Here is a 144179-nt window from a genome sequence, read left to right on the forward strand (position 1 = left end):
CCTCTTCCATTTGAGGAACAGCACTGCAGGCTGGATAGGCAAAATAAGAGCAGCGCTGTCCTGTGCTGCAGTCCATTGGCTCAGTGGTCATGGGACAATGGGCGGCTATATGTCCTGGCCTGTTGCACCTCCAGCAAATAACATCACCCGTAGGGACTTTGGGCACCACCTCCCCTGCCCCTTTTGACCTTGGACACCCCACCCCCTTTTGGGACCCCTAGTATGGAGTGGGCTGCCTTCCCAAGAAACCTTCAGTCCTCTGGTATCTCTCAACCAGTTCATCAGCATTCTGGGGATCTCCCTGGGCAACCCAAGTCTGTATGGGCCTCGGCAGGGAGTGCACACACCGCTTCATCAGCACCCATTCTACCATTTGCGCAGGCGTAGAGGACTCTGGTTGCAACCACTTTTGGACCAGGTGCAACAGGTCAAAAATTTGGGAGCGAGGCGGTTTGTCCCGGTGATACGCCGAGCGGTGAACCTGCTGTGCCTTGATAGTCATTGTCACCCTCAAGGACGCTTGTCATAGAGGAAAATTAAAAATGCATAAAGACAGCTCCAGAAAGAGGACATATCACCCTCGCATTGAACATATGGGATTAATTATCACTGGGGAAGGGAGAATGAGTTGACACTTGAATATCTACTGAAGTAGGATTTCACATTCAACTTATAATTAGTTTTTCACTTCCCCGGTTATAATTAAACTCATAACTGGGGAACTGAGAGTTGACACCTAAACCTCTATTGAAGTGAGTACCTCCTGTAGTGGCCAGGCAATTACAACAGGAGAATTGCTTGGAGAGACAGCCACTAAGCTTGGAATTCGTTTATTCAGAGGTGGAGAAGTACGATTCCAAGGCATGAGCTTCCCTTGATCAAAGCACATCCTACAACTAGCATAAGAAGAGGTATGTGGGTGTAACCTTGATCTAATAAAGTGAGATTCTGGGTGTCAATCCTTGTTCATTCTGGAAGACATACTATAGTTTGCTGTGAGTGTATTCCATTTTCCGAATTTGAGCGTTTCCCTCCGCAAAGAGCCATTCCTGCAACATCAGATTTAGTTCTTCTTTCGTCTATCCATGTTATATCCCTTGTTATCTATATATATATATATATATATATATATATATATATATATATATATATATACAGTGCCTACAAGTAGTATTCAACCCCCTGCAGATTTAGCAGGTTTGATAAGATGCAAATAAGTTAGAGCCTTCAAACTTCACACAAGAGCAGGATTTATTAACAGATGCATAAATCTTACAAACCAAAAAGTTATGTTGCTCAGTTAAATTTTAATAAATTTTAAACATAAAAGTGTGGGTCAATTATTATTCAACCCCTAGGTTTAATATTTTGTGGAATAACCCTTGTTTGCAATTATTATTATTATTATTTATTGTTATAGCGCCATTTATTCCATGGCGCTTTACAGGTAAGGAGGGGTATACATAAAAACAAGTACAATAATCTTAAACAATACAAATCATTACAGCTAATAATCGTCTTTTATAAGACCTGACCAGGCCGGCACAGGTCTCTGGAGTTATCTTGGCCCACTCCTCCATGCAGATCTTCTCCAAGTTATCTAGGTTCTTTGGGTGTCTCATGTGGACTTTAATCTTGAGCTCCTTCCACAAGTTTTCAATTGGGTTAAGGTCAGGAGACTGACTAGGCCACTCCAACACCTTGATTTTTTGCCTCTTGAACCAGGCCTTGGTTTTGTTGGCTGTGTGCTTTGGGTCGTTGTCTTGTTGGAAGATGAAATGACGACCCATCTTAAGATCCTTGATGGAGGAGCGGAGGTTTTTGGCCAAAATCTCCAGGTAGGCCGTGCTATCCATCTTCCCATGGATGCGGACCAGATGGCCAGGCCCCTTGGCTGAGAAACAGCCCCACAGCATGATGCTGCCACCACGCTTGACTGTAGGGATGGTATTCTTGGGGTCGTATGCAGTGCCATCCAGTCTCCAAACGTCACGTGTGTGGTTGACACCAAAGATCTCGATCTTGGTCTCATCAGACCAGAGAACCTTGAACCAGTCTGTCTCAGAGTCCTCCAAGTGATCATGAGCAAACTGTAGACGAGCCTTGACATGACGCTTTGAAAGTAAAGGTACCTTACGGGCTCGTCTGGAACGGAGACCATTGCGGTGGAGTACGTTACTTATGGTATTGACTGAAACCAATGTCCCCACTGCCATGAGATCTTCCCGGAGCTCCTTCCTTGTTGTCCTTGGGTTAGCCTTGATTCTTCGGACAAGCCTGGCCTCGGCGCGGGAGGAAACTTTCAAAGGCTGTCCAGGCCGTGGAAGGCTAACAGTAGTTCCATAAGCCTTCCACTTCCGGATGATGCTCCCAACAGTGGAGACAGGTAGGCCCAACTCCTTGGAAAGGGTTTTGTACCCCTTGCCAGCCTTGTGACCCTCCACGATCTTGTCTCTGATGGCCTTGGAATGCTCCTTTGTCTTTCCCATGTTGACCATGTATGAGTGCTGTTCACAAGTTTGGGGAGGGTCTTAAATAGTCAGAAAAGGCTGGAAAAAGAGATAATTAATCCAAACATGTGAAGCTCATTGTTCTTTGTGCCTGAAATACTTCTTAATACTTTAGGGGAACCAAACAGAATTCTGGTGGTTTGAGGGGTTGAATAATAAATGACCCTCTGAATAAACTTTTCACAATTTAAAAAAAAATTAAACAAAGAAATAACATTCTTTTTTGCTGCAGTGCATTTCACACTTCCAGGCTGATCTACAGTCCAAATGTCACAATGCCAAGTTAATTCCGAATGTGTAAACTTGCTAAATCTGCAGGGGGTTGAATACTACTTGTAGGCACTGTATATATATAAACGCCTTATCATGTCTGTCTGTAACCGAAATCGCGGGCCGCTGATTGGTCACGGCCGCCAGGCCATGACCAAACAGCGGCAGGCACAGGCCTTAATCTGTAAAAAAGAGAATTAAAATTAAATAAAGTTATTCTCACCTTCCGACGGCCTCCTGTCTTCTTTCCACGTGCCCGGCCTCCCGTTCCCAGTAATGCTTTGTGGCTTAGACCGCTGATGACGTCACTCTCGCGAGAGCGAGAAAGAAGACCGACGTCACTCTCGCGAGAGCGAGAAAGAAGACCAACGTCATCAGCGGTCTAAGCCGCAAAGCATTACTGGGAACGCGAGGCAGGGCACGTGGAAAGAAGACAGGAGGCCGTCGGAAAGTGAGAATAACGTTTTTTTATTTTTTAATATTATTTTTGTACAGGGCCGCGGCAGTGATTGGTCGCGGCTACAGGGCTGCGTTGCTGATTGGTTGCGGCTACACGGAAAGGGGGGGTGAGGGGACCATGTATACCAGGAAAGGGGGGTGAGGGAACCATGCATACCAGGAAAGGGGGGTGAGGGGACCATGCATATCAGGATTGGGGGTGAGAGGACCATGCATACCAGGACTGGGGGGTGAGGGGACCATGCATACCCCAAAAGGGGGGCAAGAGGACCATGCATACCAGGATTGGGGAGTGAGGGGACCATGCATATCAGGAAAGGGGGGTGAGGATACCATGCATACCAGGATTGGGGGGTGAGGGGACCATACATACCAGGAAAGGGGGGTGATGATGAGCATACATACCAGGATTAGGTTGTGAGGACCATGCATACCAAGAAAGGGGGGTGAGGGGACCATGCATTCCAGGATTGGGGGGTGAGAGGACCATGCATACCAGGACTGGAGGGTGAGGGGACCATACATACCCCAAAAGGAGGGTAAGAGGACCATGCATACCAGGATTGGAGGGTGAGGGGACCATGCATATCAGGAAAGGGGGGTGAGGGGACCATGCATACCAGGAAAGGGGGGTGAGGATACCATGCATACCAGGATTGGGGGGTGAGACCATACATACCAGGAAAGGGGGGTGACGGTGAGCATACATACCAGGATTGGGGTGTGAGAGGACCATGCATACCAGCAAAGGGGGGTGAGGGGAACATGCATACCAAGAAAGGGGGGTGAGGGGACCATGCATACCAGGATTGGGGGGTGAGAGGACCATGCATTCCAGGACTGGGGGGTGAGGGGACCATGCATACCAGGAAAGAGAGGTGAGAGGACCATGCATACCAGGATTGGGGGGTGAGAGGAACATGCATTCCAGGATTGGGGGGCCAGGGGACCATGCATACCAGGATAGGGAGTTGAGGGGTAGCATGCATATCAGGATTGGGGGTGAGCGAACCATACATATCAGGATTGGGGGGTGCATTATTATTAAATCTTCAAAAATAAACTGCATATATATTCTAGAATACCCGATGTGTTAGAATCGGGCCACCAACTAATTGTCTATAGTTGTATATACCATATTCTTTTATTCCTGTTTTGTATATATATTATTTATTCTATAAACACTGCCTACCTTTACGGACTAAATATATCAAATCCAATAGGTCTGTTCCTCTTGTTCTGTAAGCTGCACCCATGAAGCCAAGCGCTACCTGTAACAGGTATTCAATTAGCTGTATAAATCAATTGGTGGCAGCTAGTTGTTTTCTGTGGAGTTGGAGTTGGCAGTGACCTTACTGGGGTATATATTCCATGCATTGGAAATGGAGGTTTATTATACCATACACTCACTGCGAGTTCCCCAATTAGCAGGGAAAGCAGCTGCGGCCTTCACTGGTCAGTCACCTGCACAATTGTCCTGACGTTTGAAGGCCCCGGAGTTGCATCCCCTGACAAACTGGTAACAGCGGTGGGATCTGCTTGATCTCCCTGATTCCATCTTTGACATTGCTCTTCTGCTCTAATCACACCTTGAGTAAAATGTCAAACAAGGCTGTCTGGCTGTCTCTAAGTTTTTAATATATATATATATAGCCCCCACCCTGGATCTCCCCCCATCCACCTTCCCTATGCCATGGACTTCTATAGCCCCATCCTGGATCTGCCCCCATCCACCTTTCCTACAGCCCCTACCCAACATCCCTACAGTCCCTATCCCTATTCCCTTTTGAGCCACGAAATGCAGATTGGGCCACAAGGATTGCTGACTGTTATGAGGCTAACAGGATGTCTGAGGTGCGGAAGCCATCGGGATTCATCTGGAAGGGAGGTAAGCCAAATGGGGACCCCTCTCCCTCTGCCGGCCGATCACCAGTGTTGCATAAGCCCACCTCCTATGGGGTCCCGGGGAATAGACATTCTTTAGGCAATACACGCTGATGCTTCACCTGTAACAAAGTGGGACATGTGAGCGCAGTCTGCTCTGATAGGCAGAAATGCCCAACTACAACCACAAAGCTGTCTGGGCCCCCACCTTCTGTCCTCTTTGTGGTCGGCTCTGATGTGAGGACCAATGAGAACTGTCAATCTGTCACTGTTGGCAATAAAGTCACCATTGGCCTCAAAGACACTGGGGCAGAGGTGACTCTGGTGCTCCCAGCAATGGTAAACCCTGCCGATATCATACCAGGAAAGACTATGCCTATAACCGGGATTGGGGGTGTCAGCCCTGCCGTGCCCATGGCCCGTGTACCTGGACTGGGGAGAAGGGAAAGGACTGAGAAGTGGGAGTATCAGAGGCTATTCCCACCAATGTGTTGCTAGGCACAGACTTGGGGAGGATGGTGTCCCACTATATCCCTCCCTTACCAGTAAATCATAGAATCATAGAATCATAGAATCATAGAATCGTAGAGTTGGAAGGGACCTCCTGGGCCATCTGGTCCAACCCCCTGCTCAAAGCAGGATTCGCTAAATCATCCCAGTCAGATGTCTGTCCAGCCTCTGTTTGAAGACTTCCATTGAAGGAGAACTCACCACTTCTCGTGGCAGCCTGTTCCACTCATTGATCACTCTAACTGTCAAAAAGTTTTTTCTAATATCTAATCTGTGTCTCTTCCCATTCAGTTTCATCCCATTGCTTCTAGTCTTTCCTTGTGCAAATGAGAATAAAGTTGATCCTTCTACAATGTGACAGCCCTTTAGATATTTGTAGACAGCTATTAAGTCTCCTCTCAGTCTTCTCTTTTGCAAACTAAACATTCCCAAATCCTGCAACCTTTCCTCATAAGACAGGGTTTGCATACCGGTCACCATTCTGGTCGCTCTTTTCTGAACTTGCTCCAGTTTGTTGATGTCTTTTTTAAAATGTGGTGCCCAAAACTGGACACAATATTCCAGATGAGGTCTGACCAAAGAGGAGTAGAGGGAAATAATGACTTCACGTGATCTAGACTGTATGCTTCTGTTAATACATCCTAGAATTGCATTTGCCTTTTTTGCTGCTGCATCACACTGTTGACTCATATTCAGTCTGTGATCTATTAGTATACCCAAGTCTTTTTCACATGTGCTGTCACTTAGCCCTATTCCTCCCATTCTATATATGCTTTTTTCATTTTTATTGCCCAGATGTAGTACTTTGCATTTCTCCCTGTTAAAAACCATTCTGTTAGTTGCTGCCCACTTCTCCAGTTTATTTAAATCTTTTTGAATCCTCTCTCTCTCTTCTCTAGTATTAGCTATCCCTCCTAGCTTTGTGTCATCAGCAAATTTAATCAGTTTACCCTCAATTCCTTCATCTAAATCGTTGATAAAGATGTTGAACAATACAGGGCCCAGGACAGAGCCCTGTGGTACCCCACTTGAGACATTCTTCCAACTGGATGTGCAGCCATTTACGACCACTCTTTGGGTCCGATCACTAAGCCAGTTATGAATCCACCTAACAGTTGCCTTGTCCATTCCATACTTAGTCATTTTTTCAATAAGGATTGTATGAGAGACTTTGTCAAATGCTTTGCTGAAGTCAAGATATACTATATCTACAGCATTTCCTTGATCCACCCAATCAGTGATACCGTCATAGAAGGAAATTAAGTTAGTCTGACATGACTTATTAGTTAGAAACCCATGCTGACTCTGTTTAATCACTTCATTCTTATCCAGGTATTGACATACATGTTGTTTAATAATTTGTTCAAAGATCTTTCCTGGTATAGAAGTCAGACTCACCGGCCTATAGTTGCCTGGGTCCACCTTCTTCCCCTTTTTTGAAGATAGGAACAACATTTGCTCTTCTCCAGTCTTCTGGCACTTCTCCTGTTCTCCAAGAATTTTCAAAGATTATGGAGAGGGGTTCAAAAATTTCTTCTGCTATCTCCTTCAGTACTCTGGGGTGTAATTCATCTGGACCTGGAGACTTGAATTCATTTAGGTTAGCTAAGTGTTTCCTCACTATCTTTCTGTTTATAGATATCCTGGATTCTTCTATTCCCTTAATAGGACAGTGAATAACAGTTGATGTTGCATTTCCTTTCTGAGAGAAAACAGATGCAAAATAGGAATTTAAAAGTTCAGCCTTCTCAACATCCTGTCTTACCATTTCATCATTTTCATCCTGTAAAAATCCTATAGCATCTTTGACTTTTCTTTTACTTTTGACATATCCCCAAAATCCTTTATTATTGCTTTTGACATCTCTTGCAAGCCTCAGTTCATTTTCAGCTTTAGCTAATCTGATTTGTGCCCTGCAGGTTCTGCAGACAGCATTATATTCTTCTTTAGATATGCCTCCCTCTTTCCATTTTATAAACATTTTTTTCTTCCTTTTTAGCATGTGCTTAAGTTCTGTGTTCATCCATCCTGGTTTCCTTAAATGCTTCCTATTCTTCCCTCTTTTCGGAATTGTTAACAACTGTGCTTTGAGAATTTCATTTTTCAAGATTTCCCATCCTTCCTGGACATTTTTGTCTTTAAGGATATCCAGCCATTGGATCCCTCCAATTCTCTTTCTGAATCCCTTAAAATCTGCCTTTCTGAAATCTAACCTTGATGTCTGAGTCTTCACAGGTCTTCCACCTCTAGTTATCCAAAATTCTAAAATAGCATGGTCGCTACCTCCTAGGGTCCCAGCCACTTTTACCTCCTCAACCATTTCCTCCCTGTTTATAAGGATTAGATCCAAGGTAGCAGTTCCCCTTGTTTTCTCCCCTACCTTTTGGAAGATAAAGTTGTCAGCAAGAGAGGATAAGAATTTCCTTGACCTGTTAGTTTTGCCTGAGAGAGATTCCCAACAAATGTCTGGATAGTTGAAATCTCCCATGACAACTATGTCATATTTTTTGGAGAACTTGGCCATCTGATGCATAAAGAGTTCATCTATATCTTCGGCTTGCACAGGCGGCCTGTAGTAAATGCCTACAATGGTGTCCTTTCCATTGTTCTGTCCTTGTATTCTTACCCAAACAGTTTCCACAGAACTCCCAGACTCTGAAGCTTCAATCTCTGTGCAGATATACGCGTTTCGAACATACAATGCGACACCCCCTCCTCGTTTATCAAGTCTGTTTCTTGCAAATAAGTTGTATCCTTCTAGTCTTGTATTCCAATCATGTGTATTGTCCCACCAAGTTTCAGTGATTCCAATTACATCATATTTCTTTTCCTGTGTTAGTAGTTCCAATTCTCCTTGTTTGTTGCCCATGCTTTGTGCATTAGTATAGAAACATTTTAGTTTGTGATTGGTTTCTCTTTCTCCAATATTTTTATTAATTAGATTCTTTCGTCTTTGTTCTTCCTTTCCACTTCTAATAGCAGAGTTCTCAATAGCATTTGTCAGGTGTATGGCTTTTTCTGGTCTTTTGCTTCCCTTCCCATGTTGTTCTAGTTTAAAGCTCTCCTTACAAGTGTAGCAAGGCGACTTCCAAATACATGCTTTCCAGTCTTCGTAAGGTGCACCCCATCTCTAGCAAGTAGTCCATCGTATAAGTAGTTCACTCCGTGATCCAGAAATCCAAATCGTTGCTGACGGCACCATCGACGTAGCCAGTTGTTCACCTGCAGAATCTTATTCCACCTCCTTGTTCCATGGCCATCCACTGGGAGGATGGAAGAGAAGACCACCTGCGCTCCCAGTTCTTTCACTTTCTTGCCTAAGTCTTCAAAGTCTCTGCAGATGGTTTCCAGGTCGTTTCTTGCGGTGTCATTTGTCCCCACATGTAGTAGCAGGAATGGGTAGTCATCTGTAGGTCTGAAGAGTCCTGATATCCTGTCAGACACATCTTTAATTTTTGCACCTGGAAGACAGCACATTTCTCTTGTAGTTATATCCGGTCTGCAGATAGCGGCCTCTGTTCCTCTCAGCAGGGAATCCCCCATGACCACCACTCTCCGTTTCTTCTTCACAACATTTTTCTTTCTCCATCCAGGAGGACTCTGAGGGCGTACAAGGTTGCTGTTTGTTGGCAAAGTCTTATCCTGATGTATTTCTTCGTTTTCCTGCGTGAGAGCCTGGTACTGGTTTCTGAGCAGTATGGGTGCTGACTGCCTCCTGATCCTCCTGCTTCTCTGGGTCACATGTCTCCATTCCTCTGTTTCTTCAGGTGCACTTCGAATTTCTTCTCTTTCTGTAACATGAAGAGATAATTCTGCTCTGTCCAAGAACTCTTCACCTTCCTTAATGATCTTCAACGTAGCTAACCTCTCTTCGAGATTTTGCAACTTTTCCTCCAACAGGGACACAAGCTTGCATTTGTGGCATGTGAAGTTTGGCTTTTCCACTGGTAAATCTGTGAACATGTAGCAAGAAATGCAGCTCACCAAAGAAATGCAGCTCACCAAGAAATGCAGCTCACCAAATGCTACTGAGAGGGTGGAAGAAACCCACCTGAGATCCCGTGCGAGGAGGGAAAATGTACCAATGCACAGGAATGTGCGTATGTGGCATCTGTGACACGGAGTCAGGCTGCGGCTCAGACTCAACCCCAGAGATTAGAGGGTGAGGCTCAAATAGAACTGCCAGAACAGGAGGACCATACTGTGGCCCCGGAGCCTCCTCACATGGCCAACCCAACAAGGCCCCTGATAACTGACACTGAAGACTCAGCTTCATACCAGGCCCTGGCAGTCACACTAGGCCAGGGGCTGCAGACTGACAGAGATTCCAGGAGGCCCTGCGGACAGATGCCAGTCTGGAGAAGCTCAGATGCCTTGCCGATCAACCCCCCAATGCTTCTGACAAAGAGAGAATATACTGGGAGCAGGGCAGACTGTATAAAGAGACTCTCCCCACTGATACTACAGAACCTTGGGACTGTGAAAAGCAGCTGGTCATTCCTTATTCATTTAGGGAAAAATTATTGAGAATTGCTCATGAAATTCAACTGGCTGGACATCTTTGAATACAAAAACTAAAGCTCGCCCGATGAGCCTTTACAGCGAGTGGCTGTGGATATCATAGGGCCACTTACAATCCCTAGCAGCTCTGGCAAAAAGTACATCCTCACAGTGCTGGACTATGCTACACGGTATCCGGAAGCTGTGGCACTGTCCTCCATCCGAGCAGACAAAGTGGTGGATGCTTTACTGACTGTTTTCTCCCATGTGGGTTTCCCCAGGGAAATGTTAACCGATCAGGGAACCCAATTCATGTCCGATCTGATGCGAAGCCTTTGTGAAAAAATACAAGTACAGCATTTTGTGCCCAGCGCCTATCATGCCCAAACCAACGGACTCTGCGAGCGTTTTAACGGAACATTAAAACAGATGCTCAAAATGTTGGTGGAGACTGAAGGAAGAGACTGAGAGCGGTACCTCCCTCATCTGTTGTTTGCATAGAGAGGTACTCCAGGCTTCTACAGGATTCTCTCCCTTTGCACTGGTTTATGGGAGGAGGGTCAGGGGGCCAATTGATTTGATTAGGGTCTGTTGGGATGGTGACCCCTAAACTATGGGCGTCTCGGTGGTTGAATATGTACTGCAGCTCAGAGAAAGAATGCAAAAACTGAGCAATCTGGCCCATGAGAATGTGACCCAGGCCCAAATGAACCAGAAGGTCTGGTACGACCGTAATGCCAGACTAAGGGCATACGAGGAGGGGCAGAAGGTTTGGGTGTCGGTCCTTATGTTACAGAATAAATTACAGGCCACATGGGAGGGACCATATACTGTACTCAAGAGGCTAAATGATGTTAATTATGTGGTGACCCTACATGAGCATGCAAAGCGTCAAAGTATTCCATGTAATTATGTTGAAGGCTCATCATGACAGAGAGGCCTGTGTGTTACCTGTTTGTAGCCTGCCTGAAGAGGGGGAAGCTGATCTGTTATTATATGTGGGGGCCGGGACTCAGTATATGGAATCAGCAGCGTTTAACCCTGAGCTATCCCACAGTCAGAGGTCTGAGCTGATGGGGGTGCTCAGCAAGTTCACAGAAGTCTTCACAGGGAAGCCTGGGAGGACTCACTTAGCAACTCACCATGTAGACACTGGTACCAATCCCTCAGTAAGACGGTCTGCATACCAGGTGTCAGCAGAGGTGAAGCCACACATGAAGAAACAGGTAGAGATGCTGAACCTGTAGGTAATACAAAAATCCCAGAGTGCCTTGGCTTCGCCTGTGGTTCTTGTCCCGAAAAAGGATCGGACTACCCGGTTCTGTGTATACTATAGAAAATTAAATCTACTGGCTACATATGAGGTGTACCCCATGGCGAGGCTAGACGAGCTGTTAGAGCAGCTAGCTAATGCATCGTACCTCACTATCATGGACTTAAGTAGGGGATATTGGCAGATACCTCTGACTAAAGCAGCTCAGGAGAGGTCTGCCTTTATAATGCCATTCGGGCCATTTCTAGTGATGCCTGTCACGATATGTGACAGGCCCCGCGTGACGCGACCCGATGATCGGTCAGTCAGCAAAACAACTGGACAAACAAGGGAACACCGGGGACACAATTACAACGGTGGGCCCTGCGATAGGGTACGGGGGAATGGACACCTCCTGCACTCTCCTGCGGCTGAGTCCTGGACTAACCTGACGTCCCTATACAGGGTCTTTAACCTGTCACCGAGCAGGATACCTTGTCCCTCACTTACCCTGCACCTATCCCTCCAATAGGGAATTGGTAAGTGCGGACACTGGTCCCACCGCTGCAGTAATAAAACACCAAGGAAAGAAAACAGACAAGGAAAGACAAACAACACTTAGCTTTCTCTACAGCCAATGCTCCAAGCAGCAGAGTAAGGCTCCAGATCAGCATTCAGCTGAAGCACCACAGCACACAGCCAGCTCCTGTCTTCACAACGGTTGGTATCCAAAAGAAAGTATATCACCAACACCAGCTGAGGCCTCAGGTGACCTTATATAGGAAGGAGGGAGTGGTCACCACCAGCTGACTAAACATGTAGCAAAACCAGCAGCCACCGGGGAGAAAAACCCACCAGCAGACTAACTAAACTTTTAGTAACACCAGCGGCCACCGGGGGGGAAAATCTGACATTAACCCCCAATGGCCAAGAAGGAAAAAAGTTTAAATGTGAGCAGCCCAAACTGACACAGATCCAAAAATGGACCGCGACAATGTAATTTGGTATGAAAAATGCACCTGCCACCTTCCAGAGGTTGGTTAATCAATAATTACTTATTGGAAGGATTGCCGTTGCTTATCTTGATGATATAGCCATTTTCAGTAATTCTTGGGAGGAACACCTTGTACATCTCTCTCAGGTATTGCAAAGGCTTAACACTGCAGGTCTTACTGTTAAGCCAGGGAAGTGTCAGGTAGCTATGCGTGAAGTACAATACCTCGGACACTGGGTTAGGGGAGGCAAGCTAAAACCTGAGCCAGAGAAGGTAGAAACCATTACAGCCTGGCCCACCCCACGAACAAAGAAGCAGGTACTGTCCTTCCTGGGTACGGCTGGCTACTATAGTAGGTTTGTACCAAACTACAGCGCTCTGGCCAAGCCGTTAACTGATCTGACCAGGAGGAAGCTTCCCAAGATTGTTTCCTGGACTCCTCAGTGTGAGAAATCATTTTCTGCCCTAAAGTCAGCATTGGTTAGCTCACCTGTCCTTCCGGCCCCAGATTTCACTTGCAGGTTTGTAGTGCAGACAGATGCCAGCACCTATGGGCTAGGTGTGGTTCTCAGCCAGGTGAACCAGCAAGGTGAGGAGCACCCAATTTTCTACCTAAGCAGGAAACTTCTACCCAGAGAGGTGGCTTATGCCACCATTGAAAAGGAATGTTTGGTAATTGTGTGGTCTCTGCAGAAACTGCAACCAAACCTCTATGGGAGCAACTTCACCGTGATAACATCATAACCCATTGAGTTGGCTCAACAGAGTAGTTGGGGACAACGGGAAATTGCTTAGATGGAGCCTGATATTACACAAATGATTTCACAATTCAACATAAGAAAGGAGTCGATCATGGCAATGCTGATGGCCAGTCTCGCCAAGGTGGGGAGGAACCAGATACATGCTTGGGAGCTGACCTGTAAATCATCCCCCATGAACATGCATAAGGAGGGAGGTGTAGTGAAATATGTATATGTATGGCACCCCAAAGTGGAACATTTCACACCTTCCAGCTCTTTTGAAGAGCTATGCCAATTGAAGAATGACACTATCTCTGAGAAATGTTACACAAAGAGTTTCAGAGGAAAAATAATGTATTCATTGGTAAAAAAAAAACCATGGTCCAGTCACAAACCAGCAATTAGAATAATAACATGAGAGGCTGGTCTAGAAACCCAATCCCTGAGTAAATCTATAAATTAGGCCTACACACAAAGAAAAAGGGTTCACAGTGAAGGGTAGCCTAGCTGTTGTGCTCCATTTCATATTCCCGCCTCGGGGACAGAATACCAGACTGCTAAGTTTGATATTTCTGTAAGTTTTCTCCATTTTATCAGTTTTGCATATTTGTATGTCACTTTTTATTTCCATTTTTATATCCTTTTTATTGTAAGCACTATATCTTTTACATTAAAGCTTAAAACTTTAATAAGTCTTAACCTTGCTGTTCTAAAGAATCCATAGCCTTAGAGTGTGTGCCCTTGGTGATTGGCACATAGTAATAGTACTTCTGGGACTCATCGTCCGTGTGTTCTGTGAGTGGTGGCAGCACGAATGAGCGGGGTGTGTGGTCTATGTTGGGGTGTGATTTATGCTCCCACTGCAGCATAGAACAGAAGTTGAATGCTGGACTGAGTGAGAGGAGATAGATTAACCCTTACAGGCACAACTCCAAGTCACGTGCTGAGAAGTGGGTACGTGACAAATTGGTGGCAGCGGTGGGATATACAAATATATCCTCCCTGGTAATTGGTGAATATATATATATATATATATATATATATATATATATATATATATATATATACACACACATACATACACACACACACACATATGTACACAGAGGGCAGGCCATTTATACATTTATATGGATACACCTAATCAAAATGGGAATGGTTGGTGACCCAGATCGGCGTGCTGAATTTGCAGAATGGGCAAAATAAAAATTTGAACAGGACCCTCAGTTTACACAGAACATTATTTTCAGTGATGAGGCAGACTTTTTTGGGTGAGCCATTTATATGGATACACCTAAATAAAATGGTAATGGTGACCGTTTTCTTGCTTAGGGTGTCTTGGATTGAAATCTGCTGCAATGACCCAGGTGCTGGATTCACCAGACATCAACACAATTTCTATCCGCTCCTCACGACATGTCAATGGCTGTAAACAAAGAGAAACTTGTAAATAACTCATGAAAGAATAAAGTTACGTTAAAACCAAGCACACCAATGTTTTTCTTGTAAAATTCTCAATAAGTTTGATGTGTCACATGACCCTCCTCCCATTGAAAAAAATAAAGTTGGATCCAAAATGGCCGACTTCAAAATGGCCACCATGGTCACCACCCATCTTGAAAAGTTTTCCTCCTCCCATATACTAATGTGCCACAAACAGAAAGTTGATATCACCAACCATTTTATTTAGGTGTATCCATATAAATGGCCCACCCTGTATGTAATACATACATACATACATGGATACAGCTCTGGCAAAAATTAAGAGACCACTGCAAAATTTTCAGTTTGTCTGATTTTTCTCTTTATAGGTATATTTTTGAGTAAAATGTAAGTTGCTCTTTTATTCTATAAACTACTGACAACATGTCTGAATTTCCAAGCATTAAATTTTGTATTTATTTTCAGAAAATAAGACATGGTCAAAATAAAAAAAAATGCAGCGCTTGCCGACCTCAAATAATGCTAAGAAAACAAGCTCATAATTATTTAGAAACAACAATACTAATGTTTTAACTCAGGAAGAGTTCAGACGTCAATATTTTGTGGAATAACCATGATTTTTAATCACAGCTTTCATGCATCTTGGCATGCTTTCCACCAGTCCTTCACACTGCTTTTCAGTGATCTTATGACACTCCTGGTACAAAACTTTAAGCAGTTCTTCTTTGCTTGATGGCTTGTGACTATCCATCTTCCTCTTGATTACCTTCCAGATGTTTTCAATGGGGTTCAGGTCTGGAGATTGGGCTGGCCATGACAGGGATTTGATGTGGTGGTCCTTCATCCACACATTGATTGACCTAGCTTTGTGACATGGTGCATTGTCCTGCTGGAAAAACCATCCCTCAGAGTTGGTGAACATTGCCTGAGCAGAAGGAATCAACTGTTTTTCTAGGATAACCTTGTATGAGGCTTCATTCATACGTCCTTCACAAAGATTAACCTGCCCAATTCCAGCCTTGATGAAGCATCCCCAGATCATCTCCGGTCCTCCACCAAATTTCAGTGGGTGCAGGACTCTCCAGGTCTCAGTCTAACCATTAGACGACCAAGTGTTGGACAAAGCTGAAAATTAGACTCATCAGAGATTACCTTACTCCAGTCCTCTATGGTCCAATCCGTATGGCCTTTGGCAAACTTCAGCCTGGCTCTCCTTTGCTTCTCATTGAAGAAAGGCTTTTTTCTACCTTTACATGACTTGAGCCCTGCCTCTAGGAGCCTGTTACAACGTGTTCTTGCCATGCACTTCACCCCAGCTGCCAATTCATTTGTTGGTCACTTGATGTCATTCTGTGGTTGCTGAGTGACATTCGAATAAGATGACGGTCATCCCGGTCAGAGCGTCGTTTTCGCCCTCTGTCGGTCTGTAGCTTTGTGGTCCCCAATTTCTGCTACTTGACCTTGTGGTAACGGATTGCTGTCTCTGAAATTTTAAGGATGGAGGCAACATGACACTCACTGTATCCCTCTGCTAGTAAAGCCAGAATTGAGCCCTTCTTTTCAACTCCTTTGGCACGGTTAAAAGTTATTTTTTATCTCCTTTTACTTTTGTGATATTACTAGCACTTGTTTTACTATTCAGCTTGTCCTATTGCAAGAGGATTGTGAACACCACAGCAGGGTTTTTTTTTTTTTTTATACTTTCCTTCATTAAATAAGATTTGGTTCACATGATCACCTAATCAGAAGCACATTAAGTAGAATGAGGTGTACTCTGGTTGGAATTCAACGGACACTGGAATAGCATGGCTGTCAGACATGTAGAGAAGCTGATTTTTATAAAACTGTGCAGTGGTCTCTTAACTTTTGGCAGAGAGGTAGGTGTGTATATGTGTGTTATATACACACATTTTATATAATATATAATCTCAACAAATTTTGTACTTGTTTGGATAGTCTCAAATGATGAATTGGCTGAAAACATCTTGCAGTAAAAATCACACCCATATTGTCAAGTAATCCCCAAAACATACAAAAGAACAGTTTTAACTGAACATTTTACCCCCTTCTGTTGGTTATGATTTACTGATGCCTTGTGGTTTAAAGGGGTTGACCACTACTAGGACAATCCCTTGTCATACCCCCACCCTTGGCCTTGATAAAATTAAAAAAAAAAAAAAACTATACTCCCCTTCAGTGCCGATCCACTCTCCCTGGGGTTCTCGTGCCGTTATTGTGACACGCGAGCACAGCGCCTCGTCAGTGATGGAGTCACTGTCCCAGCCTTCGGACAGATTGAACATGAAGAGGAAGTCAGAGACCAGCTGCAACCTGGACTTCTCCTTTATGTTATGTTTGCTTATATTTGCGGGAACAATTTTTTTGAATCTTGTGTCTCTGCATTATTACCCTGGAAGCAACACCACCATGGTAAGGATAATAAAAATTAACTGTAAAGAAAAATGCCCATACAGTGGAGGAAATAAGTATCTAATCCCTTGCTGATTTTGTAAGCTCGCCGACTGACAAAGACAAAAAGTCTTAAATTTAACCTACCCTTAAAATTAAACATTGAGAGATATAAAATCTTGAAAAATCACACTGCATAAATTTGCATTTTGCAGTGAGAAATGAGTCTTTTTTGCCAGAAGGATCAGATACTTAATACTTGGGTGACAAAACCCTTGTTGGCAAGCACAGCAGTCAAGACTTTTTGTAGTTGATGAGGTTTGCGCACATGTCAGGAGGAATTGTGGTCCACTCCTCTTTGCAGATCACCTCTAAATCATTAAGATTTTGAGGCTGTCGCTTGGCAACTCTGTGCTTCAACTCCCTCCATAAGTTTTCTATAGGAATAAGGTCTGGAGACTGGCCAGGCCACTCCATGACATTAATGTGCTTCTTTTTGGGCCACTCCTTTGTTGCCTTGGCTGTATGTTTTGGGTCATTGTCTTGCTGGAAGCCCAGGCACGACCCATTTTTAACTTCCTGACAGAGGGAATGAGGTAGTGATGAGCGAGTAATACTTGTTACTCAGGTTTCCAAGAGCATGCTCAGGTGGTCTCCGAGTATTTTGTAGCGCTTGGACATTTAGTCATCATCGCCTCAGCTGCATGATTTGCGGCTGCTGGACAGCCTGAATACATGTGAAGAATGCCTGTTTGTTAGGCAATCCCTTCATGTATTCAGCCTGTCTAGCAGCTGCAAATCATGCAGCTGCGGCGACAAAAACTAAGTCTCTGAGCACTTCAAAATACTCGGAGACCACCCAAGCATGCTCTGGGAAACCCGAGTAACGAGTATACTCGCTCATCACTAGAAGGAGGTTGTCACTCAGGATTTTACGGTACATGGCTCCATCCATTCTCTCATTGATGCAGCGAAGTAGTCCTTTGCTTTTAGCAGAGAAACACCCCCAAAGCATGTTGCCACCTCCATGCTTGACAGTGGGGATGGTGTTCTTTGGGTCATAGGCAACATTTCTCTTCCTCCAAACAAAGCGAGTGTGTTAATGCCAAAGACCTCAAATTTTTTTTTCCATCTGACCACAGCACCTTCTCCCAATCACTCACAGTATCATCCAGGTGTTCTTTGGCAAACTTCAGACGTGCCTGCACATGTGCCTTCTTTAGCAGGGGGACCTTGCGGGCACTGCAGGATTTTAAACTTTTAATGTGTTACCAGTGGTTTTCTTGGTGACTGTGTTCCCAGCTGCCTTGAGATCATTAACAAGTTCCCCCGTGTAGTTTTAGGCTGCTCTCTCACCGCCCTTATGATCAAGGATACCCCACAAGGTGAGATATTGCATGGTGCCCCAGGTCGATGTCGATTGACTGTCATTTTGTATTTCTTCCATTTTCTTACTATTGCACCAACAGTTGTCTCCTTACTTATTTCTCACTGCAAAATGAAAATTTATACAAATGATTTTCTGGATTTTATTTTTAATATTCTCTCAATGTTATAATTAGCCCACCGTTATAGACTATTCATGTCTTTGTCAGTGGGCAAACTTACAAAATCAGCAAGGATCAAATAATTCTTTCCCCCACTGTATCTTCAGAATTACGAAAAAAACAAAACAAAACAAAACATAAAACAAGCACAATACCCAGGGAAGCGGCGGGGAGTAAAATAACAGCAAAAAATAGGATATGTTACTATATTATAAAATACAAAAGATTAATTTTGTCATCTTTAACTTGAGGCCTTTTAGCAACCATTTCATCTTACTGAACTGTTCTGATCAAAAATACTGTTGTGGAGTGTCCAAACTTTTACATGGTAAAACTGACCAGTCAATGATTATTATCCATGTAAACATGTATTATCGTCTTATATTAACTGGTGAGGGGGGGAGGGGTTGATGAGGAAAAAAAACAAAAAAAAACAATTGTTTTACCATTTGCCGAGTCCACTAACATTTCAAATTTTCAGGATGTGGGGGCATATGTTTGGCACTGTTGGTGGATGTGGCTAACAGTCCCCCTACCCCATAATTTTAGAGTTTCGATTTCTTGTTACGCCATTTGTCCCTTATGGGGACTTGCATGGACAATACACAACAGTGCTGATGTTGGCCTCCTCTGAAAGCCAGTTTAACTCTGTGCTTGTTATGACCTTTCTCCTGTCTTCAGCAGACTAGTGTCTGTCATTGCAACCCATCGGCGTCCCGCTATCTTAGTCACAGGCACAAAGAATGATGCATCACCCTGTCGGCGCTTGCTAAATCCCGCAAAGTCTGGCAGAGGCATTTAACATATTAAAATTAATGTATGTCATGTCGAGGTTAATTTTGGTCAAAGTTTGTCTCATTATCCCACATTGCAGATTAAACTAATGTGAATAAAAAGAAATGACAATTTGACACAGCCAGTGTTTTATTTCAGCAAATATCTTGTAAATAAAATGGTCAACAATACAAAATAAAACTAAATAAAATTTGCCAGTAAGGAACACTGGCAATGTATCCATTTGGAGAAAAAAAAACCCACATTTTAAAGAGCACCGTTTACATATAATGCTTTATCGGCATTGGCTTCTGTGCGATATTCCTATGCGAGGAAAAAATTAAAAGTTACACTACCATTATATCACACACACAAAAGAAAAAAGTTGCACTATGGGTCAACCTTGAAAATATTGCTATAATATCATCCTAACTTTGGCAGAACCATAGAAGCATTACAGAACAAGCCTATTTTTAAACGTAGTGCTTTAAAGCTGTTAAAGAGGGTGTATCAGCAATTCTGAGACCTGAAAGCGTCTAAAGTATTCAGATTTTTTCCTACAAAAAAATAAATAATATGGATTGCCATCATAACCTCAACTCCTCAATCTCATGGAATTTGTGATACATCCTCTTTAACGTCATTTCAAATATCTTCAATAAAGTGCTGGTAATAACCTTACCCTATGTTAACGATGAAATGAAACCTGAAAGGTCCTTATGATTCTAGATAAATAAAAAAAAGTTACCCCCTTTGGCAACATAATAATGTAAAAATGGATTTTTTTTTCTAAAGGAAACATCCACACGTACAACCACTTATTTCTAGGTTTTGAAAGACACTTGTATCTGTATCAAAAGAAATGAAAATATTCAGAGGTATTGGAGTGATCGTAAACCCATTACAGTGTTTGCCCTTATTAGTATCTCCATGAAAGCAAGATATAGAGAGGAAAAAAAAAAAAAAAAAAAAAAAAAAGAGAAAAGACAATCTGCCACTGATTGAGGGCCAGAATGGCAAAATCCAATACATAGATTTATTTGTGTGTGCAATAAAGAAAAAAAGTTCTATTTTTAAGAATGCTGCAAGTATTCAGACTGCAAAAGGAAAGCATGTGTTGGTTAGATTTACTATTGCACTTTAAGTGACCTTTTTGCATATCATTTAAGGTTGTGTAAATCCAAATGTCTATTAAGGTGCAATTATTTTTCTATTTTGCGTTTATTTGGCAACTGCAGTCTGGTTTGCAATTTTTAGGTTACGCCAAAACATAAATTTCCATGTCAGAAGAGAGTACACTAAATATAAAATATAATCAACAGGCTTACAGCAAACAGCCTTCTCTGGTGGCTGCAGCAAAGAAATTACATAATAGCCATCGAGACGAAAGCCTGTGCACCTGAAGAACACAGCTACTCAAGTCCACCATGACGATAAGGAGGACCAAAGACTGGAGTAATAGCTATAATTCTGGTGTTTTATGCCTAGACTAATGTAACCTTCAGCATTAATCATCAGAATCAGGCTTATGGGACAAGTCAGTGTGAACAGATTCAAATGTAGCAAATCTCGCAATTCTGGATCAAAGGTTGGATCCACAAATAAAATACTTCAGTGCTTCAATGCTGCGTTAATTACCTAAACATCCTCAGAGCTTTAAAAACAGTTGAATTATATTTTTAAAAGGGAAGTTCCAAAAATGGTTGATGCGATTACCACCCCAAAAAAAAATAAAATAAAAAAATTCTTTATTATCACAAAAACAAGTATTCTGTTAAGAACTACATCTTGGTATATCCCACCCACCATAAAACAGCAATATCTAGAGTTCTTAAGAAAGTTGCCTTGAAAAAGCTTGTGGTCTTGTTTCTTTTGCAACAGAAGTGGTCACGACCAATTTATATATCTTTTTTTTGAGGTGGACTCAGTTTCCGCATGCCTTGTATCCTGGACAAAAGTTGGTTGATAAAATCCTATAGGGTGAAAAAAAAAACACAACCCATTAAAAACAAATCAACATTACCCACATGTCGAAGTTTGGATATAGGTTACAGTACATCAGAATAATAGAGGGATTTTCAGGGCTAAACTAAGTCACAATTTTCATTTGCTTTTTTTTTATACCCATAGTCCAGTTCTAACAAATGCTCAACCTTCCACCCACGTCACTGCTGCTGCATTAAGTAATCCTACTTTCTCAACCATCGCCATACAAATGAGAAAATTAGTCTTCCAAACGTGCAAGAATTGTTAGGCCTACTGTATGTGCCAACCAAGGCAAAGGTGTGTGGTATGTTGAATTTCAAGGCCTGATCCTTGTTTTTCTGCGCGATTAGCCACCATTAGGGGTGCCTAGCAGCACTCCTCCAATTAAACTCATGTATAGCTTGAGTGTGTATGAGAGTGGGGGTGCGGAGGGGAAAATCAGTCGAGCCAGCTCAAGGATTATGGGTGCAAAGCAATTAAGTGCATCAGAAGTCTATTGCATAGGGAAATCTATGCTGAAACTAATACGAAAATTACTTTATCTGAAACAGGGCACATAACTAGCTTAGATAAAAATATAATTTGAGGCCAAGACATCATTAATAATTTTATGTAGATATCCAAAATCTAGAAATACTACAAAAGAAGTTAGATAACATATCTAATACCCATCTTCTACATCAACGCACTAGAGTAGACCTGAGCAAAGTGTGGTATGCACCGAACAGCCCAAGGGCTGTGTGCAGTGGAATACAGCACCAAGCAGCCGCTCTTCGCCTTTCCCGGATATCTGCATCTTCCGAATGCAGATACCGGGAAACATAATGATAGGACAGGCCATGCCCCACCATTGAGGCACTGCATCTCAGTGCGCAGCAGGCGTAATGGCGTCATATTGTGCCTCAGTAATGGAGCTGCAGGAGGACATGGGGTTAGGGAAGTAGCTTTTTTAATTTTTACACATCATTTCGCAGTAGGTGGTGGGGGAGGGGTGTTGACAATATTGTGCAAGGGGCTATGTTTGGACATCTGAGTGGCTGGATGTGTGGGTACATCATTCTGCAAGAGGCATAAACTAATATATAAAGCTCAATGTGTGTGTGTGCGTGTGTATGTCCGGGATTGGCATCTGCACATTCGTAGCTACAGCCACAAAATTTTGCCCAGTCACCGAGAGCGTCATAGGCTATGTTGTGAGGCAAAATTTTAACCCCGCGCGTTCCAATTCACCAAACAATTTCACCCCTATCTACATAATGGGGAAAAAGTGAATGGTAAAGTGTTGGAGGCAAATTGACAGCTGCCAGATGTGAACAAGGGGGACCTAAAGAATGAGAGCGATGGCACCAAAGAGTATATACCGTACAGTTGCTAAGGTGCGGCCCTGACATGGGATACTCACCACACACGGGGATATGAACACACAAAATGCGCCACACTACCACGTGCTTCAACACATACCACCGTCAGCACACATTTCACCACACATAAACCAACCTCGCCACATAAAAGTCGAAACTCAAAAGTCGCCACTCAAAATTCGCCACCATGTCCCAGAGCTGTTTAAAAGATGAAAAATGAGCTGTGATTGGTTGCTATCAGCAACAGTTTTCTATGCAGACAGTTGTGGTAACTGAGGCCTATTATTCTTATTATTTGTATGGTGTTATCAACCTTCTGTAAAGCTGGAAATAACACAATTTATTACCGTGCCAACACAGACCACCCTCTGACAGACTGCAGGGGGAGCCCAGTATCACACAGGATAGGATTAGATACACGGCTCAGCATTCAGTATCACATAGGATTATATACACAGCTCAGCAGTCAGTATCACACAGGATAAGGTTAGATACACAGCTGAGCAGTCAATAAAACACGATAGGATTAGATACACAGCTCAGCAGAAAGTATCACACAGGAGAGGATTAGGTGCACAGCTGAGCAGACATTATCACATAGGATAGGGTTAGATACACAGCTCAGAAACAGGATGTGCCAAAGGAGAGGACATTTTCATTCCAAGAATTCCACTCATTCCATCTGATTTGTTTTTTGATTTTAAAAGCCTCCAGTTTCCAGTTCAACTGCTATTTGCAATGTCCATTAACAATGCTCAGGGGCAGTCCTTGAAAGTAGTAGGGATCGATTTGCAATCTCCATGCTTTTCTCATGGTCAACTTTACGTGATCTGTTCAAGAGTGGGAACTGCCAAAAATCTGTTCATCTTTGCACCGAAAGGAAAAACCAAAAAGGTTTATCAAAAGGCTCTTGAATGAGTTGAAAATAAAATACTATCAAAACTTGGGTAATCGTTTAGTTAATTTGTGTTGCAAATGTGTAGTGTTGAATATATGATGTGAAATGTTTTTATGTGCAATATAATCATTATGTGTTATAACTAACCATAGTTGGTTACTATGCCCAGGCAATGCCGGGCTCTTCAGCTAGTACTGTATAAAATGGCTACGTATGGATATTCTGCTTGGGGGGGCTGTGGGTACATAATACTGTAGTGAGGTGTTGTGGGGACTGTGGGGCTTAATTGTATTTTACTCAAAATACAAGGGCTGGACAACAAGCTGTATGATTTACTGATTTAGGCAAACTTTCAACGCTGAAATCTCATCTCCCGAGATCTTGGTGCAGAGATCTTCATGTGCGCATGCGCCGCCCCCAGTGGCCATTTTCCTGAAGTCCAACGCATAGGAAACCATGGAACTGATGGGGCTTTGACCTTTCACAAAATGTCAGAGTTCCAGCAGCACCGGACACCTTAAGCACCGCCAGCCACCCCTTGATCCCAGCCTGCAGCAATGGTACCGATTTGGGGGGAAAAAAGTGAGTCTTACAAACCGAAAAAATACGGTATATTATGATTTTTAATTAGCTTCTACAGATATTACAGTAGGCCACACTAACTTGTATTATGTATTAGCAGCAACCAATAAACAGAATTACGTCTGACTAGTTTAGTTTTATTTGGATTTATATCACTTAATTTGGTATCATTTTTAACATTGAGAAGAATTAAGTTCAGCCCTCCACAACAGTCAAGGTATCTCATGTGGCCCCTTCGGAAAATTGCCCACCTCTGTGCTATAGAAATTCTGCAAGAACTTAAATTAAAAATGACTAACACTTTAAGTCATAAAATAAGAAAACTTTGTAACAACTGTGAAAACTGCTTCTTGCTCTGCCAGAATTGGTCATTATCAAAATTCTCAATTCTGATGTATAATCTGTATTCAGTGAAGACAGACTCTCCCATTACTGAGACAAACTCCTCAGTAGCCGCTGCCATCTTCTCTCTCAGTAATAGGAGAGTCTGTGTCTTCACTGAATGCAGATTATACATCAGAATTGAGGGTTTTGATAATGATCAATTCTGGCAGAGAGAGAAAAAAAAAAAAAAAACAGATTTCAAAGATATATCTAACAATAGTACACTTGAAAATCAAGAAACTTTGCAATAAATTAAAAAACACAGATTACTCTTTAAGCACATGAAAATACAGTGTTGTATTTGGACATAGAAGTCTGACATCAAGTAAGACATGGTGTGCTTGATTTTTGTCTACCCATTTTGCAATACGGAAAAAGTGCAAAATGCTACAAAAACCTAAAAATCAAGAAATATGAGATTGTATGGGAGCATTTTTTTTTTATTATGCACCTATAAATTTGGATGACAACTTAGTACTCATCCGCTTCGTTTTGTTTAATTTCGCTTTATATTTTCTTCTCCCCTCTTTACAGCTACACTGTGCACCATTAATTCAAATCTTATGCGCATAAAGTCAAATACTAAATTATCCAGCTATAGTCATTAATCCTTGTATTTTTCTGTCTTTAACTAAACACTCATTCTTGTAGGTCTATTTAGTTAAGGGAAGACATACAAATAATTTTTCATAGCAGAATACTATAAAAAATTTTTACAGTTGTAAATGACAGATGGAAATCTGTAATGTACAGAAGCTTGGAACAAAAATAACCCAGTTGTCACATCTCCAATCTGACAGCATGGTTTTATTAGCAGAATCCCAAATCAGACTCAAGAACAGCAAAAGCTAGGAACTCCGCAGCCCACATTGCTTTTAGCACTCAGATTTTATTAAATCACAGTATGAACCTGAAGTATTGGCTCATTCAGATCCTAATCACTATTCCTAATAAGTGGAAACACAGTATTTCATCATATTACCTAACCATGGTGCCAGTTAGGGAGTTAAAAATGCTCACTAGTCTATTAAGACAAAGGGCCCAATGCAAAGCTTTTACACCTACATATTCTGATGTAGAGTGCCTTGAAAAGTTACATTACTTTGGAGGTGGTAAAATGTGGAACTTTTGGTGTTCTTGTTCCAAAGTGGGCAGAGAAGGGACAGGGGCATGACGAGTGGTGGTGTTTTCTAGACCACAAGTCTAAGGCTGAGTGCAGACGTACCTTTTGGCCCTGCGGATTTTTCCGCGCAGAATGGAAGAAATCTGCAGGTCAAATGACCTGCATTTTTCCTGCGGATTTCTTCCATTTTTCATGCAGTTTTCCATCGCGGTTTTCCCCCTGCGGATTTGGTGACAGGGGAGATGGAAAACCGCACAAAAGAAGTAACATGCTGCGGATTTTGTACCACAGGAAGACCGCGCGGAAAAATCCGCAGCGTCTGCACAGCGTTTTTTTTTTCCATTGATTTTAAGGCTACTGTACATCACAATGCGGATATGCAGCGTTTCTGCGCGGTAAAATCCGCTGCGGAACCGCAGCAAATCTGCATCGTTTGCACACAGCCTTACTCCAGCGGGGACTGGAGTAGGATTTGTGGTGAGGTGCACACAGACATGCTTGAACGGCATAAGAGAAACATAAAAAAAACCACAACAATTGCTGAAAAAAAAAAAAATTGCTGAATTGCAAGTTGGTTCATTCTGCCTCAAAAATTGGAATCGAATGTGATCCAAAAAGGTTAACGTGCACAAAAATGGTATTAGCAAAAAAGTCAACTTGTCCTGCAAAAAAAATGGCATCCTTTAGTGTGCGATAGCAGCCCAGCATAGAAAAAAAAAAAAAAAAAAAAAAAAAAAAATATATATATAAATCTGGTATCACTAATCTCACCAACCTGTAGAATAAAGCCTCACATACTGCACAGTGAACAAAGAAAAAACTAAATGAATATAATTCTGAGCATATGTGTGTAAATCTCTGAAATACTTGATTCAGAAGGAACCCCTGGCATTAGATCCCCTATAAATGAGGCAAATGGGGGCACTGTGGACGCCGTCTGAGCTATGATCTGACAGTGTCTGCATTTTTATTCTTGAATAAAAGCACGGTTCGCCACAGTTTTATGCCCCTCTGAAAAGGAAACGCTGAACAGAGGCCAGATGGAGTCCATAGTAACTCTGCTGCCTCATAGTGAAAGGGCTTCACCGGAATTACATAATTTGGAGATTCAGATGGAAACCCTGAAGTCCTGAGCGTAGAGAACAGGATAAATGCGATCTCAGATGTTATGCTATATGTTCCCAATAAAAGCAAGTCCCGACTCAGGTCCATCTTCTATCATTGGAAATATAGGGGGCTTCCATTCGATTGGTAGCACAAAAGTTCTGAAACAGGGCTATGGCTCCACGCACCACCCCCCACAAAAAAAAAAAAAAAAAAAAAAAAAAAAAAGTCCTGCAGCAAATTTTTTGTTCCCGAATCCAAATGCCCACCCTTTCTGAGCCCTAGTGCACCTTAACCCCTTCATGACCAAGCCTATTTTGATCAGGCCATTTTTTGCAGTTCTGACCAGTGTCCCTTTATGAGGAAATAACTCTGGAACGCTTCAACAGATCCTAGCGATTCTTTTCGTGACATGTTGGGCTTCATGTTAGTGGTAAATTTAGATCGATAATTTTTGCGCTTGTGGAAAAAAAAATTCGGAAATTTGGCAAAAATTTAGCAATTTTAAAATATTGAATTTTTATTTGTTAAACCAGAGAGTTATGTGACACAAAATAGTTAATAAATAATATTTCCCACATATCTACATTACATCAGCACAATTTTGGAAACAAATTTTTTTTTTTTTTTGTTCGGAAGTTATAAAGGTAAGTTGACCAGCGATTTTTAATTTTTACAACAATTTACAAAACCATTTTCTTTTAGGGACCACTTCACATTTGAAGTCCCTTTGAGGGGGTCTATATGGCAGAAAATACCCAAAAGTGACACCATTCTAAAAACTGCACCCTCAAGCTACTCAAAACTACGTTCAAGAAGATTATTAACTCTTCACGTGATTCACAGGAACTAAAGCAAAGTGGAAGTAAAAAATGGACATTTTAATTTTTCAAACAAAAATTTTCTTTTAGCATCAATTTTTTCATTTTCACATGGGCAACAGGATAAAATGGATCCTAAAATTTCTTGGGCAATTGCTCCTGAGTACACCAATACCACATATGTGGTCATAAACCACTATTTGGGTGCACGGCAGTGCCCGGAAGGGAAGCAGCGCCATTGACTTTTTGAATGGAAAATTCGTTCCAATCGTTAGCGGATACCACGTCGCGTTTGGAGAGCTCCTGTGTGCCTAAACATTGGAACACCCCCACAAGTGACCCCTTTTTGGAAACTATACCCCCCCCAAGGAACTTATCTCTAGATGTGTGGGGAGCACTTTGAACCCCCAAGTGCTTCACAGAAGTTTAGAACGCAGAGTCCTGAAAATAAAATCATTTTTTCCCTAAAAAAAAAAGATTTTTTTAGATCGCGATTTTTTATTTTCACAAGGGTAACAGGAGAAACTGGACCCCAAAGGTTGTTATCCAGTTTGTCCCGAGTACGCTGGTACCCCATATGTGGGGGGGGGGGGGGAAACCACAGTTTGGGCACACGTTCGGGGCTTGGAAGGGAAGTAGTGACGTTTTGAAATGCCGACTTTGATGGTCTGCGGGCGTCATGTTACACTTGCAGAGCCTCTGATGTGCCTAAACAGTAGAAACCCCCCACAAGTGACCCCATTTTGGAAACTAGACCCCTCCAAGGAACTTCTCTAGATGTGTGGTGAGCACTTTTAACACTCAAGTGCTTCTCAGAAGTTTATAACGCAGAGCCGTGAAAATAAAAAAAAAATTTTTCCTCAAAATTATATTTTAGCCCACAATATTTTATTTTCACAAGGGTAAAAGGAGAAATTGGACCCCAAATGTTGTCCAGTTTGTCTCGAGTACGCTGGTACCCCATATGTTGGGTTAAACCACTGTTTCGGCGCATGGCAGAGCTCGGAAGGGAGGGAGTACTGTTTGACTTTTTGAACGTAAAATTGGCTGGAATCAATGGTGGCGCCATGTCATATTTGGAGACACCCCGATGTGTCTAAATAGTGGCAACCCCTCAATTCTAACTCAACCTCAACACACCCCTAACCATAACCTCAACACATCGCTAACCTAATCCCAACACACTTTAAAATGTAAAAGTATTTGCGTTAGTGATAACCACAAGAATAATGTTTCTCACTCATAAAAACCGGCTAGTGGTCATTTGCCAAATGTGAATAGTGTCTCTCCCTAAGGATTGTAGACTGATTGTCATACAACCAAATAAAATATTAAAATAAAATAATATTACTGACCTCCCTTATTATCTGAGAGGGTATAATAGAAAAAATGCGCTAGTCATGCAAATGAACAAACAGAATAAATAAAATTACTAACTACAAGGAAGTGAGTAATTGTCTATAAAATATAACCGCTCTCTCTCTCATGGAGGTATGTATAATTAAGCACACATGAAGCAGCGGGAGACGCTTTGGAGCCGATCACGTATCTCAACATGTAACTGACGTCACGCAAGGTCCTGTACCTTGCCGGCTCCAACCGCGTCTCCGGCTGCTTGCCCCTCAAATAACGGGCGGCATACCAGCGAGTGAACAGGGCGATTGCTACCGGCCGGAGCATCGTCCCCTATCACTTGGACCACATCAGAGGTGATCTCCTGGAATTTACCCAACTTTGCCCGTGACTTTTTTTCATCCATGCTTTTTTTCCCATCCACGCTACTTTCGGTATTGAGAAACACACCAGCATTGGACTTTATGAAAGTGAATCAGGAGAAAAGTCTACATGTGCGGAATCCAAGATCGATGATACCGCGCATAGTATGAACAGTCACTTGGACGGTTAGTATCACTCTCTCTGCATTTTAGTGAGAAGTATATTCATGTGTGCTTAATTATACATACCTCCATGAGAGAGAGAGCGGTTATAGACAATTACTCACTTCCTTGTAGTTAGTAATTTTATTTATTCTATTTGTTTATTTGAATGACTAGCGCATTTTTTCTATTATACCCTCTCAGATAATAAGGGAGGTCAGTAATATTATTTTATTTGGTTGTATGTCAATCACTCTACAATCCTTAGGGAGAGACACTATTCACATTTGGCAAATGACCACTAGCCAGTTTTTATGAGTGAGAAACATTCATGTGGGCATCACTAGCGCAAATACTTTTACATTTTTAATTGTTTTATTATTCAGACAAAAAGGTGGTATTGTCTGTCAATTTGCAGCTGTTATACACCTACGCAGCGCCACTGGTTTTTTTATATAACTAATCCCAACACACCCCTAACCCCAATTTCAACCCCAACGGAAAAATAAACTATTGGCAAACTAAGAAATTAAACAGTTTTCCTCCCATTATCCCTTTTGAAAATTAAAAATTTGGAACAAAAGCAACTGTGTGTGTAGGCAATTTTCCATTTACTCAAGTCTGAGTTGATTGAGGGTTATAAATGCTCACTGCACCTCTAGATAAATCCCTCACAAGGTGTAATTTTCAAAATTGGGTCACTTGTGGGGGGCTTCTGGTGTTTAGGCATGCGAGGGGCTTTTCAAATGTGACATGGCATCCAAGGAAATAGGGATGAGCGAATAGCTTCGCATAAGTCCATTTCCAAATAGCTATAGCGTTTACCAAATAGCTGCATCGGTAACCTGGAGCGCTCCTGATAATCAGGTGTCCGGCACCACAGCTGCATATGTTGCAGCTGTGTGACAGTCACAACACATGCATGAAGAGCCTGTTTGTTGGGCTGTCCATGCATATATTATGACTGTCACACAGCCGTTAACGGAAATATAGGGTGCTTCCACGTTGCTGCTAGTACAAAGGCTCTGGAAAAGCGTTATGGCTACTCACCCCCCCTATAAGAAATTCTCCGCTCCCAAGTTCAAATGCCCCCCTCCCTTCTGAGACCCAGAGTGTACCTAAACCATATATATCATTCACATGTTTGGCATTTCTGTAGTGATGAGAGCCCACCTAATTTATGGGTGCATGCCTTCAGAAGCATGAGCTGGGCATAACTTACTGGTGACTGCAACGTATAGGCCACTACAGCGTCCCATCACTACAATGGCAGTTTGCAATTTTCACTCGGCAACATCCACTGCTGCCTGTTTCTGGAAAACACTTGTGTAGTAATGATTTTGACTCCATTTGTAGATAAATTCCCAAAGGGGTGTCATTTCCAAACTGGGGTCACTTGAAAAGGGGGGGGGGGGGGGGGAACTCTGCTATTTAAGGGCTCTTTATATTGAGCCCGGAAATAATTCTATTAAAATTTGTTCTCCAAGAGTCAAATAGCGCTCCGTCCCTCCAGAATCTTGCCGTGTGGATAAGCAGTACTGTACAGCCACGTATGGGGTATTGCCACATTCTGCACAAAGTGTGAAATTTTGATACCATTTTTACCCATTTCCCAGTGTGAAAATGTAAAATCTGGGGCTAAAAATTGTTTTGTGGTAAAAATGTAATTATTTTTTCTTCACTGCCCAATGGTATCAAATTCTGTGACATATGTGGTGTTATGATCACTGCACCCGTAGATGAACTCCTTGAGAGGTGTAGTTTGTAAAATATGGTCACTTACGGGGTTTCTGCTGTTCTGGCACCTCAGGGGCTCCGCAAATGTGACATGGTCCCCCCTCAAACCAATGCAGCAAAACCAGCACTGTAATATGGTGCTCTTTCCCCTTTTGCGCTTTGCACTATGCCTCAAAAGTAGTTTTCAACCACTAATGGGTATTGATGTACACCGGAGAATTGGCACAAATTTAGGGGACCATTTTTTTCTTGTTACCCTTGAGAAAATAAAAATTCAGGCTAAAATAACATTTTTTGTGGAAAAAATGTGTTTAATTTTCACGGCTCAACATTATAAATTTCAGTGAAGTCCCTGAGGCTTCAAGGTGCTCACCACACATCTAGATAAAGTCCTTGAGAGGTCTAGTTTCCAAAATGGGGTAATTTGTGGGGGGTTTCTACTGTTTAGTCACCTCAGGGGCTCGGCTCTCCAAAGCCAAAGGCAACATGGTGTCAGCTATTGATTCAAGCCAATTTTGTATTCCAAAAGTCAAATGGCGCTTCTTCCCCTCCAAGCCCTGCCGTGCACTCAAATAGTTTTTTTCCCCACATACCGTATTTTTCGCTTTATAAGACGCACTTTTGTTCCCCCAAATTTTGGGGGAAAGTAGGGGGTGCGTCTTATAATCCGAATATACGGGGGAGGGGGTGTGTGTGTAATATATATATATATATATATATATATATATATATACACACACACACACACACACACATACACACTGCAGGGTCCAGGGGAGGTGGGGGCAGCTTTGGAGCGGTGCTGTGAGCTGGTAAAAGCTGCCGGAGGGAGCCTTTGATCTCCTGCTCCCGCTCATATAATATGCACTGCCGCTGTCCATCACCATGGTGCTGAAACCGCACTACGGTGACTGGCTGGGGGAGCGGCGCATATTATAGCTGCCTGCGCCCTCCTTTGATCGCACATGATCCTCTGTGTTAGATATCGCCCCCATGCTGCTGCCCATAGTAAAATAAAAACCTCTTTCCTTACCTCCTCCAGCGCTGATCTCCCAGTGTCTCGGCTGCCGCTGTCATCAGGCACGCAGAGATGATATCACTCTGCTGTGCTGATCACATGACCGGCACTGAGAACCAGGAAGTGGAGGAGGAGCTCAACCACACTGAGGGAGACACGAGGAGGGACAGCGCTGAGAAGGTAAGGAAAGAGTTTATTTTACTAAAAGCAGCAGTATGGAGGCGATATCTAACACAGGGGGCCAGTGTGCCAGCCACAGGGGGCCAGTGTGCCAGCCACAGGGGGCCAGTGTGCCAGCCACAGGGGGCCAGTGTGCCAGCCACAGGGGGCCAGTGTGCCAGCCACAGGGGGGCTATATTCAATATAAGGTGGCCATATCCAGATTAAGGGGGCTAATTTTAGGATGGGGGGCTATGAGGGACATATACCCTATATGATTTGTTAGACGGACACTGGCATTATAAGACGGACCCCATTTATTAAAAAATTCTCTATTCCTTCACCACATTTGGGGGTGTGTCTTATAATCAGGTGCATCTTATAAAGCGAAAAATACGGTATGTGGTATCGGCATACTCAGGAGAAATCTCACAACAAGTTTTATGGTACATTTTCTTCCGTTACCCTTTTGAAAATGGATAAAATGGTGATAAAAATAATTTTTGGGGGGAAAAAGTGAAATGTTAATTTTTTCCTTCCACATTCCATTAATTCTTGTGAAGTACCTGAAGGATTAATAAACTTCTTGAATGTGGTTTTGAGCACCTTGAGGGGTGCAGTTTTTAGAATGGTGTCACTTTTGGGCATTTTCTTTCAAATAGACCCCTCAATGTGACTTCAAAAGTGATGTGGTCCCTAAAAAAAAAAAAAATCAAACGTTTTCCTCTGAAAGTTTATTTCAGTCAAAAATATACCTACCGAATATATAAAAGAGTATAAGCGAAGCTTTTCAGCACTTTTTTCTGAAAATTAGGTGCCTCGGCTCATACTAGAGTATATATGTAACTTTAAGGCTATGAGCACACGTGTGGAATTCCCACGGAAAAATACGCAGCATTAGCACAGCATGTGCGGAATGCCATAGGATGCATTTTTTTTGCGTTTTCGCAGCAAAATCACGTGTTTAAAAACGCGAGAACGCAAAAAAAAAACCCTACATGTGAACTCTGCCTAAATCCAGACTGATGCACAGTACCCGTAAAACAAGCAGCATATAGCAGTTGTCAGGTCCTCTATAAAAAAAAAAAAAAAAAAAGTGGTAAAAATGCCTTTAAAATGCAGGCATTGATGGCTTCAAGTATTATAAATAATGTTTTAGAAAGTTATAAATGGTGTAAGTTGCAGTTTGTCTGACAATTTGTTAATGCCACAATAAGAGCTTTAAGGCAGTGTGCACACGCTGCAGATTCACCTGCGGTTTTTCCGCGCGGAACCGCAGGTAAAGTGCCCTGCAGTTTGGTCTGCGGTTTCACACCTCTACTATGTTAGGCCTCTTTCACACTTCAGTTTTTTACAATCAGTCACAATCCGCCAGGTTTTGAAAAAACGGATCCGCAATTTTCTTTTGAGGATCCGTTTTTTTCCCCATTGACTTCCATTAATGGCGGATTGTGACGGATTGCCGTCCGTTGCATCCGTTTTTTTTGTGGTTCCGCCAAAAGTTGCTGTCTGTCACCATCCTCAAAGATTTCAAAACGGAGCTTGCAACATTTTTTTCCTCTGGCGGATCCTCCAGAGACTGATTTAACCCCAAATTCTTTCTGGGTGCCGAACAAAAAAAACCTCTCTCTCTCTCTCTCTCTCTCGGATGCGATTCCTTTAAAATTCTTCATTAGTCGGATCCGTCAAAAAAACGGACGGGTGGCATCCGTTGTCATCAGTACTAAAACGGATCCGCCCTTTTGGTGGATATTGACTGATGCAAAAAACTGAAGTGTGAAAGAGGCCTTAAAGGTGTGAAACCGCTGCGGAAACCGCCCAAACAATTGACACGCTGCGGTTTGTAAACCGCGCGGAAAAAAACCACACCATCAGCACAGCGTTTTTGAAAACCCATAGGGTTTCATTGTACTGTACTTGGTCTGCGGAACAGCTGCGTTTCCACAGGGCCAAAACCGCTGCGGAAACGCAGCAGAATCCGCACCGTGTGCACATCATCTCTATAGTTTGAGATGAATTACATCAGCTCTCCATTCAACTAGCTTAACATTTCAGTACATAAATAGAGGTGAGAAGGTGATAATACAAGTGGTTTACTTGTGTTCTACAAATTGTAATGCATGACCTTGGAGGAATAGCGTCTAACTGATTTGACCAAGGTCATACAAAAGATTATGGATCTGTATTACTGTCCTATTCTCTTTAATATAAAAGACACCTGGTTCTAAGAGCTACCACCAATTTACTTGGGAACACCTCTGAACAAAAGTGCCTCATTTTAAGCAGACGGAACCTCAAGTTTTACCAACTTTGTTTGCAAACAATACTAGTTCATATAGGAAAGTCAACTAAAATTTGCTTTATGTTATTGTAAATATTAAAAGGGCATAATATTGCCATTTGCTCCTTGTGCTCGAGCAAGGCATTTTATAAAGCATACATTAGAAGACTATTTAAAATAAATATCAATTACCTCTGTTGGTTTGTAGCAATCTACTAATGATTCCTGAAAGAGAAGATAAAATGAATGAAGACAAAACAAACTACAGGTGTCCAATATTAAAAGGAAGCAATCAGAAAATTGTCCCTACATTTGGGCAGTGATTTTTCTTCTCCACATCACAATCTTTATTAAAAACATAGTTCATACTCTTGCAGTTTTTACAAAGACCATTGGCATTTTTTTTCCCCAACTCGCAATTCCTGTCCTTTCAGTAGTTCTCTTATCAGTAGAGGCAGACTGATAACACCCCTATACACAGCTGATGACACAGAATCCATCATAATATGCGATGTCAGAGGTGAACCACTCCCAACCCCTCCCTTCAGAGACCTTTAGGCCGGGAATCACTTTAGGCTACTTTCACATTTCCGTTTTGAAGCATCAGGCGCGATGTGGCGAAAAATGTAAAAACCGGATCCGGCGCCTGTTGCCACCGAAACCGGCTTTTTTCCCCATAGACTTGCATTATCGCCGCATTGCGCCTGATGGCCATGCGGCGTGTCCGGCTTTTGCCGGAAACGGCAAAAAATGCCGGACCGCTTTTTTGCAGAGCGCATGCCCGAAGACTCTCACTCCTTCTCCGTATCCGGCAAAAACAGATGATCCGGGGGGCTGCGCTTCTACCGGATCAGGTTTGACAACTTTTCGCCACAGCCCGCCAGATTTAAAATCCGGAAATGTGAAAGTAGCCTTATTCTTGTGCAAGCAACTAGGGCCGGTTATGCAGACACTCTGCTCAAACTTTGTCAGACTGGGCCTTGTCAGTGCACGGTGTTCCAATTAGCTCGCATGAGAGAATCGCAGTACAGGTACAGAGGATTCGGAGAAAGTAATTTCTCCATCCCCTCCATCCGAGGTAATTGGACTGCACTCAGATGACATCCAAATTTAAGAAACCAAGAGAACTATACTGGAGTACAAAGTCCATAATAATATAATATTGAAGTTTATTGAAATAAATTAAAAAAAAAAAAAAAAAAAGACAATAAATGCATATACATTCAATATAATATAAAGATCAGACAAAAAAATGGCTGGGGTCATATAATAAAGTTAGAGCAAATTTGCCTAAAGTACAGACAGCGCACAGGGATTACTAGGATCACACCTCCTCACAATAAGAGTCATTATACAAGTAAACAGAGTAATCAGAGGTGTGAACAAGTACTTAAGCAAAGTGCTTACCCATAATGAACTGCACAGGACCACAGACCGCAGCAACCATCCCCTCCATCCGAGGTAATTGGACTGCACTCAGATGACATCCAAATTTAGTCTGATGTTTCACATGCACCCATAAACTTGTATGGGTGTGTGTGGTCCCATCATAGGATGCATTCCCAGCATGCTGCGACTGTGGTTTTCTGATGCCGAATAGGAATCTATAATATAACGCTGGGAGCGTCACTGTCTGAAGCCTTTATAGACTGCGCAAGTGCGACACGCCTGTGCAGTCTGGACAGAGTAACGCACCCGAGGATGAGGGAGGGTGGCCCAGGAGATTGCGGTATGCGTAAGCACTGAACGCATACCGCGATCTCCAGCACAACACCTTACAGAGATCCGATTTTGCCGCGGGGTCTTGCTGGAATGTCAGGAGAGGGTGGGTTGTGGCGTCAGAATCGGCACATTCCCAGTCCGCGCTTTCCGGCGCCATATTGTGGAATACACACTGCAGCGCGTCTTCAAGAAAATGGCACAGGAAAAAGATGACTTTGCAGGCGTCGATTTCGCCGGCACAATCCCACCCTCTCCTGACATCATGGCGAGACCCCGCGGCAATACCAGCATGGGGAGGGGGATGAGTGGTACCATGCATACCAGAATAAGAACGTAAGAGGTGCCATGTATACCAGGATTGAGGGTGAGGGGACCATGCATACCAGGATAGGGATAAGGGGGTACCATGCATACATACCAGGATTGGGGGGGGGGGGTGAGGGGGACCATGCATACCAGGATGAGGAATGGGGTGCCATGCATACCAGGATTGGGGGGGGGGGGGGGGGGGACAATACATACCAGGATAGGGATGAGCGGGCCATGCATACCAGTATTGGGGGTGAGGGGTAGCATGCATATCAGGATTGGGGGGGGGGGGTGAGAGGACCATGCATACCAGGATTGGTGTGGGATGAGGGGTACCATACATACCTGGATAGGGATGAGGGGTGCCATGCACACCAGGGTTGGGGGGACCATACATACCAGAATAGGGATGAGGGGGCCATGCATACCATTACAGGGATGAGGGGTACCATACATACCAGAATAGGGATGAGGGGTACCATGCATACCAGGATGAGGAATGGAGTGCCATGCATACCAGGATTGGGGGGGACTATACATACCAGAATAGGGATGAGGGGGCCATGGACACCATTATAGGGATGAGGGGGTACCATGCATACCAGGATAGGAGGGGGCAGCACATACCAGGATGGGAGACCATACAGCAATAAAAATGCTTGCCACCCGGGCGTAAAATGGGTTCATAGCTAGTGAGAAAATAATCACAGATCTGAGTTGCCCCATAGTATAACATTGGGCTGAGTGCTAGGTGATAAAATACAGCAAAGTTCTCAGTCATTTTATACGTTGGTGTGAACGAGGCCTCAAACGCACTCATTAGATTCTTCAATATAAAAGATGGGGAAATTGACCATTGTGGCCATGTATACAGGTTTCCTGAAAACAAGAAAAAAAAAAAAAAAAAAAAAAAAAAAAAAAAGGATTCTTAAAAAGCCTCAGTAGTCAATGCAAGTTTTTTTTTTTTTATTAAACAAAAAAAAAAAAAAAAAAACAGCAATTTAATGGATAGGTCATTTTTTGATGATACCTTCCCTACAAATTGGATGACCAAACCAACTTCATGAAAGCGGATTATACTGGATGGATACACTCAGGACTTGTGGGGTTTAAAAGGGCATATCTGGGACTTTATCGGAGAAAAAAAAAAAAAAAAAAATGTACCCGAGCACTAACAAGCAGGTAGTTGAGCTTACCTTCTGGTCATGCACGGCACCGTTCTTGCCTGGCACTGAGCATTTACATGCTCCTGCCGGGAATTCAGCTGCCTCGGACGTGATGGGGTGGGACTTCTGATTGACAGCCGGCTCCATTAGTTAGAGAGCAGGGATATGGCTATCAGAATGATGTTAGAAGTCCCGCCCCCATCGACAGAGCGGAGCAGAAAAGACTTCTCCGCTCTGTAAATGTGACGTCAGCAGAAGCTTCCGAATCCCCAGCAGAAGCGGTGTGTGACCGCTCTATACTGATGAAGAACAGCACCATGCACAACAGGCAAGTAAGCTGCAATTACCTGCCTGCTAATGCTTAGGCACATTTTTTATTTTTCCATAAAAGTCATGAATATACCCATTAAAAGGACAAGGAATAACAGATTCATGAACAATCGCTATAAAAAAAAAAAAAATTTAAAAAAAATAAAAGGGGGCAACAAACTAAAATTCAGGGCTTTTGTTATTACCAGTCTATATAGTTTACCAAGCCCAAGTGATCAGAACCATTGATAAAACTGAGTGTTGGCCCCTAAACAGCATTTCCCATTCCCTTTTTCGATGTTGTGCTACATGATTTATCATGGCCAACAACAGTGAATGAAACAAATCAGAGAAAAGTAATAGTAGTGTCTGGCATATCAGACCAGTAAGGGGGGGGGGGTTTATTTCGGGATGAAGTATTCCATCATTTCCAGTGGATTAAGCATACACTGACTAGAATGCTCCCATTAGGTGACACCTTTGTAGGATGCTTTTACTATTCCAGTGTGAAAACACCCATATACGGTACTTGAAGGTCGATTTCTACATACACTATACAGTGTAAAAAGTATGAAGGCGGTACCTGTAATTTGCCAACCCGTTCTTCTTCACTAGCTGCATCTAGAAGATCGTCTATATCTATTTCTACTTCTGGCATTTCTTCTTCCTAAAAGGAAACAAGGATACGAGTTGGAATAACAAATTTTCACAATATGCTAATAGTATGATAGACATGCCAGCAGTTGTGTATAATTTACAATTTATTATAATTATTCATTAGGGGGATACTTCGGTGAAGCCAACAACTGAACTGTTGCAGCAGCGCGCAGAAATCCAGCCAGCGTCAGCAGCGCTTGTACGCTGTATAGCACAATCAGAAACCAGCAACAAGCTGAGAAGTAGCAAATGAAAATGCCCTCTGTTCTTCAGAACGGACAATGTTAGGAGAAAAATTGCAAAATTGACATTTTTCGCAAGTACTTTGCAATAATTTAAAAAGGAGGTCTACATTTTTTTAAATTATTAAAATTGGAATCAATCTAGGATACCAAGAACGGTCAGCATTTTGGGCTTTTATTCTTCTACATTAATTAACCTATTTAAAGGCAACCAAGTCATTTCTAGTCCTTCAATTACCCCTGCGTTAGGGTGCGTCCCAGTATCTCCAACACGGTCTAACGGCAAATTTGTAGATTTCCCAAAAGTTGTTGTTTTGCCACAGTTCTGCAATAAAGCGCTGCCCTACAGAGGACTAGAAACAGGAGTGTTACACCGGCTGAGCGATTACATTAAAACACATTCTGAACAGCGGGATTGGTTTGGCATTACAGAGTTAAGCAAATATGTTTGGAATCGGTTCGCCAAACCTGAATATGCCATTTTGGTTCCCTATTCATGTCGAATTTATGTTTGATGGCTCGGTTCCAAACATAATTGTTCATTTCTACTCCCATTGACGTTTGGCGAATATTGCAAAAAACATTCGTTGATCATAATCGGAAGCAAATTTTGAAAAATGATCTCAACTCTAATTACACACACATTGGGGATACTGGAAAATAGCCCACTACAGAGCTGACAGCAGTCAAACTAATGTGAACGCTTCCCTTTAACAGATTTTTTTTTCTTCATCTCTGGGGTCGTTTCCATCACATTTATGGTTTGGCATACTTTAAATGAGCCAGGATCTCTATAATAGAATTTCTTTGGTGCTGTACAGTAATATGACTAGCATAACACAGAACAATCACATATCTATGCACAACAGATTCATTCTCTGAAATACACAGGAACCAGCGTGGTTGAGGAGGCTGAAGAGACGCAAATTCCCAAGCATGCCTACGTCAAAATAGATCAGATATACAAGAACTGCAGGGCAAATCTGTTATTCCATATCCAATGGGCAAACGTGAAGCCGGAAACATGCACAAAGCAAGCATTCACTAAGTATGAGTAGGTGCTGTTATTTATTAAAATAAAGATTTTATGAAAATGCCTTTCCCATAAGAAAAAAAAAAAAAAAAAAACACTTTGTAGGCAATACAATATGTAGATGCCATCAGCAGGAATTTACATTGCTAGAAACAAGATGCGACCTAAGGTGGAGACAATCCAAATGCTGAGCATGTAGGATAATAATAGGCACCATTTGACGCCATAGCAGAAAACAGTTTCACATGGTTCTGTATTGTGCTGAAAATTACAAGCGAGCAGACTGCACGCAGCATGAACAAGGATTTAGTTCCCTGAGAGAAGATTATAAATAGCAGCGTGCAGAGGGAAATTTCACGACAAACTGTTCCGAGCTTCCCATCAGCACAGCACCAGTGTCTGCGCAGCCAATGTCAAGCCAAGAGGCCTCTGGTATACTTCAGCTCTACACTGGGACATCACGGAAAAGTTGTAGGGACACTTCATTGTAAGTTCTGGAAATGGATAGTCACAAGAAGAATGTACCTGGTCTTGAGCATATGAGAAGTATCTGGCTGGTTTTACACCTATCTATTGGGGCCGCAAAAATACGGTTTCTATGGGGCCCAAAATCGGCCTCTAAAAATTAGCAAGAGGGCCGTGCTCCGTGTGGCCATTTTTGCGGCCGTGACACAGCCGCAAAGCATTTCAATGGCACCGCAAAAAACACCAAGTTGTTTTTGCGGTTCACCGTATTTGCGGATCGCCATTTAACTATTTGTTCTAACAGGGAAAAAATGGCAATCCGAGGTTTTTTGCAGCTCGTTTTTGCGGGAGACCGCAAAAATCATGGCAATACGGCCCGCAAAAATAGCCTGTAAAAACGGGCCACAAAAAACAGGGCAAGTGTAAAACCAGCCTTACTAACACAGCAAGGAATAAGAGAAAAATGGTCTGGCAATAATCCTTTGCTGGACTGGTTCCATATACACCATCGAAAACTCCTTGACACCTCCCAAATTATCAAGAAATTCATGGAAAAAACAAAAACAAACAAATGCACAAGGAAACTGCTCTCTTGGTTCTCCTCCTAGCTGACTGCTCCTTCATTGCATCTTTTTCTGGTTCCTCTGAAAAGGGAAGAGTGTTGTGAGTTCATTTTCCCCTTCACCATTGAGGTCTGATGAACTCCCTCTTCTGGTGAAGGAAGGTAGTGAGGCTGATTACCAAGCATCTGGGCAGGATGATGACTGGGTGACAGGAATTGCTGACTGGATATAAGGCAGTCAACATCCTTCTGCCTTGCTGGTGATCTCTGAGGGATTCTAGGAGACCAGTCTGATTCCTGCTCCTCAAAAGCTAAGTTTTCTGCTCTGCCTTTTGCATTTGTGTTTTGGTTTTGTTTTTCCTTGTTTTTCTGGATTTCTGCCATTCGCTGCTGGGGTGTGCTGAAATCCTTTTTGCTCTGTCTTCAGAAGATACCCGAGTGCTGATATAGTCTTTTTGAAGCCTAGCGTCTTCAGGGCTTTTTTCCCCTATCAGCTGTTGGCTCTTGTTTTGATAGGGTTTTGGCAGATTACAGACAGCAGCTTTTCTATCCTGTCCTATGTAGTTAGCTTGGGCCCCATCTTTTGCTCAGCCTGTGTGAGTGTTTTTTCATCTTTCTTCACCGTCATTATATGTTGGGGGCTGCCTATTGCTTTGGGGTCTGCTCTGGGGCAGTTTAGATTTCCCTGTCTTTAGGCTATGTAGTTCTCCGGCTGTGATCGAGGGGTCTAGGGCACCGTAGGAACCCCCCACGGCTAGTTGTTGTTGATAGGTTCAGGGGTCTGTAATCCGATAGCTGCCAACTTCTCTGGTTTTCTGGACTTAGCTAGTATTTCTGTTTTTGCCTCCTACGGTGACTCATTCATAACAGACGAGGTTGTCCGGTCTAAAATGAAAAGTCACAGACTTATGAATTCCCCCTGCCCACACACTGTGCGCTGCGAGGATCCCTGGTTTCTGAGCTGGTAACATGTGATAGGCATACTCTCGACCAGAGCCCGACTAGTGGGCGCACTAAACAAGTTTTGCATGACGCATAAATCATTGCTGTTCCCAACTCAAATCTGTGCTGCGAGGATTCACCGTGACTTTAGGACTTTATTTTAGACTGGACAAAGACATGTTTAATTTGACAGTCAATGGAAAGAGGTGAAAACCTTGACCCCGTAGATGCTCTCGTAGCGCAAAACTGTTGTAGTTTGATTGCTGTCCCCTCCGCTCAGTTTTAAACTGCTTTGAATAAAAGGATTGCATCAGGTACGGTGAGTGATGCTTTTTTTTTTTTTTTTTTTTTTTTTTTATTGGGCAACCCTTTTAATCCCCTCTTCCATTTATTGTCAGGGTTCCTCATGGCTCAGTTCCCTACTCTACCTATATACTGTCCCTATTGAACAAACCATCAGAAGATTTGGATTTCAGTACCATCTCTGTGCTGATGACACCCAAATTATACCATCTCCTGACAGCTCGCCTGCATTACTACAAATTGCCAGCGATTATCTTTCGGCAGTCTAACATTTCCTCCCTCTATCCAAAACTAAATCTGTACAAAACGGAATTCCTTCTGTTTCCTCCCTCTACCAGCCTTCCCAAACCCAATATGGTCATTTCCATGTGTGGTTCTACCATTACTGCCCACCCAGCAGCACGTCAGCTGTCCAGAGGTTACAATATAGTTAAACGCAGATCTTTGCTTCACTCCCTACAGTCGATCACGTCCCCAAAACATCAAAAACATCTCTAGAATTTTATATTTTCTTACATTTGACTTTGCAAAGTTACTGTTGCTTTCATTCTCGCCAGGACTATTGCAACCCTCTCCACCATAGTCCTTTCCAACCACTACACTGATGCCTCTATCCTGTGCCAGTCATTGCACTGGTTGCCCATCCGCTGCAGGGTTCAATATAAAGTTATCACTCACACCCACCAAGAGCTCTATGGTTCAGTACCACCCTACATCTCCTTCATGTGTAACCATCACCCTACCCGTGCCCTAGTAAACTGAAGGCCAACATCCACAATAATCTGAACCTTCCATTCTAGTCTCAAACATCTGGGGAGATGGTCAATTCTCTGGAATGCAGTACCCAGGACAAATCGATTAATTCCCAGTTGTAAGTATGCCCAAAAAACACGCAAGTGAGGCGATCGGCAGTCTAAAGAAATGAAACTATTCCAATTTTGCCCTTCCGAGATTTTCTTTCAAATCTGGTCTCTTGCAGTATCTGTTAACCAACCAGGGCTGTGGCGTCGGTAAGCCAAACCTGCGACTCTGACTCCTCAATTTCCCTTACACCGACTCCACGACTCAGACTCCCACATATATTGCTTATATTTAAGTGAAAAATGTATTCTAGTATAATGTGAACATCAGACATTAAATCATTTTTATGATACAATAATCAAGATATTTAGATAGAACATAATATTTATTGGAATACAACTTTAGAACACAAAAAACTAATTGTAAACATGTAATACACTATGTAATATCGATTACACACACTAAAAAATATAATATATATATATATATTTTTTTTTTTAAACTATAAGTGGCAAAACAGTATTAAAAAAAACATACTAAACATTTGTGCCGTCTATGAATTTGTTCTATGAAATAAAATTGCCTCCATCAGATCCTCCTTCATAGATGACCTCAAATCTGACCTAATAATTTTAAGGCTAGAGAACAACCTCTCTACAGTAACTTGGGTTGGAGGCAAAGCCGTAACCACATGGGCAACATCTCTAACAATTTCCGGGTATAAAGGAATTTCCTCATGCAGTCAGTTTTGATGAACGGTTGAATTTTTCTATTTCTTTGAGAACAAGTGAAACATTTTGCTGAAATTTGGTTAATCTGCTTGCTATAGGAGACAGAGTGAAATCTTTTTCCTTGCGGCAACGCTTTGCCTGCTCCATGTCATACAAATACTTGTCAAAGTCAAACTCCTCATCTGATGAGGATGAAGATATGGCAGCAGCAGCACTGTCAGGACCCGAGTCCTCTTGCGCCTGGCAGTCCTCCTTTAGGCCACGCTTCCTAACTGCTACCTCAGTCAGAGCTTCTTTTCCTTTAGTAAGCGGTTGATCATCAAGCAATATACGATGACTTAGGTCCACATAAACAGCTGCCAGAAAAATTTTATTTTCCAATAGCTGTGTCTCTCTCCGTTTCATTGAAGCATAAATGCCATCTGCGATTGAACAGTAAAATAGCAAGTTCTTCCGCTCCCTCATGAAAATTCCAGGAGTTAAATCCTCAGCTTGTAATTTTTTAGTCACAGTAAATGGGTGATTAAGCAATTCCTTCAATTCAGCCACCTGTGTCCATTGACCTTCATTTAGGGTTACCTGAGGGTTCGCCATATCTATAAGAAACGGTTTTAGTTGATCAACAATTGCCCTTTTCCAGCACGTCTCTTCAAGATGGAATCAATTTTAGGGGTTCTGGCGGCAATAACCAATTTCCTCACTTTTCCAATCAGATTTCCAGCATGTCCCTCTTGCAGACTCTCTCTTATTGCCAGCTGCAGCGTGTGCACAACACAGCGCGTGCACAACACAGCGCATGTGATGAATAGGAAAGTGTTTTGAAGCAGCTTCAACAAGATCTATTTCTACAGTATAATTTTGCTGTTCTTCTGTAGTAATATCTGTTTGTTCCTCAGTTACATGAACAGCACTGTGGCCTTCCAGCTCAAACATACTGAATCCTAAATGTTCCTCTAGCTGTTGTTCATTACTCCCATTCATCAGTGTAATTGTACTTATGTTTGAAGCATTGTCCGTTACAATTGCAAGAACCTGTTCTTTTTTGAGTTCGTAATCTTGCAGAACTTTTTCCACTAAGGCCTGGAGAAACTGGCTGCTGTGATGAGCTTTAGTATCTGTTACTGCCAGCGTGTTGGTAACAATTTTTGTTGTCACAAACATATCGAACATTGATGACAAAACAGTTCACTCTGACGTGTGCAGGCATACATTTTAAGAAACGTGAAGCGTCTTTTGAGAGTCTTTTTAAGATCTTCCTTTTGTTTAAGGGGTTCTTCAATCACTAATTTTCTAATACTTTCTCTTTCCAGAGAAACACCAAGTTTGGGGGCCATTTCTCCATTAAGAGCTGTAAAAGCTGGTCGTGCAAATAATGTTAATGGTACACCGTCCTTCACAACAAGCTGTATGAGCTGTCTTTTAGACATATCTGCTGTCATTGTTACAGTAATTTTGTCACTTACAAAATATCTTGTTAATGATGTTTGAGATGCTCTTTCCGCCTCCTTTGCCTGGCAGGAAGTGTTAGTCTGTGTGCTACCTGGCTTTCATTCTTTTTGTTACAGATAAGATATGGAGACAAATATGGATAAATAGAGCAGATTTCTAATCTGCTTTTGATATTGAAAACATTATCTATGAGCTCAAAAACCTTTCAGGTGATGCGTTTTTTTAAAAATCTGATCGGCTTTTGCAGCTGAAAAACGTATCCACAAAAAACGCAAAAAAAACGCTGTGTGTGAATGTAGCCTTAGATCAGGAATATAAGCCATTTACAGGGCATTTCATAACTTTCCCAAATTCCTATGAAAAAATATTCAGCACATTCTGCATTGAACTACTGTACCCAATTTATTATATATTTTAGGAGTCGGTCCATTTTATACCGACTCCACCAAAATGAGCACCGACTCCACGACTCCGACTCCACAGCCCTGCTGTTAACACATCCTCCAACTCTTAGTAGCACTGAATCTGTACATATAGATCCTGGCTGGTGACTAGCTCATTTAGAGGTTTTTGTTTTGTTCTTTAAAGTGGTGAAGGAAAAAAAAAACCCCACATTATACATGTTGGGCGTTTCCTACTAATTCCGTTCTGGTGAATTATATTGCCAGGTCAGTTTACTGTATAGTGAACATAGCAAATAAGCCCCCCAAAAAACAATTGCACTTTTTTTTTTTTTAACAATTTTAACACATTTGGAATTTTTTTGCAAGCTTTCCAATACATCACATGACATGATAAAGTGGTCACAGCGTGAAGGGTTTAACTGTTTGAGGTCTATGGATAAAGTATCCAGTTCTCTACTTTGGAAGCGTTGCAGCTTGCAATCAGAGGTACGGTATACATGTGGAGGAAATCTACATAAAATAGAGGCTCAAACTTAAAACAGGACTAAATTTTCTATGTCAGATTACAAATCATTTTACAGAGTGAAAGACGACCAATAAACTTCTGTTACATCAGAACGAGGTCAGATGTGAAGTGTCAGGATAGCCTTGTTTCTTGGAGAACAGGTTGTTTTATATAGCAAGTCAACAGAAGTCAAACCCTCCAGAGGTGCAGCCGGCCTTTCACTCACTTTTAATGTATGTTTACATAGAAATAATAGGAAACAAAACTATTTGCCCATGTGAACATAAAAGCTAAACACACAAGTTTGCCATCAGCTGGTGCTCTTTAAAGGAAAAAAAACATAGTAATTTAAAATACAGAAGTCTAGCTATAGTTTAAAGCAAATATTTCTCAAAATATCTCAAAAGCAGCTTGAGCTCAAAAACGGAGAATAGTTGTAATAAAACTTGATATTATGACTTTGCAAACTGACAATATAAATGTCGTTATTTGAAGCAAGTCTTACAAACAGCCAAAATATAGCAATGCACACATTTTTCATCTTTATGGAGATGACAATACAAAAACCTGAGAAGACATACGATGAGGTCATGCCAATTAAATATCACAAGGTAAAAATAGCACCAAATGGAATGTAATCATTGCAGACGAGCTACACGCACAAACAACTAAGCAAATGTCACACAGACCGACAAAACAGCAAAGACAATGTTATATAGACCAAAATAGCTGTCAGGTGGGTGCAAGGAAAAAAAAAAAAAAAAAAAAAAATATAATATAAAAAAAAAAAAAAAATGAAAAGACCACAAGACGCTCCTGCATTCTTTCATGTAGGCACAAGAAAACGGGAGGCTGTTCTGTCCGATATTTGAGTAGCATTAATCTTATTGTGCTCTGCATTGACCAATTTTTAGCTCTCCTTCATAAAAGAGCAAAAGGAGTGTTTTCTGCAATGTGTAAAAATTTAAATGGGGATGTCCAGGACATACATCTGGAAGAGGAAGTCTGGCAGCTGGAAGCAAATTGTGTACAAAGCTGGGAAACTACAGTGCCGCACACTGTTTTGTGGCTGTTCTTCTACACTGCAACTTTGCTCCTATTGACGTGTGCCCGTATGAAGCGGTGGTGTTCCAATCTGGACACCGTTTACCTCTAACTTCTGAGAGAGATGCAAACAGCTGGTTGGTGGGCGTGCTGGGTTTCAGACCCCTTCCAATCAGATAATCTTAACAATTGGTCAGTTTAAAGTCTGGGACAACCATTTTAAAAGGCAAAATGGAATCTACAATTTATGTACATTGTAAACAAAAAAAAAAAAATAAATAAATACATACTGTACCTTTCTATATACAAAATGCTCAGCTTAATTGAGTACATCTCCTATGAAAAGTCAGACTCCGTTCTGGAATTCAGTGAGATTTTGAATAGTTTCCAACAGTTCCATAGAACATTATTTAACCCATAAAATAAAAAGTAAATGTAATATAAGCCTTCAGCTTTACTCAAATAAGTTGATGCAAAAATGCATACAAACCACATGAAAAACTTACTACATCTAGGATTTTGTTTGTTTGACCTCCATGATTAAAGTGAACCAGTCACCAGGTTTTGCAGATATGAATTACAGTCACCACCTGTCTGGCTACTCCCATCTTCTTGCGATGCCATAGTCCTTCTAGGTTCGTGTGGATGAGGAGTCCCTGCATCATCCACACAGTGTCCTCGGCATCATGCAGGTGCTGGGAAGGGTCAAAGCTCCGATGCCTGCACACTGCAGTACTTTGCTCTGACATCAACAGGGCAGGGAAGTTTGCCTGCGCAGGTGCACGAGGATGGCATCCCAAGAAGGGAGGCGCTGGACCAAGAGCAGCGAAACCCCTCGGACCAGACATTAAAGAATGCTGTATATCAGCCCTGAAAGGTGTTGGCTGTAACTCCTATTGGCCCAATCTGGTGACAGGTTCCCTATACCCACTTTCTGACCTCAGACGCAATATTTCGTCCGAGGTCAGATCCTCTGCCTTGTTGAGGGTTCCGGCGGTGAGCCCGCATCAAAGCCGGGACATGTCAGCTGTTTTGAACAGGTATCTGACTAAAAGGGATAAACGGGCACCACCCACAATATATACTCAGGTGGGATCACCTAGTGCATATAAATAAATTAACACAGTAACAAATTAAGAGAAAAGTATATGCACACAAATAGGGATCACCATACACTAATACAGTCAAAAATCAAATTTTATTATAGTGAACACAACAAGCAAACACTTAGTTTAAAAACAATTAAAATGTCTGAACTCACAGACACACATAGACAAACAAAAACAATGGGTCATGTTAATAGACAGTTAAGTACTGTGGGCCCCAGAATTAACCATTTAATCAAGTAACAAATATCTACTGAATTTCAATATCTGGGATCTAACACCACAGGTTAACAATCCCAATCCTATTCATTGTCATAATATCATGGTGTTAATACAAATATACCAGAATATCTACATATCAAGTCCTATAGGGAAACACTGTGATTGCATAAGGGATACACAGGCAAAATAAATGCCATGTGTATGCATCAAATTCTCAACATGTTACCACTAAATCAAATACAAGAAAATAGGGACAACATAACCCCTTTCCCTAACATGATATCACCTGGTTTCTGAGGACAAGCAGACCAATGATTAAATTGTATGGGACCCCCAAACCCATGCGTATCGACACTATGAAGTGTCTTTCTCAAGGTCACCTTGGGGCTCGGAAGGGAAGTAGTGGCGTTTTGAAATGTTGACTTGATGGAATGGTCTGCGGGCGTCATGTTACGTTTGCAGAGCCCTTGATGCGCCTAAACAGTGGAAACCCCCCACAAGTGACCCCATTTTGGAAACTAGACCCCCCAAGGAACTTATCTAGATGTGTGGTGAGTACTTCGAACCCCCGAGTGCTTCACAGAAATTTATAACGCAGAGCCATGAAAATAAAAAAATCATTTTTTTCCACAAAAATAATTATTTTAGCCCCCAATTTTTTATTTTCCCAAGGGTAACTGGGGAAGTTAGACCTCAAAAGGTGTTGAGCAATTCCCCCCCCCCCCCCCCCCCCCGAGTATGCCGATACCCCATATGTGGGGGTAAACCACTGTTTGACTTTTAAAACGCAAAATTGGCTGGAATAAATGGTGGCACCATGTCGCGTTCAGAGACCCTGTGATGTGCCTAAACAATGGAAACCCCACCATTCTAACTCCAACCCTAAACCCAACCCTGATAATCCTAACCACAACCCTAAACCCAACACACCCCTAACCCTAATCCCAACTCTAAACCTAACTACAAGCCTAACCCTAATCCCAACCCACCCCTAACCCTAATTGCAACCCTAATCACAACCCTAGCCCTAATCCCAACCCCAATTCCAGCCCTAACCCTAATGCCAGCCCTAACCCTAATGCCAGCCCTAACCCTAATGCCAGCCCTAACCCTAATGCCAGCCCTAACCCTAATGCCAGCCCTAACCCTAATGCCAGCCCTAACCCTAATGCCAGCCCTAACCCTAATGGAAAAATAAAAAATATTTTCTTTATTTTATTACATGTCCCTACCTATGGGGGTGATAAAGGGGGGTTTTATTTACTTTTTTTTATTTTGATCACTGAGTTTTTTGAGGTGCCAAAACTGTCAGGGAATCACAATGTTATATCAACGAAAGACTGAATCTAGGCCATCAGAAAGAACACCAACTCCATCACCATCATCAAACCTCTCTCAGTCCGCCCTGTCCACCGCTAGTTCCACCATAGGCAGCTCTCAAGTCCAGCTCACCCTGCCAGAGACTGAGTAGGACAAGAAATTACTCATCCTCTCATCCGCGTACACAGGGTTTGAACGCCCACACTGCCAAACTAATCTTGTTAGAGATGATGCCCTATCGGTTGGTGGAAAGCGCAGCTTTCTGCGAACTCATGGCCTACGCAGTACCACGCTATGAACTACCCAGTCGCCACTTTTCTCGCAAAGCCATCCCAGCCCTCCGCCTTCATGTGAAGGACCGCATTTTCCATGCACTCAAGCAATCAGTGAATGGAAAGGTGCACCTCCCAACTGATGCATGGTCCAGTAGGCATGGCCAGGGTCGTTACGTGTCCATCACTGCGCACTGGGTTAATGTGGTGGATGCAGGGTCCACAGGGGACAGCGGTGGTGGGACAGTGCTGCCTAGCCCACGGTATAGGAAAACAGTTGGCTGTAGGCGTTCGACCCTCCTCCTCCTCTAGAAGCGAAAGCTCGTCCCCAGAGCGCAGTCGCAGCAGCACTCCATCCGCAGCTGCCAGTGTTGCACACGAGGTGTCCCCCTATCGATCAGCTAGTGGAAAGCATCAGCAGGCTGTGTTGAAATGATGTGTTTGGGCGACAGACACACCACGGAGGTACTGGCCGACTACTTTCAGCACCAAACCGAGTCATGGCTGGGCAGTCTACATCTTGAGGCAGGCAAGGTAGTTAGCGATAACGGCCATAATTTTGTGGCTGCCATAGCCCTTTCAAAACTCAGACATATACCTTGCTTGGCTCACACCTTGAACCTGGTGGTGCAGCGCTTCCTCAATAATTATCCGGAGTTAACAGGCCTGCTCCAGAAGGTTCGAAAACTCTGCTCGCACATCCGCCGGTCGCCCGTACACTCCAGTCGTATGCAGAAGCTGCAGCGATTGCTACACCTTCCCAAGCACCGGCTAATTAACGACGTTCCAACAAGGTGGAACTCCACCCTGCACATGGTTGAGCGGCTGTGCGAACAGAGGCAGGCCGTAATGCATTTGTGGGAGGATACCCGGACAGGCACTTTGAGGGCAGACATGGAGTTGACAGGTGTGCAGTGGTCAAAGCTGAAAGACCTCTGTAAAGTCCTTCAGTGTTTTGAGGAATGCACACGGCTGGTAAGCGCAGACGACGCCATCATAAGCATGAGCATCCCACTTATGCGTCTGTTCATGCAAACTTTGACGCACATTAAGGAATAGGCGTCTGCAGCCGAGGTTGACGAAGAGGAAGAGGAAATCCTTGATGACAGTCAGCCATTGTCTGCTCCGGGACCTCTCCTGGACGAGGTGGAGGAAGAAGAGGAAGAAGAGGAGGAGGGTGATGATGGGGATGATTATTTAGGGGAGGAGAATGCTTCTCGTGTGTCCAGAGAATATGTTGGCGTGGCAAGGTCTGGTACAGGGTTTGTGCGTGACTGGAGGGATGTAGATTTGCCAGAAAGTGCTCCTCCACCAAGCAGTCGCAGTGCATCATTGACACCGGGAACATTGGCCCACATGTCAGATTATGCCTTGCAGATCCTAAAAAGGGACCCCCGCATTGCCAAAATGATGAACGATGACGACTACTGGTTGGCCAGCATCCTGGATCCACGCTATAAAGGAAAATTCCAAAACATCATGCCACAGGAGAACCTTGGCTAACAAACAAACTACTTTGGTAAACCAGTTGGTTGAGGCATTCCCAGCACACAGCAACGGTGATGTTCTCACACGAGCCGTAGGGGCAGCTTGGAAGAGGTGTTCGTGGTGCACACATCAGAAGTGGCGTTGGAGACAGGGGTTTCATGACCATGTTGTGGACTGATTTTTCAAGTCCCGCTCACACGACTGGTAATACTGCATCGATGGAAAGTGACAGGAGACAGCACTTGTCAACTATGGTTACAAACTACTTTTCCTCCCATGTCGATGTTCTCCCTCACAGGTCATTCCCCTTTGACTATTGGGCCGCTAAACTGGACACCTGGCCTGAATTGGCACAATATGCGCTACAGGAGCTCGCTTGTCCAGCTGCAAGTGTGCTATCGGAAAGAGTCTTCAGTGCTGCTGGATCAATCCTGACAGAAAAGAGGACCCGTCTGTCGACCCAAAATGTGGATGATCTAACCTTCATTAAAATGAACCATGCATGGGTTTCCAAGGGTTTTGTCCCACCTTCCCCTGATGACACATAGGGTGACAGAAAAATGGCTTGCTTTGGTCCTCCTCTTCCTGGGACTTGACCAATTTCGCCTTTTGCATCAGCTGAATGTCCAACATCAACATATGCCACTTCGTAAACCTCCCTAACTTTGCTGCCTGCCTCCCCCCCCCCCCCCCCAAAAGCCGGGGTCACCACCTAGCACACGAAACCGTGCGATTGCCATTGCCCTGGACAGGTGGTAAGGTCGAATCTTGGGCACGGGCACAGGGTCCCTCATAGTGCAATCAAGTGTCTGACAGTGGGGGTGCACACCCGCCGTCAGACACACCGCCATACTAAGAGGGGCCCAGTGCCAGTACAGACGTCCACGAGTGGGCCCCCCTTGCTTGGGCAGGGCCACAGCATTTGCAATCTTTACCTCTCCCTGCTCCTCCGCTGTGTAGTCTGGGCTGTCAAATCCATAATGCGCCTAACACCGTCTGAGCCTGCCTCGTGATCGATAGACATATATTTTGAATGTGTAAACTATGCTATCCATACATGTTATGCGGTGATACGGTACCCTTTCTCACCTTTGTGCAATCACGTGTAATCCATACTGGGCCTGAGAACGGCTGGCGAGCTGTTAAGTAAGCTACAGCACCTGTGGTTTCCACACGTAAGCTTTTCATTTTTCAGGAATGACGGTTAGGCCCAATTCAGGAACTGCGGTTGACCTGCACTTACTGGGAAATCATCGTTCGCGGGTAATAATTGTAATCCCAGATCCCCATCACCAACGGTGTTCAGCGGGTTATCTGCACCTCTAGGCGACAAACGCTGGCCCTTTCAGTGTAGTGCACATGCAGCCACGGACATGTAAGGGCATGACACACCAGTTATTGGCCAATCTCGCGTGCCAGAGCCTCGCGCGTCCCTCTAGTAAGCTGGACGCGGACCGTGGGGGCATGACGGAGTGTCGTTCGTTAACGGAATTAGGCTTGCAATTGGGTGTATCTTTTCAGTTGCTGGATGGTTGAGGTTGCCCGTGTTGAGTCAAATTACGCCGCAGGCTCCACTCCTGGTGGTGCCCTTCTGGTCATTCCTTTAAGGTTCAGCTTTGCAACCATACTGCCCACGTAAAACAAACACTTTGCCTTCATGGAAGCTGTTTGGAGGGTCGTGACTCGTGGGAATAACATCGCCCAATCAGTTAACCTGCCAGAGAGATCCTTCGTTGCTCCCAAGCATGACATCACACTCCCTAGGAGGAAGGTATGCCACTGTGGCGACCATACTCCTGGGGGCGACACAAGTGCACCGATGCCCAGCCACTGCTCGATGATTCTGCTGGTACATTGACCCAGACCACTACATTCCCCTCGCACTCTACACAGCCTGAATCTGACCCTGATGAAAGTCAGGTTAGGCCTCTTTCACACTTCAGTTTTTTTTCATCAGTCAAAATCCGCCAAAAGGACGGATGGCAGATCCGTTTTAGTACTGACGACAACGGATGCCACCCGTCGGGAGAGAGGGAGAGATTTTTTTTCGGTCCAGCACCCAGAAAGAGTTTCGGGTTAAATCAGTGTCTGGAGGATCCGCCAGAGGAAAAAACGTTGCAAGCTCTGTTTTGAAATCTTTGAGGATGGTGACGGACAGCAACTTTTGGCGGATCCTCAAAAAGACGGATGCAACGGACGCCAATCCGTCACAATCCGCCAATAATGTAAGTCAGTGGGGAAAAAAAAAAACAGATCCTCAAAAGAAAATTGCGGATCCGTTTTTTTCAAAACCTGGCGGATTGTGACTGATTGTAAAAAACTGAAGTGTGAAAGAGGCCTTACCCTACCCATATACTGTTCCACCTTACACGGTGACAAAGAGGAAGCTGCAGATGAAAGTGCAGGTTCGGCCCACCCGCCGTCAGACACAACACCGTACTATCAGGGGCCCTGTGCCAGTGCCGTCGCCAATGAGTGGGCCCCCCTGCTTGCTCAGGATCACAGCACTTGCAAGGTTGAAATACTTACCTTTCCCTGCTCCACCGCCATGACGTATTCCGCGTTTTCTGACAGTGGTATTCTGATCAGAGAGCGCAATGACATCACATCTGTACGCCCTCTGCCTAAACAGCCAAGTGCAGTGAGATGGAAGATTGGGACGACGAGGAGTCCAGACTAGTACAGGGATTCCCTAGCGAGGAGACTTATTTGATTGTTTTCTATGTTGGGACAGCAATTTTTGGGAAGCACTATACTCTGGAGAATGATAGATGGGGCACTGTAACATTCCAAAGGTGGACATCAGACACTGGAGCAGCATTTACAGGGTCCATTATACACTAGAGCATTAGAAGTGGGGCCCATTATGTATGGAGCATTATTTGGGCCCATAAGACAGTGGAGCTTCATCCATGGGGACCACCATATACTGTAGCATTATGTGGAGCTCATCATATACGGTTTCAAACATTATAATGGGACCAATGATTCTGTACGGAGAAATAGATGGGCCTTGTTACTCTGTATAGCGCACTATGCGCTGGCCATAATACTGTATGGAGTAATACACGGTCCGTTTTTGGAGCTATTGGAGAATTTAAAATGGATATCAGTCATGAGATGTAAAAACTGAAGTATTTTTCATTGTAGTATACCACTAATTCTCTGCCATATCGGAGCATCATGAGTTGTGGTATGTGTTAAAGGGGCGCTCTTTCGCCCAGGGCACATGAAAACCTGGAGCCAGCCCTACCCCCCCCACAACTTTAGCCAAATAACCCCCATTTTTCAGTGCGTAACTAGTATTATGAAGTAAATAAAGGGTGACAAGCTTCAGTAATAAGAATTTATGCTTTTGGCATTCAAATGGGCACTGTAAGTGTGTTTCCTGTCCTCCTCTCACTGCCGACTGTTCTTCCCCAATGACTTACATTGGGTTTCGTGTTTCAGTCGGACCCCCGACTTTTCACTATAGTCGGCCGATTTCGTTCGACCCGACTTTTGCGAAACCCAACTCGACCCGAAAAAAGGCAAAGTCGCTCATCTCTAGTGGCGAGTTTTCACACGCAGACCCATTCACCCAAATGGGTCTGCGTACATTGTGTTTTTCTAGAATAGTTTGTCCGTGGGCAAGACACGCCGACATAGTTTGATTTCTATTTTTAATCTGAATCACGTGCACACTGATGATATCAGTGTGTTATCACGTATGGTGTCTGGAAAAAAAAAACATGGTACAGTTTGCGCTGTTCCCAGGGGTCGAAGACAGCTTGGATCATTGTTGCCTGGTCTCCCTGAGATCAGCACGACCAGGCGACAATGATGGGAGTTGTAATCAACATCTGCTGTTTACATCATGTGTAAAATAAAAAGAAAACAATTGCGTGGGCTCCTGTGCAATTTTCGTAAGCAGCAGAGGGAAAGCCCACAGCTCGGAGCTGATGTTAATAATCTGGGACAGGGGGACAATATCACAAAAGGTTCCCAGGCTATTAACAGCTCATAACTGTTTGCTTACCCCTTACTGGTTAGTCTATAAATAGTGATAAATGTGTTGGGGTGTACTCATTTATGCTGAGCACTGATTAAATGCGTAGAACACTATGGTAATATAGTATAAGGTGGAGCATTAGGATTGAAAACCATCAATTAAAGACATCCCCTTATTTCCAAACAGAAGCCAACAAGCAAATGAGCAGCTCAACACGGAGGTTAGGAACAATTCAGGTGCAGGTTGGGACACTACCTTTTTTAGCCAAAATTTTAGTTTAAATAATTTAATTTTTTAGGACAGCAAAGTATTAGAGTTCATTGATTAGAGCTAGACAAAGTGCAACCCACGGGCCAGACTGGGACAGCCAGAGGTCCAGTCTGGTCCACGGACCGAGACAGCAAACGTGCAGAAGATAGTGGCCTACAAGCTGCAGCATGCCCTCGCGCACATCCTCGGGACGCAGATGGAGGTGAATACATTGGTGAAAGGAGGAATCGGCAGTCCCTCCTCCAGCAATCAGTGTATGCAACGGAGATAGCAGGCATGATTACGTCATTTAATTGCTTCTGCCGAGTCTCCATGAGGTTAGGATTGATTTATTTTACCCACATATATAGTGCCATTAATTTCACAGCGCTTCACATACATTATCAGCAGTGTGTCCATTGGGACTCACAATCCAAATTCCCCATCTGTAGGCCTTTGGAACATGGGAGGAAACCAGAGAATCCGGAGGAAACCAATGCAAACACGGGGAGAACATACAAACTCCTTGCAGATGTTGTCCTTGGTGGGATTTTTTTTAGTCACAGTTCATAACTGATGTGTCCATAGCTACCAGAGCACAGCTTTAATTTTACCTCAGCAGTATAAGAACTGAAAGCTGCACGGTGATTGGTTGCTATGGGGAGCAAAGGCAGAATTTCCTTTAGACAGCGTTCATAAGAGTGTGGTGGTGTGATTACCACGATTCCTTTCAGTATTTAGGGGTTTGTGGTGGAGTTAGCTTCGGTTTCTAACAATGTGATCAAAATGGCAACAAGGGGGTGTCAGTTCACCTGATAACATTGGTAATTTTGTAGTGAACAAAAGGAGGAACATGGACTTCTTTAGGAAAAAAAAGCATATCATGCATACTTCGGTGTAAAACTAGGTGAGCAGGACAAGTCATTGGGCTCCATATATAGTGTGTTCTGTATTGTGGTGTAGTAACCACTGTGTCCACTAGGGGGCGCTGTGTGGATGTCCCAAGAGAAAGGATGAGTGGCAGAATCCTGAAGGATGGTTATGTATCTCAAGGTGGGTGGCCTTGAGATGGAGATTTGTGTGTGTGTTAGTCAGCAGTGATACTGCTGAGGTGCTGGTTCAATGTGTCAGGAACTAGCTACCTCCAAACCCACCCAGGGGGTGTGTTTATTAACACTATTGTAAAGTGTATATGTGAGTGGTTGAAGGACCTGTGATGAGGTCATAGTCATGTGACCCGGTGGGCGTGGCTATGGACCATATAATGTGGCCAGAGTAGGTCACATGGGGGTGAATGCTGGGACCTGGTTGGTCCAGTGTGCAAGGTCCCGCTGAGATGGGGCTTCCTGCCTGACAGCACGTGTGGACGCTGTGAGTAATGGCTGCAAGTGCGAGCTCCCTGGAGGGAATGAATGTCTGCAGTACGGAGAAGCAGCCATGAGAGAACCCCGACTGGGTGAGAGATAACAGGCTGAAAAGCCTGCGTATTGGACATTGCTACCAGAGTGAAGCTATAATGGACGCTATGCCGTTTATATATTGCTGGTCATGGTTTATGATGTTTAATAAACTGCACGGACTATACTGCTTTATGGAAAACCTGTGCCGGATCTGATTTTGTGGCTGCCAAGAGAGTGATCCCCTACTTAAATGACAGCGCTACCTCACAGTATGTATAGAAAAACATACAACCGTAATCTAAAAAGGAAGAAAGCACTTTTGTTTTGATGTGCCCCTCATCTGGAGGGAGTTGCAAAATGATACTGATGACTGAATCCCTCCACATTGCATATACACAAGTAGCATTCTTAAAAATAAGGAAATTCTATGCCCAGACCTTCAGTCAACGAGTCGCCCTCTGCCTCTTGATTCAGAACATGAAGCGCAGGATTCTGACAAAGGCTTTCACACTAGTCCCAACAAGACTGTTTAACAGCTCGAAAGAAATGATTTAGTCAGGGACTTTTGACCTTCCTGAACATTCTGCAAAACTTTTAGGCTCTAGACTAAAGGAAAAGAACCTGCTAACTCCTGGTACAGAAAAGGAGAAAAGGAATTCCTCCACATATGACCTGCATTGTATTTTATATGGTATGCATAGCTTACCCATCTTCTAGCATCCATAATTGTAGCCCATCTTATCTTTACCACACATCTAAGTGGTCTGTATAACCCCTTCCCCCTTTTATGACCTCTGCTTAACTCTGTGCATTTGGCCTGGGCAGTCACACCCCACTTTCACTCACACCTGATTGTGTTTAGCTGCACATATATTCAGCACCATGGGTCTGCTCCATCAATTTCAAAGTACTATTTCTAAGTACTGTTGAATTAGACTGGAATTGACTGTAAGGTAACGGACTATAAGGCTAAGTGCACACGTACAAGAACTCTCGCGGAAATTACCGCGAGAATTCCGGAATTCCAGTCTGCGGGGGGGGGGGGGGGGGGAAAAAAAAAAAAAAAAAAAAAAAAAAAAAAAAAAAAAAAAAAAAAAAAAAAAATCGCATTTTAAATTCCCGCGATTTTCCCGTGGAAAAACTAGCATTTTGCAAGCGTATTTAGCTTGCAAAATGCCAGCGTTTTCCAAGCGATCTGTAGCATCACTTGGAGAACTGATTGACAGGTTGGTCACACTCGTCAGACATAGTGTTTGATGAGTGTGACCAACTTTTTACTACTGAGGCCGCCTATGCAGCATCAGTAGTAAAAGATAGAATGAAAAAAAAAAAAAAGGGTGTTATTCTTACCTTCCGGCATCCCGCGCATCCGTTCCCAGTAATCCTTTGCGAAAATGCCCGCGATGACGTCCGTTCTCGCGGGATCGCGATGTCTCACGGTAATTCGCGATGACGTCGCGCGAATGACCGCGAGACTTCGCGATCCCGCGAGAACGGACGCCATCGCGGGCATTTTTGCAAAGGACTACGGGGAACGAGAGCGTGGAGAGATGCGGGAAGTCTGCGCGGGACGCTGGAAGGTGAGAACAAAAATATTTTTTATTTTTAAATTCTATTTCTTACAGGGATATGGTACCCAAAGCCCGGAGGACAGTCTCCTCTCCTCCGGACCGTGGGTACCATCCGCAAATGTTCTGCTTACTTTCCGCATGGTGTGCACAGCCACCTGCAGGAAGTAAGCGGAACAATGCATTCCTATGGGTGCGGGATCGCCGCAATTCCGCAAATTAATGAGCATGCTTCGGTTTTTACCGCGAAGCGATTCCGCCGCGGTAAAAACTGCAGCATTAGCACAGCATTGCGGAATCCCATAGGAATGCATGGGATGCTTATTTTTCGCGTTTTCGCGGCAAAACCGCCGCGGAAACGCGAAAAAAACGCCACGTGTGAACTGAGCCTAACACCACAACAATGTTTCACCTTTTTACTATCACCCCATACTACTATTTCTCCCTAACTCCTGCAATCCCCACTCCTAGTAAGGAACTATTCATCTCCATTCTCCCAAGCCACCTAACCTTCTCCTCACAACTGTTCCTCCCCATACAATCCTTTTTCTCCAGACATGCACGGCCACATCATGTCCTATCCTGCTCCCACCTTCTAATGCTCTGTCTACTTCTCCTTATTGCTGGCGACGTATCCCCAAATCCTGGCCCTCCTCAACACATCCGTACACTCACTTCTACCACGATCCTCTACACGTCTTCGTAACCATGACAACCTCATACCTATTCATCCAGTCCCCACTCCCCCATCCCCCTTACATGGAGCCCTATGGAACGCACGCTCTGTCTGCAACAAGCTATCATTTATCCATGACCTCTTTATAACCAACAAACTCTCCTTCCTCGCCATCACTGAAACCTGGCTCACTCCCTCTGACAGCCTCTCCAGCTGCGCTTTCCTATGGCGGATTCCATCTCTCTCACACTCCTCGCCCCAGCAATAAACGTGGTGGGAGTTGGCTTGCTCCTGTCTGATACCGGCTCCTTTACCCAAATTCCTCTGCCACCCTCCACTACTCTTCCCTCGTTTGAGGTGCACTCCGTCTGCATCTACTCCCCCTCCAACCTCCAGCTGGCTGTCATCTACAGCCCCCCAGAACTAGCCATTTCCACCTTTCTCCACCACTTCACCACCTGGCTACTCCATTTCCTTTCTGCTGACATCCCCACCATCATCATGGGCGACTTCTACATCCCCATGGACACTTCCACCCCGGCTGCCTCTAAACTTCTATCGCTCACGGCTTCCCTCAATGGTCCTCTGCGACCACTCACAAAGATGGTCACACGCTGGACTTTATCTTCACCTGTCTCTGGCCCCTCACTAATCTCCATAACTCACCCCTCCCCCTGTCTGACCACAACCTACTGACATTCTCTTCCCTCTCCTCTCCCACTGAGCAACCCTCGCTCCATAAACTTGCTCACCCTCGCAGGAACCTCAAACACCTCAATTTACAATCACTCTCTGAATCCCTTCTCCCCCTTACAGACATAGCTTCCCTTCACGACACAGATGCTGCTGCCACTTTTTATAACACCACAATAACAGCAACACTTGATTCGGCTGCCCCCCTCACGCAGAGCAAAACTCGAACAATCAACAGGCAGCCCTGGCTGACCAACCTGACCAAAGAACAGATGGGTTTCCAGGGCCGCTGAGCGGAGATGGAAGAGAACCCATTCTACTGAGCACTTCAACACATACAAGCAGTCCCTTGCCAGCTTTAAGTCCATGCTCTCTGCCGCAAAGCAAACTTACTTCGCATCTCTCATATCCTCCCTGTCTCATAACCCTAAACAGCTCTTCAACACTTTCAATTCTCTACTCCGTCCCACAACACATCCTCCCCCTCCTCTCATCTCTGCTGAAGACTTTGCCTCCTTCTTTAAGCAGAAGATCGACACAATCAGACAATACTTTGGCCCGCAGCCCCCAATGCCCCTCTTAACCACTCAGCCCTGTTCTGAAAAAGCCAGCTTCTCCACCATGACAGATCAGCTCTCCACCCTTCTGTCAAGATCACACCTCACCACTTGTGCCCTCGACCCACTCCCATCTCATCTCACCCCTAACTTGGCCACAGTCCTCATCCCATCTCTAACACACCTATTCAACCTTTCACTTACAAATGTTATCTTTCCCTCATCTTTCAAACATGCCACAATCACACCCATCCTCAAAAAGCCCTCCCATGACCCATCCTCTGTGTCTAACTATCGCCCGATAGCTCTTCTCCATATACCTCAAAACTACTGGAACAGCATGTATATCTTGAACTGTCCTCCCACCTCTCCTCCTGTTCCCTCTTTGACCGGTTACAATCTGGCTTCCGACCGCATCACTCAACTGAAACTGTCCTAACTAAAGTCACTAACGACTTACTAACCGCCAAGAGCAAGCGACACTACTCTGTCCTCCTTCTCCTGCACCTGTCCTCTGCCTTCGACACTGTAAACCATTCCCTCCTGCTACAGATTCTCTCATCTCTTGGCATCACAGACTTGGCCCTATTCTGGATCTCATCATACCTAACGGACCGTATATTCACTGTCTCCCTCTCAGACACCACCTCCTCACCTCGCCCCCTGTCTGTCGGTATTCCCCAAGGCTGTCCTAAGACCCCTACTATTCTCCATCTATACCTTTGGTTTGGGAGAGCTCATAGAATCCCACGGTTTGCAGTATCACCTCTATGCCGATGACACGCCGATCTACCTATCTGGACCCGACCTCGCCTCCTTACTGACTGACATCCCACAATGTCTGTCTGCTATCTCAGCTTTCTTCTCTGCTTGCTTTCTCAAACTGAACATGGACAAAACAGAATTCATCATCTTTCCCCCCATCTCACTCTACCCCTCCACCAGACCTATCCATCAATGTCAACGGCTGCTCTCTTTCTCCAGTCCCGCATGCCCGGTGCCTTGGAGTGATCCTCGACTCTGCGCTCTTTCAAACCACATATCCAAGACCTCGCCTCCTCCTGCCGCCTCAAACTCAAAAATATTTCCCGGATCCGCTCATTCCTCAACCACGAAACCACAAAAACACTAGTGCACGCTCTTATCTCCCGCCTTGACTACTGCACATGCTGTGCTAATGCTGCGATTTTTTCCACGGCAGAATCCCATCGCAGAAAAAAACGCAGCATGCTCATTCTTTTTGCGGAATCGCGGCAATTCCGAGAAGAATTGCCGCGATTCCGCACCCAGAGCAATGCATGAGATCTGCCTAATTCCCGCATGTGACTATGCCCACCATGCACAAAGTGAGAGGCTCATGTGCGGATGGTACTCACGGTGTGGAGGAGAGGAGACTGTCCTCCAGGCCCTGGGTACCATATATCCCTAAAAAAAAAAAAAAAAAAAAAAAAAAAAAAAAAAAAAAAAAAAAAAAAAAAAAAAAATTCGGGTTATGTTCACCTTCCGGCGTCCAACGCAGCCTTCCCAGGCCTCCCGTTCCCGGTAATGCCTAGCGGCAAGGGCCTGAGAGGACGTAGCGATCTCGCGAGACCACTACAGTATCGCGAGACTTTACGTCAAAGGTCTCGCAAGGCATTACTGGGAACGGGAGCATCGCTGAGGCCTGGGAAGGCTGCGCGGGACGTCAGAAAGTGAGAATATCACTATTTTTTATTTTTAACATTCTTTTACTATTGATGCCACATTGGCAGCCTCAATAGTAAAAAGTTGGTCACACTCGTCAAACACCATGTTTAACGAGTGTGACCAACCTGTCAATCACATTCCAAGAGATGCGGGAAAAACGCGAAAAACAAAAAACCTGCACGTTTTTCCTGGGAAGTAGTGCGGGTTTTTTTCCTGCATACGTGTGCACATAGCCTTAAAGTAGATAATAGCTCCTGTTATTTTTTGTCAAGTCCTTACCACCCTCTAATATAGGTACATTACAATGGGACTTTGCCTGTACGATTAGATTATGTATTATTCTTCTCCCTTGTAAACACTGGATTTAAATTTAAAAAAAAAAAAACACGATAATCAGAACAGCTATTGCCACTTTATTACCCTGAGGAAGGAGCCTCTTGCTCCAAAACGCACGTCGGGGTGGGTTGATGGACTACTGCCCTCTGTCTCTTTGAGGTATTTACCTTTTATTGTCTATGACCGCCAGTGTTAATTATCCCATTATTATATATTGCAGCACTTGCTTGGTTATAATGTTTTGGTCATGATATGGCAGCTGTAAAGTTACAATGGAACATACAGGGGAATGTGGTCCTTTAAGCCCTTGAGTTTGTTATGGGGACAATGAGTGTGCATATGCTCCCCTTCCGATATCTCTGTACCTGTTACTACTTGTTTTCACTGTATATCTAATAAAGTATATATTTTTACTGGACCATATGACTGTGGTTTGTTGATTGCCACTTTTGTGCAGTTGGTCCCTGTAAGGTCCAATGTATACATGTATTGGTGATATTATCATTGTTCATCGGGTAGTTTATAAATTCTGTTCCCATACATGTACTATGCTCGTCACGCTTATTATTTGGAATTATACATTTGTGTTGTATGGATCGGTAATACAGTACACACATTGCTATTGGGCCATAAGGCACTATGAACCTGCTGCAAGAAATACAACTATAGAAATGCTGACCTGTCACAATAGCCCTCATCACAGGAACCTTGTAGACCATGAGCTCTGATCAGGGATTCCCCAGAACACAAGACTTGTCACTTTATTATAGAGAAGGACAACTGATTTCAGACTGCTCAAAGATTATATGCAAAGCAGTAAAACATCTGAGGCAAATTAGCCCTGCAAAAGAAGTATACAATGATTTATCCATCCCTGCACCAATCTTAGAGTCTGGAAATGGCATTAAAGCAGGGTGGGCAATTAATTTTCCCAAATGGCCAGATGAGAGACTGATTTTTGAAGTGCCAAACCAAAAGGCTGAAATTAATTCTGCTCAATATTAAATATATTGAACCAACTGAACACACAAACAAGTGCTACAAAGGTCTCATAGAAAAATATTGTATTTATGTAAAAAAAAAAAAAAAAAATAATATATATATATATATATATATATATATATATATATATATATATATATATATATATATATATATATATATATTTATTTATTTATTATATAACAGAATACTCCAGTGGAGTGGTACCAAACCGCATATAGATATATCATAAATGTATCAAAAGGTCATGTGCAAGATGCGTGTATGTAAAAATATATATAAAAAGATAAATAGAACCCTTCCAATAAATACCCCAAGTCATACAAGCAATGTGCTGAGACTACCTCAATTAGAGGAAAAACAGTGTAAGGTGCATGTGCTATGGTCCACCAGCACCTGTCTTACTGACTTGTCAAAGGAAATCCGTTGGCAGTTTTGGCTCTCCCATCTGAAAACAGTATATGTAGTAGTAGAGGCCCAGAGCTCCCAATCAGTGGCGTGATCAGGGTTATACAGAGCTCAGCATTCACAGAACTGCTAGATCTGCAGAAGATGAAAAGGATTTTATCAAAATAACAGCAAGCAGTTCAGGAATGCATTACTGATTGGAATCAGATTTGCTGATAGCCTCTATCAAAAACTTTTGGATTTAAAAACGGAAATATATAAAAATTTAAAATCAATGCATTTAACCCCTTTCCAACCGTAGAAGTGCTCATACGTCCTGCTTGCCTGGTACTTACCGATCTTGGACGAGTAGATTAGTCCAGGCGATTTTGCGTGCACAGACGCTGTGTGCTCACCGCCAGGTGTCAGGTGATTGACAGCTCATACCCAGCACTCAGTGCCAAGAGCGATCCCACACCGCTCCCAGAACTTTAACCCCCTAAACACTGCGATCCAACTTGATTGCAGCATCTTGGGAGCAGGCAGAGGTGCCCCGATAGTTGCCAAGGTGACCAGATGTAGTCATGACAACATTCGGCTCACCAGGGCTAGTAGAGTTGCTTGATCACGCTCAGAACAAGCTGTCAGTGCAGCGCTGACAGCTTGCATAGCATAAGGATGCTTCTGCATCCCTATGATATACAAGCCATCAGACAGCAAAAAGTGAAAGTACAGATATTTGATAACGCCACGTGCAGAATGTCCCTACCTATAAAATGGTCTTGCTAGTTAACCTCTTTAATGAACACCGTAAAAAAAAAAAAAAAAAAAAATATGATTTATCATACCTTTGAACAAAAAGTGGAATAAAAAGTGATCAAAAAGACAATTAGATAAACAGTGTACCGTGAAAAGTCATCTTATCCCGCAAAAAACCAAGCCTTCATACAGCTCAATTAGCTGAAGAAAAAAAATTTATTCTGAGAGCTATAAAGCAAGGCAAATTTTCTTTTTTCTATAAAAACACTGTGTAAAAGCGCCAAAACAAAACTAATAGTACTGACCAGAAGAATAAAGCTGCCTTACCATTTTACCACATGTGGCATGACAAAACCCACCCCCCAAAAAATTTCCTCAATTGCTGTTTTTTGTTCATTCTGCCTGTAATAAAAAACAGCAAAAGAGCAAAAAGGTTTACCCTTACAGGCCTCCAGACAAATGCACTATCAGGATGCAGTGGACCCATATAATTAAGATGGCAACACAGGTGCAAAAATACCGATGAAACAACCGCTCGCAGCCTACCAATACATGGAGGCGGCGGTTGCCTGGTATGTTAATGCACAACAAAACACTTGTATGCGGCGCTGTTCACACTATGGCCATGCACAGCATCCAGGCCAGCCTAGTAGTGACACCCTTATATTAGCTTAGGCGGGCTGGCCCAGCGCCATCAAAATACATGCAGTGTGAACAGACCCTTTAGCCATTCTAGTGGTAAAAATGAGTCACCGACAGGTATAAAAGAGTAGAGGACCCTGCTAGCAAGCTCTCAGTCTACAAGGGATGGGTGAGGACACTGTAGATGAGGGTAGATCTGATTGTGCAGTCATAGCAATCTATCCATTTCCCCTCTATCTCTTGGAACACAGGTTACTGCATATTGTACGCTTGTCAGAAGAGGTAGGTCTTCAGGTTCCTTTGGAAGGTATCCACGGTAGGCAAGAGTCTGATTTGTGGGGAAGAGCTTTCCAGAGTGAGGGGTGGGATGCACCGAAGAAATCTTATATGCGATTGTTCAGAGTAAGGCCGGGGTCACACTTGCGAGTACGATGTGAGAAGCTCACGCGAGTCTCTCGCCTCAATACCCAACACTTGGGACCGGAGTGTGCGGCTGCATAGAAATACATGCAGTCGTACACTCCGGTCCCGAGTATTGATGCAAGAGACATGCGCAAGTTTCTCACATCGTACTCACAAGTGTGACCCTGGCCTAAGGGTGTGTGCACATGTTGCGGATTCTGCTGCGAATCCGCAGCAATTTCTGGTGCTTTACACATTCCTTTTATTTTCAATGGAAAATGAAAACCGCAGTGCACATGCTGTGGATTTTTCCGGGTTTTAAATCCGCAGCATGTCACTTTGTGCGGAATCCGCAGCGGTTTTACACCTGCTCCATTGTACAGGTGTCAAACTGCAGGCTAATCCGCAGATAAACCGCAGGTCTTTTGACCTGTGGATTTTGCAAAATCCGAGCGGAAAATTCCACAGCAGAATCTGCAGTGTGTGCACACACCCTAAGAGAGGGGAGTATGGAAGGAGATCTTGTGAGGATCGGAGGTTGCATGCAGGCAAGTACTGGGAGACTACAGGGCGGGCCGTTTATATGGATACACCTGGGTGGGCCAACTTCAAAATGGCCGCCAGTCACCACCAATCTTGAAAACTTTTTCCCCTCCCATATACTAATGTGCTACAAACAGGAAGTTGATATCACTAACGATTCCCATTTACTTTAGGTGTATCCATCTAAATGGTTCACCCAGGTCTAACCTTATAAATGGCCCATACTGTAGATCAAAGATTTATGGAAGAGACATGTTGTAGATGGCTTCATATGTCATGGTTCGGGTTTCGAACAGGAGTCTCTGGGTAACGGGGAGCCAGTGAACGGATTGACAGGAGGTGGAATAAGAGGGGATAGGTGGATTAGTCAGGCAGAGTTTAGGATGGATTGGAGGGGTGCAAGAGTGTTAGAGGGGAGGCCACAAAGCAGGAGGTTGCAGTAGTCAAGGCGGGGAGATTATGATGGCATGTACTAGTGTTTTTGCAGATACTTGGTCAAGGAATGTGCAGATCCAGGAAATATTTTTGAGTTCCAGTCAGCAGGAAGTAGATTGTCTCACTCTTAAACCAGATAGCTGAGCCCTGAGTCAAAGGATACCCAGAAGCAGCCATAGACTTTGATGGATAGGTCTGTTGGGAGGAGGGGGTTGAGTGATGTGGGGGAAAGTATTAATTCGGTTTTCTCCAGGTTAAGTTTTTAGATGAGTCTGCGTGTTATCAGCATAGAGGAGATACTGAAAGCAGTAGGACTCCAAGCTGTCCCAGGCCAAAAGGTGTAGACAATTAGAGCAGGGGTCCTATAACTCAACCATAAGGGACACCCAAAAATTGGGAGCGAGATAAGGAGGTTGTGTGGAAGACGCTGAATGTCCGGTCTGTTAGGTATGAGGAGATCCAAGATAGGGCCAAGTATGATGCCAAGAGATGAGAGAATCTGCAGTAAAAAGGGAATGTGTCGTAGGCAGAGGACAGGTCCAGGAAGAGTAGGATGGTAGAGTCACTTGGATTTGGTGGTTAGTAGGTCAATGGCGACTTTAGCCAGGGCAGTTTCATTGGAATAATGCAGTTGGAAGTGGTCAAAGAGAAAGTGAACCGTTCAAAATGGACAGGTTGTTCCAGTAGTTTTTAGGCATGGGGGGGAGTGATGACAGAGGATAGGTCAAGGGAAGGCTTTTTGAGGATGGGTGTGATTGAAGCATGTTTAAACATTGAGAGGAAGACACAAGTTGAAGCGATGGGTTACGGTTGGGATGTAGACGGGTGAAGTTTAGGATGAGGTGGGACGGGATCCAGTCAAGTGCACAGTTGGCAAGATGGATCTAGTGAGTAGAGAGGAAAGTTTATCTTCTGTAGTGGCAGAGATGGTTTGGGTGGAGGGCTGAGGAGAGGCTGTGGGGAATTTAGGCAAAAGCTTTGTCCAATATTATCAATCTGCTTGAAGAATGAGACAGTCTTCAGCTGATATGAGTGTAAGGAGGTGGTGGGGGACTGAGGAGAGAATAAAAAAAAAGTTGAAAAGCTGTTAAAAGGTTGTGAGTCAGGGAGGAGATGAGAAGTAGGTTTATTTTGCTGCAGCGAGTGTGTACTTTAAAGTAGTGAGGGACAGTTTGAATGTTATGAAGCACTTGTTGAAATGGCCTCTTTTCTATCTTCACTCAGCAACCCTAGAAGTACACTTCAGTTCTTTAGTCAGGTTGATATGCCAGGGTTGCCTGCTGATTGTGAGACTTAATATGTGTCATCGGATTGGGGAGGGGGGAGACGGGCTCGACCGGGTCAAGAGCTGCAGCTGTTGTGTTATACAATGCGGTGGCAGCATCTGCATTGTGTAAGGAACTTATGTCTGCAAGAGGGAGAGGGGATTCAGAGAGCGAGTATAAAGCAAGGAGACTGAGATTTCTGCGAAGGTGTGCAAGTTTGTTGAGTGGGGATTGTGGACATGGAAAGTAGAGGGAAGAGAACACAAGTAGGTCGTGGTCAGAAAGATGGAGAGCTGTCTTAGAGAGGTCAGATAAGGAACAGAATCGGGTGAAGATGAGTTCCAGTGTATGGTTCTAAAGATAGGAGTCTAAGGCTGTGTACCCACATAAGCGTTTTTTTCCGCATTTAAGCATTTTTTCCATGTAAAAACGCTTAAAAAATGCATAACATTCTTATAATGCATTCTGCAATTCTTGTGCACATGATGCGATTTTTTCTGCATAAAACGCATTGCGGTAAAAAACGCAGCATGTTCATTAATTTTGCGGCAAAAAACGCATTTCAAAATATATTCTATGAGACTGGGGATGCTCCGGGGAAAAAAAACAAACAAAAAAAAAAAAAAAAAAACACTTTTTCCTGGGAAGGAGTCCGGTTTTTAGTCAGGAATTTTGTGCATACGTGGGTACATAGGCTTATTGCGGTGCCTTTTTTTTTTTTTTTTTTTTTAAACACATTAAGGGTATGCGTGCACATTGAGTAAAATTTCTGCATTTCTTGGCAAGAAAAATACAGCTTCAAAAGGCATGTTTTTTGGTGCGTAACTTTTGCTACATTTTTGATTGATTGGCGTGAAGTCAATGGTGAAAATTCAGGGCAAAAATGAACAGAGAACGGACATGCGGCAGATTATTTTCTGCACCAAATCTGCAAGTCAAAAATACTAAACATGTGCATAACATCTCAGGTTTCTCATCCACCTTGCTGGAATCAGATTTTGCCACAAATCTGCGCAAAAAAAAAACCACACCAAAAACGCACTAAATCTTCAACCTGGGCACACAGCCCTGCCTACCAGTTCCATCTGGTTAAGATGCTAATTTAAGGCCAAGTTTGGATTATATGTGAATAGTTTTGCAGGGAAATATTCCAAGTCAAATGTGGCCAGTCTTTTTATTTTCAATCCTCCATATTGTTCCAGAGATATGAGACCGCTAGTGCTACTTTTTGTGGTCTTAACCAAGGGGGCATTAATCACAAAGTAAAAATGCAGAGCCAGTTGTGATCAACGCTCCCTTGATCAACACCACAAAGAAACACTAGCTGTCTCATAACTCTGGAACAATGCGGAGGATTGAAAATTTAAGGAAAAAAAAAAAAAAACTGGCCACATTTGACTTGGAATATTTCCCTGCAAAACTATTCACATACAGTATAATCCAAACTTAGCCCTACATAACCATCTTTACCAGATGGAACTGGTAGGCAGTACAAGTCTGGATACATAGGATATTACCCTCCACACGATGCTGTAGATTGGGGCATGACATGTTTTATAAAAATCATATTCCTGCAAGGTTTATTATGCTGGAAGCTTGGAGATCTGTACATAAGACATACTAGCATGAGCTTTATAGGAAACTAGCTGAAGAGCCCAGCGCTGCCCGGGCATAGTAACTTACTACGGTTAGTTATAACAAATTATAATGATATATTCTCTATATATAAATCTGAGTGTAGAGCCCCGCCCATTCCGCATAGCCACATTCACTATAATATCCCACATCATCCCGTCAGTCAAAGCCACCGGACTACTACCACTAATATCCCACATCATCCCGTCAGCCTGGATTCAGAACCAGAGCGCTGAGTGGAACGGTCCTAACTTCCATACTGGGGTTCCCTTTAAGAGAGGCCTGGCGTCAGAACCAGAGCGCTGAGTGGATTTGCCCTGACTTCTATACCAATGACCCCTTTAATAGAAGCCTGGGGTGAGAATCAGAGCACTGAGGGATTTACCCTAACTTCCATACCGGAGATCCCTTTAAGAGAGCCTGGAGTCAGTACCAGAGCAGTTGAAGGCAATTGCCCTGACTTCTATACCGGGGATCCCTTTAAGAGAGGCCTGGGGTCAGTACCAAAGCACAGAGTGGATTTGCCCTAAATTCCATACCAATGATCCCTTTAAGAGACCCTGGGGTCAGAACCACAGAGCCGAGTGGAACTGTCCTAACTTCCGTACCGAGGATCCCTTTAAGAGAGGCCTGGGGTCAGAATCAGAGCACTGAAGGATTTGCTCTGACTTCCATACCAATGATCCCATTAAGAGGGATGATGTGCCTACAGGATGGAGGATGTGTGATGTGTATATGGGCACGGGAGGGGGGGGGGGGGGGATTCATTTCTGTCAGGTACTCACTGCTCCTTTCTGGGGGTCAGACAATGGCTGGGAGCTTATGTTCTCAGGAATGTTATATTTCTCCCACCATGTCATTGTCTGCAGAGGTGTTGTCAAGTGGGAAAACTGTTGGTCATAGCAACCAATCACAGCTCAGCTTTTGAACAGCTCTGGTGAAATGAAAGATGTTTTGTGATTGTGTGTATCACCAACCCCCCCCCCCCCCACACATACACACACATTTTTATATATAGAGATAAGCCATAATGCCTCTGTAGGTTACCGTTGTGGTTTTATTCAAATCCACTCACAAAAAAAAAAAAAATATATCCTATTGACTCCTCACATTTCCACATGTAGAGAATGAAACATTGATGTGAGCAATTGGTTAGATTCTAATATAATGTATCATAGAAGAAAAAAAAAAAAAAAAAAGTTTAACACAGTGAATCAACAGAAACCAGAGTTTAGCTGTCAGCCTAATGCCAGATTTATGCAATTGCCGAGGGCAACAAATTAGGAAGCTGAAAAGTGTTGAAGGCATTTGTGAAGCAACAACGTAATGCTCCACTTAACGAGCAGAGTTTCGTGAGATCATCTAATGCTCATTCAAAAAGACAGAAAAGGCGAGGTCCAATGGATTTCACATCAGTATAACAAACCGTATATGACCGAACACATGTTAAATATACAGTAGATAGGATTATACAAGCTGCTCTGCCTGCAAGAAGGATCGAGGGCAGTCATTTCTCACGTTTAGAGTACAGTACTGTATTTTTTAAAGGGAATCTGTCACCTATTTTGGCATGTAAGATGCAGCCGCCGCCATCAGGGGCTTATCTACAGCATTACAGAATGCTGTAGATAAGCCCCCGATGTAACCTGAAAGAGAAGAAAAACGAGTTATATTATACTCACCCAGGGGCTGTCCGGGTCGGGTCCGTAGGGTGTCGTGGTCCAGTGCCTCCCCATCTTCTAGCGGTGACGTCCTCTTTGCTTCCAGTCGTGGCTCCGATGCAGGCGCACTGCTCTGCCCTTTTGAGTGCAGAGCAGAGTACTGCAGTGCACAGGCGCCAGAAGAGGTCCAATACATCCATTATGTAATGCTGTAGATAAGCCCCTGATGGCGGTGGCCGCATCTTATATACCAAAAAATAGGCAACAGATTCCCTTTAAACTTGGCTACATAAAAACAAAAAAAAAAAAAATTTGGGATTCCAACAGAAGCAGCAATGTTTCCAAGCAAGGGATTTATGCTTAATGACCCACTTGTGTCTTGAAATCAGCAAATTTTAAGCAACACTGTTTGCTGAGCAGCTGATCAAATAGCATCACAGCGTTTAGATCTCAAGCCCGTATACATTTGTTGTGATTTTTATTGTAAATGTTGGCTGCAGACTCTAGCAAGATGACAAGGTTTTTTTTTTTTTTGTTGTTTTTTTTTTTTAAATCGCTGCCATCCATGGCCGGGGCAGGACCAACATAAATCAGCCAAAAGATTTGCACTAGGCCAAGCAAGCCTCAATACAGAAGCCATGGTAAAAAAAAAAAAAATTGATAAACAGGACTTGACAATCTTATCAGGGGTTTTCCTTTGAAGACACTTCGCAGTCTGAAGAGGTCTTTATTGAGGGGATCACTCCTCTCCCATGTTGGCGCTGAATCACCAGCAGCGCTTGTCATCTGTAGTCCTTCTGTACTCTGTCTTTACATTCCTCCACTGGGGTCTCAAGGGTTAATGCTGGAGGCAGAGGGGGTACTGGGCAAACGGGGTCCCCTCTGCTCTGAGTCTTTTGTCTAAGCACAACAGCCTCTCCCAGGAAAACACTCCGTCCCGTTAGGTCTGTCAGCACGGATCACTGACTCTACACGTGCTGCTGTCTCCACAATAGCTGCTGCCTTTGCACTGGACACAGACTTCACACGGGGGTCAGCACACGCCTCATCTGTCACTGCAGACTCCAGCTTCACGTAGACACGGGCTACTGTCTCTGCTCTGCCCTCAGTTTCTATACAGGCCTCCGCTTCTCTCCGGGTCTGTCTGTCCACAGGGGTCAGGGCGCACCTTTGCTGTCTCCGCAGTACACAATCTCACGTACTCACGGTCTGCCGGCTCTGTGCGCGATACCCCGGTCTTTACTCTGTGACCGGGAGCTCTGTCTCTCTCCCAGTCTGCTCTGAGGAAAGTGTGCGCTGTTTTCCTGCTCTCTGCCTGCGCTCAGCCCCTTCTCTTTCCCCCAGGGAACCTGCTGCCCTGCTCAATGGTTCCGGGCCTGGAGCAGAAGAGGCAGCCCTCCCCTGGCTCTTCCTGCACTTCACCCCCTTACACTATTTTCAGAGTGCTAGGCAGCTGCTTAGAAGAACTCATGGTTTTTGATTTTTTGGCACAAGGTTAGAGGCTAGGTTTTAATAATGCTGGGAAATTCGCATCACCTGACCTTTCCACAATATGATCGTGAACAAGTCATAACCCCAACAAGACAACTTTCGAAACCAGCGTCAAAGTTCTCAAAGTACACAAATCTCCAAGGGTGCCCATCGACCCGTTTTCCCTTTTGCAATTTTTAAAATGTAAAAATATATATTTTTAGCCTTCAATACAAAGGGGTGTCATTTTTAAATTTACACCTTTTAGAGATCATTTCATCTTCAACTTGTTTAACTGTTCGCAACAGCAGTAATTTTAACCTGGGGTGCCCAAACTTTTAGATGCCACTGTATAGATAGATAGATATGGGGTAAATATAAGGTTATAATTATAGCTTACTGTACATTACCCTAATAAATGTAAAAACTGACGTTGGTATGGGAAGGTCCATGGTTACTGGGCCCATCCCAGCCGAAAAATGCCAGCCTGCAGCCACCCCAGAAGTGGAGTATCACACGAGATGCTCCAGTTCTGACGCTTTGCCTTTCCTTATTGCCTTTGTGCGTTTTGATTACTGTGCTAGTAATGGGGATGACTGATAGATACTTTTCCATTATGAACACCAGGGCTTGATGCCAGTTGTGTTTTTGGACCATTCACAGTTGACCAACTCCCAAGCTAGATTATCAACGCCCAAGGGCAATAGGAAAGAGTGAAGGACGAAGCAACAGAATTAGAGCATCATGTGAGTCCACTACTGGGGTGGCTGCAGGCTGGTATTGTTAGGATGGGATGGTGAAAATTGATTTGCAGGATCAAGTAATCTGTTACAGTCGATTGGGAGCCCTGAGAACCGCCTACTTCCCAGCATCTGAAGCTCTTCTTTGACTAGCCAGGTTGAAGTGATGTTGTGGCATGACACATGATGCAGCAACAAATCAGCTAATAAACAGAAGAGCCACAAGTGCCAGGAGATAGCTCTCATCCAACAACCAGACTCCTGACATGGCCTCTGGAGCAGGTCCTTCAAAAAAAATCGATTTGCACCAACTAAAGTGGGCAGTAAAGCAAAAAACTGACATTTAAATCCTTCTGTTCTTGAGCGGTAAATCGCAAAATTTAACCGTTTATGACAATTAAGTGCTTGTAAAAACAATGTAGCTAATCCTTGCACAAATTTGCAGAAGAAGTTTTAGGGTCAATCTCTGATTTCTGCTTCAGAGAATACATGTCACATTTTAATCTGACATGTGAACATAGATGTCATTTCACAATACAAACTGCATACATTAAATACATATCCTAAGCGTCATGAGACTGTACTTTGAAAATCCATGTCAAACTGCGCAGAACGGTGACTCAGTGGTTAGCACTGTTGACGTCCCAAGTTCATGATAAAGCATCTATAGCCTCCCTGTAGAGTAACTGGAATAAATCCATGTTGTTTCTTCCCACCCTACAACCACACAATAAGAGAAAAAAGAATGGGTCTACGTGTGGCAAAACATTTTTGTATCCCTGATCACAGCAACATGGATATGAAATTACTGGTATTGAAAGGTAACTTCACATCTCAGAGAGAGACGTGTTTGGGAGTATAAATTTAGGACGACCTTTGACACTCAGTGCTGGAATGAATGTGTCGCATGGATCTATGTCTTTTTACATCAATTAAGGAATTTGCTATCAAGACCTGGTGGGGGCATCACAACACATTAGGAGACCCCAATCAGAGGACTATAAAACATCCGGACTGCTTACCTATGTACTGGTCCAATATTTATGTTTCTCCCTCTCCCATATTGATAGTTCTGCTTCACGTCACTTGTCTTATCCATTGCATTTTTTCTGTGCTGCATTGTGCATAAATATGTGACTCTTCAGATTTTGAATTAGTCTAGCCTGAATAAGAGACCTGAGTACTCTCGAAAGATTGCAATGTGTTACCATCTTTTCAGTTAGCCATTAAAAGGTATCAACCACTGAGGACTCTCAATTCTGAATATTTTTTACCCTACAACAGACATTAATTGTCCCTAAATCACCCACTACAGCACTCAGCTTTCTCTTGCAGTCCTATAGACAATGAATTGAATGGAGGTCTAGTGTGTGCATCTCTGCTCCATTCAAGACAGGTGCTATGAAGCCTTGTTCCCATAGGCCTTGATATTGGGATCACTGTGGGCCCCAGTAGTTGGACCCCCATTGATCAGCAAGTTATCGTACAGATTGGACAGCAAATTAATATTTTGAAAGTAACCCTTAAAAGAGAGCTCTCCTATAAAAAAAAAAAAAAGTATTTATTAATATTAAACAATTGCGCTCGGTATCTTTAGTATTGGGGTTTAAGTGAAAAATAAAAACAAATCTTAAAAAACTGGTGTTATTAAAAAAATTTATTTTAATTGTTTTTTTTAATGACAACACCAGTTTAAGATTTGTTTTTATTTTTCACTTAAACCACAATACTAAAAAAGATACCGAGCACACTTAATATTTTTTTTTCAGGTTTTATTTTGACAGTTGTGGTGACTATTGTCTTTTACTTGTGGTGCTGGTACTTTTTATGCAAGTGAGCGCCACTGTATGATTATTTAATTTTATATTAATACTATACAGTGAAGGAAGAAAAAAAAAAAAAAAAAAAAAAAAATGATTTTACTAATAATTGCTCCAGTGGACCTCGTGAGCGTATTCGCTACAAGGCCATTTTCGCCTGCAAAAGCAAAAACTACCAATTATCTTATGGAAACAAGTGTAGCACCCAAAAACACTTCTCCTGTAGACATTGAACCATTTCTCTGGGCCCATCATTCATTGCCCACCAGTGTTTAGTGGAGGTCAAGTTCTCCATTCCCTTATAAACATTAGGTCACATTCCTGAGTTGCATAGATTGAGGAAATTTCTTCAACTGAAAATCTGAAATTCATAGGAATAGATCCGTTTCAAAATTTTTCCAAACACAATCTGCAGAAAACGCACAATGATAGGGTATACTAGTACATTAACGATATGTTCACGTCAAGTATTTGCTGCAGAAGTTTCTGCATCTCTTGGCAGTAAAATAGATGCTTTTTTTGTGCAGATTTTCCTCCACTCATTCGTATGAGTGAAGTGTGCAGCAAAAATGCTGAAGGAATGGACAAGTAAAAAATATGCAACATGTGCATGAGACTTCAAGTTTCTCATTCACTTTGCTGACATCAGGAAGCCCTGCAAATTTGTCACAAAACCTGAAATGTGTGCACAGGCCCAAAGTTTAAACTCTGTTGGGCAGGCTTACAAAAGAAGAAGCTACAGCAGGGGTGGGCAATTAATTTTCCTGAGGGGCCACATGAGAGACCGTGACTGTTGTGGAGGGCCAAACCAATAAGCCGAAATTCTACTCATTATTGATAAATTATATTAAATATTAACTTTATCACTTAATATTGAGCATAATTAAGTATGCTGATATCCCCCTATATATCGTTTTATCCCGAGTACAGCTCTGTATATTGTATGTGCCCCATACAGCCTCCCCATATACATGCAAAGTTAGACGACCGGACCGCGGGTACCTGCATGCCAGGTCCAGAACTGAAAAGGCTGCATGCCCTGTTCCTGAGGGGAAGCCCGAGTGAGCAGAACCTTCCCTTGCTGCCTGAGGGAAGCAATAGTGAAGCAGACCTTCCTGCTGTCCCAAGGGGGCGGAATAAGGAAACAGACTAATACAAAATCTGAAGAGTCACATATTTATGCACAATACAGCACAGAAAAAGTGCCCGATGAAGAGACCTGAGTAGTCTCAAAAGCTTGCAATGTATTACCATCTTTTCAGTTAGCCATTAAAAGGTATCAACCACTGAGGACTCTCAATTCTGAATATTTATCCATCTACTGGCTAACACGGTACAAAGATATATATCTTTCCTGCTCCGGTGTGCTGACTCTCCACAGTACACAGCTGACGCGATGAAATGATGTCATCGCGTCAGCTGTGCCAAACGACGAGAGTTGTACTCTCCCTATAGCTTCTTGCATTAATTGTGGCGGAAAAGTCCTACAGAAAATATGGAGCCAAAGTCCAAAAGAGTATGTATAACACCAAAAATTTGTTGGAGACATAAAACAGGCTAACATATGTAACATCAATATCAAAAAAGGTCAAACAAGTCTACAGGCCCAAAATCAGGTCAGGGTAACAGAAATCCGCAACAAGTTCAGACAGTATGCGGATGTCTCCAGTCCCCCCCATTAGAGTGGCCCTCTACAATATCTATAGAGTGAGGAGGAGGTGTGAATGAAAGTCCTAGCGCATAATCTCCACACTCATTTTCAATATGGGAATAAAGTCTGATCTATTGGCTAAATAGCTGTCCAGTCTCATCAATGCAGTGTAACCAACCAGGGTAACATAGCCCACTGGATATCAGGGTAAATAGACTATAGATGCAATGGACCCCGTGGGATATCAACACAAGTTATATAAAAGGAAATCATATTACTCATGTTTAGCCTGTGTGGACCAACTATGCCAGCAGTCCTAATGAGTGTTTTGCGTGGGCTTCCTCCTCATGGGGGTTGTGTGTGCACAGAGATGTTACCCACCAATCACTACAAAGTGAGCGCGCGGTGATCACTCCATGGCATATTCATTGACAACAGGGAAGCAACTATAGGTGACGGGGTTGTAATCACACTATAGGCCTGGAGACTAATGAACCCAAAAGGTCCCTTTGCTCAATATGTAAAGGACCTGTGATAGATCCAGTCCCTGTTGGACATTTTACATTGGGGCGCACAAGCTTCAAGTTACACCAGTTGCACAGTGCGTACATGCAGAGCAGTGCGTACATGATCACCGCAAACTCACCGTGTAATGAGTGGTGACTAAAATCTCCGTACACCGCCCCAATGACGGGACACGAGCGGCATCATTAGCCGCTGCTCTAGTAAGCCTGCCAGGCATGATTTAAACACTATTTAAAACGCAGATTACCACTGTATCTGCAGATAAATAGCAGTTTTGTAGGAGACAGGTTTCCTTTAAGACATGAACATTAGCAATCAGAACGCTGCTGTTATAGGATGATGCCAGGTGTACAACACAGCCAGCACATATTTTACACAAACTGTTACTTACAAAGATGTATGCTCACATTTTAGATAGGTGGAGCAAACAGCATCATTAAGTAAAGCCAAAATGTTTAATGGCTTATCCATCACCAGATCAGCACATGACAAAGTATAACGATGTAGAAAGCAAAAAGTTACCACTTTAATGAAAATACATTCCTATCAGGAAGGCTGCGGAAGAAACAAAGCTTGCCCTACAGCTTATACGAAGAAACCATGCCCTTTTGTTTAAGACTAGCTTCACATAGCGTTAGAGCAGTCCATTCAACGCATGTGCTAAACGGACTGCACTAACGCTACTCCTTATTTTGATTGCGTTATGTGATTGCGCTAGCGCAGAAGTTCCATCTGTGTTAGCAGTGATGGACCCTCGAAAGCTGCAGACCGCATCCGAAGGTCTGTCACAGAATGATGGCACATAGCTAACATATGCCGATTATGACATGCGCTACGTTATGGCAGCGTTAACGGATGCATTACATCGCGTTAATGCCACTTTGTAACGCAAACTGTTAAACGGACTGCCATAATGCTATGTGAACCTAGCCTAATAGCCTCAAGTTGTCAGCTACAGGTCTGTACCCCATTATCAGAGAATGCTCAAAGATTTGTGGAGAATCAAGAAGAAAATTACCTGTTGCTTATAGGAATGAAATTTCTCAGCACTTATACAGTAAAATGAGAACACACTCTTCACTACTCTTCATTGACTTCACACAGTAGGGATTGAAAATTCAATTCCAGGTTAGTGTCGGCTTTGGAAGTAAGAAATCTACTCAGACATGGATTACAGGCCTTCATTACAGCTGTCTGCTGCCCACATTCCCAATATACAGAATACATTTTTGGAATAAAAAACTGCTATGAGTTTTTACTGCAGATAAAAAAAAAAAAAAAAAAAAAAGTGTGTGTATGAGATTTCTGAGATCTCAGACTTTACTGGTACTGTAAAATGCAGCTGAAAATTTGCATGAAAAAAGCCTAGTGTGAACTAACCCTTAGAGCTTGAAATAAACACCCACCAAGGTGGACCCTATACTCCAGATTTGAACACTGCTAGTCGATAAATTAAGAGTCTGGTTGTTCTCATTTCTACAGTCTCCTTGTTCACGGTGTGTCAATACTTATTTTCTTCCTGGTGAGACTGTAGAATATATTTTGTTGTCCATCATCCAACTTTGTCCAAGAACACCAAGACATCCAAGAATATGCAAACATAAGCAAAACCTAAGAAAGTGGTTTGTAAGTGAAAATGTTCTCCTCTGATAAAACCATGACTGTGCTTCTAGATAAGCTATACTGTATGTCACAACCACGGTGATGTGACGATGGCCAACAGCACGCCCTAACCATACACTTATTACAGCAGGAGAACTATTCTTTAAATATAGAAAAGTAATTTGGGAGACTAAAGATGGCTTACACATTGTATAAAAAAAAACAAAAACAAATCTGAATACAAGGCGACATATTACTAACTCCACTACATGCAATTGACCATTAAACACCCATGATTCATAAATCATTCCCAAAATAATTGCGGTAAGTAGATAAATACCGACATACCATAGATATCAGCCATTCCTTGTTATCCAGTTTATACAATATGAAACATTGGTGGGGTAGCATCTTAAATCGCTCTTCACACAGACCACCCATGTTTATATGGTAAAAATGAAATTAGGCCCCTAAATTCTTACTGTAGTAGCCTATCTAGAATAATCAATCTGGGGTATTCAACTACTGTATAGACAAGTATGAAAAACACGAAAGAGGAGCCAGTCACTCGATTTATGCTGCTCAAACCATGGGCAGTACGAAACCATAGCCTGGCTGGACAATTTCAGCCAAGCATACTTTTTTGAACACTCCAGCATGTCAAAGAAAATATACTTCAAAGATTTGGCACCTCTCCAAATCTCATCTCCCGAGATCTTGATGCCAGGATCTCCATCTGCGCCGCCCCTAGGCAGCCATTCTCCCCCGGAGTCCACCACACAGGAACCCACGGAATTACAGGGGGGGGGGGGGGGGGGCGCCTCTGGCCTTTAACGACATGTCGTCAAAGCCCCCTCAGCGGTAGACACCCTGGGCAGCAGCGGCGCACTGCACATCAGACACCCCCTCTACCCAGCCTGCGGCGTCACCCCACTCCTGCCTCCTACAGCAGCGACCCTGGGATTCCGCTTCACCGCAGCCACCACCCCCCGGGTAAGCAATAAGACGCATGGATAAGAAGCACCACCATAAAAAAAAAAAAAAAAAAAAAAAAACTATTTTTCCCCTCAAAATTTGGGGTGTGTCTTATAACCCGGAGCGTTTTATAATCCAAAAAAATAAGGTACTCGCTGTACAAGACTACTCCTCTTCTGGTGTTTGCTGCACTGTAATGTGCATGTGCACTGATCAGCGGGGAAATCATTCCCACTAGAGTTGATCGACTTTGGTCGGATCGGGTTTCATGAAACAAAATTTGTTTCAGATGAAACTGGTCCGACTAGGGCAAAAAAGTCCACATTCATCCACTCAATGCCGACTTTTATTCCCCATTGACTTGCATTGGGGTCGGGTTTCGGACGAAACTCCGACTTTTTGCCCTAGTCGGACCAGTTTCATCTGAAACAAATTTTGTTTCATGAAACCCAATTCGACCAAAGTTACTCAACTCTAATCCCCACGCTGTCAAAAGACAGTAGGAGTGCTCAGCTGTGATTGAAGGTATAACGTTTACCTCCGGTCACTGGTGTCAGCTGATGGGACAACCGCTCCCATCATCCGACGCCTACAGCCGCCAATTACAGTGAGAGCAGGAGCAGCAGATGGGAGTATTAATCTGCCGCTCCTGCACTGTAAATTTGGTAGTAAAAAAGCGTAGGTTACCTTCTATTTTTTGATAACCAGCCATACAAAACTCACAGCTGGGAGCTGCAACCCTCAGCTGTCAGCAAGGCATCAAAAATAGAGGGGTTCCTCCGCTGTTTAAAAATTTAAGTTAAAAAACAAGATAATTTTGGCAAACCAACCTTGCTAAAGCTGACAGCTGGGGACTGAGATTCTCAGGCTGGCAAGGCCATGAATAAAGGCCCCCCAGCCTAAAAAAAGCTGCCTGCAGCTGCCCAGAAAAGGCACATCTATTAGATGCACTAATTCTGGCGCTTTGCCTGCCTCTTCCCCACTTGCCCTGTAGCAGTGGGAAATGGCGCTTATATATTTGTGGGGTTGATGTCACCTTTGTATTGTCTGGTGACATCAAGCCCACGGCTTAGCAATGGAGAGGTGCCTCTAAGACACCTATCCATTACTAATCCTATAGTTATATGGTAAATAAAGGACTTTATTCTGGCTGTGTTCGGAACTTTACTGTTCGGGTTCGCCCATCTCTACTGAGGACTACAGTGAAGCAGCGCAGGCCTCTTTTCCAAACCCCGGGTGTCTCAGACGCCTGCAGCTTGCTTCATTAAAGAGGACACCTGGCGTATAAGACGACCCCCAGTTTTTGAGATTACACCGGAAAATACAGTATATATTTTTACTTTATACCCAAATTTGTTTATTTTCACAAGGTAACAGGAAAATTAATGGACCACAAAATTTGTTAAGTAAGGCCTCTTTCACACTTCCGTTTTTGACCATCAGTCAAAATCCGCCAGTTTTTGAAAAAACGGATCCGCCATTTTTTTTTTTTTTGGCGGATCAGTTTTTTTCCCCCATTGACTGGCATTACCGGCGGATCTTGACAGATGGCCATCCGTTGGATCCGTTTTTTTGCGGATCCGCCAAAATGTTTGCGTCCGCCGGCATGGCTGGACGGACCCTGCAACGTTTTTTTTTTTCCCCTGTAGGATCCGCATTTATTAGTGCGCATGCCCGGAGAAAGGAACTCAGCCGGGAATTTAACCCCGAAGTAGTTTCTGGCGGTGGAAAAAGAATCTCTCTCTCGGACTGCGGTTCCTTTAAAATTATGCATTCAACGGATCCGTCAATAAAACGGTCCGGTGGCATTCGTTTGCATCAGTTACAAACGGATCCGCTTTCCACCATTTTGGCGGATTTTAACTGACAAGAAAAAAAACGGAAGTGTGAAAGAGGCCTAATCTCTCCTGAGAATATCCCTATACATGGGGGAAAACCACTGTCTGGGTGTAAGGCAGAGCTCGGAAGGGAAGAAGAGCCAAATTGGAGCGCAGATTTTGCTGGAATGGTTTGAGGGTGCCATGTGACATTGGCAGAGCTCCCGAGTTGTCAGAACAGAAACCCATACGTGAACTCATTTTCCAGACTATACTCCCCAATTAATATGATCACTGCACCCCTAGATGAAATACCACATGTCTCACACAATTTTATACCATTGAGCAGTGAAGACAAAATTTACCATACATTTTTACCACTAAAAAGCCGGATTACTTACCAGTAATGCTCTTTTAATGAGTCCACGACAGCACCCACTGGAGGTATCGGATCCGCCCCATTTGGAACAGGAAACCCTACAGGAAAGATAAAAGGGGGCGGTCCGCCTTTCCTCCTCAGTTTTGCATTTCAGAGTACCAGGAGGACCGCCAAGGATTAGGCAATGTCTTGTACTTATAACTTTACTTGTCCAACTTTAGCAGATATACTTTTAATATTGATATTTCTAGCAGGGAGGGAAGTGAGCGGGTGCTGTCGTGGACTCATTAAAAGAGCATTACCGGTAAGTAATCCGGCTTTTTACCCTTCGCCACGACAGCACCCACTGGAGAGATTCCAGAGACCATCACCTGGGTGGGACCACCATGCCAAGGACAGTCCTGCCAAAGCTTAGGTCAGAAGTAGACGAAAGGTCAAGTCTATAGAAGGTAGAAGGGGGATGACCAAATTGCCGCCTTACATATGGTATCAATTGGAACGTCTCCCCTCTCCGCCCAGGAAGCCGCCATTGCTCTGGTGGAATGCGCTCTGATGTTTCCCGGAGGTTCATTTTTTGCCGAGTAGGCTAAACGAATGGCATCCCTGATCCATCGGGAAATGGTGCTCTTTGTGACTCCATACCCTTTTTTACAGCCCTGAAAAGAAATGGAGAGCCCTACACTGCCTCCAGCTCTCGGACCTTTCAATATACTTTAGGACAGTTCTTCTGACGTCCAAAGTGTGGAATTTCTGCTCTTCCGGAGTGGAGGGATCTTCAAAAAAGGTTGGGAGGGGTATCTCCTGAGACCTATGGTACTTTGTTGATACCTTAGGCAGGTATGAGGGGTCTGGCTTTAATATTAATCTATCCCGATATACCTGCAAAAAGGGTGGATCTATGGACAGGGCCTGGATATCACCCACTCTCCTAGCGGATGTCAGTGCTACCAAGAGGGCCGTCTTAAATGATAAATATTTAAGGGATATCGTATCTATCGGTTCAAAAGGTTCTTCTGTCAGGGCGTCTAACACCAAGTTTAAGTCCCATGTAGGGATTGAGGGTGTGTGAACCGGAGTTATTCTTTCACATGCCGTAATGAATCATGATATCCACTTATTCCCTGCTATATTATGGCCATACAGCGCCCCCAACGCAGACACCTGCACTTTCAGTGTGTTTACTGACAAGCCCAATTCCTTCCTTTTTGTAGGAACTCTAAGATAGGAACTATCGGGACTTCTGCTGTATGAGATGCTGTATGAAACTGTAGGAATTTCTTCCATATTCTTTTATAAATTTGGGTTGTGGACTGCTTTCTGCTCTGCAGGAGGGTAGTAATTAATGATTGCGAAAACCCTCTTGATCTTAATAGGTGCCTTTCAAGTTCCACGCCGTCAAGTGTAAGTTGTCCACTTGAGGGTGGAAGAAAGGGCCTTGGGAGAGTAGGTTGTGGTTTGAGGGGAGAACCCAAGGATCTGTCACTGACATAATTCGTAGCCACGAGAACCACGGTCTCTTGGGCCAGAAAGGTGCTATCAGGATTACTCTCGCCTTTTCCTCTCCGATTTTCCGAATCACTTGTGGCAGGAGAATCAATGGAGGGAAGGCGTATGCCAGCTTGAAGTTCCATGAGGCCTGGAGGGCATCCAGTATGTCTGGGTGATCTGCTGGAGACAGGGAAGCAAAGATCTTTGTTTGTCTGTTTTCCCTTGTGGCGAAGAGGTCCACTTGAGGATGCCCCCATAGAGCTACTATGTTCTGGAAGATTTGGTGATTGAGGCACCACTCCCCTTGCCGAAGTGTGTGTCGGCTTAAGAAATCTGCTTCTTGGTTGTCCTCTCCTCTGATATGAAGAGCTGAGAGGGACAACAAATTGCTTTCGGCTAAGTCTAAGATTCTTGCCGCAGAAGACATCAGAGTCTCTGATAGAGTACCTCCTTGTCTGTTTATGTAGGCCACTGTGGTGGTGTTGTCCGACAGGATCCTGACATGTTTCTGTTGGAGCTGTGGAAGGAAATGATGTAGAGCATAGTATACTGCTGTCAGTTCTTTTAAATTAGACGAGTATTCTCTTTCCTCTCTATTCCATCTTCCTTGACAAAAGCTATTCCCCATATGGGCTCCCCAGCCTTGGGGGCTAGCGTCGGTGGTTAGGATACCAGATGGTACTATGACCCATGGGACTCCTGAGGATAGATGGTCATCATCTAACCACCATTCCAGAGAAGTCAAGACCTCCTGCGTTAGAGTTATCTTGCTCTCGAGGTGACCACCATGTCGCCTCTCCTCCTGGAGGATCTGATGCTGAAGTGTGCGGACATAATGGGCCCACCGGACTGCAGGGGCACAGGAATCTAGTGACCCCAATAGCGACATTGCCCCTCTCAGAGACATGCGTGGTCTATCTATGGCTGCCTCTACTTTCTCTTTTGTTAGTGCAATCTTTACCTGAGGAAGTAGACATTTCTGGGTTATGGAGTTCAATTGGAACCCCAAAAACATCTGGAGGGGTTGCGGAACGAGCCTGGACTTCTGTATATTGATGATCCAGCCTAGGTCCTGCAAAGATGAGATTGCATCAGCCACTCTTTCGGTACATTGGGTATCTGAGTTCCCGATTATTAGGATGTCGTCTAAGTAAGGTACGATTAAAGTATCTTTTTGACGAACATAGGCCATCACCTCTGCCATCACCTTGGTGAAGATTCTTGGCGCTGTTGAGAGGCCGAAAGGCATGGCTGTGTATTGAAAATGACGGACCTTGCCATCGAACACCACTGCGACCCTTAGATATTTTTGGTATCTATTATGGATAGGAAGATGATAGTAAGCATCTTTTAAGTCAATTCCCACCATCACACAATTTGGAAAGAGAAGCTTTATGGTGGATCTGATCGATTCCATCTTAAACTTATAATTTTTTATAAACGTATTAAGCTTCCTTAAATTAATAATTGTTCTAAACGTACCGTCTGGTTTGGAAATTAAAAATAAGGGAGAGTAGAAGCCTCTACCTTCCTGTCCCTCTGGGACCTCTACTAAAACCCCTTTGCATAGTAGGCTCCGAATTTCTTCTTCGAGGGCCTTTTGTTGGGCCATAGAGTTAAGGCGGGTTAGGATAAAGAAATCATAAGTGTTTTGAAGGAATTCTATTTTCATTCCTTCTTTAATAATACTCAAAATCCATGGGTTTGAGGATATTTGTTCCCATTTTGGATAAAAGAACCGTAATCTACCCCCTACAGGTGGGTCTGATTTTTTCATTTCTATTTTCCCTTCAGCCCCTGAACATGGTACCCTTTTGTTTCTCTTCTTTTGCGGCCCATCTATTTGGTCTTTCCGTTTGCCTCCTTCTTCCAAACGGTCGCCTCTTAAAGGTTCTCCTATAGAAAGGGATAGAAGCGTCAGGGAACGCCTTCTTCCTCTCCTTTGCTTTGGCGAGTATCTCGTCTAGGGATTTCCCGAAGAGAAACTCACCCTCACACGGGGTTGCACAAATCTTAGCCTTTGATTGCGCGTCCCCCTTCCAGCTCTTCATCCACAACGCCCTTCTGGCGTTGTTCACCAGAGCTGCTGATCTTGCTGCCAGCCGTAGAGTGTCCGCCGACGCATCAGCCATAAAGGCAGCTGCCCCTCTTATTAATGGGATAGCGGCCCGTAATTTCTCTCTGGACACCTTTTGCTCGATTTGTTGATCCAACCACACGAGCATAGATCTAGTGGTGCATGTGCTGGCTACCGCTGGCTTAAAAATACCCGTGGTAGATTCCCAAGATCTCTTCAACGATGATTCTGCCTTGCGGTCTGAGGGTATGTGCACACTTTGCGGTTTCTGCTGCGTTTCCGCAGCGTTTTTGGCTCTGCAGAAACACAGCAGATTTTGCTGCGTTGTACAGTACCTTTATTTCCTATGGAAATAAAAAAAAGCTGTGCACATGCTGCGTTTTTTTCCGCGCGGTTTTGCTGCGGTTTACAATCCGCAGCATGTCAATTGTTTGGTGTAGAAACACTGCGGTTTTACACCTCATCCATTATGAGGTGTAAAACCGCAGGGCAAAACCGCAGAAAAAAAAACGCAGATAATCCGCAGAACTTTGTCCTGCGGATTTCCTGCGGTTTTCTCTACAAAATCCGCAGAGACTAAAAACTACGTGGGAACATGCCCTAACGGGTCTGCCAACAAGCCTGCGTCCTCTACTGGAATAGCCGATTGTCTCGAGGTAGAGGATATAACGGCATCCACTTTTGGCACTTTGGTCCATTTTAATAGCTCCTCATCGCTAAATGGATACTTTCTTTTTGAGGCTGATAGGAGAAAACTTCTTTGGTCATGTTTTTTCCATTCCCTTTTTATTAGGGCCTTAATTGCCGGTATTACCGGGAACGCTCTCCTTTTCTTTTCCGCCAATCCCGCAAACATTATGTCTTGTGCGGTTTGGGCACCCCTTGGTTCCTCACACCCCATAGTGCTTCTCACCGATTTGACTAGGTTGTCCACACTATCTAGGGGGAAACATGACCGTCCCTCCATATCTGATGATGATGAGGATGTGAGTGAGGAGTCAGAGACTAACCCCCCTTCTTCTTCTGACTCTGAGCTGAGGGTTAACTGCCAGTCTCTGAGGGAGTTTTGGTGCGGTTAATAGCCTGTATTTCCTCCCTGATTATAGCTCTAATGTCCTTTGCCGACAATGCAGCGCCCTGCTTTGTCTCCCTGGTGCATTGCTTACAGAGCGTCTTAGGGTAGGAGTCAGGGAGAGGTTCAGAGCATAACGCACATTCTTTATGCTTGGATTTATCCTTTTTCTGGGTCTAGACGGGTACACCAAGGCGGGGGGGGGGGGTAGAGGAGAGGTCAGCTTAGTAGGTAGAGTATATACTTTGCACACTCACCCAGTGAAGTCTTATATTACCGGATCAGATGGCTGAGACGTCCTAGGCCTTGATTCTCCGGCTTCATTCCTGCGGCCGGTGTTGCGGTCCCTGGTGGAGCTACCTCCTGCAGAATCCCCCGCTGGAGCGTGTGCTTCCGTTGGGGACGACATTGCTGCATCACCGCTCTGCTGCGTCGCTGTTTGAATACTTTTTTTTTTTTCTGTCGTCCCCCCGGAAGTTGCTCCTCCTCCCTGGGATCACCGCGCGCATGCGCTGACGCGCTCTCAGCCATCCCGCCCCGGAAGGTCCCCCTCTTTATGCACCGCCACCGTTACTGGCGCTTTCATTTTTAAAAAAGATCTCTTCCCTTTTTTTTTTTCTCCTTCTGCGCCACTGGCGCTCTTACCGCTCCCAGTAGCGGTGCGTCCCGGTGCCTACCGGCGCTCTCCTGGGTGAGACGGGGCGGCCCTCCCCGGACCCCGTCATCACCCTTCGCTCACCAGACGAGGGGGGAGCCGTCTAGCGGAATCTCCCCCGACGCTGCCTCTGGACCGCAGCCCCTGCCGTTCCCATGGAGACTGCACAGGCGGTATGCCTGGCCCAGGTAATCTTTCCTGAAGGATATCGTGGCTCCGTATGGAACAGGAAACCAAAACTGAGGAGGAAAGGCGGACCGCCCCCTTTTATCTTTCCTGTAGGGTTTCCTGTTCCAAATGGGGCGGATCAGATACCTCCAGTGGGTGCTGTCGTGGCGAAGGGTAAAATGTTGCTTTAGCCGGAAGTTTAATTTTTCTAAGGACCTATAGGTAATTTTACAAAAAAAAAAAAAAAAAAAACCCCACACACAACTTGGGTACATTTTTTTCTTGAGCATGCCAATTCCCTACAAGTAAAATCGGGAAATATTTTTCATGCATAGTGCAAAACTCAGAAGGGAAGGCGTGCCATAGTATAGTGCAGATTTTAGTGTTATGCTTTGCTGGTGCCAAGACTCATTGGGAGGGCCCCTGAGGTGACGGAACAGTAGAACCCCCCCGTGACCCATTTTACAAACTACACCTTTCAACAAATTCATCTAGGGGTGCAGAAATCATTGACACCACAGCTGTGTCAGATATTTATACCATTGGGTAGTGAAGAAAAAATAATTGCATTTTTACCACCAAAATTGTTTTATTCCCAGATTTTACATTTTCACGCAAGAAGTGGGTAAAAATGGCACCATAATTTGTCCCACAATTTCTACTCAACATGGCTTATGCAAACTGCCAGCGCTGCTCTGAGTCAAACTTGAGTCATGTTCTGAGTATGATCTTTGCTAGCTCTGGTGACCTGGATTTAGTCATGAGGACATCAGGTCACCATGGAAATGTTATCGTGGAATCTCTGATCCAAGGCCAGAGGGGCTTTCTTCCCTCTTCCTGTTCCTAAAATGCTGCAATCAAGTTAGATCGTAGCATTTAGGGGGTTAAAGTTCTGGGAGCGGTGCGGACTGCTCCTGGCACGTAACGCCATGTGTCAGCTGTCAGAATCAGCTCACACCTGGCAACGATCGCACAGTGTCTGTACGCAAAAAAATCGCGTGGACTTGTCCATATGTCCCAGGTCAATAACTACCAGATCACAGGATGTATGGGTACGTCTAAAATGGTAAAGGAGTAAATCTGACCAGTGTCACTTCATATGATAACTCTGGAACGCATCAACGAAATCAAGTGATGGAGATTATTTTTAGGGACACATTGTAATTTATATAAATGGTAAATTTAAGACGATATGTTGTGGTTTGTTTGCTAAAATATCAGCTTTTTTGTTCAGTTTTTTAAAAAATTCATTTTCAGTCTTTGTATCATTAAGTCATGCTGAAAAAAAAAAAAAAAAAAAAAGTTATGAACTTCTCATTTACTATGCATCTGCATCATTTTTTTCAAACAACTTTATTTTCTTACGATGTTACAAGGTTTAAAAGTTTAGCAGCAATTTTCCAAGAAATTTACAAAACCTATTCAGATTTAAATGGACTTTGTGAGGCCTATATATTGAAATCTTCCCAAAAATGATACTACTGGTATTTTAAAAAAGTCACACCACTCAAATACCGTACTTCAAAACTGCAGATAGGAAATTCTTTTAACCCTTCAGGTGCGACACAGGAATACAAAGTTTTAGCTCCAATTTTTTTCTCAAGTACTAGCATGAGAAAGTGGCCCCCACAATTTGTTACCTAGTTTCTTCTCAGCATGCCAATGTAGGTAACAGCAGGTTCGCAGGATGCAGTGACGAGATGCGAGACTGGTTGAACTTTGAAAAGCAAACTCTTTATAATTTAAAGCTGCTAGGGCTATACTAAGCAACCAAAAAGGGGTAACAGTTGTCCTCGCAAGGGACTTAGTACAAACAAACACTATTTGGAAAGAACACGGCTACCCCGGTCGAGGCCGGTTACTATGGGGCCACGGTATGGCCGTCTACGAGTCCTTATCCTCTATAATGTCACTTATCTGTCCTGACGTCCCTTGGCATCTCTGTGGAAGCTGCATTGCTGATGAGGCAGCTGCCGTGGAGACTTTGATGAGGCAGCTGCGGGGGTCCTCCTCCCTACACCGATACCCCACATGTGGGCAGAAACCTATTTGGACAAGACAGATTTTGGAAGGGAAAGAGCACCATTTTCTTTTTGGAACACAGATGTGGCTGAAAGATTTTAGGCGCCACGTCACATTTGCAGGGCCCCTGAACAGCAGAAACCACATACAAGCAACTGCATTTTGGAAACTACACCATGCAAGGATTTTATCCAGGGGTACAGAGCAAACTCACAAATATGACAGTTAGGTTGGCATATTGATCCCAACATGCAAAAATGTAAAGATGAAGAGAAAACTTGGACCCCAGTTTGATACCAATTTTCTTCTGAGTGCGTCGATACCATACAAGCTCCATTTAGACACACGGGAGGGCTCGGAAGGGAAGAAGAAACATTTGATATTTGGAATGTAATTTGGCTAGAATTGCAGAGTCCCTGAGGTACCAAAAAGCAAACCCCAAAAGTTACCCCAGTTTGGAAACTAGACAGATCAAATAATTCATCTAAGGCCGGTTTCACATTTGCGCTTCAGGGCGCAGCGACGGCTGCCGCTAAGCCCCGCCCCCTGTCGCTGCATGCGTCCCCTATCTTTATCATTGAGGACGCAGGCCGTGCGCAGTATGCGTTTGGCGGCACCTGCGTCCTTTTGACGGTGCGCCAAGCGCAACCAAATTGCAACAGCTTGCGTTTGGCACTGGTCGGCGCACCGTCAAGAGGACGCAGGCGCCGCCAAACGCATACTGCGCACGGCCTGCGTCCTCAGTGATAAAGATAGGGGACGCATGACGCATGCAGCGTCATGCGCCCGGAGGTGGAGCTACCGCCGGAGGCGTGGCAGGGGGCGGGGTTTAGCGGCGCCCGTGCGCAGGCCGGCGCTGCGGCCTGTAACGCAAATGTGAAACCGGCCTAAGCGTGTTGATCTTGTTGAACACATAGGCGCTTCCAGAACTATTTAAAATGTGGATGTGAAGACAAAAATTAGTTTTTTCTGCTTAAAATGTTGTTTTAGCCCCAAATTTGTTATTTTCACAACGAATAGGAGAAGACAGTACGCGATCATAACCCATGTGAGGTCAAAAACTGCTGTTTGGGCACATGGCAGGGCTCAGAAAGGTAAGATTGCCCCCTATTAAGACCAGCTCTCTGCTTTCCCTTAAGTGGTTAATAAAAATAAGGGGCATCCCCACACAATTTTTTCTTTAATTAGCTAAATACATTTACAGTAAGCTACACACTCTGCACTAATTATATATCACTGACATTTCTTTCTATCAGCCATCTCTGTATTTAAGATTGGTTTGTTAGAAAACTAGCTTGAAATTACAGAAAAACGGATTGCATCTGCATGTCATACGGATGCGACATGAGTAAAAAAAAAAAAAAATTATATAAAAAAAATTTTTACATTATACTCGCATGACATTCGTTCTAGTTTTCAGGAACAGCAGAGCGATTTTATTTACGCAATGAGGAGACTGAGCAACAAACAATATTTCTTAGTCAAACACTAATGAAGGTTTCTTAATAAGTACGGTATATATTAAGAATTGACAAGAGTGTTTTAAATCCTCCACATGCCAATTTACCAAATTAAATTACCATGTAAACTATGGGAGAATAGGATCAGTATATAATAACCCACAGAACACAAGCAGTGTCCCTCCTGCGCCAGTTCAGATCAGGTCATTCTGGCCCAATGTTTTTCTGGTCTTTTTAAGGAGTATAAGGCCTCTTTCACACATCAGTTTTTTGCCGTCAGGCGCGATCCAGCTTTTTTTTGTAAAACCGGATCCGGCAAAATGCAATGCCGGATCCAGTTTTTCCCCATTGACTTGCATTGGCGCCGGATGGCATTGCGTTTCATCCGTTTTTTGCCGGATCCGGCAACTTGTCTCATTCCGGCGTCTGGAAAAAACGGCTACTGTAACGTTTTTTGTCTCCGGCGAAAAAGCCGGAAGCGCCGGATCCGGCGCTTCCAGCTTTTTGCTACAATGAAAGTCTATGGGCGCCGGAATGCGCCGGATCCAGAAAAAGACGGATCCAGCCACCGGATCCGTTTTTTTTAAGTCTGCGCATGCTCAGATCCAATTGGCCAGCCCCCGGAAACAGATATAACCTGCCAGACGGATCCAGCAAAAAAACGGATCCGTTTCTACAGTTCTCCAAAATTTATGCCGGATCTGTTTTTTCTAAAAATAGCCGGATCCTGCCTGACAGCAAAAAACTGGTATGAAAGTAGCCTTAGTCTGTTCACACCAAGCACTTTTATACCACATTGAAGTTGCATCCACAGCTCAGGTTATACAACAGACAAGACTGGCTTTACACATACAACCAATTAGGTCACATTTCTGGCAAAATGGCTAGCTCACCCCATGCTATTGGGCCTCCGTATGAGAAAACCTCCAAAAATTCAAATTTATGTTTACACACACAAAACAAATTATATATATATATATATATATATATATATATATATATATATATATATATACATACACACACACACACACACACCCCCCATGTTCCAAATTGTTTAAGTGTCATAGCAGGTTTTTGGTTTAATGAAGCCCATTGATGGTATTGTGTCTCAGGGTTCTTTGGATCACTGAAATCAATTTCATATACCTGTGATAATTAGTTTGCCACGTGAGCCCAATAAAAGGAAAACTGGATGTTCCACACTATTAAACAGTTTTCAAGTAACATGGGAAAGAAAAAAGGATCTCTCTGCTGTCGAAAAGCATTAAATAGTGCAATGCCTTGGTCAAGGGATGAAAACATTAGATATTTCCCAAAAACTTAAGCGTGATCATCGTACTGTTAAGAGATTTGTGGCTGATTCCAAGCACAGATGCTGATAAAGGCAGAATAAGGAAGGTTTCTGCCAGGCAAGTTCATTGGATTAACCCCTTCATGACCCAGCCTATTTTGACCTTAATGACCTGGCCATTTTTTCCAATTCTAACCAGTGTCCCTTTATGAGGTAATAACTGTGGAATGCGTCAACGGATCCTAGCGAATCTGAGACTGTTTTTTCGTGACATATATTCATGTTAGTGGTAAATTTAGGTCGATAATTTTTGCGTTTATTTGTGGAAAAAAAAAAAAAAAAAAAAAAACACAGAAATTTGGCGAAAATGTCGCAATTTTCGAATTTTTATTCTGTTAAACCAGAGAGTTATGTGACACAAAATAGTTAATAACTAACATTTCCCACATGTCTACTTTACATCAGCACAATTTTGGAAACATTTTTTTTCTTTTTTGTTAGGAAGTTATAAGGGTTAAAAGTTGACCAGCGATTTCTCATTTTTACAACAAAATTTACAAAACCATTTTTTTTTTTTTTTTTTTTTTTTTTTTAGGGACCACCTCACATTTGAAGTCACTTTGAGGGGTCTATATGGCAGAAATTACCCAAAAGTGACACCATTCTAAAAACTGCACCACTCAAAACTACATTCAAGAAGATTATTAACCCTTCAGGTCCAGAAGGGAAGGAGCGCCATTTGACTTTTTGAATGGAAAATTGGCTCCAATCGTTAGCGGACACCATGTCGCGTTTGGAGAGCTCCTGTGTGCCTAAACATTGGAGCTCCCCCACAAGTGACCCCATTTTGGAAGCTAGACCCCTTAAGGAACTTATCTAGATGTGTAGTGATCACTTTGAACCCCCAAGTGCTTCACAAAAGTTTATAACGCAGAGCCGTGAAAATAAAAAATGATTCTTTAGCACGCTATTTTTTTTATTTTCACATGGCTAACAGGAGAAATTGGACCACAAAAGTTGTGGTCCAGTTTGTCCTGAGTACGTTGGTACCCCACATGTGGGGGGGGGGGGGAAAACCACTGTTTGGGGGCACGGCAGGGCTCAGAAGGGAAGGAGCGCCATTTGACTTTTTGAAATGAAAATTAGCTCCAATCCTTAGCGAACACCATGTCGTGTTTGGAGAGCCCCTGTGTGCCTAAACTTTGGAGCTCCCCCACAAATGACCCCATTTTGGAAACCAGACCCCCTAAGGAACTTATCTAGATGCAAAGTGAGCACTTTGAACCCCCAGGTGCTTCGGTTTATAACGCAGAGCTGTAAAAATAAAAAATACCCCCCCAAAAAAAAAAAAAAAAAAAAAAAAAAAAATTTAGTCCGCAATTTTTTAATTTCACAAGGGTAACAGGAGAAATTGGACCCCAAAAGTTGTCGTACAGTTTGTCCTGAGTACGCTGGTACCCCATATGTGGGGGGGGGGGGGTAGAACCACTGTTCGGGCACACGTCAGGGCTCGGACGGGAAGTAGTGACATTTTGAAATGTGGACTTTGATGGAATGGTCTGCGGGCTTCATGCTACATTTGCAGAGCCCCTGTTGTGCCTAGACAGTGGAAACCCCCCACAAGTGACCCCATTTTGGAAACTAGACCTTCCAAGGAACTTATCTAGATGTCTGTTGAGCACTTTGAACCCCCAAGTGCTTCACAGCAGTTTATAACGCAGAGACGTGCAAAAAAAATATTTATTTTTTTTTTCCACAAAAATAATTTTTTAGCCCCCAATCTGGTGGCTCTGGAGTCCCTCGAACCTCAAGGTGTAGGATACTTCAAAGGTTTGCTGTTGTGCATAAACCTACTTTTTGGCCACCCCTAAACAGTGCTCACAAGCAGAAACTGTGGCAGTGGGCCCAGACATACCTGAAGACTAATTTTCAAACAGTTTACTGATGAGTCCCGCAACGCTGAAGGGTCCAGATGGATGGAGTAGTGGATGGCCACAATGTCACAACAAGGCTGCGACGTCAGCAAGGAGTCACGTTTTGGGCCGGAATCATGGTGAAACAGCTGGTAGGACCCTTTAAGGTTCCTAAAGGTGTGAAAATGACTTCTGCAAAGTATATAGAGTTTCTGACTGACAACTTTCTTCCATGGTATAAAAAGCAGAAACATGCCTTCAGCAGCAAAATCATCTTCATGCATGACAATGCACCTTCTCATGCTGCAAAGAATACCTGTGAGTCATTAGCTGCTATGGGCATAAAAGGAGATAAACTCATGGTGTGGCCACCATCTTCACCTGACCTCAACCCTACAGAGAACCTTTGGAGTATCATCAAGCAAAAGATCTATGAGGGTGGGAGGCAGTTCACATCAAAACAGCAGCTCTGGGAGGCTATTCTGACTTCATGCAAAGAAATATGAGCAGAAACTCTCCAAAAACTCAAGTTCAATGGATGCAAGAATTGTGAAGGTGATATCAAAGAAGGGTTCCTATGTTAACATGTCACTTGGCCTGTTAGGATGTTTTGGAGTTAAATTGCTTTTTTGTTCAGTGAATGTGACCTCCTAATGCTGCAGATTCCACAAATGAGCATTTTCAGTTCTTTAAAACATCAAATGTTTAAAAATTCTACTGTGCCTAATAATTTGGAACAGTGCATTTTGAGTTTTTATTCATTTCGGAGATTATACTGTTATCATTGGGAGGTTTCTTCGATAAAATTCGATGTAAACTCTAACGGGTGATGACTTTTATTAGACTGTCATTTGCACTAACCATTTGGGAAAATCAGAGAAAAATATAATTTGCATAATAATTTGGAACATGGTGTATTCTCCCATCATTGGCTCATGCGGTCTCGGTTATATGTGACAGCAGACATAGCTGGATGGGAGCAGTAGTCCCATCAGATGAAGCCAAAGTACAATCAATATGGGCTGTTCGTCGCATGGGTACACACACACACACACACTCTCCGCCCACATGCATTCTCCTTCTGACATTTCCTTTGACAATTCTGCGGTGTTTTTGGCAGCAAGTCTGCAAACCTTTTTACACCTGCGTTTTTTGCTGCAGATTTGACTGACTCAATGAAAAACGCTGCAGATCCGCAAAAAGATTTGACATGCTGCGGAAAATAAGACGCTGCAAAGAACGGAAATTTCTGCAGCATGTGCACACCAATTCAGGAATGTCATTGATTAAAATTGCTTAAGTAATCTATTGCGTTTTTGGAGCATTTCCGCATGGAAAAAAATGCTGCAGAAACACGACAAATCCACAACATGTGCACATAGCCTAAAACCAAAAAGAAATGTGCTGCCAGCAACGTTACAAGCAGTGTGTACCAGATAACTGGCACCCAAAATCCCATAATGGGGTGATCCACTATAATATGCTGAGCACCTTATAAGAGATCACCAGTGTCGCTATAGTACGGAAAAAAGAAAACTCTAAAAGTTCTATTGCAAAATTAAAAGCAATTACAGATTGGCTAAGATCAGACATACAAGATTTGTGGTGCAGGTTCTGCATCAAATAAAGGAGTGAGGTGGTGGGGCAGGGGTCTCAAAATCCCATACACACTTTGCAGGAAGAAAATCTGCATGAAAATGAGAGCAAGGAGGCAATTTGGAAATCTGCACAAGAGCGAGCATGCTGCAGATATCAAGTCTTATGTCATCATTTACATAAGTGGCATGCAAATCAATCTGCAAGTAACAGGGGGATTGGTAATGGTTCTATATAGCCATTACACAAGTTTGGGGAGGAGAAAAATACGGTAGGCATATAGGATTCACACACTTAGGCTGTGTGCACACGCTGCGGATTCCGCTGCGGATTAATCCGCACGGATTTTGCAAAAACCGCAGATAATCCGCAGGTCCAAAGACCTGCGGATTATCTGCGGTTTTGCCTGCGGTTTGGTCCTGCGGATTCACTATCTCCACAATGGTGGAGATAGGAACCCGCAGCGGTTTCCGCAGAAAGAATTGACATGCAATTCTTTCTGCGGATTCAAAACCGCAGCAAATCCGCGCGGTTTTTTCCGCAGCGTCGGCACAGCGTTTTTTTTTTTCCATTCAAATGAATGGTACTGTACACCGCAGCTAAAACTGCTGCGTGTCCGCAGCGGCCAAAACCGCTGCGGAAACGCAGCGGAATCCGCAGCGTGTGCACACAGCCTTAAGGGCCTGTCACACTAAGAGATATCGCTAGCAATATCGCTATAACTTGTGACGTTATAGCGATATTACTGTGTGCGATACTTACCTACAACCCGCTCCCCCGCTGATCGCGCGAGACCATGCTGGACTGTTTCTCGTCGTCAGCTTCCTGCGGCGCTTCCTGCTGTGACGACGAGCGACGCATGGAGCCGGGCGGGAGGACGCAGGATCGCCTGGTGTGACAGGTAAGTAGCGACCCCGACCCCTGCGATGTCGCTGGTGAGATCTGCCTGTGTGGCAGCTCACTAGCGACCACTTAGCGATGTACCAGCGATCCTGACCACGTCATATCGCTGGTACATCGCTAAGTGTGACAGCACCTTAAGGGTATGTGCACATGCTGCTGATCCGCAGCGGTTTTGGCCATATTCTATGGAAAATTGACATGTCATTCTTTTCTGCGGATTCCGCTGCGGTTTGCCATCTCCTCCATTGTAGAGGTGATAAACCGCAGGGCAAACCCGCAGGTCTTTTGACCTGTGGATTTTGCAAAACCAGCGCGGAAAAATCCGCAGCGTGTGCACATACCCTTAGTTATTAGTAAAGGTGGTAAATATTAAAAAAAAAAAATAAAAATAACAACCAAAACACACGGAAAAACCCAGAAATGGTAATGCAAATATCAATAAATAATTGCCACAGGAATACAGTGGGACGATCCCTGAATCAGACATGAGAAAGAGGGAACTATGCAGAAAACATGTTACAAGTAGAATAGCATATAAAACAGCCAAATTGGGCATCCAATATTGGTATGGAAAAGCATGCCAGAAGAGGCCTGGTGGTAAAATCCCCCTAGGGCAGCTGAATGTCTAGAGTGACAGAAGGAAGATAATATTCTAATAGGATGGTGTAAATTAAATATGTATTAAGCCCCAAGAGAGTATAAAGCTCTATGTGAAATATCCTGTTATAGAAGACTGGAAAGCCCAGCAGTGGGGAAGACATGCAAATAAATCAAGGAACAATGTGAAAAAAAATCCATTAGAAAAACAATGCAAGTCACTATGAGGGGTGGTCAAAACGTCAGACCAATTCAGAGTTCACCATAGTAAGTAGACAGTCCCGGGACTAACGGTGTGTGGGAAGCCCCACGCGTATCACTGCCAGTGCAGCTTCGCCATGGAAGTGTGTGATAACACAAGTTTGTACTTCGGGTGCTCGATATATCACAGTGGGTCATATAAAATTGGGACTTCAGCGTAATGTGTCCAGTAAACACCATGACAACGGTCACTTGAAATTTTTTTGTCTTATGATCGTTGCGGACTTTCAGCAAATCCATCAAAACTCTGCACGTAGTTCATGAATGTGGCACAAGATACAAATTACTCTTTTAACTGGTTTAGCAACTTTAATGCATAAATGGTATAACATTTGCACCAATGATTAAGGTGTACATAAAAACACTCCAGGACTCTGGACAGAGGGCATAGGAACCAAATTTTGTGACTGTCGAGTGATGAATCAGGCAAATACTGAAATCAACTTACAATACCAGACAAAAAAAAACAAAAAAAAAAACAAAACACTGTCAATGGAAAGGGGTGTTTGGCGCAAAAGACTAAAAAACAGATGCAAATTCAATAATGAATCGGGCCGGCAGTACATTCTTTTAGCTTTCAGGAGTATGTGCTCTATGCAGGGTTTTTGTATTGAACAAACCCAATTTGCTTGGTTTGCACACAATCTTGTGTATGGTATTCTCCTGCCCGATCTTTTGGCCTCATTCAGACATCTGTGTTTTTTCACACACGATGAAAATAATTAAAAATAAAAAAAAAGTTCTATAGACTAATCTGTGAATATCATGGATAGAAAAGAACATGAGTAACAGACTTCTGAATGAGGCCTTGTGGTTGTCAGTGCATTTTATTATGGCTGCGTCCATCCTTTAGATTATTGCACGTGTACCTAACCACACTAGAGGAAAGCATTATGGAGCTTGCCTGCACCAGATAGAGGTATTATGGAGGAAATGCGAAGTTACCAACAGAACCCCCACCATCAGCTCGTAGTGTTAGGTGAAGCGGCTGGTGGGACCTCATCGCCCCCGTAGATTAGTGTACCATTATAGGCCCTCACTGCAGTTCAAGTGTCAAGCATTCGATGCAAGAAGTGCTTCAGAGCAGGTCACAGCTCCAACAGAAAAGGGGAGCCATGAATTTCAGATGCTTTTTGGGGACCAACAGATCGTGGTGGTGAAGGATGGGAAAAACATTTAAGGTCTAAACACATTTGATTCTGATCTTTATTCTCCAGACATTAAGAAGAAAAAGAAAAAGAAAAAAAAAATAAAAAAAAAAAAAATTTACCATGGATTATGGGAGAAGGCAAAACCTTTCCTGAGACCACTGGTGACCAAGCAAGAACTTCAGGCGCCAGCAAGGATAATGAGCAATCAGTGTACCCAGCTCTTGACAAACAGATCTGTCTGACTTAATTGCCCCTAAGGGGTCTCATAGAAGTGACCTAGAATATATTGCCCCCCCATGAAGCCACATTACCATGCCCTTGGGCCAAGACTGTGGCTAAATATACTTGGCTCCTCACAGTCACTTCGTCAGTTTGGTAAATATTATACATTTAATAATAACAGTCTTACAGATGTGTCACATTACAGAACTCAACCCTCCCCAAGTCTGATGTGATGGAGGCTCGGAGAGCCAGACACAATAGCCGGACCCAGACAGTACATGTAATGGCATTAAGTGAAGGTGACCCAGGCACTGTGCATTCATGTAGCAGCCAATGCTAGTGCTCCAGTGTGCCCATACACTGCCCTATATACCCCGCTCCTGTATACAGCACACACACAACAGGATCACAGCCATATACAGAGCTGAAAAAAGCAGTGAATCGCCTGCAAAACTAGACATTTATAGGGGCACTCCACAGAAGCCCCCCATGTTAGACATGGCAGACTGCTGCCATCAGGCCCCTCTATATACAGGGACTGAGGCTGGGCAACAGCGCCCATGGGGGCAGACATCCTGCTGCTATCAAGCCCCTCTATATACAGGGACTGAGGATGGGCAGCAGCACCCATGGGGGCAGACATCCTGCTGCTATCAGGCCCCTCTATACACAGGGACTGAGGCTGGGCAGCAGCGCCCATGGGGGCAGACATCCTGCTATCAGGCCCCTCTATATACAGGGACTGAGGCTGGGCAGCAGCGCCCATGGGGGCAGACATCCTGCTGCTATCAAGCCCCTCTATATACAGGGACTGAGGATGGGCAGCAGCACCCATGGGGGCAGACATCCTGCTATCAGACCCCTCTATATACAGGGACTGAGGCTGGGCAACAGCGCCCATGGGGGCAGACATCCTGCTGCTATCAGGCCCCTCTACATACAGGGACTGAGGCTGGGCAGCAGCGCCCATGGGGGCAGACATCCTGCTGCTATCAGGCCCCTCTATATACAGGGACTGAAGCTGTGCAGCAGCGCCCATGGGGGCAGACATCCTGCTGCTATCAGGCCCCTCTATATACAGGGATTGAGGCTGGGCCGCAGCATCCATGGGGGCAGACATCCTGCTGCTATCAGGCCCCTCTATATACAGGGATTGAGGCTGGGCCGCAGCATCCATGGGGGCAGACATCCTGCTGCTATCAGGCCCCTCTATATACAGGGACTGAGGCTGGGCAGCAGCGCCCATGGGGGCAGACATCCTACTGCTATCAGGCCCCTCTATATACAGGGACTGAGGCTGGGCAGCAGCGCCCATGGGGGCATACATCCTGCTGCTATCAGGCCCCTCTATATACAGGGACTGAGGCTGGCAGCAGCGCCCATGGGGGCATACATCCTGCTGCTATCAGGCCCCTCTATATACAGGGACTGAGGCTGGGCAGCAGCACCCATGGGGGCAGACATCCTGCTATCAGACCCCTCTATATACAGGGACTGAGGCTGGGCAGCAGCACCCATGGGGGCATACATCCTGCTATCAGGCCCCTCTATATACAGGGACTGAGGCTGGGCAGCAGCGCCCATGGGGGCATACATCCTGCTGCTATCAGGCCCCTCTATATACAGGGACTGAGGCTGGGCAGCAGCACCCATGGGGGCAGACATCCTGCTATCAGACCCCTCTATATACAGGGACTGAGGCTGGGCAGCAGCACCCATGGGGGCAGACATCCTGCTATCAGGCCCCTCTATATACAGGGACTGAGGCTGGGCAGCAGCACCCATGGTGGCAGACATCCTGCTATCAGACCCCTCTATATACAGGGACTGAGGCTGGGCAGCCGCGCCCATGGGGGCAGACATCCTGCTATCAGGCCCCTCTATATACAGGGACTGAGGCTGGGCAGCAGCGCCCATGGGGGCAGACATCCTGCTATCAGGCCCCTCTATATACAGGGACTGAGGCTGGCAGCAGCGCCCATGGGGGCATACATCCTGCTGCTATCAGGCCCCTCTATATACAGGGACTGAGGCTGGGCAGCAGCACCCATGGGGGCAGACATCCTGCTATCAGACCCCTCTATATACAGGGACTGAGGCTGGGCAGCAGCACCCATGGGGGCAGACATCCTGCTATCAGGCCCCTCTATATACAGGGACTGAGGCTGGGCAGCAGCGCCCATGGGGGCAGACATCCTGCTATCAGGCCCCTCTATATACAGGGACTGAGGCTGGGCAGCAGCGCCCATAGACATCCTGCTTACCTCCTCTCCTGCCCCCCACCACCAATGCTGGCTGACACCAGGGAACCATAGCCTGCATTATAAACAGAAGGGGGCGCTCAGGGTCTCTGGCAGTGACGTCACTAGCCGCTGTATACAGAAGGTGAGGAGACAGTACCTCGCAGCCATAGAGCTCGCTGAGTTGCTCCACTATCCACTCCTCCAGCACCAGCCGCTTCCTCAGCTCCTTCCTGTCGTATTTCACAGTCACTTTGCCCTGCTGCTGCCTCCTTTGCTGCTGCTGCTTGTGCTGCTGAGCCGACACCTGCGGAGAGTCTTCCCGGGCTCCGGGTGCAGCCAACGGGGTCTGAAAGAACACCCTGCCCGCGGCTGTAGCAGGGCTGGGCTCCGTGCCGCTCACTGCCGACATCTCCCTGAGTAGAGCCGGGCGCGCTGGAGGCGAGGACCGCGCAGTGATCCAGAGACCCCCGCAGGACGTGTGCGCTCTCCGCTGTGTGCTGAGCCGCAGCGCCCTACTTCATCACCACAGTCCGCGTATTAGTCCGCCCGCTCTATATAAGGAGCAGCGGCGGCTTCACGTCCCTGATATGCCTGCTGTCATCCGCCGTCTGCTCACCGGCTCGCACCTGCGCTCCCTCCTCCCGCACACTGCCCGCTTCTGGTTCGCTGCTCCTACAGGGGGAGGGTCTCACTTCCCAAAAAATAGCAACAGGGGAGGAGACCATAATCCGCCAGCCGCGCTCCTGTCAGGCGGTGACTGGAGGTGCGGAGTGATGGGAGAGGGTCCTGCCATCACGTGACTCTCCCACAGCCGACACTGGGTGCCAGGATGACGGGGATGGGCCTCAGTCATTATTGGGTGTCGCATTTTGGGTGTTTTACTTCAGTTTTTGTGTGCTCATCTTTCCAGTTGCTCTTTTCTAAAGTCACTTTTTTATGTGTTGTTTTTATGTTTGCCCTTGAGGGCAGGGTTAAGGGTTTCTAAAGGGATTCACGCTTTTTCAAAAAGTCGCAAAATATGTCACAAATGTTTTTTAGGCTATGTGAAAATATCAAAGTCGCAAAAATCATTAAAGACAGACTAAAGGCTCCAATTCATCATTTGCAGCTTTTCAAGTCATTTTTGTTTTGTGATGTTTCTTATGCCAAATCTGTCTAATGGAGCACACGGTACAAGGGCCAAAATGTTCTTCATTGATGGCTTTGGCCTTTTTATGCCACTTTTTAGTGCAAACAGTTGAAGAAATGGCACCAAATTTTGGGTCCAAGCACAATCACTAAGGCTGGGGTCACTCTTGCAAGTGCAATGCGAGAAACTCATGCGAGCCTCTCGCCTCAATACCCGGCACTGCCGCCGGCACTCGGGACCGGAGCGTTCAGCTGCAGAGAAATACATGCAGCCGCACAGTCCGGTCCCGAGTGTCGGCGTCAGTGCCGGGTATTGAGGCGAGAGGCTCGCATGAGTTTCTTGTATTGCACTCGTAAGTGTGACCCCGGAGTCTGCAGTACATCTGAGCCGAAATTTTGAGACTTTTGAAAAAGTTGCAAATGCTGAATCAGGCAAAAACATCAGAAAACCTCAAACTCCGCAAACAATGACAAAAACAACAAGAGAACACATGAAAAAAGGAAAAGAAAAGATGAATGTGGCGCAAACAAAATAAGCGCAAAACACAAGGCACAAAAGCAAGGATGGGGAGGTTTGTCCACTAGGGGAACCATTACAAGGCATAGGGCATAGTTTGCATCACACAGGTTAGTATATAGTTAACAGTTTGGGATTAGCCCACATATAGGAAGGGGTTAGATTAGTTAAAAAGGGAAGCACTTCCTGCTCTAGTCAGTCAGGTTGAGCATCAGGTGCTAGTCACAGGATGTGCTCAACAGTGACAGTGTTTGACAGGTTCCAAGAAAGTGATACAGCAGCTGTGAAGGGGTCCTGTCAGTGCCAAGTCTCCAAACAGTATGAAGACACCTCTATAGTCTCATGCAGATCCTGAGGCAGTCTAGGGCCCTGAAGAGGCATTGGGTGCTATGTCTCTGTTATCCCTTAAGGAAGATGAAGTCAGGGGGAAAGATGGGGGGTCTCAGGGAAGCTGTGATGCCAGATAGAAGGTCCCTGGTACCAACAGGAGCTGTGGAGGCGGGAGCAGGTCGGGCAGAACGGAGTCAAGGACTGATAATACATTGGACACAGGGAACCTCATCTGGAGGGGATTCTGTCTCATTCTGTGTGCCGCAACTGCATGTATCCGAATTTCACAGTAAGGACTCATACCCATATGCGAGAAAAAAAAGGTCCGATTTCCAGACTGGAAAAACGGACGAGTGTCATGCAAGTGTCATGCAATTTCTGTGAGATTGTTAAACAGAACATCTGTATGACATGCGTATGCAATGCGATTTTAACATGAGCTTTTACATACAGCAGTAAATATATATATATGTACTAGCTGAAGAGCCCGGCGCTGCCCGGCCATAGTAACTAACTACAGTTAGTTATAACAAATTATAATGATTACATCTATATATATAAAGCTGAGTGTATAGCCCCGCCCACTCCGCATAGCCACATTCACTATAATATCCCACATCATCCCGTCAGCCAGAGCTACTGGACAACAACCCCTAATATCCCACATCGTCCCATCAGCCAGAGCGACCGGACTACTACTAATATCCCACATCGTCCCGTCAGCCAGAGCCACCAGACTACTACCTCTAATATCCCACATCGTCCCGTCAGCCAGAGCCACCAGACTACTACTCCTAGTATCCCACATCGTCCCATCAGCCAGAGCCACCAGACTACTACCCCTAATATCCCACATCGTCCCGTCAGCCAGAGCCACCAGACTACTACCTCTAATATCCCACATCGTCCCGTCAGCCAGAGCCACCAGACTACCACTCCTAGTATCCTACATCGTCCCGTCAGCCAGAGCCACCAGAATACTACTAATATCCCACATTGTCCCATCAGCCAGAGCTACCAGACTACTACTCCTAATTTCCCACATCGTCCCGTCAGCCAGAGCCACCAGACTACTACACCTACTAATATCCCACATTATCCCATCAGCCAGAGCCAGCGGACTACTACCCCTAATATCCCACATCATCCCGTCAGCCAGAGCCATCGGACTACTACCTCTAATATCCCACATCATCCCGTCAGCCAGAGCCACCAGACTACTACTCCTAATATCCCACATTGTCCCATCAGCCAGAGCCACCAGACTACTACTCCTAATATCCCACATCGTCCCGTCAGCCAGAGCCACCAGATTACTACACCTACTAATATCCCACATTATCCCATCAGCCAGAGCCAGCGGACTACTACCCCTAATATCCCACATCATCCCGTCAGCCAGAGCCATCGGACTACTACCTCTAATATCCTACATCATCCCGTCAGCCAGAGCCATCGGACTACTACCTCTAATATCCCACATCGTCCCGTCAGCCAGAGCCACCGGACTACTACCCCTAATATCCCACATCATCCCATCAGCCAGAACCACCGGACTACTACCCCTAATATCCCACATCATCCCGTCAGCCTGGGGTCAGAACCAGAGTGCTAAGTGGAACGGTCCTAACTTCCATACCGGGGATCCCTTTAAGAGAGGCCTGGTGTCAGAACCAGAGTGCTGAGTGGATTTGCCCTGACTTCCATACAGGAGATCCCTTTAAGAGAGCCTGGGGTCAGTACCAGAGCATTTGAAGACAATTGCCCTGACTTCCATACCGGGGATCCCTTTAAGAGAGCCTGGGGTCAGAACCAGAACGCTGAGTGGAATTGCCCTAATTTACATAACTGGGGTTCCCTTTAAGAGAGGCCTGGCGTCAGAACCAGAGCCGCTGAGTGGATTTGCCCTGACTTCGATACCAATGATCCCTTTAATAGAAGCCTGGGGTGAGAATCAGAGCGCTGAGGGATTTACCATAACTTCCATACCGGAGATCCCTTTAAGAGAGGCCTGGGGTCAGTACCAAAGCGCAGAGTGGATTTGCCTTCGCTTCCATACCAGTGATCCCTTTAAGAGGGGACTTGGGTCAGAACCAGAGCGCTGAGTGGATTTGCCCTAACTTCCATACCGGGGATCCCTTTAAGAGAGCCTGGGATCAGAACCAGAGCGCTGAGTGGATTTGCCCTCACCTGACTTGCATACCAATGATCCCTTTAATAGAACCCTGGGGTCAGAATCAGGGCGCTGAGGGATTTGCCCTAACTTCCATACAGGAGATCCCTTTAAGAGAGCCTGGGGTCAGTACCAGAGCATTTGAAGGCAATTGCCCTGACTTCCATACCAGAGATCCCTTTAAGAAAGGCCTGGGGTCAGTACCAAAACGCAGAGTGGATTTGCCCTAAATTCCATACCAATGATCCCTTTAAGAGAAACTGGGGTCAGAACCACAGAGCTGAGTGTGTCGGGGTAGCTATTTAGGGAGGGATAAATTAACCCTTCACGTTTGAGCCAGTGATGTCCAAATTATTCCACAGAGTGTTGCTAGCAACTCAAATGACCACACGGAGACGGGGGTCTCTGTACGGGAGGAGCAAGGCAGATCACCAGTCCCCTTTATTTTAGTAACTTCTTTTATAATCTTTTGCTTCATTATGCAAAGTTCTCAACTACCAATAGCATCATTTCACTTTATAAGCCAATAATATTGCAAGAAAACCGGAAACTACATATATGTCCGTATCCAAATAGCATGGAAAGCAATGTAATGGCATATTCTTCAGAGTTTTACACCCCCGGTTCCCTTATCTTGCACCTGATGGGAACAGTTTGGTTTCATGACAGCCAATCCCAATTACAAAAATTTATCTTACAGCAACAAAATGGAGAAACGAAACTGTCACGGTCACGTGTGTGTGGACGCAGCGAGTACCGCAAGGCGAACCCATGACACGCGTGACCCTGGATACACCGCCTCCAGTAGGGCGAATTTAAATAAAACGTGCAGCTGAATACACCGCCTCCAACTGGCGAATTTAGGTAATACACGTAGTATATACAGTAGACTGGAAACCCCGCCTCCAGTAAGGCGAATTTAAATAATAAAGGGGAAACCTGGGTAACAATAACAATGGTGGGCCCTGCGATAGGGAATAGGGACGTGGATACCTCCTGTACTTCCCTGAGCCAGTGTCCCTGCACTCCTAACGTTCCCTGTTGTGAGTTAATTCTCTGGTTCACCAGTTGTGCGTTCTCCTTCCAGACTCCCTCTGGTGGTAACAGGAGGTAGTGAGGCTGATTTGATCTGTGGAGATCTGCCACCTGAGAATGAGGATGACGATTGGACCTCAGGAGTCTCAGATTGGATTTAAGACAGCCAACGCCCTATTCAGTTGCTGGTGATTCCTTCTGGCTTGTCAGCTCTTGGTTTTCAGCTCTGTTCCAGTCATCTAAAGCTAAGTTTTTCTGCTAATGTTCACACTTGATTTTGTTGGTCTATTCAGTTTTTTGGTGTGGTCAACCAGCCCCGGCTGGGGGCTGTGCTGAATTTCCACTCTTATTTATCAGTATTTTGCTAATTTGCTTTTTGTCCCTTACTAGTTTGGTCTCTTTTTGCTCTGTCTCAGAATATTTCAGAGAGCTGATATAGTGGGAGAAGTCTAGTGACTTCAGGGTTAATTTTGCTATCAGAAGTGTTGGACATTATTTTTGTAGGGTTTTTTGCAGGTTGCAGACAGTGTCTTTCCTTTTCTCTCTAGTTAGTTTGGGCTCCATCGTTTGCTCAGCCTATTTTCCTGCCTGTGTTTGTGCCTTCATTTTGTTTCACCGTCAGTACATGTGTGGGGGCTATCTATTCCTTTGGGGTCTGCTCTGGGGCAGTTAGTTTTCCCCTTTTCATGCTTCAGGCTTATTTAGTCCTCCGGCTGTGACGAAGCGTCTAGGAACATCGTAGGTACGCTCCACGGCTGCTGCTAGTTGTGTGGTAGGATCAGGGATCTGCAATCTGCATAGTTACCGGCCTCTCTGGTTTTCTGTGACTTAGCTTGTTTTGCTTTTTTCTCCTCGGTGACCCATTCATAACAGTTCCCTTTGCTGGTTCCACAATGGGCGACGCACGCGTACCTCAAACCCTGACTCGCCCTGCACCTAAACCCTCACTAGGGAATTGGTCGGCGCAGAAACTAATCCCACCACTGCACTAAACACACATAAGGGAAAATGACAATACAGGGGAACACCACTTAGCTTTGCTCTGTTGCGTATGCTCTAGCAACAGAGCCCACCACCTGCGTGCATCTTCTCCTTCAACCGGATCCATCACCATAACCGGATCCATCACCATAGTGCAGCCTTGGAGCAGAGTCCACCACCAGTTGCAGCTGCCCAGTAAACAGAGTCCCAAAGATGAGTCCAGCTTCTGCCAAAAAGTCCAGCATGCTTGAGTCCAACTTTTCTGCCAATAAGTCCAGCATGCTTGAGTCCAGCTTTCAGCAACCAAGTCCAGCATGCTGAGTGCAACTCTCACCATAGTCGCCACTCCACCAAGCCATGCAAGCACTTCCTGCTGACACCATAAACTGCGACTCCACCACACCATGCCAGCCCTTCTTGCAGACCACATCGTTGGACTCCACCAATCCATGCCAGCACTCCTTGCAGACTCCAAAGCTGCCATTCGTCCCGTCTGGCTGGGCTGCCCACGACTCTTGCTCAGCTCCATCTTTCACCCAGGCTTCCTTGTAAATAACTAACTATCAATATCACCAATCGTGATCAAACACACCTGGCACTCTTTTATAGAGCCTCACACCTGATTTGTAATTACATGCACTAAACCAAAGAAACTAAAGTGCACTACCACTCACCACCACCGGGGCAACTTAGATCAAACGACACCACGTGTAATAATTCTAATGGCCACCGGGGGCAATCAACCCACTTTGGCACCAAGCCAAAGGAAAAAAAGATCACTTTGTCCATTTACTTGTCAGATCCACCTTGGATCATGACAGAAATCTTCAGAGAATGGACAAAATGAAACTTCAGCTTTGATTTTAGTTTTAACCCTTCACATTCCCCCCTAGATAAATTTTTTTTAACACATATGCAGCATCAGAGGTGCTATCCCAAGCTAACAGCTTGAGGGGTACTGGTCTTCACATGACTGATGCTGTGTTACCAGTCATGGCTGTCGCGGCGCACCCGTCCCCCCTATATACTGCAGTTCACGAATAACAATTTTTGATGATGGTGGTGAAGATCTTTTGTAGGTAGCCATGTGCTTGGCTTCAACATCTTCATCAAGTAGCCTGTGAGGTAGCGCTGTCATTCAAGGTTGGGGAGACACTCGCTTGGCAGCAAATAAATCACATCGGTACGGGTTTTCCATAAAACCATATCAGTCCGTGAGGTTTATTATTCAGCATAAACCAAAGGAAGCACCACAAAGTTCATATCAGCATAGCATCCATTATATAGGCTATTCAGCCTCATCATTATCTCACCCGTCAGGGTTCCTTATGCGGCTTCACCATCGCATACGTTAGTTCCCTCCAGGGAGCTCTCAGGCACACATCGCCAATGCTCACACAGCCGCTCCACAGGCTGTTAGTGAGGAGATCCTTCTCATGGGAACTTCCAAACTGGACCAATCAGGTCCCAGCATTCACCTACATGTGACCTACCCTAGCCACATTATATGGTCTATAGCCATGCCCACCGGGTCACGTGACTATGACCTCATCACAGGTCCTTCACACACTCACATAGCCTGGGGTGGGTTTGTAGGTAACGAGAACCCACCCATCTCTCTAGTTACCTGAAGACTTCTCCATTATACTTAGAACCAATCCTCACAGTGCCCCCTTGTGGACACAGTGGTCATTACACCACAAGCCTTTTGAGATCGGTGTAGAGGAGAGCAGGGGCAACGACGCCTTTGGTATCATCATTAGCTGTCTTAGTGCAGAATTTCCTAATACATACAGAAATACACCAAAGAACAAGTTTTAGTATCACATATACAACAAGGATACAGGCAGCAATATGCAACAAGGTTTGTAAGATCCCGTCTATCCAGCCCCCAATTCCCTTAAACCAATTGGCTGGATTGAGAAAGGAGAAGGTGTCTGACCACCAACTGTCCGCATTACGATCATTGTCTTTATCGTATTGATCTCTGAGTCTTTGAATATCTTCTAACTTCAATTTCTACTAATAATAATATGGAAAATGCGAAAAACCAAAACATTATGCCCCCCCTTTATTTGCTATTGGCTTGTTGGGTGATGAGGAGAACTTGATAGGGACCGCCATACAAGGGTTCTAGTCTGTGTTTTCTGACATGCCTTTTCACGACTACCAAATCACCAGGCTTCAGGTTTTGACAGGTGTCGGTTTCTGCTGAATCTGGAAAAGAAGAGGAAACTAGAGCATGGGTGTTAGCAAGATTTTTACTAAGCTGAATAACATATTGAAAAGCACGGTCAGTTTCCTCTGATAACTGCTGAGGCTGGAAATTCGCAACTGGGGGCCTAGCACCAAACAATATCTTATATGGGAACAAATCATATTTTGTAATAGGGGTAGTACGAATGTGGTATAATACAATGGGTAGGAGCTCTGGCCATAGAGCCGTAGTCTCCTGCATCATTTTGGTCAATTGTGACCTCAGTGTGCCGTTCAGCCTCTCAACTTTCCCACTGGATTGTGGGTGGTACGGAGTATGGAGGGCTACAGTGGATCCAAGCATTGTCAGAGCGTGTGGTCACCATAGTTGGTATGGTTGGTTCAACGGGTAAAAGAGCGGCGGCGTTTGCTTGCATATCCGCAAATGTGTTGCCAACAGTCTATGGACTGGTCCTAGGACCGTGCGCCTTAACTTTGATAATGGCCACCTGAGTAGGTAATTTGATTGAGTCCATGAGGGTTTTAACAGCTTCAGCATATTTCACTGGGGTTCCGGCAGTAGTAATAAACCCTCGATTGGCCCATAGAGCTCCAAAATCATGAGCAATACCAAATGCATACCGTGAGTCCATGTATATATTAGCCCATCTGTTCTTGGCCAAAGTACATGCGGTAGACAGAGCCTGGAGTTCTACTTCTTGTGCTGTGAGGGCGGGAGTGCAGCTGCGTGCACTACAGTGTCCTCTGTGGTAACAGCGTATCCCATGTGGAATCTACCAAACTCGTCAGCATATCTTGAACTATCCGTGTATAACACCAGATCAGGATTTGGGAGTGAATTCTCACTGACATTTGGTGGAGTAGCTATTTCTTCAGTCAGAAGTTGGGAACAGTCATATTGGAGGTAATCCTCATCACTGCCATCTTTCCTTATAGTTCATTATGCGCCTTTCAAGCCATTGTAAAAGGGGTTGCATTATGCAGGATGCATCCGGTATCCACTGACAAAAATAAGTGCATAGTCCAAGAAAACCCTGGAGTTCAGTTTAATCTAGTTTCATCTTTTGGGAAAGGAAGGGAGCTGACAGCTATTTTTCTTTCTTCTGCGAGGTGTCTGGCACCCTGAAGGAGACAGTGACCCAAGAATATCACTTGACCAAGGCAGAACTGAAGTCCCGAGGCTGAAACCCGACAGTTCAGTGCTGCCAGATGCTTGAGGAGGCTAACAATGGCAAAAGACACCTGCTCATATTTTTTTTTTTTTTTTTTGCAAACTGGTTGGGACTGTTTTGGGCCCCTTGTGGCATCTGTGGGAAAGGCATAAAAAAATACAGATTTCCTCACTGTCTTCATCTACATAGGGATTATATAACGTAAGAGCCATCTGACCATCATCTTGGAATTGTATTCTGGAGCGGAACTGTGATAATAAATCTGCCCCTAGTAAATTTACTGGACATGTGGGAGAGATTACAAACTGAGTAGTAACCTCGGGGAAGGGTCCCACAGGGATGGGGTTTATAAAAGTATATTAATTGGGTCTGCCATCTACTCTGATTAAAACAGCGGCCTGTATGACAATCTCTCTGAAAGTGTCCGAATCGGGCACAGCGCCAGAATTGCAGACGAGAATTAGCAGGGAGGGGCTGGGGTTTGCTGTGTGTGAACGAGCTGCGGTGGGGGCGATGTGGGAGGGGGAGCTGGGATTGGAGGGAGAACTGGAGCAGCTGCAGTTGCTAGCTTGCTTTTTTTTTCTTTCCCTGCTGATACAGAGCTGGCTAAAGTCTTCTGAAAACTTTTTTTCTTCTGGATCTGGAAGGGGGTGGATACTCATAACCACTTGCAATATTAGGCATAACAGGGACTGAGGTTGGCGGCGGTGGCTGATAATAGATACCGTGAGCGTTTAACAAAGAAAAGGTGGGGGCTGCAACTCTCGGTCTCCTTGTACAATTGTCATCTAGCAGGGAGACCTTTTTCAAATCATTCTTAACTATTTATCTGCCTGACACATTAGTCTCGATATCAGTTTCTTCTTTAATCACTTCCTCAATTCTCACACCACAATCACTTTCTTGAACCACAATACATCCAGTCCCTGTCATAATAATAGACAATTTTTCCTTCTTCAATATAGCAGTAACAGAAACAATCAGAATTCACTTCCTCTGTTCTTCCTAACACCTTCGTCACACAATTCATGTGCCAAGCCACAAAATTCTTTTCCTTCCACGGATTCTCTCATTTAGAGCTAAATATCCTTACTTCAGTTGTGCACAGTACTGGCGGCCGTTTCAGTCTGTTCCACTGGGTCAATAATCCCCTCTGGGAAGCCCAAAATTCAATGCGGTACTCAGTGAAAGGAGGAGGGCGTCTCAGACTATCCCTCTGGACACCTCTGGTTATATATATCTATCTATATATTCCTGAGCTACGCATCCTACCCAGTCTTCGATCACATCACCACGCCTGACTCTAACAGTGAATTCAGGATTTCAGGATATTTTGACTATAAAAAGAGCCACAATCACTGGTCAATCCGGGGTATCCGTCCCTTATGAGGTACGGTTCGAGCACTGGGCCCCCAACGGGACTGCACCTCTATATGATTCCACCTATGAATCACCCCACCATCAAGGATAAACCTCAGATCCTCTTTGCAGCAACAAGCACAGGAAAACCACACCAACGGTCAGTCTGAACAGTATAACTGCCAACTTACCGTGGTTGTTGTGGGGGATGATCAGTCCCAATTTTCCAGCACCTGTGTCTGCTCTGAGGGTCCTTTGTCTTGTTGTCCTCTGGGGGCAGAGGCGTCCCTATTCGGGGGTCCCACGTTGGGCACCAGCTGTCGGGGTAGCTATTGAGGGAGGGCTAAATTAACCCTTCACGGATGAGCCAGTGATGTCCAAATTATTCCACAGAGTGTTGCTAGCAACTCAAATGACCACACGGAGATAGGGGTCTCTGTACGGGAGGATCAAGGCAGGTCACCAGTCCCCTTTATTTTAGTCACTTCTTTTATAATCTTTTGCTTAATTATGCAAAGTTCTCAACTACCAATAGCATCATTTCACTTTATAAGCCAATAATATTGCAAGAAAACCGGAAACTACATATATGTCCGTATCCAAATAGCATAGAAAGCAATGTAATGGCATATTCTTCAGAGTTTTACACCCCGGTTCCCTTATCTTGCACCTGATGGGAACAGTCTGGTTTCATAACAGCTCATCCCAATTAAAAAATTTATCTTACAGCAACAAAAATGGAGAAACAAAACCTTCAGAGAATGGACAAAATGAAACTTCAGCTTTGATTTTAGTTTTAACCCTTCACAAGTGGAACGGTCCTAACTTCCATACCGGAGATCCCTTTAAGAGAGGCCTGGGGTCAAAACCAAAGTGCTGGATGGATTTGCTCTGACTTCCATACCAATTTAAGAGGAAAGATGTGCCTATATGATGGAGGATGTGTGATGGGTATATGGGCACAGGAGGGGGGGATTCATTTCTGTCATGTGCTCTGTGCTCCTTTTTGGGGGGCAGACAATGGCTGGGAGCTTGTGTTCCCAGGGATGCTAGATTTCTCCCACTATGTCAGTGTCTGCTGAGGTGCTGTCAAGTGGGAAAACTTGCTCATAGCAACCAATCACAGCTCAGCTTCTTTTAACCAGCTCTGGTGAAATGAGAGATGCTTAGTGATTGGTTGCAAGGAAAACTATTGCTCATAGCAACGAATCACGGCTCAGCTTCTTTTGAACAGCTCTGGTGAAATGAAAGATGCTTTGTGATTGGTTGGTGATACGCACACACACACACACACACACACACACACACACACACACAAAATCAGTTTTATATATAGATATATATATGTATATACAGTATATATTGCAGAGAGAGATATATAGAAGAATAGTAATTCATTTGCTGGCTTCTGTAAAATCACTGCAGGAGCCGACAGGATAGGAGAGATGGATTGCATACAGTAAATCCATATAAAATTTCTCACGGTGATCAGCTGTGAATACACTAAGTATGAACTGCCGTGACCTCATCACTGGCATTTTCCCATGGTCCTGAGGTTATAGCAGTTCAGCCCGGCTGCGAGAACAGCTTCAGTGAATAGCGATGATGTCACTGATGCTGCGCTCCCTCACAGCCTGACCAGTGATGAAGTCTGGAGCATGGGAAAATGAAGTGGCATTTTCCCACGCTCCAGAGTTCAGCGCAGGTCAGACTGTGAGGGAGCGCAGACAGGGGTGGATTAAGGGTAGCCAGGGCCCCGGGCTGTTCAGACTCTGTGGGCCCCCTTGTCATGTGACGGGGTCATGTGACGTGATCGGGAAGTCAGTAGTTTTTATGAAGCATACAGTGCATCAAGGGGTGGGAAGGGGTTAAATACTGAGGTAAAAAACTCAGCAAATACACAACGTGTGCACGAGGCCTCACAAATACTGAGGTAAAAAACAACAAATACTCAGCGTGTCCATGAGGCCTTACAAATACTGAGCGAAAAACTCACCAAATTCTCAGTGTGTGCACGAGACCTTATAAATAATGAGGTAAAAACTCACCAAATACTCAGCGTGTGCACAAGGCCTTACATTAACTGGAAGGCTTCCACCCAACCTCTAGTCCTGACTCACCTGTACCTAATATCAAAACCAGCTAATAGTCTGCAATTACCTTGCTGACCTGGACCCATGACCTGTCAGACAAGTTACTTCACATGAGTCACACAGAGGCTTCTGCTTCATGAACTTCCCCAGATAGAAGAAGCAGCATCCGATGTGCAGCCTGTGGCCGGATACACAGGAAGAGACGCTCCTCGTCACAGGCTGTGCCCAACATGGCAGCAGAGGGATTAGCGCAACAGAGAAGTCGCCGTCTCCTCACACACTGGACACGACGCTGCATCTGGTAATGAACAAGTGCACATTGCGCAATGTTAGTCATGTCCCAGATGTTCAGCATGAAGAGGACCAAGGGGGGACAAAAAAGACCCCAGGATAGGAACAGGAGCATGGGAAAGTGGACGGCGGTCAGTGGGGTAGGGTTTATATAGGGGTTGGAGTAAGTAAATATATATATATTGTGGTGCTGTGACCCCTGTGACAGCTAGGGGGCGCTGTATGGGCTTCCCAGGACATACATACAGGCGTTTCCATTATTGTGATAGGGAAATGATGAGCGGCATGTTTGTATATGACCGATATGTATCACAGAGTGGGTGGCCCTGTGATGGAAACTGGAACATGTATTGATCAGCAGAGGTACTGCTGATGGTTTCTGTTTACAATAGGGAAGCTTTCAGGTGACTTGGTGAGATGGATGGGACCAGTCACCTACAAACCCACCCAGGGGTGTGTGTCTGAACGCCCAAAGTAAAGCCTGTGTGTGTGTGGCTGTGCATAATAGGACCTTTAGTGAGGTCATAACCATGTGATCCATACCTCACCTGTGGGTGTGGTTATGGACCATATAAGGTGACCAGGGTGGGTCACATGTAGAGAGTGTGTGTACCTGAATGGTGCAGACTGCAAGGTCCTCTAATGTCTGTGTTGGGAGATCCTGGAAGGAGGATCGGATCCCTGGAGCACATGGTGAGACTTTGGACCTGGTGAGGCCGGTGTGTTGGAAGACCGTGGAAGTAGGGTCAGATCCCTGAATAAGGAGCTCCTAAGAGGTAACCCCGGACAGGGGGAAATAATGTGAGGCTATAGAGCCTGTTTGCTGGACATAGCACAGCATGTGTGACCACAGGGCTAAGAGATTGGAGCTTTATGAACATTCTTCTGTCTGATATAAGACTGTTACTTTTTTTCATGCTTCCATGGTTTATGCCATATAAAAATAAACCGTATGGACTATTTATGTGAAAAACCCGTGCCTGACCATATTAATCCACTGTCAAGTGAGTGTTCCCCAACATGAATAAGTGCTACCTTACAATATACAGTATATATACACACATACATATTACTACATGCTGACAGCGCACACATGTACAATCCTCAGGTTGTATAACTTTCAACTGGTCAAAACATTTCTCTCAGTAGGCCAAGAAACAAATGTGGCAGGAATAAAGTACACCTTATAGTAACTTATGTGTGACAAGACCCGCCATCTCGTGCCCACCTTACTAGAGGTGCCCACTGCCCACATATAACAAAGTTGATGGAAACAGACGACTTCCACTATGATGATTGGTTACCAGCTGCCCGACCACACCCATTTTACAACTAGTCACACCCATGGCCACACCCCAACCACACCCATTTAGCACTGCTGATCACACTGACTGGTACTGTGGGCACAGTGGATGGCATTATGAGCACAGTGGCTGGCATTGTGGGCACAGTGGCTGGTACTGTGGGCACAGTGACTGGTACTGAGGAAAAGAAAGGAAGAACAGAGAGAAAGGAAAAAGAAAACAGAGAGAGATAGAAAGAACAGAGAGAAAGAAAGGGGACAGAAAAAAGAACAGAGAGATAAAAAAAGAAATAGGAGAAAGAAAGAGCAGAGAGCAAAAGAAAGAGAAAGAAAGAACAGAGAGAGAAAAAACAGAAAGAAAGAGGGGAAAGAAAGAAAGAAAGAACAGAGAGAGAAAGAAAGGGGAAAGAAAGAAAGAACAGAGAGAAAGAAAAAGAAACAGAGAGAAAGAAAGAACAGAGGGGAAAAAAAAGAGGGGACTGAAAAAAAGAAAAGAGAGAGAGAAAAAGAGAGGGGAAAGAAAGAACAGAGAGGGAGAGAGAAAGAGGGGAAAGATAGAATAGAGAGAAAGAAAGAAAGAAAGAAAGAAAGGGGAAAGAAAGAACAGAGAGAAATAGAAAGAACAGAGAGAAATAAAGGGGAAAGAAAGAACAGAGAAAGAAAGGGGAAAGAAAGAAAAAAGAGAGAGAAAGGGGAAAGAAAGAGAGAAAGAAAGAGGGGAAAGAAAGAGAAAGAACATAGTGAAAGAAAGAGAAAGAACAGAGCAAAAGAAAGAAAGGAGAGGGGAAAGAAAGAATAGAGAGAGACAGAAAGATTCTATAAAGATACTATACCAGTCCGGCTTCCATTGTAGTGCCCACCTGAGGCCCATGGTGCAGGACATATCATGATTCCCTCACATTGCCAACATCTCCGAGTCCAAGGGAATCCCGCTGTCTGCGCTGTCGGATGAGGACATTGTGATGATATTAAGCATTCCCTGAAGTGCCTCCATGGTTCCGTCACAATCTCCTCCCGAAATTACCTCATTTCCGGTCAGTTTCCAGCACGTCACTTCCGATGGAACATCACATGCGAGTTTTTAAGTGCTCCTCGGGGCTTCGCCGTATACTCCTGTGTCCGTGGGAAAAGTAAGCTCCCAGTCGGGGCAGTGGGGCAGACTCTCAAAATCTGGGACGGTTGGGAGGTATGAATGCTTCCCATTATACACCTTGTACACGCATGGCTCTGCACACCTTATACACACACGGTTCCACTTTGTATGCCTCGTACACGCATGTGTTGTGAATTCGCTTTCTGGCCTCCCTCTGGTTATTACTGAAGGTAGTGGAGCTGGTCAGATTGACAGAGGGGTTGCGAGTTCTCTTTCTGGGCTCCCTCTGGTGGTTACTGGAGGTAATGGAGCTGATTTGATTGACAGAGGCTTGCCACCTGAAAATGAGGATGACAATTGGAGATCTGGGGTTTCAGATTGGGATTTAAGACATCCGACTCCCTCTATCCCTGCTGGTGATTTTCTTCCTGTGCCTCCTGAAGTCTGATGTCTCCAGCTCTGTCCCTGCATGTTCAGCTAAGTGGTTTATTTGCTATTCTGTTTGCATTAGATCTGGTTTTGTCTATCTCTGCTTTGTGCGGGTCAGCCAGCTCCGGCTGGGGCTGTGCTGAATCACCGCCCATATGTAGTGTTGAGCATTCCGATACCGCAAGTATCCAGTATCGGCCGATATTAGCTGTATCAGAATTCCGATACTTAGTTCCGATACTTTTTTCATATCAAATACCGGAATCGGAAGTTCCCATAATGCTAGGAGCCCGCTCGATTTGATTCCGCCAATGGGGATCCTCAGAAGTGTGGGCACATCCTGTTAGGCATGTAGGCATGTTAACTACTGGCATGGCTGTGATTGGCTGCTGAAATGATGTCATGATGCACTATAAAAACCGCTGCAGCCGCCATTTCTGGTCACTCTGCTGTGAATTCAGTTAGGGACAGGCTGCTGTTGAAGACTGTGAGGGACACTTAGAAATAGCGATCATCCAAAATATCTATTGCTCTACCCAGGCTAAATAATCCACCACTGTAGCATTTTTGTAGCCCAGCAGCGCTGTTTTAATAGCTGTCTGCAAGGGCTGTGTGAGTGCAGACCCACGCTGTGTAGTGTGTCCTGCAGGCACGTCTGCTTGTAGGCCGCCCAGCGTGTGTCTCTGCCTCATACACATTTTTCTTTTATTGCTGCTTTTTTTTCTCCTGTATAGTGTGCTTCCATACGTATCCATATACGTTGGTTGCAAACACTAAAGGAGTGGACAGCAGAGCCTTTCAGCAGCCTTTCAGTGCTATAGCCCATTTCTCTGCACTGTTTTTGGCTGTCTGATAGGTCTCTCTCTGTGTGAGTGCAGCTCACGTTGCAATGTGTTCTACAGCCACCGCTAGCTGTAGTCCGCTCAGCGTGCGTCACTGCCTCATACATAGTCCTTTTTTTGCAGCTAATTTAGCCAGATTTTTGCTCCTATATTAGTGTGCTTCCAACCGCACCCATTGTCATTGGTTGGTTGCAAACACTATATAGGATTAGATAGAGGAGCCTTTTTGCTGGCTTGTGCCCTTCAGGGCCAGCCAGACAGACTAGCATCACCCTATTTTTTGGAGCCTCATCAATTGCATTGTAGGTTAGCTTCCTGCATTGTAATCGCTCCAAAAAGTTTGTGATACTATAGCTTTCAAACTTTGGTCACATCCTTTTCTTCCCCCCCCCCCAAAAAAAAAGGAAATAAAGTTCACCAAACACTCCACTTTACAGTTGTCTAGGCCACATTAGATCATATTAAAGTGTAGTACACACACTCTTAGCCAAATTAGTGTTTCTTATACTGGTTAGCAGGTGTTCAGGAATAAGAACACTAAGCCACCCCTTTTTTACTTTTCTGCCTATCTATCAGTCTACCAAGATGAAGAAGGCAGGGAGTAAGGCACGTGGTCGTGGCCGTGGAGTTTCAGCAGGGAGAGGACGGGGGGATTCAGCAGGGAGAGGACGTGGGGATTCGGTGTCTGCTGCGGCCACCAGTGACCCGGCATCCCCCACTTTTACCAGGCAACAGTCCTTCATGCGCAGCTTTGTAGGACCTCGCCGTACCCCACTGCTGCGTGACGAACAAACTGAAGCCGTTGTTGGATGGATGGCAGCTAACGCATCCACTTCAATGACTTCCGCATCCTCCCAAGGCCAGAGCACTGTAGAGCAACCATCTGTCTCTTCACCACCTGCCAAATTGCCCAGGCAGTCTGAGAGCCCTGGACAGGAGCCATCTCAATATTTACTTCTGTTCTCAGAATCTGTTGGCTTGGAAAGATTCGGCCAGCCAAGCAGCATTCTAGAGCGTGAAGAAGAGGGAGTATGCAGTGATGCGCAACTGCTTTGTCCCTCTGAATCTGAAGAGGCGGGTGGGCCAGTGCCTATTGTCAGCACACCTCAGTGCTCATCTGATGATGATGAGACTCAGTTGCCAATTTCTGGTGCGTACGGTGCTGGCGAGACAACCCAGGACCAGCCGGTGCTTGAAGAGGGGAGTGGAGATGATGAGGTCCTTGACCCATCATGGCGTCAGCCACAGGAAGGTGGTGGGAGCAGCTCTGAGGAAGAGATTCCCCGAACGGCCAAAAGAGGAGGGAGAGGGCGGGGGCAGACTTGGTTGCCTGTAGCCTCCACTTTGGCACCCGTGAGGAGCAATCCTCTTCCAAAACACAAAACGGGCGCTCCCAGGACTTGCAGTGCGTGGTCTTTTTTTGACACAGTTGCAGATGACATTTGCTTTGTCAAATGCAAGCTGAGTCATCAGAAAGTGAAACGAGGGAAAAATGTGAGCAACCTCAATACCACAAATATGTGGAAACATGTGCGTACCAAGCACGAGGTGGAGTTACACAGACACACTGAAGATGTAGGCCAACCTTCAGCAGCACCTACCACCTCTTCAGCTCGTGTTGGGGCCTCTTCCTCCAGCTCACACACAGCTGGTTCGGCTTCCTCACTGGAACGCCATGGAAGAACCACTGTTGTCCAGAGACCCAGTGAGATTCCACCAACTGAACCACATTCGCAGTCATCATCACACTCCCAGGCCACTCACCAGCAATCGGTAGCACAGGCATGGGAGAAAAAGCGGCCATACTCGGCAAACCATCCCCGAGCACTGGCTCTGAATGCCGGCATTGCCAAACTACTGGCCCTTGAGATGCTGTCATTCAGGCTGGTGGAGACTGACACCTTCCGGAACCTTATGTCATTGGCAGTTCCACAATACAATGTGCCCAGCTGCTTTGATTTCAGCAGGCAAGCTGGCCGTCCTTAAATTAATTTCTTTGGGGAATCGGAGCCACACAGCACAGGAGCTCTGGAATGCCATCAAGCAGGAGAGCGATGTGTGGTTTGTGCCAGCGAATCTCCAGCCAGGTTTGGTAGTGAGTGACAATGGCCAAAATCTAGTGGCAGCTCTGGGCCTAGGCAACCTCACTCACATACCATGTCTGGCACACGTGCTCAATTTGGTCGTGCAGAGCTTTCTGAGGGACTATCCGGATCTTGATGCACTGCTGCACAAGGCTCGCCTAGAGTGTGCTCACTTGCGGCGTTCCAGCATGGCAAGATCGCGCATTGCATCTCTGCAACGCCGATTCCGCCTGCCAGAACATCGCATCATATGTGACCTCCCCACCAGGTGGAATTCAACGTTACATATGTTGGAGCGGTTGTGTGAGCAGCAGGCAGCAGTAATGGAGTACCAGCTGCATCAGGCGCAAACAAGTCGCACTGTGCGCCGGACACACTTCACCACCACTGAGTGGGCCACTATGAGGGACATCTGCCAAGTTTTGCGTGCCTTCGATGACTCCACGCGGATGGCCAGTGCAGATGATGCACTAATCAGCATGACTGTCCCCCTCATCTGTCTGCTTCAAAAAACCTTACAAGCACTAAGTGAGGAGGTTTTTGAAGAGGTCGAGGATGAGCAATCAGAAATGCCATCTGCTTCTGGCAAGTCTGCGCAACGTGCTTCCACACAAAGGCCCAGGCAGGGGACACTTAGTGAGGAGGATGACGAGGAGTCAATGGAGGAGGAGGAACACATCTCTCCAGAGGAGGGAGGTACACAAGGCTCTAGTAGACAGTGTGTACAGCGAGGGTGGGGTGATGCTGAGCAGGCAGAGATGCTGCCTCAAGCTGGGGACAGCGTTTCCGGTCCAGTTGGCAGTCTGCAGCACATGGTTGATTTCATGCTGCAGTGCTTGTTAAATGACCGCCGCATCGCCAACATTCTCCACACGGCTGATTATTGGGTGTACACCCTCCTAGATCCTCGCTACCGGGACAACTTACAAAGCCTCATACCACAGTTGAACCGGGAGCGAAAAATGCGGGAGTACCAAGAAACACTTGTGCAGGCCATCATGTTCTCCATTCCCCCCGCAAGTGTTGCTGGTAGTGCTTTTCAAAGCAGCCATGTGGGTAGAGGCAGTGGAGGAAGCTCTGCACAAAGAGGTAGCAGAGGCAGTGCCGCAGGACAAGGCAAGGCCAGTATGGCCCAAATGTGGAAAAGTTTTGTGGGACCGCCACAAACGGCTACACCATCACAGATGGCTCCAGTCAGCAGGAGGCAACGTTTCCGTCAGATGGTGACAGACTACTTGTCTTGCCCTGTTAGTGTTCTCCCAGACGGCTCTTCCCCATTCAAGTATTAGGTCTCTAAGCTGGATACATGGCCAGAGCTTAGCCAGTATGCATTGGAGGTGCTGGCTTGCCCTGCTGCCAGTGTATTATCGGAACGTGTCTTTAGTGCTGCAGGTGGTGTGGTAACAGACCGTCGCACGCGACTATCCACCGATAATGTTGACCGGCTTACTTTTCTGAAAATGAACAAGGCCTGGATCTCACCTGAATTTGCCAGTCCTCTTCCAGAATAAATAATTGGCTGGCAACAGGATCCAGGTCTCCTGTTGTGTTCATGTTTCTATGACCTGAACTTTATTTCCTGGGCTACAGCAACGCCCGTTGTTGCTCAGAAGTGCTGTCCACACAGACAAAACACTCGCTCATGTGTAAGTGGGGTTCGGTAACGTCAGCTGATCCCCTGCTGTGTGTATGGCAAAGTGTCCTGCTCCCTCCACAGTCAAACAACCTCAGATTTACACCTGGCTCCAAGTAGGCCTGGGCCTACTACCTGATTTTCCCTGGGCTCCGACACCGCCAGTTGGTGCTCAGAAGTGCTGTCCGCACAGACAAAACACTCGCTCATGTGTAAGTGGGGTTCGGTAACGTCAGCTGATCCCCTGCTGTGTGTACGGCAAACTCTCCTGCTGCCTACAACTTCTGACTACCTCTGATTTAATATGTTCTCTGATTTGCCCTCTGTCTCCACTCTGTTTTGAGTATTTCCTCTGGCCTACAACACCGCCTGTTTCTGCTCTCAAGTGCCGTCTGCACAATCCACACTTGTTCCTGTGTTACCTGGGTCCTGTAACATCTGCTCATCTCCAGAGGTGAGCATGGCAATGTCTCCTGCTTTGTCTACATTCCCACTACTTGTAGTGGAAATGTGGACAGAGCAGGAGACATTGCCTGACTCACCTTTAGGGAGAAGCTGCTGTTACAGAACCCCAGTAACACAGGAACAAGTGTGGGTTGTGCAGACGGCATTTCAGAGCAGCAACTGGCGTGGTTCGTAGCCAGAGGAAATACTCGAAACAGAGTGAAGACAGAGGCCTAATTGGAGTACGTTGACAGTTAGTAGTAGTCTAGAAACAATCGCAAACTGCCACCAAGTAGGCCTCGGCCTACTACCTGATTTTCCCTGGGCTCCGACACCGCCAGTTGGTGCTCAGAAGTGCTGTCCGCACAGACAAAACACTCGCTCATGTGTAAGTGGGGTTCGGTAACGTCAGCTGATCCCCTGCTGTGTGTACGGCAAAGTGTCCAGCTCCCTCCACAGTCAAACAACCTCAGATTTACACCTGGCTCCAAGTAGGCCTGGGCCTACTACCTGATTTTCCCTGGGCTCCGACACCACCAGTTGGTGCTCAGAAGTGCTGTCCGCACAGACAAAACACTCGCTCATGTGTAAGTGGGGTTCGGTAACGTCAGCTGATCCCCTGCTGTGTGTACGGGAAACTCTCCTGCTGCCTACAACTTCTGACTATCTCTGATTTAATATGTTCTCTGATTTGCCCTCTGTCTCCACTCTGTTTTGAGTATTTCCTCTGGCCTACAACACCGCCTGTTTCTGCTCTCAAGTGTCGTCTGCACAATCCACACTTGTTCCTGTGTTACCTGGGTCCTGTAACATCTGCTCATCTCCAGAGGTGAGCATGGCAATGTCTCCTGCTTTGTCTACATTCCCACTACTTGTAGTGGAAATGTGGACAGAGCAGGAGACATTGCCTGACTCACCTCTAGGGAGAAGCTGCTGTTACAGAACCCCAGTAACACAGGAACAAGTGTGGGTTGTGCAGACGGCATTTCAGAGCAGCAACTGGCGTGGTTGGAAGCCAGAGGAAATACTCGAAACAGAGTGAAGACAGAGGCCTAATTGGAGTACGTTGACAGTTAGTAGTAGTCTAGAAACAATCGCAAACTGCCACCAAGTAGGCCTAGGCCTACTACCTGATTTTCCCTGGGCTCCGACACCACCAGTTGGTGCTCAGAAGTGCTGTCCGCACAGACAAAACACTCGCTCATGTGTAAGTGGGGTTCGGTAACGTCAGCTGATCCCCTGCTGTGTGTACGGCAAAGTGTCCAGCTCCCTCCACAGTCAAACAACCTCAGATTTACACCTGGCTCCAAGTAGGCCTCGGCCTACTACCTGATTTTCCCTGGGCTCCGACACCGCCAGTTGGTGCTCAGAAGTGCTGTCCGCACAGACAAAACACTCGCTCATGTGTAAGTGGGGTTCGGTAACGTCAGCTGATCCCCTGCTGTGTGTACGGGAAACTCTCCTGCTGCCTACAACTTCTGACTATCTCTGATTTAATATGTTCTCTGATTTGCCCTCTGTCTCCACTCTGTTTTGAGTATTTCCTCTGGCCTACAACACCGCCTGTTTCTGCTCTCAAGTGTCGTCTGCACAATCCACACTTGTTCCTGTGTTACCTGGGTCCTGTAACATCTGCTCATCTCCAGAGGTGAGCATGGCAATGTCTCCTGCTTTGTCTACATTCCCACTACTTGTAGTGGAAATGTGGACAGAGCAGGAGACATTGCCTGACTCACCTCTAGGGAGAAGCTGCTGTTACAGAACCCCAGTAACACAGGAACAAGTGTGGGTTGTGCAGACGGCATTTCAGAGCAGCAACTGGCGTGGTTGGAAGCCAGAGGAAATACTCGAAACAGAGTGAAGACAGAGGCCTAATTGGAGTACGTTGACAGTTAGTAGTAGTCTAGAAACAATCGCAAACTGCCACCAAGTAGGCCTAGGCCTACTACCTGATTTTCCCTGGGCTCCGACACCACCAGTTGGTGCTCAGAAGTGCTGTCCACACAGAAAAACACACTTGTTCATGTGAAAGTGGGGGTCAGTAACGTCAGCTGATCCCCTGCTGTGTGGAGGGCAAAGTGTCCTGCTCCCTCCAAAGTCAAAATACCTCAGCTTTACACCTGGCTCCTAGTAGGCCTCGGCCTGCACCCTGATTGTCCCTGGGCTCCAACAACGCTAGTTGGTGCTCGGAAGTGCTGTCCACACAGAAATAAACACTCGTTCATGTGAAAGTGGGGGTCAGTAACGTCAGCTGATCCCCTGCTGTGTGGAGGGCAAACTGCTGCTTCCTCCAAATTCAAACAACGTCTTATCTTAAACTGCCTCCAAGTAGGCCTCAGCCTACAAAATGACTATCCCTGGGCTCCAACATCGTCAGTTGTTGCTCGGAAGTGCTGTCCACACAGAAATAAACACTCGTTCATGTGAAAGTGGGGGTCAGTAATGTCAGCTGATCCCCTGCTGTGTGGAGGGCAAACTGCTGCTGCCTCCAAATTGTAACTACTTCAGATTTAAACATTCTCTGATTTGGCCTCTGTCTCCACTCTGTCTCTACTATTTCCCCTGACCTCCAACACCGCCAGTTCCTGCTCACAGTTGCCATCCACGCATTCCACACGTGTTCCTGTGTTACTGGGGTTCTGTAACGTTAGCAGATCCCCCAATATGTGTCCGCCACTGTCTCCTGCGCTGTCCACCTTCCCACTGCAAGCGGTGGACAGAGCAGGAGACAGTGGCAGACACTCATCAGGGGATATGCTGACATTACAGAACCCCAGTAACCCAGGAACACGTGTGGATTGGGCAGACGGCTGCTGTACGCATAAACTGGCGGTGTTGGTGGTCACGTGAAATCCTGGAAACAGAGTGGAGACAGATGCCTAATTGGAGCACGTTGACAGTCTGTTGTAGCCTACAAACAGTCTAAAACTGCCACCAAGTAGGCGTCGGCCTGCACCCTAGTTCTCCCTGGGCTCCAACAACGCTAGTTGGTGCTCGGAAGTGCTGTCCACACAGAAAAAAACACTTGTTCATGTGAAAGTGGGGTTCGGTAACGTCAGCTGATCCCCTGCTGTGTGGAGGGCAAAGCGTCCTGCTCCCTCCAAAGTCAAAATACCTCCGATTTACACCTGGCTCCTAGTAGGCCTCAGCCTACACCATGATTGTCCCTGGGCTCCAACAACGCCAGTTGGTGCTCGGAAGTGCTGTCCACACAGAAAAACACACTCGTTCATGTGAAAGTGGGGTTCGGTAACGTCAGCTGATCCCCTGCTGTGTGGAGGGCAAACTGCTGCTTCCTCCAAATTCAAACAACGTCTTATCTTAAACTGCCCCCAAGTAGGCCTCAGCCTACAAAATGACTATCCCTGGGCTCCAACATCGTCAGTTGTTGCTCGGAAGTGCTGTCCACACAGAAATAAACACTAGTTCATGTGAAAGTGGGGTTTGGTAACGTCAGCTGATCCCCTGCTGTGTGGAGGGCAAACTGCTGCTTCCTCCAAATTCAAACAACGTCTTATCTTAAACTGCCTCCAAGTAGGCCTCAGCCTACAAAATGACTATCCCTGGGCTCCAACATCGTCAGTTGTTGCTCGGAAGTGCTGTCCACACAGAAATAAACACTCGTTCATGTGAAAGTGGGGTTCGGTAACGTCAGCTGATCCCCTGCTGTGTGGAGGGCAAACTGCTGCTGCCTCCAAATTGTAACTACTTCAGATTTAAACATTCTCTGATTTGGCCTCTGTCTCCACTCTGTCTCTAGTATTTCCCCTGACCTCCAACACCGCCAGTTCCTGCTCACAGTTGCCGTCCACGCATTCCACACGTGTTCCTGTGTTACTGGGGTTCTGTAACGTCAGCAGATCCCCTAATATGTGTCCATAACACTGTATCCTGCGCTGTCCACCTTCCCACTGCAAGCGGTGGGAATGTGGACAGAGCAGGAGACAGTGGCAGACACTCATCAGGGGATATGCTGACATTACAGAACCCCAGTAACCCAGGAACACGTGTGGATTGGGCAGACGGCTACTGTACGCATAAACTGGCGGTGTTGGTGGTCACGTGAAATCCTGGAAACAGAGTGGAGACAGATGCCTAATTGGAGCACGTTGACAGTCTGTTGTAGCCTACAAACAAGCTAAAACTGCCACCAAGTAGGCCTCGGCCTACATCATGATTGTCCCTGGGCTCCAACAACGCCAGTTGGTTCTCGGCAGTGTCTTTGGCACGGGTACTCCCTGTTGTCCAGCCTGTTTTCAGCACGCCTGCTGTTTCCGGGTAGTGTCAAGGTCACTATGCCACCAATCCGTTGTCCTGTCGTCTTGCGGCCGGGTTAGCGGACTCTACGGTGCCTGCAGTTTAGGTGACTCCTATGTGGGCTGCGAGAACTGGCACTGAAGGCTGGATCCGTAGTGCCAATGGGACATGGGCCCCCTGTAGGACTGTGGTTTCGGTAACTGCGGCCGGCTTGCGGCCTGGCTACTTTGCTTTGAATGGGTACCTTCTGCTACCCACCCGGGTTCCAGCACTGTCTGCTGGTTCTCGCCAGAGCCTTTGGCCTAGGTGCCTCCATCTCGGTATCCGAAGTCCAGCACCGTCAGCTGGTCCTTGGTAGTGCATTCTAGCACAGGTACCTCCTGCCTAGTAACCGTGGTCCAGCACCGTCAGTTGGTCCTCGGTAATGCCATTGGCTCTTGTTCCTTCTGCTACCCATCCGGGTGCCAGCACTGTCTGCTGGTTCTCGCCACAGCCTTTGGCCTAGGTGCCTCCATCTCGGTATCCATAGTCCAGCACCGTCAGCTGGTCCTTGGTAGTGCTTTCTAGCACAGGTACCTCCTGCCTAGTAACCGTGGTCCAGCACCGTCAGCTGTTCCTCGGTAGTGCCATTTGCTCTTGTAGCTTTTGCTACACATCTGGGTTCCAGCACCGTCATCTAGTTCTCGGCAGTGTCTTTGGCACGGGTACTCCCTGTTGCCCAGCCTGTTTTCAGCACGCCTGCTGTTTCCGGGTAGTGTCAAGGTCACTATGCCACCAATCCGTTGTCCTGTCGTCTTGCGGCCGGGTTAGCCGACTCTACGGTGCCTGCAGTTTTTAGATGACTCCTATGTGGGCTGCGGGAACTGGCACTGAAGGCTGGATCTGTAGTGCCAATGGGACATGGACCCCCTGTAGGACTGTGGGTTTCGGTAACTGCGGCCGGCTTGCGGCCTGGCTACTTTGCTTTGAATGGGTACCTTCTGCTACCCACCCGGGTTCCAGCACTGTCTGCTGGTTCTCGCCAGAGCCTTTGGCCTAGGTGCCTCCATCTCGGTATCCGAAGTCCAGCACCGTCAGCTGGTCCTTGGTAGTGCTTTCTAGCACAGGTACCTCCTGCCTAGTAACCGTGGTCCAGCACCGTCAGCTGTTCCTCGGTAGTGCCATTGGCTCTTGTAGCTTTTGCTACCCATCTGGGTTCCAGCACCATCAGCTGGTTCTCGGCAGTGTCTTTGGCACGGGTACTCCCTGTTGCCCAGCCTGTTTTCAGCACGCCTGCTGTTTCCGGGTAGTGTCAAGGTCACTATGCCACCAATCCGTTGTCCTGTCGTCTTGCGGCCGGGTTAGCCGACTCTACGGTGCCTGCAGTTTAGGTGACTCCTATGTGGGCTGCGGGAACTGGCACTGAAGGCCGGATCCGTAGTGCCAATGGGACATGGACCCCCTGTAGGACTGTGGGTTTCAGTAACTGCAGCCGGCTTGCGGCCTGGCTACTTTGCTTTGAATGGGTACCTTCTGCTACCCACCCGGGTTCCAGCACTGTCTGCTGGTTCTCGCCAGAGCCTTTGGCCTAGGTGCCTCCATCTCGGTATCCATAGTCCAGCACCATCAGCTGGTCCTTGGTAGTGCTTTCTAGCACAGGTACCTCCTGCCTAGTAACCGTGGTCCAGCACCGTCAGCTGTTCCTCGGTAGTGCCATTGGCTCTTGTAGCTTTTGCTACCCATCTGGGTTCCAGCACCGTCAGCTGGTTCTCGGCAGTGTCTTTGGCACGGGTACTCCCTGTTGCCCAGCCTGTTTTCAGGATGCCTGCTGTTTCCGGGTAGTGTCAAGGTCACTATGCCACTAATCCGTTGTCCTGTCGTCTTGCGGCCGGGTTAGCCGACTCTACGGTGCCTGCAGTTTAGGTGACTCCTATGTGGGCTGCGGGAACTGGCACTGAAGGCTGGATCCGTAGTGCCAATGGGACATGGACCCCCTGTAGGACTGTGGGTTTCGGTAACTGCGGACGGCTTGCGGCCTGGCTACTTTGCTTTGAATGGGTACCTTCTGCTACCCACCCGGGTTCCAGCACTGTCTGCTGGTTCTCGCCACAGCCTTTGGCCTAGGTGCCTCCATCTCGGTATCCGAGGTCCAGCACCGTCAGCTGGTCCTTGGTAGTGCTTTTTAGCACAGGTACCATCTGCTTAGTAACCGTGGTCCAGCACCGTCAGTTGGTCCTCGGTAGTGCCATTGGCTCTTGCTCCTTCTGCTACCCATCCGGGTGCCAGCACTGTCTGCTGGTTCTCGCCACAGCCTTTGGCCTAGGTGCCTCCATCTCGGTATCCGAGGTCCAGCACCGTCAGCTGGTCCTTGGTAGTGCTTTTTAGCACAGGTACCTTCTGCTTAGTAACCGTGGTCCAGCACCGTCAGTTGGTCCTCGGTAGTGCCATTGGCTCTTGTTCCTTCTGCTACCCATCCGGGTGCCAGCACTGTCTGCTGGTTCTCGCCACAGCCTTTGGCCTAGGTGCCTCCATCTCGGTATCCGAGGTCCAGCACCGTCAGCTGGTCCTTGGTAGGTACCTTCTGCTTAGTAACCGTGGTCCAGCACCGTCAGTTGGTCCTCGGTAGTGCCATTGGCTCTTGTTCCTTCTGCTGCCACTACGGGTTCCAGTACTGTCAGCTGGTTCTCGCCAGTTTCTCAGCCTTCTTGTACCTTCTGCTACATTTCCAAGATCAAGCTTTTTGAAATTGTCTTTGGTAATCCTTATTGATATCCATGACGACGACCCTGATGACGACGACCCTGAAGACCACACCAAAGAAGACCAGAAATATGACCCTAAATAATATGACCAAGAGGACAAAGAACATGAAGACAACCACCAAGATACAGAACAAAAGACAGAAGAACAAGAAGCAGAAGAAGCAAAAGCAGAAGAACAGAAAGCAGAAGAACATTAAGCATAAGACTAAAAATCAGCATAGAAGATATCAAAATTATAAGCAGAAGAAGACTAAGCAGTAAATGGGGGTGAGTCCGTTCCTCCTCGTGGTGCCCCTGGAAAATGCCTGCTGCTGCAGGCCAAACTGAACGCGGACAAATCCTGTTGTAAATCTTTTGTGACAGGCAGAACGTAAGGTGTAATCTTATAACTTTTATAGATAAGTACTACAGGAATGCCTGTCACCATAAGAAAATGAAGAAAAAGAAGAATAGGAAGAAGATGAAATAGCATATGAAAATTAATAATAGCTGAATAAGAAGAATATGAAGAATGGAAAAAAAAAATAATGGGAAGAAGGTGAAGAAGAAGATGAATAAGGTGAAGAAAAAGTTGATAAAAAAAATGCTACTGCTGCGGATCATGAAGGAGAAAGTGTGGGAGAAGTACAAAAGAAGGTGAAGAGCATGGAAGTTGCGAAACATACATATCTGACTAAATATAAAAAAGTTAACATTGTCAATATCTTTTTAACTCCGAACGTCTTGAAAAAAAAAATTGGAATTAATGCTATGCCATGTGATTTGAATAAACCACTATGCTTTTAATGTCTCCTCCACCTCCCACAATACATTCTACATGATTCTTATTTGTTTTCAATTATGTAGAATTAGCCAACAAGGAAATAAAGGGCTTTTTTTAATTCCGATACCGGAAGTCCCATTGACTTGAATGGGACTTCCGGTATCGGAATCGGCGATACCCGATATTTTTTTCGTATCGGGCGATACCATCCGATACGATATTTTTGGGTATCGAACGGTATCGCTCAACACTACCCATATGTTACTGCTTGTGCCATTTTGTTTTGTCCCCTGTTAGATTGGTATATTCTGAAAGCAGAGCTAAAAGAGACCAGAGTGCTGATATAGTGGGGGCGAAGTCGTATGACTTCAGTGTTTTTGTGCTTCAGACATGTTGGACTTTTTGCAGGGTTTTTGCATGATTGCAGACATTGTCTTTCCTTTCCTGTACTGTCTAGTCAGTGCGGGCCCCATCATTTGCTCAGTCTATTTTCCTGCCTGCGTTTGTGTTTTCATCTTGTCTCACCGGCAATATATGTTTGGGGGCTATCTATTCCTTTGGGGTCTGCTCTGGGGCAGTTTAGATTTCCCCTTTCTTGCTTTAGGCTTAGTTAGCTCTCCGGCTGTGCCGAGGCATCTAGGATCATCATAGATACGCTCCACGGCTACTGCTAGTTGTGTGGATAGGATCAGGGGTCTGCAATCCACTTAGTTACCAACCTCTCTGGTTTTCTGTGGCTTAGCCTGGGCCTGCTCTCCTCCTCGGTGACCCATTCATAACAGATTCACCAGCCTAACTGTAGACTCTAGGGTACTCTAAAAAAGGAAAGAATTTTAAAAAAAAGTGTCCGAATTTTTTTTTATATATTTTTTCCTCTTTTTTTTCTGGGGCTGCAGGAGGAGATTTGTTTTTTTCTTTCTCTAAATGGAGACTAAGCAATTGTCTGATCGTGTTGAGCAGCTCGCTGCTGAAGTGAGGGGAATTTCTGCTTATCTCGCTCAATCATCGGCTGTTGAATCAAAAATCCCTACTCCGGATGTGTTTTCTGGGGATCGGTCTAAATTTTTGAATTTTAAGAATAATTGTAAATTATTTTTTGCTTTGAAACCTAACTCATCGGGGAGCTCTGTGCAGCAGGTTAAAATTGCGCGGCGATCCCCAGGATTGGGCCTTTTCTTTGACACCCAGAGATCCTATTCTGGCTAATGTGGACACATTTTTTCAAGCCTTGAGGTTGTTGTATGATGAACCTAATGCTATTGATCAAGCTGAGAAAACCTTATTGGCTTTGAACCAGGGTCAGGATTCTGCAGAGTTATATTGTCAAAAATTCCGAAAGTGGGCGGTCCTTACTAAATGGAGTGACGATGCCCTAGCAGCTCTCTTTCAGAAGGGTTTGGCAGAAACCGTAAAAGATGTTATGGTGGGATTTCCTGTTCCCTCTGGTCTAGACGACTCTATGTCATCGGTCATTCAAATTGATTGGCGTTTACTTGAGCGTAAAACTACACGAGAGGCGTTGCCGCCTTTCGAACGAACGTCTGAACCCATGCAATGTGATAGGGTTTTGTCTAGGGCGCAACGTCAGGAGTTTAGAAGGCGTAATAAGCTGTGTTTTTCTGTGGGGAAGCCTCTCATACTATTTCTGTCTGCCCTAAATGAGAAAAGTGTTTTGCTCATACATTTGTGGTGGGCAGTGTACAGCCTAAGTTCCTTTTGGCAATTACCCTGATCAGCTCCTTGTCTACATTTTCCGCTAAGGCTTTTGTAGATTCAGGAGCAGCTTTGAGTCTGATGGATTTGGACTTTGCTAAACGTTGTGGTTTTCCCATGATACCCCTGCGGACTCCTATCCCTTTGAGGGGTATTGATGCTATTCCTTTGGTGGAGAATAAACCCAGGGTTTGGACCCAGGTGATAATGCGGGTCGCCCCGGACCACCAAGAAAATTGTAAATTTTTGGTGTTGCACAATTTGCTTGATACTATTGTTCTGGGTTGTCTTTGGTTGCAAACTCATAATCCTGTTTTGGTTTGGAAATCTGTGTCTGTGGTGAGTTGGGGTTGTCAATGTGTTCTTAGTGACACTCCTGTTTTCTCAAACTCTCCTCAATCTCATGATATTCCTGACTATTTGGCTGATTTTTCTGATGTATTTAGTGAGAGTAAGTCTGCGTCTTTGCCTCCTCATAGGAGTTATGACTGTGCAATTGAGTTAATGCCCGGGTGTAAATTTCCCAAGGGTCGGCTTTTCAACTTATCGGTACCCGAACATGATGCTATGCGATCTTATATCAAGGAGTCGTTGGAGAAGGGTCATATTAGACCATCCTCTTCACCTTTAGGTGCTGTGTTTTTTTGTGGCCAAGAAAGATGGTTCATTAAGGCCATGTATTGACTATCGTTCCCTTAACAAAATCACTGTTAAATATCAGTACCTGTTACCCCTGATTTCTGATTTATTTTCCAGAGTTAAAAGTGCCTGTTGGCTTATAAAGCTTGACCTCAGGGGGGGCGTATAATCTTATTCGCATCAAGCATGGGGATGAATGGAAGATGGCGGTTAATACTCCGGAGGGACATTTGAGTACCTGGTGATGCCTTTTGGGCTCACTAATGGCCCTTCTGTCTTCCAATCTTTTATGAACGATATTTTCCGGGACTTTGTGGATAAGTTTTTGATAGTTTATCTGGATGATATTTTGATCTTTTCCAGTGATTGGGATTCTCATGTGGAACATGTCTGGACTGTGTTCTGGATTTTGAGGGAAAATTCTCTGTATGTTAAGGGTTCGAAGTGCCTCTTTGGTGTACAGAGGACTTCATTTTTGGGATTCATTTTGTTCCTGTCTGCTATTGAAATGGACCCAGCCAAGATACAGGCCATTTATGATTGGGTTCAGCCAACTTCTTTGAAGGCTCTCAAGAAGTTTTTGGGTTTTGATAATTTCTACCGCAAATGTATAAGTAATTTTTCTGGTATTGTTCAACCACTGACTGATTTGACCAAAAAGGGTGCTGATGTGGTGAATTGGTCTCCAGAAGTAGTCTCGGTATTTCAGGAGCTTAAGCGGAGATTCACATCTGCTCCGGTTCTATGGCAACCTGATGTCTCACTCCCATTTCAGGTGGAGGTAGATGCTTCTGAGATTGGTGCAGGAGCTGTTTTGTCCCAAAAAGATCCAGTGACTTCTAAGATGAATCCCTGTGCCTTCTTTTCTCGAAAATTCTCCTGACCACAAGAATTTGATTTATCTTGAATCAGCCAAACGCTTGAATCCTAGACAGACTAGGTGGGCCTTGTTTTTCAGGCGTTTTAATTTTGTGGTCTCTTTTCTTCCGGGCACTAAGAATGTTAAGGCGGATGCCCTTTCTTGGAGTTTCTTTGTGGATTTTCTTGATGTGACCGAGCCTACTACCATTCTAAATGAGAGTGTAGTTCTTTCCGCTATTTCACCTGATATGAGACGGGCCCTGGAGGAATTTCAGGAGGACAAACCTGAACGTTGCCCTATGGGAAAATTGTATGTCCCTGACCAGTGGAGGAAAAGAGTAATGTCTGAAATGAATTGCTCCGCATTGGCTGGTCATCCAGGTATTTTTGGTACCAGAGATTTGGTGAGTCGGTCTTTTTGGTGGCCTGCCTTATGTTGTATATCAGTAGAGTTGAGCGACTTTTGGTTTTTTAGGGTCGCGTTTCGTTTCGTGAAACCCGACTTTTCCAAAAGTCGGGTCGAGCAAGATCGTCCGATTATAGGGAAAAGTCGGGGTCGTCCCGAAACACGAAACCCAATGTAAGTCAATGGGGAATAAAAGTCGGCAGTGAGAGGAGGACAGGAAACACACCTACAGTGCCCATTTGAATGCCAAAAGCATCAATTCTTCTTACTTAAGCTTGTCAACCTTAATTAACTTCATAATACAAGTTACGCACTGAAAAATGGGGGTTATTTGGCTAAAGTTGTGGGGGGGGGGGGCTGGCTCCAGGTTTTCATGTGCCCTGGGCGAAAGAGCGCCCCTTTAACACATACCAAAACTCATCATGCTCCGATACGGCAGAGAAATAGCGGTATAGTACAATGAAAAATACTTCACTTTTTACATCTCATGACGAGGCCCATCTATTTCTCCATACAGAATCATTGGTCCCATATAATGTTTGAAACAGTATATGATGAGCTCCACATAATGCTACAGTATATGTTGGTCCCCATGGATGAAGCTCCACTGTCTTATGGGCCCAAATAATGCTCCAAACATAATGGGCCCCATTTCTAATGCTCTAGTGTATAATGGGCCCTGTAAATGCTGCTCCAGTGTCTGATGTCCACCTTTGGAATGTTCCAGTGTATGGTGGGCCCCATCTATCATTCTCCAGAGTATAATGCTCCCCAAAAATTGCTGTCCCAACATTGAAAACAATCAAATAAGTCTCCTCGCTAGGGAATCCCTGTACTTGTCTGGACAGGTGCTGTAGCTTGCTTAACAGCTCGCCAGCCGTTCTCACGCCCAGTATGGATTGCACGTGATTGCACAAAGGTTAGAAAGGGTACCGTATCCCTGGATAACATGTATGGATAGCGTACACATTCAAAATATGTCTCAGGAGGCAGGCTCAGACGGTGTTAGACCCAGTATGGATTGCACGTGATTGCACAAAGGTTAGAAAGGGTACCGTATTCCTGGATAACATGTATGGATAGCGTACACATTCAAAATATATGTCTCAGGAGGCAGGCTCAGACGGTGTTAGGCCCAGTATGGATTGCACGTGATTGCACAAAGGTTAGAAAGGGTACCGTATCCCTGGATAACATGTATGGATAGCGTACACATTCAAAATATATGTCTATACAGCATGAGGCAGGCTCAGACGGTGTTAGGCCCAGTATGGATTGCACGTGATTGCACAAAGGTTAGAAAGGGTACCGTATCCCTGGATAACATGTATGGATAGCGTACACATTCAAAATATATGTCTCAGGAGGCAGGCTCAGACGGTGTTAGGCCCAGTATGGATTGCACGTGATTGCACAAAGGTTAGAAATGGTACCGTATCCCTGGATAACATGTATGGATAGCGTACACATTCAAAATATATGTCTATACAGCATGAGGCAGGCTCAGACGGTGTTAGGCCCAGTATGGATTGCACGTGATTGCACAAAGGTTAGAAAGGGTACCGTATCCCTGGATAACATGTATGGATAGCGTACACATTCAAAATATATGTCTCAGGAGGCAGGCTCAGACGGTGTTAGGCCCAGTATGGATTGCACAAAGGTTAGAAAGGGTACCGTATCCCTGGATAACATGTATGGATAGCGTACACATTCAAAATATATGTCTCAGGAGGCAGGCTCAGACGGTGTTAGGCCCAGTATGGATTGCACGTGATTGCACAAAGGTTAGAAAGGGTACCGTATCCCTGGATAACATGTATGGATAGCGTACACATTCAAAATATATGTCTCAGGAGGCAGGCTCAGACGGTGTTAGGCCCAGTATGGATTGCACGTGATTGCACAAAGGTTAGAAAGGGTACCGTATCCCTGGATAACATGTATGGATAGCGTACACATTCAAAATATATGTCTCAGGAGGCAGGCTCAGACGGTGTTAGGCCCAGTATGGATTTGATGGCCCAGATTACACAGCGGAGGAGCAGGGAGAGGTAAAGATTGCAAATGCTGGGGCCCTGCCCAAGCAAGTGGGGCCCACTCGTGGGCGTCGGTACTGGCACTGGGCCCCTCATAGTACAGCGGTGTGTCTGACGGCGGGTGTGCACCACCACTGTCAGAGACACTTGATTGCACTATGAGGGACCCTGTGCCAGTGCCCGCGCCCAAGAGTCGGCCTACCCACCTGTCCAGGGCAACGGCACTCGCACGGTGTCGTGTGCTAGGTGTTGACCCCGGCCATGGGGGGGAGGCAGCACAGTTAGGGAGTTTTAGAAAGTGGCATATGTTGATGTTGGACATTCAGCTGATGCAAAAGGCGAAATAAGTGAAGTACCAGGAAGAGGTGGACCAAAGCAAGCCATTTTTCTGTCACCCTATGTGTCATCAGGGGAAGGTGGGACAAAATCCTTGGAAACCCATGCGTGGTTCATTTTAATGAAGGTTAGATCATCCACATTTTGGGTTGACAGACGGGTCCTTTTTTCTGTCAGGATTGATCCAGCTGCACTGAAGACTCTTTCCGATAGCACACTTGCAGCTGGGCAAGCGAGCTCCTGTAAGGCATATTGGGCCAATTCAGGCCAGGTGTCCAGTTTAGCGGCGAAATAGTCAAAGGGGAATGACCTGTGTGGGAGAACATCGATATGGGAGGAAAAGTAGTTTGTAACCATAGTTGACAACTGCTGTCTCCTGTCACTTTCCATCAATGCAGTATTACCAGTTGTGTGAGCGGTATTTGAAAAATCAGTCCAAAAATCAGTCCACAACATTGTCATGAAACCCCTGTCTCCAACCCCACTTCTGCTGTGTGCACCACGAACACCTCTGCCAAGCTGCCCCGGCCCGTACGGCTCGTGTGAGAACCATCACCGCTGCTGTGTGCTGGGAATGCCTCAAGCAACCGATTTACCAGAGTTGCTTGTTTATTAACCAATATTAGGTCAAGGTTCTCCTGTGGCATGATGTTTTGTAATTTGCCTTTATAGCGTGGATCCAGGATGCTGGCCAACCAGTAGTCGTCATCGTTCATCATTTTGGCAATGCGGGGGTCCCTTTTTAGGATCCGCAAGGCATAATCTGACATGTGGGCCAATGTTCCCGGTGTCAATGATGCACTGCGAGTGCTGGGTGGAGGAGCACTTTCTGGCAAATCCACATCCCTCCAGTCACGCACAAACCCTGTACCAGACCTTGCCACGCCAACATTTTCACTTGCCCCACGAGATGCATCCTCCTCCCCTAAGTAATCATCCCCATCATCCTCCTCCTCCTCCTCTTCTTCCTCCACCTCGTCCAGGAGAGGTCCCTGAGCAGACAATGGCTGAATGTCATCAAGGATTCCCTCCTCCTCTTCCTCCTCATCAACATTGGCTGCAGACGCCTGCTCCTTAAGGTGCGTCAAAGTTTGCATGAGCAGACGCATAAGTGGGATGCTCATGCTTAGGATGGCGTCGTCTGCGCTTACCAGCCATGTGCATTCCTCAAAACACTGAAGGACTTTACAAAGGTCTTTCAGCTTCGACCACTGCACGCCTGTCAACTCCATGTCTGCTCTCAAAGTGCCTGGCCGTGTATCCTCCCACAAATGCATTATGGCCTGCCTCTGCTCGCACAGCCGCTCCACCATGTGCAGGGTGGAGTTCCACCTTGTTGCAATGTCGATAATGAGGCGGTGGTTGGGAAGGTGGAGCAATCGCTGCAGCTTCTGCATACGAACGGAGTGTACAGGCGACCGGCGGATGTGCGCGCACAGTCTTCGCACCTTCTGGAGCAGGGCTGTTAACTCCGGATAATTTTTGAGGAAGCACTGCACCACCAGGTTCAAGGTGTGAGCCAAGCAAGGTATGTGGCTGAGTTTTGAAAGGGCTATGGCTGCCACAAAATTACGGCCGTTATCACTAACTACCTTGCCTGCCTCAAGATGTACACTGCCCAGCCATGACTCAGTTTGTCGCTTCAAGTACTCGGCCAGCACCTCGGCGGTGTGTCTGTCGCCCAAACACATCATCTGCAACACAGCCTGCTGACGCTTTCCACTAGCTGCTCGATAGGGGGACACATCGTGTGCAACAGTGGCAGCTGCAGATGGAGTGCTCGTACGACTGCGCTCTGTGGACGAGCTTTCGCTTCTGGAAGAGGAGGAGGAGGAGGAGGGTCGAACGCCTACAGCCAACTGTTTCCTATACCGTGGGCTAGGCAGCACTGTCCCACCACCGCTGTCCCCTGTGGACCCTGCATCCACCACATTAACCCAGTGCGCAGTGATGGACACGTAACGGCCCTGGCCATGTCGACTGGACCATGCATCAGTTGTGAGGTGCACCTTTCCGCTCACTGACTGCTTGAGTGCATGGACAATGCGGTCTTTCACATGATGGTGGAGGACTGGGATGGCTTTGCGAGAGAAGAAGTGGCGACTGGGTAGGTCATAGCGTGGTACTGCATAGGCCATGAGTTCGCGGAAAGCTGTGCTTTCCACCAACCGAAAGGGCATCATCTCAAACGAGATTAGTTTGGCAATGTGGGCGTTCAAACCCAGTGTACGCGGATGAGAGACTGAGTACTTTCTTGACCTACTCATAGTGTCTGGGAGGGTGAGCTGGACTTGAGAGCTGCATATGGTGGAAGTAGCGGTGGACAGGGCGGACTGAGAGAGGGTTGATGATGGTGATGGAGTTGGTGTTCTTTCTGATGGCCTAGAATCAGTCTTTCGTTGATATAACAGTGGGATTCCCTGACTGCTGTGGTCTTGCAACGACACCTCAACATTTGCTGCTGTGCTAACCGGTGGGCTTACAGTGGGGGAAACAATGTAGCGTTGCTGACTACCTTCGTTGTGATCAGTTGCACATGTGGCACTTGAGGTTTGGTGTTGTGTCCACGCTTGCAAGTGCATGCTGGTTAAATGTCTAAGCATGCAACTGGTATTCAAATTTTTCAGATTTTTCCCTCGGCTAAAGGTCTTTGCGCACTTCTTACAGATAACCTTGGCCTGATCATGAGGATTTTGTTCAAAAAAGTGCCACACTGCACTCTTCCTACTTTGGCAGACATTTTGCGGCCTAGCACGCTGTGATCTTTTGACCCTCTGGACAAGCTGTCCAGCAACTCTTTTGATGTTTGGAACCTGTCTTTGGAGTGCTCCGGGCCTGCCAGATAACAGCTGTTGCGATGTCGATGTCTGCTGTGGATGCTCCTCATCTGAGCTATTGGAAGCAGCACCCTCTTCCCCCAATGGATGCCAATCTGGGTCAACAACTGGGTCATCCATCACCTCCTCTTCTATGTCATGTGCACCTTCCTCTGTGTCACCGTGTATGGTGGTATAGTGTGCGGGAAGGGGCACCTGAGTCTCATCAGGGTCAGAATCTGGCTCTGTACACTGCGAGGACAATGTAGTGCTCTGAGTGAATGTACCAGCAGAATCATCCATCAGCGGCTGTGCATCAGTGCACTCCATGTCAGATTCATCTTGGCCTGGGTAATTCACCATTTCACTTGATAATCCAGGCATGGTATGTGAAAACAGCTCCATGGAGTAATCAGTAGTATGGCCTGCGTCATCCTTCAGTCTTGGTTGGGGTGAAGTACACAAGGAAAGGTGTGGTTCATGAACATGAGCCTCCAATGACGACTCAGTGCTTTTACTTTTTACAACTGAAGAAGAGGAGGCGATAGAGCTGGAGGCTGAGTCAGCAATGTAAGACAAAACTTTTTCCTGATGCTCTGGCTTTAAAAGCGGTTTGCCAACTCCTAGAAAACTAAGCGTTCGAGGCCTTATGTAGCCAGACGATGACGCAGGGTCAGCACCTCCTGCATTCGGTCCTATTTTGCTCTTGCCACTACCATCAGATCCACCACCAACACCATCATTACCAGCTGCCAACCCCCGCCCAATTCCACGGCCTCTTCCACCAGCCTTCCTCATTTTTGGTAGAAATGTAGACAAAATCCAACAAACTATATAGTAATGTAAAACAAGGTACAAGGTGTCTATAGGACAGGGGAGATTTAGAATTTCTGCACACACTTGTGGACAGTGGACACTTTTGGATTGTGTGAGGCCCACTGATATCTGAGCGCTATGTGACAGGCTCGATGGCACAGCTGTGACCAAAGTGACGAGAGGATAATGGAGATTTTGAATCTCTGCGCACACTTTTGGACACTGGACACTTGTGGATTGTGTGAGGCCCACTGATATCTGAGCGCTATGTGACAGGCTCGATGGCACAGCTGCCTGTGACAAAAGTGACGAGAGGATAATGGAGATTTTGAATCTCTGCGCACACTTTTGGACACTGGACACTTGTGGATTGTGTGAGGCCCACTGATATCTGAGCGCTATGTGACAGGCTCGATGGCACAGCTGCCTGTGACAAAAGTGATGAGAGGATAATGGAGATTTTGAATCTCTGCGCACACTTTTGGACACTGGACACTTGTGGATTGTGTGAGGCCCACTGATATCTGAGCGCTATGTGACAGGCTCGATGGCACAGCTGCCTGTGACAAAAGTGACGAGAGGATAATGGAGATTTTGAATCTCTGCGCACACTTTTGGACACTGGACACTTGTGGATTGTGTGAGGCCCACTGATATCTGAGTGCTATGTGACAGGCTCGATGGCACAGCTGTGACAAAAGTGACTAGAGGATAAGGGAGATTGGATTGCTTTTAAAAAAGCAGTTTGCGGAGCAGTGGGTAAACAGCAATGCCAGCGTGTCAGGAAGCCTTAAAAGGCAGCCCAACAACCAACACCACTGATACACCACTATATAGCCTCCCCTTGCACTGCACACACAGTGACTTGTGTGTTGTGCAGGCCAAATCGCTAGCAGCAGAAGCAGTTTTTTTGTCTTCTTCCCTGCCTAACGCTCTCCCTACAGAATCAGCAGCAACCTCTCCCTATACTAAGATCGGCAGAAGTAAGATGGCGGTCGGCGTGCACGCCCTTTTATACCCCCTGTGACGCCCACCAAAGCAAGCCAATCACTTGCATGCCCTTCTGAAAGATGGTGGTGACCCGTGCCTAGGTCATCACGTTGCCCACAGTGTCCGTGGATCCTGATTGGCTGAAAAAGAGCGCAAAACAAACTTTTGAAACGCGACTTTGGCACGTAAGTCGCCGACCTCGTGGCCGACCTCATCCTAGGGTCGGGTTTCGTTTCATGAAACCCGACTTTGCCAAAAGTCGGCGACTTTTGAATTTTTTCGACCCGTTTCGCTCAACTCTATATATCAGGAATTTTGTGCAGTCCTGTGGGACTTGTTCTCGGTCCAAGCCCTGTTCTCGTTCTACTGGGTTGTTGATGCCCCTGCCGGTGCCCAGGAGGCCATGGACCCATATCTCAATGGATTTTATTTCTGATCTTCCTGTCTCTCAGAAAATGACTGTTATCTGGGTGATTTGTGATAGATTTTCTAAAATGGTCCATCTTGTACCACTCCCAAAGTATCTTCTTCTGAGTTGGTGCCCTTGTTTTTACAACAGGTGGTTCGGTTGCACAGGATTCCTGAGAACATTGTGTCGGACAGAGGAGTCCAGTTTGTTTCCAAACTGGGAATTCAGTTATCTTTCTCCTCTGCATTTCTTCCTCAGACCAATGGGCAGTCTGAGAGAACAAACCAGACTATGGAGTCCTATTTGAGATGTTTCATATCTGCTGATCAGGATGACTGGGTCTCATTTTTGCCCTTGGCCGAATTCGCGCTAAACAATAGAGCTAGTTCTGCCACTTTGATGTCGCCCTTTTTCTGTAACTTTGGGTTTCATCCTCGATTTTCTTCAGGGCAAGTGAAATCTTTGGCCTGCCCAAGTGTGGACTCTGTGGTAGAGAGAATGCAGTAGATTTGGGACCAAGTGGTGGATAAGTTGTCCCACTCTCAGGAAAAAGCCCAACGGTTTTCCAACCAGCATAGGACCATTGGTCCCCGGTTTAAAGTGGGTAATATGGTTTGGTTGTCTTCAAAGAATATTCCTATGAAGGTTGCATCTCCAAAATTCAAGCCAAGATTCATTGGACCTTATATGATTTTGGAGATCCTAAATCCTGTTTCTTTCCGATTGGCTCTTCCAGTTACGTTTAAGATCCATAACGTGTTTCATAAATCTTTGTTGAAGAGGTTTGTGGAGTCTGTAGTTCCTATGGCGGTGCCTCCTGACCCTGTATAGGTTAAAGGCAATTTGGAGTATGAGGTAGAGAAAATATTGGATTCTCGTTTGGCTAGACGGAGACTCCAGTACTTGGTCAAATGGAAGGGTTATGGCCAGGAGGATAATTCTTGGGTCTCTGCTTCTGACATTCATGACAAAAGATTGGTTCATGATTTTCACCGGGCCCATCCTGATCGGCCTGGTGGCGTGGATGAGGGTTCGGTGACCCCTCTTCAAGGGGGGGTACTGTTGTGAATTCGCTTTTTGGCCTCCCTCTGGTTATTACTGAAGGTAGTGGAGCTGGCCAGATTGACAGAGGGGATGCGAGTTCTCTTTCTGGGCTCCCTCTGGTGGTTACTGGAGGTAATGGAGCTGATCTGATTGACAGAGGCTTGCCACCTGATAATGAGGATGACGATTGGAGATCTGGGGTTTCAGATTGGAATTTAAGACAGCCGACTCCCTCTATCCCTGCTTGTGATTTCCTTCCTGTTCCTCCTGAGGTCTGTTGTCTCCAGCTCTGTCCCTGCATGTTCAGCTAAGTGGTTCATTTGCTGTTCTGTTTGCATTTGATCTGGTTTTGTCTATCTCTGCTTTGTGCGGGTCAGCCAGCTCCGGCTGGGGCTGTGCTGAATTTCCATCCTTATGTTACTGCTTGTGCCAGTTTGTTTTTGTCCCTTATTAGATTGGCCTCTTTTTGCTCAGAATATACCAGAGTGCTGATATAGTGGGGGCGAAGTCGTGGTGGTGTCAAAACGTCTAAACTTTGTCGCTTAATCAAGAGCTATAATTTTGTCTTTATCCGCTCCCACAAATAAACTTTTTCCATCAATGAAATAAAGAGTGTGCGGTGAATTTATCTTGCCTCACGTTGAGGGGTCATATACCCTGTTAGACCTGCATGTCGAAAATCACCCGAATGCACGCCAATCACACTTTCTCAGAAGATTGTTCTTGCCATCTGGAGACTATGTGTAAAATACAATGGCAATAGGAGATTACGTCTTTACCGTTCTCCAGTAGTACAGCTGTCACCCCCAGTGTAATTAATGGAGCAAAGCACTTAATTAGAGCATAATCTTACATTATTTTTACTTCATCTGTAGTATACCTATGTCATTTCAGGTTATTACCAAACTACTATTTAATGATGGTTTTTTGCATGATAGCATGGATGTGCAGCATTTTAGATCATAATCCTTGTAGTAAATGTGAGTAAATACATCTGTAAGGTGTTGTAAGCAGAATCGTCGAGAAGTGTCGCACTGTGATTAAAGTTTTATAAAAAGCAATATAACACTTTTTACTGCTGTCATTATCAACCTGTTTACCTACAATATACTGCAGATTTTCTAAGATCAAGGATTTGTGGCTGTGGGTAGCAGGTGACCCAGTGTGTTTGTTTGTTTTTTTTACATATTTTCATACCTGCATTTTCTCATTCCTACAATATATGCGCCTAGCCCTTTTTTAATCAGTTTCACCATGACAAGCCATCAAAACTTATAGCGGGAGGCATTGTTTCAATATAGAGAAGTCAGAATGACTGTAAAGTACAGATCACTAAACCCCCAATGTGAAAAAGAAAATGTCCCAGATTTTAGCTAGGGATTTCAGCATTTTCAATGTGGCAGGTGAAAATCAGCTGATAATCCCAACAGTGAATTCGCTGCAGGTTTATTTATTATTAGATTTTTATTTAGCTTTGCATTCTGGAAAACCTGGGTGCCAGCACTGGTGTAACTACTAAGTGGGCTGTTATCCACCTTTCCTGGAGTCCATAAAGGCAAAAT

At 45.2% G+C, this 144179-nt stretch overlaps 1 protein-coding gene across 1 annotated transcript; it reads right to left on the bottom strand.

The window, feature by feature from the left end:
- Window positions 1-19424: 19424 nt before the first annotated feature.
- On the bottom strand, window positions 19425-102400 carry PPP1R14C (protein phosphatase 1 regulatory inhibitor subunit 14C). Its single transcript, XM_073557661.1, has 4 exons — window positions 101821-102400; window positions 38713-38796; window positions 34816-34848; window positions 19425-21265 (listed from the first exon to the last, which is right to left on the bottom strand). Exons 1-4 carry the CDS (start codon window positions 102070-102072, stop codon window positions 21191-21193), a joined length of 444 nt encoding a protein of 147 aa, XP_073413762.1. The 5' UTR covers window positions 102073-102400; the 3' UTR covers window positions 19425-21190.
- Between the last annotated feature and the right edge of the window lie 41779 nt (window positions 102401-144179).

The sequence above is a fragment of the Dendrobates tinctorius genome, unplaced genomic scaffold (genome assembly GCF_039654945.1).
Source record: "Dendrobates tinctorius isolate UK_male_01 unplaced genomic scaffold, ASM3965494v1 ptg000250l, whole genome shotgun sequence".
In the NCBI taxonomy this organism is placed as follows: Eukaryota; Metazoa; Chordata; class Amphibia; order Anura; family Dendrobatidae; genus Dendrobates; species Dendrobates tinctorius.

What these genes read in the sequence shown, in the direction of transcription:
- PPP1R14C (XM_073557661.1), bottom strand. Translation starts at nt 102,072, where the DNA reads ATGTCGGCAGTGAGCGGCACGGAGCCCAGCCCTGCTACAGCCGCGGGC. An exon ending in AACGGGTTGGCAAATTACAG is followed by an intron (nt 34,849 to 38,712) that starts GTACCGCCTTCA and finishes CTTCTCTTTCAG; the next exon opens with GAATCATTAGTAGATTGCTA. An exon ending in ATTGCTACAAACCAACAGAG is followed by an intron (nt 21,266 to 34,815) that starts GTAATTGATATT and finishes TTCACCCTATAG; the next exon opens with GATTTTATCAACCAACTTTT.